Source organism: Cenococcum geophilum (assembly GCF_001692895.1).
Source record: "Cenococcum geophilum 1.58 unplaced genomic scaffold K441scaffold_28, whole genome shotgun sequence".
NCBI classification, from domain to species: domain Eukaryota; kingdom Fungi; phylum Ascomycota; class Dothideomycetes; order Gloniales; family Gloniaceae; genus Cenococcum; species Cenococcum geophilum.
Genome location: NW_027137586.1, coordinates 1,988,982 through 2,131,486, shown reverse-complemented (window position 1 = coordinate 2,131,486; position 142,505 = coordinate 1,988,982). Strand labels below are relative to the sequence as shown.

General features: G+C 40.2%; 20 protein-coding genes across 20 annotated transcripts; 12 read left to right on the top strand and 8 right to left on the bottom strand.

Annotated features, from left to right (window-relative positions):
• The first annotated feature begins 11,909 nt into the window (after positions 1-11,909).
• On the top strand, positions 11,910-14,639 carry K441DRAFT_613547 (uncharacterized protein). Its single transcript, XM_067645643.1, has 5 exons — positions 11,910-12,194; positions 12,250-12,584; positions 12,636-13,016; positions 13,067-13,734; positions 13,789-14,639. The coding sequence occupies exons 1-5, from the start codon at positions 11,995-11,997 to the stop codon at positions 14,221-14,223; spliced, it is 2,019 nt and encodes a 672-aa protein (XP_067502773.1). The 5' UTR covers positions 11,910-11,994; the 3' UTR covers positions 14,224-14,639.
• An 8,072-nt stretch (positions 14,640-22,711) lies between these two features.
• On the top strand, positions 22,712-23,249 carry K441DRAFT_150729 (uncharacterized protein). Its single transcript, XM_067640189.1, has 2 exons — positions 22,712-23,177; positions 23,236-23,249. Exon 1 carries the CDS (start codon positions 22,872-22,874, stop codon positions 23,115-23,117), a length of 246 nt encoding a protein of 81 aa, XP_067502772.1. The 5' UTR covers positions 22,712-22,871; the 3' UTR covers positions 23,118-23,177; positions 23,236-23,249.
• Positions 23,250-24,247: 998 nt separating this feature from the next.
• On the top strand, positions 24,248-24,727 carry K441DRAFT_662075 (uncharacterized protein; the record flags this gene model as incomplete). The annotated part of the gene is made up of 1 exon (XM_067648988.1): positions 24,248-24,727. A coding segment is annotated over one exon (204 nt), but the record flags the coding sequence as incomplete, so codon positions are not given.
• An 869-nt stretch (positions 24,728-25,596) lies between these two features.
• K441DRAFT_662074 (restriction of telomere capping protein 5) lies at positions 25,597-28,006 on the top strand. Its single transcript, XM_067648987.1, has 2 exons — positions 25,597-25,756; positions 25,812-28,006. The coding sequence occupies exons 1-2, from the start codon at positions 25,714-25,716 to the stop codon at positions 27,860-27,862; spliced, it is 2,094 nt and encodes a 697-aa protein (XP_067502770.1). The 5' UTR covers positions 25,597-25,713; the 3' UTR covers positions 27,863-28,006.
• A 1,249-nt stretch (positions 28,007-29,255) lies between these two features.
• K441DRAFT_697398 (uncharacterized protein) lies at positions 29,256-31,164 on the top strand (the record flags this gene model as incomplete). The annotated part of the gene is made up of 4 exons (XM_067652972.1): positions 29,256-29,547; positions 29,659-29,833; positions 30,553-30,844; positions 30,922-31,164. The coding sequence occupies 4 exons, from the start codon at positions 29,256-29,258 to the stop codon at positions 31,162-31,164; spliced, it is 1,002 nt and encodes a 333-aa protein (XP_067502769.1).
• K441DRAFT_697397 (uncharacterized protein) lies at positions 30,986-32,934 on the bottom strand. Its single transcript, XM_067652971.1, has 4 exons — positions 32,341-32,934; positions 31,455-32,152; positions 31,318-31,373; positions 30,986-31,259 (listed from the first exon to the last, which is right to left on the bottom strand). The coding sequence occupies exons 1-2, from the start codon at positions 32,807-32,809 to the stop codon at positions 31,458-31,460; spliced, it is 1,164 nt and encodes a 387-aa protein (XP_067502768.1). The 5' UTR covers positions 32,810-32,934; the 3' UTR covers positions 30,986-31,259; positions 31,318-31,373; positions 31,455-31,457.
• A 3,453-nt stretch (positions 32,935-36,387) lies between these two features.
• K441DRAFT_638860 (uncharacterized protein) lies at positions 36,388-38,587 on the top strand. The gene is made up of 2 exons (XM_067646555.1): positions 36,388-37,020; positions 37,159-38,587. Exons 1-2 carry the CDS (start codon positions 36,568-36,570, stop codon positions 38,332-38,334), a joined length of 1,629 nt encoding a protein of 542 aa, XP_067502767.1. The 5' UTR covers positions 36,388-36,567; the 3' UTR covers positions 38,335-38,587.
• Positions 38,588-58,700: 20,113 nt separating this feature from the next.
• K441DRAFT_150647 (kinase-like protein) lies at positions 58,701-60,293 on the bottom strand. The gene is made up of 2 exons (XM_067640188.1): positions 60,200-60,293; positions 58,701-60,128 (listed from the first exon to the last, which is right to left on the bottom strand). The coding sequence occupies exon 2, from the start codon at positions 59,982-59,984 to the stop codon at positions 58,797-58,799; it is 1,188 nt and encodes a 395-aa protein (XP_067502766.1). The 5' UTR covers positions 59,985-60,128; positions 60,200-60,293; the 3' UTR covers positions 58,701-58,796.
• A 547-nt stretch (positions 60,294-60,840) lies between these two features.
• K441DRAFT_687985 (porphobilinogen deaminase) lies at positions 60,841-62,188 on the top strand (the record flags this gene model as incomplete). The annotated part of the gene is made up of 2 exons (XM_067652142.1): positions 60,841-61,174; positions 61,332-62,188. 2 exons carry the CDS (start codon positions 60,841-60,843, stop codon positions 62,186-62,188), a joined length of 1,191 nt encoding a protein of 396 aa, XP_067502765.1.
• A 12,196-nt stretch (positions 62,189-74,384) lies between these two features.
• On the bottom strand, positions 74,385-74,660 carry K441DRAFT_434767 (uncharacterized protein; the record flags this gene model as incomplete). Its single annotated transcript, XM_067641653.1, has 1 exon — positions 74,385-74,660. A coding segment is annotated over one exon (276 nt), but the record flags the coding sequence as incomplete, so codon positions are not given.
• Positions 74,661-78,770: 4,110 nt separating this feature from the next.
• On the top strand, positions 78,771-80,440 carry K441DRAFT_662069 (Clavaminate synthase-like protein). Its single transcript, XM_067648986.1, has 5 exons — positions 78,771-78,976; positions 79,024-79,149; positions 79,341-79,357; positions 79,442-79,682; positions 79,753-80,440. Exons 1-5 carry the CDS (start codon positions 78,806-78,808, stop codon positions 80,269-80,271), a joined length of 1,074 nt encoding a protein of 357 aa, XP_067502763.1. The 5' UTR covers positions 78,771-78,805; the 3' UTR covers positions 80,272-80,440.
• Positions 80,441-80,898: 458 nt separating this feature from the next.
• K441DRAFT_453946 (HET-domain-containing protein) lies at positions 80,899-82,201 on the bottom strand (the record flags this gene model as incomplete). The annotated part of the gene is made up of 3 exons (XM_067641720.1): positions 80,899-81,219; positions 81,262-81,931; positions 81,993-82,201. Coding segments are annotated over 3 exons (1,200 nt in total), but the record flags the coding sequence as incomplete, so codon positions are not given.
• On the bottom strand, positions 82,023-82,785 carry K441DRAFT_150565 (uncharacterized protein). The gene has a single exon (XM_067640187.1). The coding sequence runs from the start codon at positions 82,727-82,729 to the stop codon at positions 82,277-82,279; it is 453 nt and encodes a 150-aa protein (XP_067502761.1). The 5' UTR covers positions 82,730-82,785; the 3' UTR covers positions 82,023-82,276.
• A 986-nt stretch (positions 82,786-83,771) lies between these two features.
• K441DRAFT_662068 (uncharacterized protein) lies at positions 83,772-87,072 on the bottom strand. Its single transcript, XM_067648985.1, has 8 exons — positions 86,832-87,072; positions 86,716-86,780; positions 86,383-86,659; positions 85,666-86,330; positions 85,343-85,616; positions 85,216-85,296; positions 84,889-85,165; positions 83,772-84,841 (listed from the first exon to the last, which is right to left on the bottom strand). The coding sequence occupies exons 1-8, from the start codon at positions 86,851-86,853 to the stop codon at positions 84,013-84,015; spliced, it is 2,490 nt and encodes an 829-aa protein (XP_067502760.1). The 5' UTR covers positions 86,854-87,072; the 3' UTR covers positions 83,772-84,012.
• A 583-nt stretch (positions 87,073-87,655) lies between these two features.
• Positions 87,656-88,432, bottom strand: K441DRAFT_697388 (uncharacterized protein; the record flags this gene model as incomplete). The annotated part of the gene is made up of 3 exons (XM_067652970.1): positions 87,656-87,889; positions 87,945-88,229; positions 88,420-88,432. The coding sequence occupies 3 exons, from the start codon at positions 88,430-88,432 to the stop codon at positions 87,663-87,665; spliced, it is 525 nt and encodes a 174-aa protein (XP_067502759.1). The 3' UTR covers positions 87,656-87,662.
• Positions 88,433-88,660: 228 nt separating this feature from the next.
• K441DRAFT_678467 (uncharacterized protein) lies at positions 88,661-91,193 on the top strand (the record flags this gene model as incomplete). The annotated part of the gene is made up of 3 exons (XM_067651162.1): positions 88,661-89,387; positions 89,442-90,502; positions 90,561-91,193. 3 exons carry the CDS (start codon positions 88,661-88,663, stop codon positions 91,191-91,193), a joined length of 2,421 nt encoding a protein of 806 aa, XP_067502758.1.
• Positions 91,194-92,825: 1,632 nt separating this feature from the next.
• On the top strand, positions 92,826-96,077 carry K441DRAFT_456642 (uncharacterized protein; the record flags this gene model as incomplete). Its single annotated transcript, XM_067641743.1, has 2 exons — positions 92,826-95,758; positions 95,825-96,077. Coding segments are annotated over 2 exons (3,186 nt in total), but the record flags the coding sequence as incomplete, so codon positions are not given.
• Positions 96,078-97,689: 1,612 nt separating this feature from the next.
• Positions 97,690-98,889, top strand: K441DRAFT_566708 (kinase-like protein; the record flags this gene model as incomplete). Its single annotated transcript, XM_067643758.1, has 4 exons — positions 97,690-98,071; positions 98,128-98,237; positions 98,296-98,411; positions 98,463-98,889. 4 exons carry the CDS (start codon positions 97,690-97,692, stop codon positions 98,887-98,889), a joined length of 1,035 nt encoding a protein of 344 aa, XP_067502756.1.
• A 2,023-nt stretch (positions 98,890-100,912) lies between these two features.
• K441DRAFT_150424 (uncharacterized protein) lies at positions 100,913-102,623 on the top strand. Its single transcript, XM_067640186.1, has one exon. It carries the CDS (start codon positions 101,140-101,142, stop codon positions 102,403-102,405), a length of 1,266 nt encoding a protein of 421 aa, XP_067502755.1. The 5' UTR covers positions 100,913-101,139; the 3' UTR covers positions 102,406-102,623.
• A 2,233-nt stretch (positions 102,624-104,856) lies between these two features.
• K441DRAFT_662064 (uncharacterized protein) lies at positions 104,857-106,881 on the bottom strand. Its single transcript, XM_067648984.1, has one exon. The coding sequence runs from the start codon at positions 106,673-106,675 to the stop codon at positions 105,302-105,304; it is 1,374 nt and encodes a 457-aa protein (XP_067502754.1). The 5' UTR covers positions 106,676-106,881; the 3' UTR covers positions 104,857-105,301.
• Between the last annotated feature and the right edge of the window lie 35,624 nt (positions 106,882-142,505).

Here is a 142,505-nt window from a genome sequence, read left to right as displayed (position 1 = left end):
TACTAGTATTATTACCTAATCCTAAGGTAGTCGCCGCTGTGGACGCCGTTATAGCTGCTGCTTTTAGTAGTATATTATTTAACTTCTTTTACCGTAACCTTAGTAGTGAATATATAACAAAGCCTTGTAGGAAATACTATAGTGGACTTATTAATAGGCTGGGTATATAGGTATAGAATAGTTAACAACGTAAATATAACTAGTAGAGTGGTTGCCCAATAGATTAACTCTAATTATATTCTGAGATTTACTATAAGGAGAGAAGAACTATCTAGGTAGGGACTGTGGTCCTTTAAATACACAACCATACTCCTAGAAAATCCTCCTTATATATAAAGTACGTCTTATATATAAGGTACGTAAGTTTCTCTTATTCCTCTTATTTAATATATAGTACGTTATATAACCTTAGTTACCATTCCTCGTTATATAGTTTTACCGGTTCTATCCTAGACCATGCCTTAATTAACTAACTAGCTGCTTCCGACTCCTCTCCTAGTAGTTATAATATTATACTTAAAGCGTCCGTAACATTTATATCTCTTAGTAGTTATACTACTAGTAATATAAGGTCCGTAATATAAGTCGCAATTTTAATAATTTATAGTAATTTGCTATAAATATATAGATAGGGTAGGCGCGTGTATAAGTAGCCTATATATTTATAGCAAATCGCTACAAATTGGTATAAATCGCTAAAATTGTAGACCCTAATTTTCGACTATAATAACGCGCCTAAAAAAATCTTAATATACTAAAATGATAGGAAAATAAGTAGCAATAGAATAAAAATAAAGGAAAACACTATATTAGGATTTATAAAGTAAACTATTTCTTTTCTCTTAAAGCCCCTAAGAATAAATATTCTAAAAAGCTATAATTAGCCTTCCTCCAGCTAAAGCTAGAAAAAGACTGCCTTAAATCCTTCTCTAAAGTAATAAGAAAAGATAAAGAAAGTAGATACCTTAGGTAATATAGTGCTATATAGACCTCTAGGTATTTACTACTAGACTATAATCTATATAGAGAGGGAAAAGAGATATAAAGGCAACTAAGCTCTTTCCTTACTCTAAAGAAGATATTTTATATAAGAAAAGGAAAAAAAGTACTTTTCTATTTCTAGATAGAATAGAAATAGCTACTTAAAAGTAGCTAATAGTAGTAAGATTTTTAGAAATAGGTAACTCTTACTAGACTTTTAGTAAATAAGTAGTAAAGAATAAAAGAATATAAATAAATTATAAATAGGATAGAGATAGGCATTAGGATTCCTAATAGTCTTTTCTATTGTTTTTTACTACCTAATAGTTGTTAGCAACCTAGTTTATTACTAGGACGCTATAAACCCCTAGCATAAAAGTATATAAACTACTAGAATATAGCTACTAATATATATTAAACTGCCTATAGAGGATTTATATATATAAAACTATAGCGCTATAGCCTAGAAGCTATATACGTAGTACTATATATAGTATAATATAAAAAATATTTATATATAAAAAAGCTTAAATAAATGCTATATTATAAAGATATTAAGCTAAGAAGAAGAAGAAGAAGAAGAGGTATATATAGAAGGGAGATATATACTATCCCTTAACCTAGTAGTTTACGCCCTATAGTTATTAATAAGGGACTAGCTAATTAAAAGGCTATGGCTCTATAAAATCAGCCTTTATATATCTACGCGGTAGAGCCCAGGAACCTAGTTGTACTACTAGCGTTCCATTAGGATTGTGCTAATAAACTACTAAAGTAAACGCAGAGACGTATGTACGGCAGCGCTACGCTAGCGCTAAGACGTAGTGGTAGTGCGAAGAATTTTCTTACTAGGAGGGTAAGCCCTAGCGGAAGCTTATAAATATAACTATTACGCCTTTATATATATATCTAGTACACTTAAACCACAGTATCTACTTATGGCGTCCTCTTTCCTCTTATACGGTATAATATTATACCGTATATACCTTATAGGGGGAGTCTACCTACTCTTTACTATATTATGTCTTCCTCTACCTTAATCTCCCCAACACTATTCCATTATATTAGTAGTATAGGTACTTAGCTATAGGGGCTTAGGATACCCCTTTTGCTAATATAATAGTAGATTAAGTACGCTATTAGATATAGGAAGATAGGAGGTAGGTTAAATACCTTAGGGAGGGTCGTAAAAGGACTATAGGTAGGCGTATATACGTATATAGAGTAGTAAGAGGCTAAGAACAGGCAAATAATATTTAATAGCAATCTATAATAATATAAAAGCATAGTATAAAGGGTAGATAGGGCAAGATAGGCAATTAAGACACTCTGTCCTAAGGGATTAGGTTTTAGAGCTGCGACCTAACAGTATTTTTCCTCCCGTTAATATAGTACGAGCATACTACCTAAAGGGGTACGCGCTGTATTACCTCTCACGTCGCCATTTTTAAAGGTTTTTTGTATCTAAATTTATTAGTATTTATCTATATAGACTAAATATTTAGGACCGTATTAGGCATTAATTAAGATTACTATATAATTAGAAGGCTAGATTTATTTAATATTCCTAAGGCTTATATACGGGCTATATCCTTATATAATGCCACCGAGTTAAGGGATATATATATTAGGCGCTAAACCCTTAGCTAAACGCCTAACTAGGCCCCCTATCTAGTTATATATAATAGCGCTATAATACTTACTCTTTTCTACTAGTACTATAATAATAGACTAAAATTTAAAAGAAAGTTTTAAAGTTAGAATAAGAATGAATAAAGCTAGCTAAAACCTTAAAAAAATCTAAAGGCTAAAAAAGGAAGAAATAAAGCTAATAAAGGCATTATATGTAACGGAACCTTGTAGTAAGAACTACAATAGGCTCGTCAATGGGCTAGGTGTGTAGGAAATGCAAAGATAGTAGTCAACAATATAATAACAACTAGTAGAGTAGTTGCCCAATAAATTAACTCTAATTGTATTCTGAGAATCACTATAAGAAAGGAACTATCTAGGTAGGGATTAAGGGTCCTTAAATACACAACCGTACTCCTATAAAATCCTTCTTATACATAATATACGTATTATATATATTATACATACATTCCCTTTATATACTACATATACTGCGTATAACGTTATATAACCTTAGTTACCATTCCTCATTACATAGCTCTATCGGCTCTATCTTAGACCGTGCCTAAATTAACCAACTAGCTTCTTCCGTCTCTTCTCTAAGTAGTTATAACATTGTACTTAAAGCGTCCGTAACACTATCTCCCTCCTCTTTATCTTCGTCCTTAAAGATTTAAAATATCTCTAAGTTATTTACTAGAGGTATAATATCCGTCTAATTAATTTAGTTAATATCGTTACTTATTATACCTAAAGCTTCTTCTTCTTCGCAAGCGCAACATCGTGCTTATACTATTGCTGCGATACTACCTCTTAGTAAAATTATACCGTCTCTATATTCTTGCTATTTAAAAGAGGGGTTAGTTTATATTACGTTAGCAAGTCCATCTTTATAACAACCGTCCTCTTACTTAAAGTGTACTAAAGCGAATATTTGTTTGTTTTATAACGTTTACTCCGTCTCTAATGCTAAATATACGCAACCTATTACTTTTAATAGTTGTCTAGTTCCCTAATTAATCTATCTTAGGGTCTTATATTTAATCTACTGCTATACAGCTAGATAGTAAACTATCTTACGCCCTTACTAAGTTAGAATGTTCTTATAATATAAAGCAGAAGGCTCTTAAAGCCCATATCGCGGCGTCCGCTCGGTTACTCCGTCTTAAGAAGGTTTATAAGAAGGTCCATTTTAAGGAGTAAAAGCTTATAAAATAAGGTTTATAGAAACTTAGTAATAAAAAAACGGATTCTCTTCTAATAGAGAAGAAAATAGATCTAAGTAGTTCGGTAACTGCTCTTCTTAGGTCCCCCTTAGGTAACTTATTCTTTAGTAATCCTTCTTTATTAATACTGCCTAACCTAATTTCTTCTAATACTCCTATACCTTTCTTATAGCATTCTTTAAATTTTCTAGTAGCTTCTAAGTAGTCTTATTATAGCCTATCCACTTAACCTTATACCATATTTTATCGTCAACGTCCTTATAACTAATGATCTTTAAAACTTGCTATTTATCTTCTTCCTATCCTCTATACATGTCTACTTTATAAACCAGTGGCTTAATATTCCTATATACTAGCTCTAGCATCGCGATATACTATATAGGGTAAATCTTTATCCTAGCTAGTAGGTTTAGCTTAAACGTAACCGGTAAAATTCTCTACGTAATTTTAAAAGGTCTTAGTCTAATATAGTCTAACTTCTTACTTAGTTATTAACTCTTAAAATTTTTATATAGTAGCTATACTTTATCTCCCTCCTTAAGATCTAGTCCCTTAGATCTCTTAGCGTTATAGTACCTTTTTATTCTCTCTTATACTTTCTTCGCTAATTCTATAAGGTCTGCATAAAGATTTATTAATATCTTTATTCTTTCTTTAGTTGTACTACTTATTTTCTTTACTTATTATAGTAACAACGATATTCTTAGCTTATATCCGTAATTTACCTTAAATAGTAATATGCCTATTCCTTCTTAAGGTGTTGCATTATATATAAACTATATAACTAGTAATAGCGATACCTAATTATTCTGTGTATAATTAATATAGTATCTTAAATACTATTCTAGCGTTTAATTTAATCTTTCTATTTAACTATTTGTCTGTAGATAATATACGGTAGAAGTTACTACTTTAACTCCTTACTCCGCTAAGAATACCTCCCAAAATGCTGCTATAAATCTTAGATCTCTATCTAATATAATCTTACTTAGTACTCTATATCTTATAAACACTTCTTTAATATAGATTTTAGCGACATCTTCTACTAATATTTCTTCTATATATGCTATAAAGTATCCCTACTTTATAAGCTTATCTACTATTACTAAGATCGCGTTATAATCTTATCCAGTAATAGGGTCTCTTAACTTTGGTAACTTTATAATAAAGTCCCATAATATAGCCTCCTATAGTCTCTCTAGTATTTTAATGGGTTGTAGCCCTCTATATAGCTTATACCTCGTTAGTTTGTTCCTTTAGCAATCTAAATATTCCTTTATTACTTTCCTTGCGATATTCTAAATTCCATTAATAATATACTCCTCCTAGAGTCTTAACACTAGGCCTATAGCTCCGTTATATCCTTAAGTTAATCCCTTATAAAATTCTTCCATAAATTATTCTGCTATACTTCTTAGGATATACTTCGCTTCTTGATTTTCGTATATATCCGTCTATGGATCTTCTAGCTATACTTCTAGAATTCTTTATACCCAAAAGCTCTCTAGTAACTTGTAAACTTTCTCTAGTTCTTCCTAAGTTACTATAATTTTTAGATAATTATACCTAATCAATCCGTCTATGTCTTTTCGCAGTAAAGACCCTAATGGCTTTTCGTTATTTTGTAGTTTAGCCTTTTAACTTAAAGCATCTGCTCGTGTATTATCTATACCCTTAGTATACTAAATCTTAAAATAGTATTCTATAAGCATCTCTGCCCATCTAACCTATCTTTAGTTAAGTTCCTTTGTCGTTAAGAATCCTATTAGGTTCTTATAATCCGTCTTAACTATAAATAGTTTCTCTATACCTTATAAGAATACTCTTTATTCCTTTAATACTGCAACTATACCTAACAACTCTTTATTATAGATGTTATAGTTTAACTCTAGTAGCGTTATCTTCCGACTATAGTATACCACTAGGTGCTATCTATCTTAATATTTCTATATAAAGTATACCCCTAGTATATAGTCTAATATATCTATTTCTACAACCGTTTTTAGTTCTAGTTAATAAATTTTAAAAACTGGCTCCTAGGTAAACAATTCCTTAACTTTTTTAAACAGTTCTTATTATTCCTTTTTCTATACCCATAGTTCTTCTTTCCTTATTAGTTACGTAAATGGCTTAATATCCTTTAACCATTGCGCTATAAACCTTCTATAGTAATTGCAAAACCCTAAGAACAATCTTAACTATATTAAGTTAGCCTAGTTTAATAATAAATTTAATAAAATCTATCTTCCTTATAAAGAACTCGTATTTCTCAATTACTACTAATATCTGTTCTTCTTATAGTCTCTTTAAGACCTATTTAACGTGTTCCTTATATTCTTCCTCGGTTATTAAGTAGATAATAATAATATTAAGATATACTATAACAAATTTATCTAAGTATTCTCCTAACACATTGTTAATACGCTTTTAGAATATTACTAGTGCGTTTATAAGCCCAAATTGCATAATTAATAGTTTATATAGTCCTTCCTTTAACCTAAAGGCTGCCTTCTATTTATCGCCTTCCTTAATTCTAATCTAATAGTACGCCTATCTTAGATCTATCTTCGTAAAGATTTATATATTACCTATCCTATTTTAGATTTCGCTAATTAAGGGTAAAGGATACCTATCCTTTCTAGTAATACTGTTTAACTATCTATAGTCAATACACAGCCTTAGTTTACTATTTTTCTTTAGTATAAACAGTACTAGATAACCCGCTAATAACTACAATAGTCTAATATATCCCTTTCGTAAGTTTTCCTAGACAAACTCTTTTAATACTCTCCCTTCTTCTTTAGTAAGCTTATAGATTGGAAAAAACCTTAGACTTATTCCTAGTTCCAATTCTATCTTATAATCCTATACTATATAATTTAACAGCTTTTTACTTTCTAGTAACTATAGTTTCTTACCATATTTATAGTATCTCTTTAGTATATAACTTAAGCCTCGCTTAGTCTCTTTATATATCGCTCCAACTTAGTACTATACTAACTTAGTTTGTTATTATATCTTACGGCGTTAAGTATCTCTAATATTGACCTAACCTATAATCCAATTAATCTTTAGATTGTATTCCTGTAACTAAGGCATCCCTAATACTGCCTTATCCCGTCCTAATAGTAGAATATTAAAAAACATCTTAATTCGTCTTCCTTTAATGGTTATCTAAATAGGTCCTATTTTAAGGTTAATAATCCCTCCTTTGTAGGCTATTAGATCTTTTAAAATTGTAACTAATAGGTAAGGTTATTTCTTCTATCTATAAGGTAAACCCATTCTCTTAACTACTACTAGTAAGATATAGTTTCGCGTTACTCTACTATCTATTAGCGCTTTAAACTACTAATCTTACTATTTAACTTGTAAATTTAGGTATTATCCTTAAATTCCTTTAAGGGTCTAAGGCTCTACCACTGGCTCCCTTTAGTCCTATAGGCCTCTACTTTTCCTAACTATAAGCTGCTTAATCCTGTTGCACTTAGCTTACTCTTTAGCCAATGCCTAGTTCGCTTCTTATCTTTAATATACCATAAATATATATTTTTTAGGTATTCCCACTACTATTATCCGTCTAAGCATTCTTCCGTAAGAAATCTTCCTAATTAAAGTATTAAATCTCCTTCCTCCTGGACTTCTGCTAGATGCTATCCTTGCATATATTTAGCATTCCTATACTATTACTCGTCTATTATCCAGTATATCCTTATAGGGTATTTCCAATTCTTTTCTTTTAGATTTTTGTGCATTTTATATATATTATCCACGCATATAATCCATAATAGCGTATAGTATACTAGGTGCTTTAGGTTAACTCTTAGCTTATCTTTATCCTTAAGTTTAAACCTTTATTATGCTAATCTAAACGTTATAACTTTATTTGTAGGTACTAAGATGTGTCTCTCGCTTCTCTAGTTCTCTAATTATTCCTCTAAATCCTTTAACGTTATAATTAAGGCTCCTTTAATATAAGTTATGGCCTTTTCTGTAATCGGGTGGTCTTAGATAACTTATTTATCTAACTATATATAGAAGTCTGCCTACTTATTATTGTGTCGCTGTCTATACCACTTTTAGTATAGCTACTAGAGTGTATACGGCTTGTCCGTAAGGAAGTATCTTCTTATTACTGCATTATAATAGCCTTTTATATATTATTCTTCGAACCTAGTAAGAAATCCTAAATCCTCTTCTTATTCCAGTTTAGTAAGCCACTTAGCTCTTAGTATGCCTGCCCTAGGCCTATTAGTAATTCTTTGTACTAGCGCTCTGTCCCTTATACGTCCTAATATACTAGATCTCTTATCTAGTTTCTGTTCTTACTATACAATAATTCTTTACCTAAATTCTTCTATAGTTTCTTTTGGTTTACGTCTTATACTTAAATCCTTAAAGTTCTCTTACTTCTTAATCTCGGTATTAACTCTTTAATCTTTAGGCCGAATACTATATTCCCCTAGTAAGTCTTCTAGGTCTATATATCTGTCTCCTAATCTAACTGCCGTTTATATTACAGATTCTCTAATCTATAAAGAAGCCTCTTGCCTCTTATATATAGGTATCTTTACTTATACTCTAAATTCTTAACCCCTTAGATTTTTTAATCCTAAGCTTACTTCTAGCTTAAGCTTAGCTCCAGCCTTAGTCTAACTAGGCTTTACTAGTATTCTTATCTCGTCTTAAGAGTCTTAAATCTTACTTATCTCGTCTTAAGAGTCTTATACCTTTAGGAAACTTCGTCCTAAGCTTATTTATATATTACTAAACTAAGCTATTACTCTGCTCTATCGGTTATTGTCTATTATAGGTCCTTAAGCTTGCCTTATCTCGTCTTAAGAATCTTAGTCGTCTTATATCTCGTCTTAAGAATTTTAAGCTTATGGCCTTTTGCCTTTATTAAGTACTAAAGTAGTTTGCTACCCTACTTTTCTTACGTCTTATAAAGCGATAGACATCGTGTCTAGTAGGGTCTTAATCCCTACTAATATTCCCTATTCTATAGTGGAATTATCCTCTACCTCTAGTGTAATATCTTTAATAGCTGCGTGTTTCCAGTAAACCGCTCTTATTACCTTATTATTATAGAATGTTTCGCCTACTTTAAATTCATCGTCCTTAATGTCCAATCTGTAAACTGGTTCGTTGGTTTCTTAATATTTTAATAAACTTAGCTCCTATAGCCAATAGCTTGCGCCGTACTTAGCGTCCTTATAAATTTAGTATGCGTTATTATAATAAAACGCAAAACTTTGGATTAAACATTCTTTTGTTCCTCGTAGCATATTATTATCCCTCTATACGTATATATCGTCTACTAGTCTCGTTCCTTTTACTACGTAGTAACTCTGCCTACTTCTATAGTCTCTAATATAGTAACCTTATTTTCCGCAATTTATATAAGCTCCCTCTTTAAACCATTTTTCTTATTATAGAGTCCGCCTAAATGTCTTCTGCTGCTAAGATCCCTAGTTTAGCCTCTACTCCTTAGACCTTTAATTACTTAATCCTTATCCTCTGGGTTTCTATAGTTGTTTACTCCATCTCTTATAGGCTTCTTTAGTACCACTTAGGTCTATTAGCTCTGCGCTATACCATAGTTTCTAACTTAGCTTTAGTTATTGCGTACTCTACGCCTTATACAACTATAGAACTCTATCCTAGCCTCTCTTAGCCTGTTCCCTTTAGTAGATCTAATTATTAATCTTAATTACTTAATCTATTAGTTCCCTTAGGGTATCCGCATCTTCTATTAGGATAATTATGTCCTAGACTTTAGCCTTAAGTCCTTGCTTATACTGTGCCATAAGCGCCCTATTATTCTACTTTGCTTATATCGCTAACGTCTGGAACTGCGTTATATACTTAATTACTAAGGTTCGTTGCGTAATATCTTAGAGTTTTCTTTTTACTATGGTTACTGCCTCTAGTTCTCCAAATATTTATATAAGTCGCTCTATAAACCCTTTCTAGCTTAAGAATATAAACCGTATATCTTAATTAGTAGTTATTATACCATTTGCTTATATCTCTGTAAAGTAAGGCTTAAACTATTTAAGTGCCCTTCCTAATAGGAATAATCCCGTATACGCTATTCAATCTATAGGTGTTACTAGCTTTACTCCCTCTTACGCAACCTTAAAGTGCATTTACGTAAGGAATCCTTTAAGCTTTAATTTCTCCCCTAAGAATCTTTTAATCGATAGTAACTTAGCCTTTACTACGCCTATCCCATTAATCCTATTTTCTAACGTTACATTATTTTCTATTAGCTAGTCAACTATCTCTTATAGTTGTCCGACCGTTATAGGTTACTATAAGTTAGTGTTTATTATACTAGTGTCGTTACCTAACCTTAAAGTAGTTACCGCCGTTAATAGCGTTATAGTGGCTGCTTTTAGTAGCATATTATTCGACTTTTTATATTTAATACTATAACTAGGTAGTAATTGTGTAACGGAACCTTATAGCAAGAACTACGATAGGCTCGTTAATAGGCTAGGTATATAGGAAATGTAAAGGTAGTAGTTAACAATGTAATAACAACTAATAGAGTGGTTGCCTAACAGATTAACTTTAATTATATTCTAAGAATTACTATAAGGAAGGAACTATCTAGGTAGGGACTAAGGGTCCTTAAATACACAACCGTACTTTTATAAAATCCTTTTTATACGTAATATACGTGTTATACGTGTTATACATACGTTCCCTTCGTACACTACGTATACTGCGTACAACGTTATGTAACCTCGGTTACCATTCCTCGTCACATAGCTCTATCGGCTCCATCCTAGACCGTGCCTAAATCAACCAACTAGCTTCTTCCGTCTCTTCTCCAAGTAGTTATAACATCGTACTTAAAGCGTCCGTAACATTATAAGGACTTAAAGGAAAGTATTTAAAAGATTAGTGTAAGGCGTATTGCCTAGGTATACGGTAGGGAGTAGGCAAGCCAAGCATAAGTTATAAGAAGAGTTGATAAAAGAGGACGATATAGTAAAGAGTATAGCAATAGCCTTGTACGGAGACGAACTAATAAGGAAGATAGGAGGGCTGTATGCCCGAGGAGCTTATAAGGAGGTACTAAGGGCTAGCCGAAGGCTAGCCTTGGCAGCCCCTAAGAGCCCCTAGGCGTGCACCCGAGTAAGGGTTAAAATAACCCTTATATTTAGATAAGTAGTAGTATAAAGGACTTAATAGAGATAGTCTTTACTTACTAGTAAGCAAACTAGGAAGATTATTAATTAAATCGAATAGATTAAATCTAAGTAAGTCGATCTATTTAATAGAGGATTTATAAGGGATATTTTATCTCTATTACTCGAGGCTTCGCCTAAGAGCTACTTAGGGGCAGCCAAGGCCTAGCCGAAGGTTAGGCTTGGCAACTCCTTATAAGCACCTTAGGCTTACAGCCTCTTCCTCTCTTTATCAATTCGTCTCTATACAAGGCTATCCCTTACACCGTTGATTTCGTCCATAGATATATGGCCTAAGCTCAACTAATCAATCTGCTGCATTCTTGGGCGGTAAGGCGTTCTGCCATATGTTCTTGATTAGTGCGCACGGGCCATATCCGCACGTCGACCAACGGTGCAAGGGATACCTATACTCCTTACTATCTATCCTCTTCTATTAACTCTCCTATAACCCGGCTTGCCTACTCCTTACTATATACCCTAGCAATATACCTTATAGGATTAGTTAGATTAGTTAGATTAGAAATAAAGTAAACCGATCTATACTTAGTTAATAAGGTATAGATATAATTAGAATAAATAAAGGCATTGTACGGATACTTTAGATTACTTAAGACGGGTACGAGATAAATTCTTCCCAGAAAACCCATACTGCAGTCACTTCACGTGATGTCCACCCCACGACATGCCATACTGCTCGGGTTATGTTATGCGAACGATAACGTATGGACGAAAGAGCGACCTGGTGGAGCGGCGTCGCACAAGCCCTGAGCGCTTTGTGACGTGTCTAAGTTGCACGTGTCGTCCCGTCAGGCCTGACATAATCTGGTGGCCAGCTCCGTCGCTCAGTTTGACAACGGTAGCTTAACTTCCATCGATCTTCGCCCTTTCCTGATCGGACTATCGATTCCTATACATCGCGCTTCCTGCTTCGGACTCTTCCTACCAATACAATGGCGCCTATTCAGAGCCTTCAGGAATGGGTGCAGGAGAAGTACCGGACCGTTGGGATTGACGAGGAAGGTAATTTTATCGGGGAGAATCTCTTTACGTGTAAATTGATCGGCTATTACGGGAGTACCGCAGACGCTCGGGCTCTTGATCAAAAGTCTTGGAAGGAAAACCTAGCTGAGATTCGACGACTTGTTAATGTGTGCGTCTTCTAGCCCGTCATTGTAAATTATTTTACTCACGTACGCTTCTATCAGGAGGGCATATCTCCCTACAGCCACTTCAACCCAGTCACTAAATCCGGAAACCGAACCCAATGGCTCAAAAGCCAAACCACGGCCAACTTCAAAAGCGACAAGTAGTAGCACAACGGCCAAAACCCCACTCCAACCAGCAAATCCAAAGATCGAAGCTACTACTTCAATAGCTAGTAACTCAACTACCAACCTTGGAACCCAGCCACTGAATCCAAAGGTGAATGCTGGTACTTCAACGGCCGGCAACTCAACTACCAAACTTGAAGCCCAACCACTAAATCCAAAGGCCAATGCTAGTAACCATAATCAAGTGCCTTTGAATACCAAAATGCTGGGTATGTTAAGGCACATCTCGGTATTAGGCAGAATATGCTAACCGTCTAAAGAACTTATCAACGATACTAGAAGGCCATTAGTCCGGAACGTTAATCGACTTTCTGAAAGTGATCGCAGCCCGAGGATACCAAATATAGAGCATCAGCAATGCCTGTTAGATTTGTCTAGCTACAGTGAGAGTTCATACCTACCTGGGCTGGACGATAGTGACATTAGGAATGCTGTCGTCTTTTCAACTGAAGTACTAAAGCGTTATGATTCGAGGTTGTTACCACAGTACGGGCTTTTAGGGAGCATCTGCCCTACGAAAGAATCACTTGTAACCGCGAACACAGATCCGAGGCTCTTCCTTAATACAAATGTGCCATTTTCGGCATTTATCTGTGGCCTACAAGGGAGCGGGAAGTCGCACACAATATCATGTCTCCTTGGTAAACACATAAGCATACCCATTTAAAGAGTCTTACTAATTATGATTTAGAGAACAGCCTTATTAAAGCTCCTATCCTAGGGGTACTTCAACAGGCCCTAAGCGTCTTGGTCTTACATTTTTGTCAGTATACGTCACGGTCAAGCTTTCAACCTTGCGAAGCGGCCTTCCTCGCATATCATCATCCAAATTTCCGTGAATACACTGGCGTATCATCTATCCACATAATGGTTGCTCCATCGAACTACCACGATCTAAATACCTCGTATTCGTATATCCCAGGTGTAGATATTCGACCGTTCAAGTTGAAAACCAAGTATTTGAATATTAGCTCAATGTTAACTCTGATGTCTGTAGATCGGACCGAGGCCCCACCGCTATACATAGGTCAAATAACCAGGATACTACGAGAGATTGCGACAACATCGACAGGAGAATTTAATTACCCGAAATTTAAAGAAGCTATAGAGGCCTGTGATCTCACTCCGGCTCAGAAGGGTCCGCTCCAACAAAGACTCGACCTGTTAGAATCATTCCTAGACTTAGATAATTCGGCTGAAGACTATAGCTTTGAAGCTGGAAGTATCACAATCGCCGACTTGTCCTGTCCTTTCGTCGATGCGAACACAGCCTGTGTTTTATTCGATATTTGCATCGGTATATACTTAGAATCAAATCCTACTGTTGGGAAGCTTATTGTTGTTGATGAGGCCCACAAGGTACCTTTCATCGGATGAACCGAATCTCTTAAATAGCTGCTCATACGTACATAGTATATGACGAACACACCAGCCTCTAAAGCCCTGACAGAAAGACTCCTAACAGTAATACGGCTACAACGCCACAACGGAGCACGAGTCATAATATCAACACAAGAACCCACCATACCCCCACTCCTTATAGAACTCTGCTCTATTATCATCATCCATCGTTTCTCGAGCCCAGAGTGGTTTGACGTCGTTCGAAAGCACATTTCGATTGCAGAGATGGATAAGGCTGGACTAGAAAATCTCTTCGGACGGATTGTCACCCTTCGCCCTGGTGAAGCCCTGCTCTTTGCGCCATCGACCATCTTAACCAAGCGAGAAGAGAATGGTGATGTATTTATCCAGCTAAGTTCGAATCTCTTGAAGGTGAAAATCAGGAAGCGGTTGACGTGGGATGGGGGGAAATCTGTCCTTGTCTGCAAACCGGCGATGGACGGCTAAAGTTTTCGGATAAATTAATGTGAGTTTTCGCGGTGCTTCAGTACCACCTAGAAACCCACTACCTTCCTATGGTCATCGTGCAGTTCCAGAGGTACCGTAGAAAATTCAATATCCAATTGGAGTGGCGTACGTATTTGCCTTGCTGCTGTTCATCTTGCGACTCACTGGTTTCAAAGCGATTGTATTCCTAATTCGATAGCATTTATTAGGCCTCTATAAGGAGTATAAAAAGACGTCACCTATAACTGAAGTGGGCGGGGTCGGCAGGGAGGACATCTGAAAGAGGCGAATTCGTTCATCGGAAAGAGCCTCAGATTCAGTTGATTCGGAGTGATTTTGTCTGCACAGCCTTAAAATTTTGATGTTACTCTCACCGCTTGCAAAACGCCAGAATGGCACGCTAAAATATTGGCAACTTTACCATGTACAGCTTCTGAAATGGAGTTCTTTGCATCATTTCAATCTGAAGTCTCCATATTGCATACGGCGTGCCACAGACGCGTGCCAAATTCGGAAGGAACGCGCTCTTTCTGCCGGACTTTCAGTTCAGATTCAATCTGACAGTTTTGCAACCGATCAGTCCCTTAGGTGAAGGAAATTAGTCTTGTGGGGACGGACAACCTTGGAGTCCCGTCGCCAGAACCAACGACTCCACGACAGAACCCGTAAGGAGTATTTCCGCGACAGTACCCCACGAATTCGGCCATGTACTCGGCTGCGTCCATGAACACCAGACGCCGTTGGAATGAGCCGGCAGTAATAGATTTCTTCCCAGAAGTTTCGCTGGTCGGAGGCTAAGATAAGGATGAATCTTCTCCAGGGTTGCAAGTCAATCAACGAGATTTCAATATTGAATTGAATCGATTGAATCTTGGCACTCAATTCAACCGATTGAGGGTTCACTGGCTTTTCAATTCAATCGATTTGGAAGTCCCAATTGAATTGAATCGGTTGACAAATATTGAATCTTTTGATATTATAGAAATAACATGCAGATAGTTGGCCCCCCAACTAAAATTTTGACCCGAGTTTATAATTTAGAGCTTTATTATATAGACTTTAATTAATATATATAGAGATGAGGTTTTCCAGGGGGAGACCCCCTAGGACCCCCCTATATAGAGCTTTTGCTTAATTTAGAAGTAGTAGTAAGACTAAGGCGCCTGGTTATCGCTAGGTAAGTATATACTGCAGTAACTGAGGCGCCCTACTTAAACTAAGCTTAAAGGTCATATTGGTTACGAATCTAGTACATATTTAGACTGTAGAGCTTTAATATAGAGCCCTCTATATAGGATCTGATATAGTAAATTATAATTCCAATTTAAAGCTTTATATACTAAATATTTTTAATGCCTAATAAATAAATCGCTGCATAGCTAGAATTAAAGTCTACTACCCCAACTTAATTAAACACGTGTGTAAGAAGAGACATAACGGTATGCTAAGACCCCTCCCCCCAACGGGTAGAGGCGGTGCGGCCACAGTAGCATTAATTAACTACGTCGTTGCCCACCAGTTCGGATATACGACGACGCGATAGCTCAGCGACGACGTAATAGCTCAGCGCCGAGCAATAAGAGAGAGGGAGGGAGGGAGGGAGGGAGGGAGGGAGGGGAGGGAGGGAAGGAGATTAGGGGTAGCTCGGCCACTGTAAGAAGGTCATAATAGTGGTGTAGTGTTAAACTTTAAAAATTGTGTCCCGGGAGCTTAATTAACAACCCCTATATAAACCGTTAATAACGTTTAATTATAGAGCTTTAAACAGGTAGATATTCTAAGAATACCTATTATAAGCAGATCCGAGTGCGAAATCTAGAATATTTAGTAATAGTAGAGTACGGGATGGGGTATATATTTATATTCCTAAATATCGTTACGTAATATAATCTTTGGGTAATAAAAACTAGCCGTTAATGTTGCTCGACTAATACTTACTAGAGGCTCCTCCATCCTTCCTATCTTCTCTCTTACCCATCGTCTCTTTGTCCGATACTGTCTATATCGCCACATTAACCAATAAATCCCTTAGTAGGGACTAGGGAGGGGTATTGGAGCACCTCTAGCTCCTATAAGGAAGAAGAAAAGAGGAAAAAAAGGTATAGAGGAGGGAGTATTTATAGATGGGAGGAGGCCTGCGAGCATAGGAGATTAGGCGGCTATAAATAGCTATTAATGTTACTCGACTAATACCTACCAGAGGCTCCTCTATCCTTCCTATCTTCTCTCTTACCCGTTGTTTCCTTATCTAATACTGTCTATATTACTACGTCAACTAATAGATCCCTTAGTAGGGACTAGGGAGGGGTATTAGAGCACCTCTAGCTCCTATAAGGAAGAAGAAAAGAGGAGAGGAAGGTATAGAGGAGGGCGTATTTATAGATAGAAGGAGGCCTATAAGCATAGGAGATTAGGCGGCTATAATATAGCTATTAATATTACTTAACTAATACCTACCAGAGGCTCCTCCGTCCTACCTATCTTCTCTCTCACCCGTTGTCTCCTCGTCCGATGCTATCTATATTACTATATCAACCAATAGATCCCTTAGTAGGGACTAAGGAGTATTAGAGCACCTCTAGCTCCTATAAGGAAGAAGAAAAGAAAAGAGGAAAGTATAAAGGAGGGAGTATTTATAGATGGGAGGAGGCCTATAAGCATAGGAGATTAGGTGGCTATAATATAGCTATTAATATTACTCGACTGACACCTACTGGAGGCTTATTCGTCCTTTCTATCTTCTCCTTTACCCGTCGTCTCCTTGTCTAATACTATCTATATCGCTATACTAATTAATAGATCCCTTAGTAGAGACTAAGGAGGCGTATTAGAGCACCTCTAGCTCCCTATAAAGAAGAATAGAAAAGGTATAAAAAAGGGAGTATTTATAGACGGGAGGAGGCCTATAAAAGGAGTGGTAGTAAAATTAAGGCGCCTTAGTCACTACTAGGTAGTATTATCTTATTAAGAGGGCCTACTGTAGTAACCAAGTAACGTTAATTTAGAAATAATATATATTCTTAGAGATCACGTAACTTATTATATAAGAAACATTTCCGCCCTTAAAAAAAAAAGTTAAAATTTTTAAAAATTGATTAACGCTATAGATAGCAGCAATATTGATCCGGCAATACTGCCAATTCTCCCTATATACTATTATATATATATCTAATAGCTTTAAAGGCGATAAGAAGGTAGAACAGATAGGGGGGTTAAAATTTAGATAAATTAGATTTTGTAGATCAGCTATTTAAAAGTTAGAAAACTAAGACGAATGCCATATTCTCTGCTTACCTCTAAGCCAGTATATAATTTCCTATTTAGGAAAAGTCGTTTATAAGTAGTTGCTACTACCTCCATACAAAATCTTCCTGTTATACCTTCTTAGCCTTGCTTATAGATGACTAAAATCGTTCCTTATTAAATCCACGTTTAAATATAAGCCCTGAAAGCTTCTTAACTTATAAGATTGCTACATAAGTTAGCCTAGCTATCTTATCCTTTTCCTTAATATCTAGAACCACCCGGTTAAGTGTTAGGCCCTAGCTTTTATACACTATAAGAGCAAAAGCTAGAGTAACTGGAAATTAACGCCGTAAGTAAGAGCCTCTTATACCCTTTTACTTATAAAGCACGGAAAATATAGGGATAACTTTCTTACCATCCTGCTGAGTAAATAGGGCAGGTCCGTTATACCCATCTACCGCAATTAGTAATAACTGGGGTTAATTATTTTTAATATCCGCGTATTCCTTCTATACAATATCTTTAACTATACTAGTAGTACCGTTTACCAAGCCTAATTTAACCCAGATATTCTATATTAGTATTACTTTCGCGCTAATATATAGGGCTAGATTCTCTATAGTATTACACTAATTAGGAGTAGCCTTTTGCGCACCTATACCAGTATTAACTAACTTAATAGCCACTACCGGCTGTAAAAGGTCGCGAAGCCGAGTAGTGTTATACTTACCTACAGCAGCGCGTATGCCATATAGCCGAATTGCGTTATTAAAGCCCGTAACCTTATTAGTAGATAGGCCCTGCTTACACCTAGTTAAAAGAAGCTTCTAAGTTAAATTACTTACAGAATTACTACGTAGCTCTGCGAGGGCGGTCCTAAATATAAAGCTTTTAGCGTTATTACCGCCCTACCGTATAACTTAATCTAGGACAGCAGTTCGGTTAATTGCCTTATAGGCTCCCTTTCTATAGCTGGCGAGCTTTAATGGGCTAGTGGGTAGATTATTATATAAGGCCGCCTGACCTATAGGGGGAAGCTAATGGAAATCGCCTACTAGTAAGATGTTTAAGCCTCTGAAATAGTCGTCGTTACGTGTAGGGTAGATCTAACGGAGGCGGCGATTAATTTAGGCTAGATATACTTGCCCGATTATAGATTTCTTGTTAAGGATAAGATAATGAATATCCTTAAAAGCTTGTTATAGAGGTATAAGACTAGCAGCAGGCAATTCCTTAAAGGGGCGATTTACTGGTAGCCTTAATAGATCGTATATAGTCCTACCATTAATATTAAAGGCAGCTACCCTAGTAGGGGCGGCTTAAACTAATAGTAATGGCTTGCTATTAGCCCTTACTATAGTATAGAGCGTAGTAAAGAGAACAGCAATAAGATATAATTTGCCAGTTCCTGCCTCTCTATTAATGTTAATCTGCAGTGGGGGGGGGCCAAGGCCTAATTAGATCTGCCTATAGTAATTAACTACGGCGTTATAAATATAACGCTGGCCTGGTTGTAAGGAAGACGGAGTTACTGTTTGGGATAGGCAGCTTAACGGTAGAGGCTGTAACCGTGCTTCCTACTAATAAGTCTTATTATTAAGCTGCGGGTATATACTATAATGCGTACCCCAGTTGTAGTTATAATTAAGCTCCCTATTACTAAGCCTGTTAGGATCCTTAATTTTAACTCTGTTAGTTTTGGACGCGGGCATGTAGGGCCTTAAAAGACTAGTATAGCTCTAAGTTGTCTGCGAAATCGCCCTTAAACTTATTAATATTATTAGCAGTTTTGCGGCCTTCCTCTAGTTTCTAATTGTAGAAGTAGTTAAGTGGGTGCTAATAAGAGTTAACGCAAGCCTAATAGGAAGCTATATAATTAGGGGCCCTAAATCTATTAGTATAAGTAGCCACTTCCTTATACTCCCTCTATAGGTAATAAAGAATAAGCTTTATACGGCAGAACTTAGGATACTATGGATAGAAAGGATCGCCTTTATATCGTGGAAAGTATGATATAACTTAAGGCTTTGCTCTTAACCAACGCTTATAAGTAGAGTGATTAAAATAGAGTAGGAAATTAAAGAAAGTAATGTCTTCTACCTTATCTAGGCGGCGCTTATATTTCTTATAGTTAGATAGTCCGTACCCTTCTAGTTAGCTATCCTTAAGCTTATATATAGCGCTTTAATCGTCCTCCTAGCGGTAGTTTAAAGTTACTATATTCCTAGAGCCTTTATAAAGTAGAATGTTAAGAAGTAGATAGTATACCTCCTGCGCCGACTAATCACGTTTAGTAATAAGCTTATTTATAAACCTAGCTACTACTAAACTAAAGGTATAAAGGTAGTTAGCGTACGGCTGTACTAATTGGAGTAGCTCCTGGTAGGAAGTTGACTTCTTCTCTTCCTTGCTGCAATATTTACCTATATAGTTAACTATTATTAATATACTTGTAGCAGGTGACGTATTAATATTTGCTATCCACGCCAATATTATGGCTGCATTATAACTATTAAAAAGCTTATTATTACGCTATGGACAGAACGTCTAGTAATATAGATTTTAATCCTTTAATACAGCGGCCTTATTGCGGAGAGAGCGTGGAAAGTAAAAGCGGCACTCCTTTACTCTAATGGAGCCTTTCTTTAATCTTAAGCAGTAAAATTTGGTGTAATTACGGTGCCGCTGAAATTAATTAAGGTAGGCGGTAAGAAGCTTACTGGTATTAAGCTGTTCTTTATAGCTAAGAGTAGAAGGATATTAAAGATTGGGAGGCCTAGATTAATTAGGATTTATTATGGATATAAAAGTAGCCTAGTACTTAGTAAAAGCCGCCTTTAATGCACTAGCTAACAGATCTAGCTCTAGGGCTGTTAAACTCTATAAGAAGCTATATATATAGCCGCTACCTTATACCTACCACTTATATTAGGACTAAAAGTTAGTACTATTAAATAGACCTATAAGCACGTACTTCCTAAACAGATTGAAGCGGTAATGCAGCCAGTAAGTAGTAATATGTGGATTATTATTAAGATTTTAAGAAGCAATCCGGTAGCGCTAAGCCTTATTAGTAGCCTTATATTCGTTAAATAGAGGCATATAAAAGTATAGATTATGCTAATATAGATTAGTAGCGCTAAGTGTAAAGAATAAAGACCCGCTTTTAATATTTTTAGTATAAGCTATAAGCTTATTTCTCTTCTGCTTCCAATAAGGTCTAGTGCCCTTAAGCTTTTATATATGCTGTACAATCTTATTTAGAACCTGGTTACCCCTACTGCCATTTATAAGATTACTAAGCTCGTCTAAAAATAGACTATTTTTATTTAATCGGCCGTAAAGGAAGCGGGTGGCGTTAAGGGCTTACTTTCTTATAATCCGATTAAACACGTAGTAGCGAAATAAGGGGTAGCGGCTAAACCGACTGTCCTGATACTTAAGTATATGCTTAGCGTACGCAGCTAGGGTAACCGTACGGCTTCGTGGTATATTAAAATCTGCTTTACCATAAGGAAATAGGGTAGGAAAGGCGCCGCGCATAATAAAACTAGCTAATCGCTTAGAGAGAGGTGTCTATCGCACAGTAGGAACCTCTAGGCCCGCTTATAGGTCTTATTAGTATTAAACCTCATAACCTAAAAGCTCTAATTTATTAAGGTTAGGCACTAGATTAGGAACTAAAGTATCTAGTACGTTGTTATTGAATTTGCTGTCTAGTATATTACTGCCAAGCTTAGTAGGTAGAGGATTAATAGTAGGAGGATATTGTATAGGAGCAGTAGGGTAAGCCGTTGGGCCACTAGAATTAGACTCCAACTTATTAATATAAGGTAGCTAATCTAATATAGAGCCATTTTTAGGTAAACTGGTAAGCTGGGTGCTATATATTTTAACGTCGCGATAATTAGGATAATTAACTTTTAGAAAGTAGAGCTACTATACTATAGTAGAGCGCCTTATAGTATACTGCTTGGTAAACCGCCGACTTAGGTATTCGCCACCCTCTACTGCCGCGGGCTTTACGACCAGTATATCGAGCTTAATAGGTAGCCGTGGTAGCTGCCTCTAAGTCTTTAGTATATTCTAGCTAAAGCAGCAAACATGGCCAGTATAGCGGTGTTACTAGCCGCGTATACGTATAACTTGTAGATAAACGTATACGCGCGCAATTAGAAGCTCCTCTACCGCGGTAAGTATAGGTAGGAAGCCAGGAATAGGCCCCGGATTAAGCCCGTTACTTTTACTAAATAGGGGAAAAAGGGTTAGATTCTTAAGGGCGTCCTTAATACAGGCTTTATATATACCTATATTGTCACCCTCCATAGCTAGGCCTATTTAGAACCACTGCTTCTTATAACAACTACACGTCTCTATACATTTAGCCTATAGTATACTCCTAAACTTCTTAATTCACTCCTAGTCGACAGCCAAAACGGGTAATAGTATAGCCGTAGTTGGAGCTTACCGCGAGAAAGGTGGTATTAGCGGTAGAGTAGGTACTAGCGGTAGAGTAGGTATTGGCGGTAGAGTAGGTATAGAAGCTAGTTCCGGCAAGAACGTATTTAGGCTATATAGAGCGCCCCTTCTATATAGAGCTTTATCTATAGTATATAGCGGAGGAGTAAAAGAGTAAGCTTTACCCCGCCGATTAAAAATACGGTACTCCTGTTATATTGCCCTAATTATCTTCCGCTGTTAAGCTATTTTAGGGGTATCTTAGCTATTCTGGCCGTAAGGTAGGAAGGCGTTCTTAATATCGTTTTTAGGTAGAGTAGTTCGCCGGCGCCTTACAGGATAATTCTTAATAGTAAAACCTAACTCTATAAGAGCTCTCCGCTTATTTAAATTATATTTAGAGATCTAGAAAAGTAAGTAGAAGTAGAAGTAATATATAGGGAAGACGCGCCTTTAACCGATATAACTAGTACAGCTTTAAAAGCTTCTTTAAAGGGCCGTCTTTAACAAAGTTAAGGCGGGGCTTATAGATATGGCACTTGCTATACTTAATTACAGTAGGATTTGCCATCTTTATAATATATAGTAATGTTAATAAAGATATTAACGAAAGGGAAGGTGTAATACTAAGATATTTTAATGTTTATAATATTTTAATATTCGTCACATGGATTCTGCCATAACTTACCGCGCGCGGTTTTAATTCCAACCAATTAGAAGCTGGCTTGGCGGGGGTTTAAAATCCAGGACCCGAAAGTAATAGACCACTCGTAAACTCGGGTCAATTAACAAGTCATAATGCTCCAAACCTTATTTTTCTTAGTCTCCCTTACCAAAAAAAGTTTACCCGAGCATTACCCAATGTTTACACTGTCATATCGCCGCCAGTAGAAGAACTTTGCTACCGGATTTGCCCATCAACAATATTAATTTCTATCACCACTATGGCTTCTAACGCGTCAGATGATGGCCAAACGAACACCTCAATCCTTTCTACAGCTCGTTCTGATCCTACCGCACCTACCGACCTCCAGCGCGTCTCAGATCACAGCTTAGATGGTATTGCTGACGCGTCTACCACCGATTCCCAACAAGAAGAGTATAAAGGAATTAAGTGGAAGCGTCTTCTTGGCTACCATATTCCTCATCTAACGGCGAGTGTATCAACGCTATGCCAAGACTCGCGATAGGCCTATATTGAGAGCCGGGTGACAGGAAGGGCAGTCAGAAACGATTTTGGGCGTCACCAGGTAGGTCCTCCTGCATCAAATCTATGCCAAGACTCGTGACTACTCCAGTTGAATTCAGTTGCAACTAGGCGCCAAGACTTCAATATTGATTCAATCAATTCAATCAACTGGACTCTCTGCTTACAAAGCTTTCAATTCAACCGATTCAGGGCCTCAATCGAGTTGAGTTGATTGATTTGCAACCCTGATCTTCTCGACCGTTACAACCAGACTCTACGTAGCCGAAATAAGTGTCGGTTTGGGGCACGTGCACGCCCCACCCAAACAAAGCCCCCTGAGCATGCCTTACAATCATAACAAACCTCACGACACCACCATTTCGCACCCAAATTCGTTCGGTGTAATTACCAATCATGGCCCGAGTTACTAAGGAGCCTGCATCCCGAAAGATGCGGGTAAAACACTTTACCCCACCCCCAGAATTGTACCACAACGCTAGGGAAAATAAGCATCTAAAGACTCCTCCACGCATAGGAGTTCTCTACGCCAAAATCTATGGCCAATTGCTGGGCAAGGCTATTCCTCCAGCTATTATATAGCAGGCTACTGGAATTGCTGAGCGCTCTTAGTAACGTATTGTGGCCTTAAAGCAATGCAGAACTATATATAATTCTAGGCTAGAAATAAGAGGGAGAAATCGAGCCCTTACAAAGGAAGACACCCACGCTATTGCCGTATATTTGGACGACCCTGATCTTAATTAAGACTCGAAATCAGCCCTATGGCAGACTATTGTTTAAGAGGCCCTAAATTGCAAAGATCTTCCAATGGTTCCAACTCGGAGAATAGGTTGCTAACCTCTTAGAAACAAGCCAATTTAAAGAGCTATAAAAAAGGATGAAGGATATATTAATGCAAAGATGGAGGAAGAGAAGTGGCTTAACCCAGAGCAGGCAGATAAAAGGAAGAATTAGTGCTATTTACAGCTAAAAGAAAGACCCTATCCCAAGGACTGGAATAATGTTGCTTTTTGTAATGAATATCACTTTAGTTTAGGTGCAGAAGAAACCCATAGGATTAAGAGAAGGAGTGGCAATCTTTACCGCTATTTACCACAGAATGTTTATAGGAAGAAGGGAGTTACTAAAAAGGATAAAAAGGAGAAGGCCCGAGAGAAGAAGCATCTTAAACTATTTAATGTTTTTGTTATTATTGGCAGGACCTAGAAGAAGTTCTTCTTATATAAGGTAGATAACTAGGTGGGCAAAATAAACTAAAAAGCCTATACCGAGCAGGTGTTGCTATGGCTTCTTTTAAAGTTTAATATTAAGGGAATTACTTTATGTTAGGATGCAGATTTAGCGCATAAATTAAGGGAGTCTTTAGCCTGGGTAAAGGAATGGGACTTAAAGCTTCTAACATTGCCTGGTCTATCACCAGATCTATTAATTGTGGAATCCTTAGCCTATCCTATTAAGAAGAAGTTCTATTTAAAGCGCGTGGAAGAGGAGGATATAGCATTAGAGCGTTTTATAGATGTTTGGGAGAACTAAGTGGATCAGGAGAAGATTGCAGAGATGTACAGCTGGTACACGAAGCGCCTGCATGAGTGCATTAGGGCTGACGGGCAGATAACTCGATATTGAATTGATTTGGCTGTATTGTGGTGTTGTAAACGATCGTGAAGCAATGATTTTGGTGGATGCGCACGTGCCCCAAACCGACACTTATTTCGGCTACGTAGAGCAGAGTACAACCCAACTCTCAAAATACGATTCGCTCTCGATTATGCAATACCCTCGACCTACGACTTACAGCGGACGGCTCCTACATCCGTATGAACATCGCGCTCTCCGAGACAGATAAGAGCTATATCCGCGTCGTATCCGCATCTCCCCGCCGCAACCTTGCTCTAGTGGGTTTCGACGACACCAACGACACAGACGACATCGACGACACCTATACTGCGACATTTATTCCCCCTTATCTATTCTCACCCTTGTCCGGCATCTGAGAGTGAGTGTGTGTCAGTGTGGCTACTCTCGAAATTGCCTTCCGCATCTGTCTGGAAAATTGATACCCTTTCTACCAATTATTATAGAGATCTAACCATCAATCATAACTTTCGTAAACATGCTTAAGAAATATGAATTTGCACCAATTGAGCACCCTTCCTGTAAAGGTTAAGGGTCTTCGAGCCGCAAAACTTATCCCTTTAAGTTTTCACAAAGCCTCACAAATAGTTCTGAACTTTTTTCCCTCCTCTCGGACTTGTAGCTATTGTCTTCTTCTCTTCCTATTTTTGCTTCAGGGCTTTGACTGGTGCATCTGTGCCCGCTCCGCTCGTTGCAGCGTTAACTAGGCAAGGCTGGCAAGGCTGGATGGTGGGGCCAGTGCGCTTTGTTGGTTTGAACTGCCAAGAATGACCCCCACGGCTCGAGCCATAGCGCTGACCAACCAATGAGGAAAGATGCGCAACCTCAGCCCTAGCTTTCTTTTGCTGCTGCGGGGTAAGTCTAGACCAGATCCCTTATCAACCCTGAACAGACTCTCTCAATTGTAATCTGTCGATGCTGTAGACAACGCTCTTACAATCATGGGCCAGGGCAGTTCGAAGTCCACTGAACCGCCTTCTCCAGGTATGCAGGTCGCAGAGTGAAGCTTACAAGAACGGAGATTCTAATCTGATAATAGAGGAACTAGCCCTCCGCCTCACTAATATCTTCGTCGAGAAATGCTTCACCCCTCTCGAACTCTACTGCTTTAAGCAGACGTTCAAATTCCTGGCCGAGGACCAGTCGGGCTTGAAATATTGGTCCGAGTCCACCCTCATCGAATTCCTTGAGCTGCCTGACGCTCTGGGCTCGGGAGCGGTGATGTATTACTTGTGCGGCTATCTTGGAGCCTTTCCGTTTTCGAGTTATGCGCCGGCGATCCTGACGGGTGAGGCGCTGTTGAGGATAGTGTGTTTGATGACTGGGAGGCATTGGAGGGTTTTGCGAAGGAGGAAGGAGAATTGGATAAGGGAGATATGGAGGGGTTGTGCGGTGATTGATCGAAAGGCTTCGGCTGCTGCGAGGAAGACGGATCCTCCTGAAGGGACGAATAGTGAGGCAGCTCCTGGTACTAAGGATCAAAGTAAAACAGCAGGAGCTTCTACGACCAAGAGAGACGGAGAGCTGGAAGAATACGATGAAGACGAGCTCGCATATCATACCTTCGAGCTCTTGGATGCTCTAGAAGTTTTCAAGCAAGGTGAAAGGTTCGATGCCCAACATGCTATGATCCCTAGTGACGACTTCCTAAAGCTTCTCGAACTCCTACTTCTCATTGCTCCTCTCGGACCTCAGGAAAATGTCTCATTATACACAACTCAATTAGACGAGAAAAGGCTCGAAGGTTTGCGTGCAGTTGCCAATTGCATCCTGGCGTCCTTTGGAGTCGAGCAGAAGCCAGGCATCGGATATAAGTCGTTTGACGCCGTAGTCTCAAATACGCTTCCTCACCTATTCGACAGCCTTGGCCCTCTGTTCGAGCATTTCCTCTTCCCAAAGGATTTCGATCTCCACAAACGCAAGGACTCGACTCCAGAAGAATCTCCACTATCACCTTCTCCTGAAACTCCAGAAATTGAGGCTGCCTCACAAGTAGGGCCTGCGCATATACCAGCACCAGAGCCTCTCTTACCTGTAGAAGGGGACATCCTTGATCCCAATTTAGTCTCCCAACTCTCATTCATTTTCTCTGACAAGAGCATTTTTCACCGCCTCCGTCCGCTCTACCTTGGCCATAACCACGGCTATAGCATGGGCTCCTTCGAAAAATCCGTATTCAAATGGCAAGCACCTTCGATCCTCCTCGTCTCGGGCACGCTCCTCTCCCCAACCACAAAGCAAAGCAACGCGCGCACATTCCTCGATGACCTGCCGCACCGCCGCCTCTCCTCCAGCGTGACCTCCCTCACCTCCCCACCCATTCAATCCCCAGCAATAATACACGCCCAAGACACCAAACGCATCATCTACGGCGCCTACATTCCCGTCCCCTGGAAAGCAACAGACAGAACCGCCTTCGGCACCGACGAAACAACCCTCTTCCAACTCTCCCCCTTCCACGACGTCTTCCCCGCCTCCTCTGTCAGCCAAAACTACATCTACTTCAACAAACCCCCCTCAACCTACCCTGGCCTAGGCTTTGGCTCCCTGCTCCCAACCTACAGCTCCATGACAAACTCACAGCAATCCAGTAGCGGCCCCACCCGCCGGGCCTCCGTCACCACCTACTCCGCCAGCGACATGGAGTACAGCTCAGGCAGTTTCTCAGGGGGCAGTTTCTCCGGTCCCTCCAGCCCGGGCCGGAACCGCCGCAGCTCGCTAATCGGCGACGAACACATTCCCCTCGGCCCCATATCGCTGCACATCGACGACGGACTCGAATTCGGCGTGTTCACGCACCTCGCATCGGGAGGGGGGTCGTTCCAGCACTCGAAATTGCCCTCGTCCGCGAGGTCTAGTAATGGTGGGAATTGGCAAGATCGGTTTGAGATTGATGCTATTGAGGTCTGGGGGGTTGGGGATGCGAATGTGGCGGAGGAGCGGAGGAGGGCCCGGCTTTGGGAGGAGAGGGAGGCGGAGAGGAGTAGGAAGGTGAAGTTGGGAATGAAGGATGTTGAGGCTGATAGGGAGTTGTTGAAGACGGCGGGGCTGGTTAGAGACGAGGGGAGGATTGGGCAGAGTACGGGTTGATGAGATCTTTTGGTAGGTAGTGGATGAGCATGGATTGGGACGGTTTGGTCTGGAGTGTGATGTTCGTAATTTGTGTGTAATAATGGCTTAGTAAGAGGGTTGGCGTCAAGGTGGAGGAATATATGGTATTGCTTGGCTGTGGGGTTTGGTAATGATGATGTGATATCCTAGTTTATGATTTGTGATATTAGTAACATGAGATGAAAGCAAATTGTAAAAGTTCGGTTTACTAAAACCATCCCTCGTAGAATGGTGGGTGGATCCGAGATGGGCAATCTCCGTGAACCCTCACTTTTATCGACGCAGGACATGACGCGAGCGTTGGTGGTTTATTCCACTGAGGTGGATCTTCCATAGGAGGTTGAAGACAAAAATCTCGAGCTCAAGATTCGTTGACGACCAATGCTCCAGAAGAAGTCATCAAGAAAACGTGACCGTCTCCTCCATGAACTTAGGAGATGTGCGGGCTGAATAAAGAGATATGTTACACGTATATCTCTCTCAACCGAAGATTACCAGCGTCTCCCTGCAACAGTACAGCGGCCACACAGCTGGTGCAAGTGACCTGTACTATTTCTAGGGTGGTTATATTATGACTTCCTTCCACTTTGCCAGGACGATGAACGAAATTGGAGTGAAAACGCCCCCGTGGGTGGCCAAAAATTACGTCTACCTTAACCTCAGCTTAGCTCTAATCATCTTATACCGCTACTACTTAGGATGCTTACTTTTATATCTAAATTCGGTTTGGTAGTCAATAGTTTCTTCCTCGCTGCCGGGAAATCGCCGCCCCACCTTTCGAAACTGCTGTTCTCGGTGGGCTTTCTTCAAACATTGTCACCGGTTTGCATGAACACCATGAGTACCGCAATATATCCAGGACGGTCAGTTCGAGCAACGTAAGGCAAGCGCCGAAACTTACGCTGCTGTTCCTGCCATGAGCTCGAAAGGCCTGCTCAAAGTCGATCCCATTAGCAATACAGTGAAGACGATTGTAAACCCTGTTATGACTCCCAATCTCTTCGGGGGATCGCTGATCTAATTCAGCTACTACAAGGGCCTAAAGAGCATGCTAAGCCTAATAACGACGATTATGATACTCGTTTTGGTCGCCTTGCCCGTAGAGCTGTGGTATACGATCACTTCGGACTGAACACGCCGGTCCGGCCAAAACCGTGGTCCGAAGAGCTTTGACAGCCTGAACCGGCGCCATTTTCGAAGAGAAGCCCCAAAGGCGCATTTGGGGGTGAATCTATAATGGATATAAAGCCGCCACGGTGGTCTTTAAACCGCGTCTCCTCAGGTGTAATAGTCTCGGAATTGTGATTCAGCCAGCCAATGAGGTTATTGTATTGGCGGTCGTCAGCGGTGCGTCGAGAGCGGATGCTGGAATATGCCAAGACATGATCGTCTACCAGAAGTTAGTGACGAAGCCGACGTACCCAAGTACGCCTCCCTCCATAAACTCAGCAATGGTATGAACAAACTCATCGTCATAACGCGTGACTTTCTCTCCACCAAAAGCGTCGCCCAATCCCCGACAGCCTGCACCTCACTCCAAGACGATATTCCTGTACCTCCATATGAAGCCGATATCATGTGCTTTATGAACTGCTGCCAAGACCTCCGCAGGGTACCGGGCTTGATGGAGTACGCTTTCAAGAAATCAAGGAATTCAGGGAGAGGTAAGCCGTTGGTTGAGGCACTGGAAACAATATTGAGTGTACTTAATTAATTATGGGAGTTCCACAAGGACGAGAGGTGGCGGAATAGAAAGATGCGGATTGCGAACCCAGGGCGGTTAGAGGGTCTGCCGGTGAGGCTGAGTGAGTTGGTTGGAAGGGAGCTTTTGAGGCCGGGTAATGTGGCCGCGGAAAGGGCGGCTGAGCTGAAGGACATTGAAGTGATTGAGGTGGTGGAGAGGGAAGCCGAAGGTGATGATACCCCGGAAGAGGATACTGTAGCTTTCTGGTTTGGATATTAGCTGACTTGACTAATTATTGTAGAAATGGATTCCTAAGACTGTACAGTGTTGTTATCAATATTCAATACTTATCGATAAGGATTCAATACTTCTCAACACCTAGATAAAATCATATTATTGAATAATTTGAATATTCAAAGGCTCTTCAAGTAATACTTAGTTCAATAATATATTAATAGTGTTATTAAAAAGTACTGAATCCTTGCCGATAAGTATTGAATATTAATAACAGCACAGCTAGTAAGACATCCTGGATGCCGTAGATATCCGAAATTAGGTGAGGAAGCATCTAGAGTCCTCCACGCGTGATCTCCTGCAGATCACTTTTGTTATTTTTTGTTGCTTGTTTCAGTAGCAATCACTCATTGATTGCTACTCCATAGAGGCCTATATTTTAGGCCTATATTCGCCGCAGATAGAACTTAAATTAGTCATTCAGAAAGACGTTGGAAACAATCATAGAGTGGGTAACCCATCCAATATCGACAAAATAGCGCCGGCTGCTCATTTTATAGGCCTAATCCTTGAGGGGGCTCTCTCTCGACCAGAATCTTTTGATCTCGATAGAGACGGAGATGTAAATGACTCTAAGAAAGAATTAGCGGAAGATACACCAGGCAAACAACGGAGTAGGCCCGGAGTACAAGGAAATACAACCCGAAGAGGATGAATACGGAACCGCACCCTACTAGACTATCCTCTCTAGGCTATCCAAAATTCGGCATCCCCCACAGTGGAGACTCGATCCCAAAGTCATATCCGCCATCGAGCCAATGCCATCTCAATCTCGGCCGAAGCTATCTATATGCCTGAAAGGTCTCATCAAAACGCCCGCTCTATTCGATATTGCGCCACTAGACCCAGAATCCTTCGAGGATAAACACAGGCTAGCTCTTCCGTGGATCCGTGGCGAGGCAGGCAAGATCCACGCGCTGTGCTCGATACTTAGCCATATGCCACCGCGCGAGAAAGGCGCCGAGCGGACGCGGTATTTATTGGTCAACTTGGGCGAGATCACACTTTTGATTCATAAACTCTGCAATCCTGTTGATTCAAAGTCTGTGTGAAAGTTCAGCACATCGTGGAGAAAGCCTCCATTCAGCAGGATGAGGAGAAGGCATTCCTGTCCGATCTTCAGAGGCTGGTCGCAGACGTTCTGGACGAAGTGGTCGGTGTCGACGAACGCATTAATCAAACCGAGTATTTGCGTAGAGAAAGAGAGGATCTTCTCCATGTGCTGCACAACTGCTGGTCACGGCCAGACCAGAATAGCAGTCAGATGATGAGGTCGAAAGTGCAGGGTGACAGAATGGCGTGAAGCATAGATAAGGAAAGCAGTAAAGGACCGAACGCGACGTTTGATAGGTACGATGATGACGATACAACACTTAGAGCAGTTTGGGGAATGTGGTTCTATAACAGCGGAAGTTATAATGTGATGAGACCGTTGGTGGGTTGTTGATTTTCTAACCTTCTTGACGACTCCATATTGCTAAGCTAAGATATGCGGTCACTTTGCTGTACTCTCTATTTAGACAGATTAATTAGGGTCATAAGAGAAGGCCATAGACTAGAAGGCAAAATTCTATTATACAATTCATTACATACCAATCATACAGTGCCAACATTACTTTGAAAGGGTTCAAATCCGTCCTCATCAAAAACAATAAGATCAGGCTCTGAATGATCTTCGCTTCGATGGAGTTCATCTAAGGTTCGAGGGGAGAGGGGAAGCGGTTTCATGCAGGCATCATAGGTTGGTGGTAGGTCCACGGGATTTTGCCCTTGGCTATCGCTATCGCCCTTCCAGCCAATAGAATCTCCAACGTTTGCTTCTTCATCCTCATCTTTAGAACCATCCAACAACCGACCCTGCTCCGCTGCAAGCGTGATCTGCTCACTGCGTTGAGCATGGAACCGAATATAGAATTTCACAAATCGGTATATGCCGTAGGCAAGAATTCCAGCCGCGAATGTAGATGCGAACGAAATAAGCCATATCTCCCAGGTGTCGTTGAAAAAGCGCGATACTTCTGAGCAACGCTGAAGCAGCTGGTGGCGTAATGACCCAACGCGTCCGTATCGATCGAATTTGTGCCGCCAGACGTACCGGTACCAAGGGGCTCCTTCAACCCGCATATCTTTATCAGAACACCGCCATGATTTTATACTGCAGTTATCGACGTAGGTTTCGTTGTTGGGGGTAGGCCCGCTTGTATACGGATACGAGTCCCTGCAAGTCTTGAATTTTACATCAGTGATCAGGTAGGACCGGTCAGGAGCATCGGAAGAGCCATGTTTCTGGTCTGTCAATGTTATATGCAGGACCTGCTGAGCAGCCATATCTAGGATTGTATCCTCCCCACCAGCGGAAGGTACAAGTCCCATAATGCGGAATTTGAGGGTAGGGACGTGGTTCTGGTACGGTCCGCCGGGTCCGCCGAGACAAGGCGGTCGTAATCAAGGCCAATACATCTATAGCCAATCGTCATACCATAATAAATTCCCTGAAGAAGCCCAACGGATACGAGGTCTTTGATTCGAGAAATAGAGGTGTTCGCCGGGACTTGGTAGGCTTCGATGCGTGGCGGTATTGAAGTATCGAGTAGTGGCAGAATCTGTCGGTGGTTGAGAAAGAGCGTTTGGTTGTCGGAGGATAAGGTGATGTTGAGGAGGATGGCGCTTGGTTCTTCTGTTGGGTAGTAGTAATCCACCGATTCTCTTTCAAGTGCTGGTGCTGTCGACTTATTCATAATGTAGAGGGGATAACCAGGCGTGTCAAGCTTCACGACAAAACTCCGACCCCCTTCTACCCACGTTATTGAGCTGCTCCACCCATCGCGCAATCTGCGCGTTTCGATTTCGTTCCCTTGACAATTTCCGTCTGTTCCATCTATTGCAACCGCGAAGGCGGCGGAGAAAATGCCAAAAACCAATAGCATCACCTGGAAGATGGTAGCCATCTTGGTCGAACGCTGGATACTCCGGTGGTATTGTTAGGGTGGAAAACCGTCGGAAGACGAGAACAGTGTTGGAGGTCTAGCGTCGTTGTCTCGAATGACCATCACTAGCTTAAACCAACTACAGGGTATCCGACCTGTCCCCCTATGTGCGCGCGCGCAACACACAGCAATTTCGCCTTGTACACGCTAGAGAATTTCAAAGTTAATTCTTGTGATTAAGCTTAAAAATTAAGGCCACTGCTAGCCATACACCCCCTACCCAAATAAGCTTAAATCCTTCCACTTCAAGTTAGAATATCACGTGTGTTTGACTTATATGCATCTGTATCGCGAAAATCAAACTTTTAAAATGCAACTTCTATGACTGTATCACCAGAATCAAGTCTTAATTTCAACTATAGTACATCTTGTAGAGTTTAAATTAAAGTTGGAATGCGCCAAAGGACCCCTCAGTAAAGTTCTCCTAAAAGGGTAAGGCCCCACGACCTCTATAAGCCTGTTAAATACTGCCGCCAGCACCTTACAAGTCATCTGCGGTAGTATCTTAAGTTCCACCACCATTCTTACCACCTATAATACCACCTACTTGCTCCTAAGTCGATTAATTAGATTGCACAGTAATCTGTAAGGCAGTACGCGAACTAATTTAACTGCTACTACCTCTACTTGTCGTCTGCGAGCTACCTCCACGGGGACGCCCGCGCCCGCGCCCACACCCACGCCCACAGGTAGTGTATCCAGTATTTTGCTTAAATGCTGAGGGCTCACGACGAGTTAAGGTATTAATGCGACGTCTATTTGTAGAGCCAGCTGTAGAGCCAGCCGGGCGGCCGCGGCGGCGCTCGATAGCTAGAGGCTCTTGGATAAGAAGCAGAGGATTAATAGGTGGGCCAGTAGGAGGATCTAGTAGAGGGCGATCGAACCACCAGTGTACGTCTATTTCGGTAAGCTGTATTTTCAGTACTAAGGTAGCGCTTCGGTGCAGCTGCCTATAGAGAGTATGGCAGCATAGAAGGCCGTATACTGCAGTCCATTGGCCGCTACAATTTGGCTAGTAATTACCTGCCTTTATAAGCTATAGTTGGCCCTTAAGATAACGGAGGTATAGAGGCGTTACTTTAATAAGGATATCCTCGAACTCTGGCTCGCGAACGTCATGCGGTAGGCGGTCTCTCTGCTTCGCGATCGTCATTGTATGGTTGTTTATATCGTTCTTAATAAGGTTCTTAATGTTCCGAACTACGTCAAACAAGTCGCCGTTAGATACTGTAAGGAAGCGCTTTAATTTAGAGTTCGCGCCCTTAAGTCGCGATGAGACACTAGGAAAAGTACGTTTAGTTAAAGCGCGAATATTTTATATAGCTTAGCTTTTTACTTACCGATTTCCGAAGTGCATCCAAATATTAGTATAGTAACTCACAAACTCCCTCCGATATGGCCACCACTTATTGCGTAAGTAGTTTGTAAGGCGCTTTTAATCGCAGTAGTCCTCTATAAGCTAGTCCTAGGCAGTAGTAAACCCCTCGGAAGACTTTTGGCTATAGCACTCGGCCCAGCGCTTTATAAAGTTATTACGGTGCTCTTGCGCCTTAACCTTTTCCTCATCTAATTAATCTGCCCTTATAACCCAATTATCCTATATATGCGTAAGGGAGTTCTTAGCTACATACTAAAGGTAGAGTAGCTAAGAAACCAATCGGAAGTATCGCCGCAGTGCATTCTTAAGAGCTTACTCCTTATCTGTAATTATAACCTTTAGAACCACATTATATTAAGAGTAGAGAAGATAGATCTGTTAAATTGCGAAGTTGTAGTCGCCTTCTGTTTCGCCCGGTAGGAAGCAATAAGCAAGCTTAAAGTTCTGCCCAGTATTATTAACGCCTACTGCGTATAGAAAGGGCATCTTAAACTTGTTTATCTTATAGGTGTAATTAAGTAGTAAGACGTTAGGATTCTTTTAAAAGTATTTAAGAGACTCCGGATAAGCAAAGAACAAGTATTTAAGGTAATCGCGATCGTCTTCCTCATGCGCGAAGTAGTATTTGGATTTAAGATTGTCGCCTCCGTGTTCGCTAAGAGCCTTAAGCAATGCCTATGTAGGGGAGAGCCCACTAAGCAGCTTCCTCTTATTTACCTGCCGTTCGTTATAGATATCTTGGAGGCTAATTATAGTGTCCTTCTTAAGCAGATTTATGAGTATTTTACTAGGCGTAATACTACTAGCCGACATATCAGCAATCGTCTTGTTTGTTTCTTTAGTACGCTAGCAGTAATACGGTAGAGCTGCAGCATACGCAAAGGCTTCGTAATTATAAGTCGGTTCCTGTACTTCTACCTGCCACCCAATTGCTATACGCGTAAGGGTAAGGTCAAAAGGGCAGTCAGTCATACGAGAGCCAGTGAGGCGCTTCCTGGCAGTCCTTTTGTAGCTGTCACCTTTGGCGCACCGGAGCCACATTTTGCGCACAGTAGGTAGTAACTGCTTGTCGGTTTTTAAGCGGAAAGTTGACACCGCATAGCCCTGCCCTTTAACGAACTCGTGGATATCATCAAGGGCAAGGCTTGCGCAATCGTACAGCTTCAACGGAGGTGGGTTGAGAGCCATGGTAGATGTAGGGAAAGTAGGGCAAATGCGTGATGTTGATTTGGGTATGGGCGCGCGATAGTTGCGCGCGAACACACGTGATATTCTAACTTGAAGTGGAAGGATCTAAGCTTGTTTGGGTAGGGGGTGTATGCGTATCAATTGGGGGGTGTATGGGTATCATTTAGGGGGTGTATGGCTAGCAGTGGCCAAAATTAAAGGCTTTACCCCTCTTGCGGGTGCACAGCTCTTTTGGCAAGCGCACAGTATCTACGCTGGATGATGCACTTGACTAGTGATTACCGAAATTGCTGTGTTGGATACCCTGTACAAGGGGGTAACACGTACGGGGCAAACGCCCTCCCTGCTAGTATGCTAGCAGAATAATACAGCCCAACCATTTTTCAAGGGCCTGCTTATTTTGAAAACATACTAGCAGGGGAGGGCGTCTGCTCCGTTGTACAAGGGGGCAACCTGAGCGGGCCACTCGCCCTCCCTGCAAGTTCTGGTGGCATTACAGCCGTGCACTTACTATTTTCCCAGGATATTACTATAATGTCAAAACTTGCAGGGAGGGCGAGTGACCCGCTCAGGCTGCCCCCTTGTACAAGTAGAATAAGCATAATAAGCATAATAAGCGATGATTGTCTATTTGCACAGCCTCAGCCCTTTCAACTTAGATCGCTCACCAATTCGTCCCCTCATTGTCTACACAACCAACCGTTTAATATAAATTAAAAGAAGTAAAACTTATAAATAACTCTCGCTAATTTTAAATTTAATAACAAAGCTATTATGTATAGTATTTCTTTATTAACTATTAAAGGCTGATTAAAGAGTAAAAAGCTATATAGATAGGCTTCGCGATGGGTCGGGTAATGCCTACTGGGTTTTGGGTGAGTCCGAACCTCGGAGAGTGTGAGCGAAAGCCCGGCCAGTCTTCAAATACGTCACGTTTGGCGAGCATCACCGGAGCTTTCGCCCATGCTCCTTAGGATCGCGCTCAACAACCTACACTCCATCAGGAAAGAAAATCCGCACGTGCATCACAAATTGAACGAGATCCAGACTCGAAATAACGTCAGCAGGGAATGGAGTCAGCCCAAATACATGCCCCGCAAAAACAAGTTCACTATCGTTTCCAGACGGCCATTTGCCCATATCTATAGGCAGAATGGAATCAAAGAGGGCGTTTCCGTCGCAGGAAGGGACAGGAGCCTTTTCCAAGGACATAGAAAAAGGACGTGAGGCAGTCCCGTTTCCATCAACGACGATATCCTCAACGGAAGCTAGTAGTTATGCACATACTCAAAGCTCAATCTGGCAGAAGCTCAAGCAATGGAATGCAAGATTTGAAGCTTTTACAGGGCTTGAGTCTCGTGGTATTGCCCGAGTTCTCCCATCGGAACGGCAGCTAATTACTGCTTCCTCGTACCTGCAGATCGCCCTTCTTTGGATAAGCTGCGACTTGACGGTCAACAGTATCACGCTTGCGATGCTTGGCCCATTAGTATTTGAGCTTAGCTTCAAGGATTCTGCGCTTTGTGCTGTTTTCGGTGTCTTGATAGGCTGTTTAGGCCCGGCCTACACCAGTACTTGGGGCCCGCGAAGTGGGAATAGGACAATGGTTAGTGTCACTGTGAATATTCTAAAAACATTGATCTGCCTTTATCACGTTTTCGTTCTCTTCATTATTTCTTTATAGCCTAAAAGGACCCACCATATGTATTATTATGAGTAATACAAAGTCTAATTCATCGAGCAGATTGTAACCCGATATTTCATGGGTTACTATCCTAGTAAAATATGTTGTGTCCTTAGCATGGTAATCACGTTAGGATACAGCACGATAAATTGCATCATTACTGGCCAACTTCTTTCTGCAGTGCAAGGCGGCGGAATGCCCCTCGTTGTGGGGATTATTATCGTTGCCGTAATTACCCTGATAGTCGCCGTGGTAGGCATGAAAGCCTTTCATACCTACGAGCGCTACGCTTGGATTCCACAAGCCATCGTCTTTTTCGTCCTCGTGGGCAGCGCAGGTCCACAGTTTGACACCTCCACACCTTCCGTTGGTAACAAAACGACCATCATTGGTCATCGTCTATCGTATTTGGCGCTATGCTTATCCTCACCACTAGCATGGGCGACGTGTGCGGCAGACTTCTTCGTATATTACCCTCCATCCACGCCGAAACGCGGCATATTCTTGTCAACCTACATCGGCAACGCCCTCGCCTTCTGTTTCGCCTATCTCCTCGGCATCGGGCTAGCCAGCGGCGTCGCCCAGAACCCAGCCTGGGCGACCGCGTTCTCGTCATCGCAAGGCGCACTCATCCTCGCCGGCTTGTCCGGCCTGCGCGGCTTCGGCTCCTTTTGTGGCGTCATCCTCGCGCTCGGCGTCATCGCCGACCAGATTGCCGCCACCTACTCCTCTGCACTCGTGCTGCAGATGCTGGACCGGCGTGTCGCCCGCGTGCCCCGCTGGCTCCTGACCTGCCTCATCGTGGTCATCTACACGGCGTGCGCGCTCGGCGGCCGCAACTATCTCTTCGACATCTTCCAGAACTTTCTAGCGCTCATGGGATACTGGGTCGGCATCTTCCTGTCCATCGCGCTGGAAGAGCAGGTTCTGTTCCGCGCGGCCCGTAGTAAACGCGTGCTGTCGAGTGAGCGGGAGGCGGGGGAATTTGACGACGGGTACGACTGGGACGTATGGAATGACTGGCGCGCTGTCCCGGTTGGACTTGCGGCGCTGACGGCGTTTTTGCTGGGCTGGGTAGGCGCGGTGGTGTGTATAGATCAGGCTTGGTATGTGGGGCCTATTGCGAGGATGGTGGGACGAGATGGTGCAGATTTAGGGCTCTGGGTTGGGATAGGGTTCACGCTATTAACTTACCCGCTGCTGAGGATTCTGGAGTTGCGAAGATTTGGGAGGTAGATTCCGTGATAAGTGACGACATGGTCAAGATTTCTTTGCATTCACCAAACCATCTTTGATCTGGGAGTCTTCCGTCACAGTCTGAGTTTTCCGGGCGTGTTGGGATTGCCAAATCAGGAGAGTTCCACCACTCTGCAATCAGATGCGTAATACATAATGTTTGGTCATTATGATCTATCTCTTCTAGTGGGCGCAAGTAATCGAGGAAGGGAAAAGTCAATGTTCGCTCTAGATTATGAAGCAAATAATTCTCACCTCTCTGGTCCTTCTACCTCTGCTAAATCGTGTCTCAACGACGCTCAACTTCTACCTAAACAGTTTCGTGCCCTTCCCGTCATCCCTCTGTCCTTTCAATCAACTCTTTCACCAAAGATATATTTAGCATTGGCTATCGAGGTATCAACATCTAAAGAGGTAGGCTCTCATGCGGAAAAGCGTATGACTACTGATAAAATTGGACTTGGGCATAAAAGCTCTGCCTTTGGTCATGGCATCAAACAGAATGAGTTGTAACTCAAGGATGGGTTTTTCAATTACAGCGAACGTGCAGTATGTCTTCTATGATATACCATCTAGGATTTTATAGGCTCGTCCTCGATCATCGGTGAGGATCCGGACAGTAACACTTGGCAGTAACTTTACTATCCGAATTTTCTACCAAGTTTCATTCTGCCAGTGCAAAATTAGTGGCTTAGAGCTTATTTTTTAGAGTCGTAGCTTAATTTAGCACAGCCTACCCCTAGAGGCGGCCAGGATCCAGATAGTAGCACTTAGCAGTAACTTTACTGTCCAAATCTTTTAATTAGCGGCGGCTTAGTAGGCGGTAAAGGAAGCTAAAATACTACTTAGCCTATTTTAGCCTTCCTATTATCTATTTTTTTTATTATATATCTCTCTTTATAAAAGAGGTATAAGTAAAGTATAAGTAGAAATATAAATAGAGGTATAAATAAAGGTATAAATAGAGCTATAAGTAAAGTTATAAGCACTTAATTTATAGGGGTAAATTAAGGCTTAACTTTAATATTCCTTTTTTAAATACCACTTTATACCTTTATACTTTACTTTTTTATAACTACCCTTTGTTACGGCACTGGCAGAACTTGGCAGAACTTCGCGGTCACGTGACTAGATGACCGCATAAAAGAACCCTACTTCAACCGGCGCTGCTCTTCTTCTCCTTTCCTTTCTCTAGCTTTAGATTCTCGTTTATAGATAATTCAATTATACAGGCTTGCGCGTCCCTCTTACCGTGCTCGTGCCTCAATTAACTAAGTCGCTAACATTATCTAAAGCTTAAACTACCCTTTCTTCCTAAGAAGGAACTTAAATATATCTACAAGACTATAAACAGAATAGGACACAGAATAGAACCCTAAGGGAAGGACCTACAAGACATATACAGACTAGAACCCTTAAAGGAATTACCCGGAATTACCTAATACTCCTACCACTATGCTATAAAATATAGTAGTAGGCAAAGCAGCTATAGGACCCTTAAATACTTTAGACGAAGAAATAATTAACGTTTTAACCCCCTAGGCGGAGCTTACGGCAGCTAATACTAAAATTAAATAACTGCGAGAGCTGCTTAAAGCTAGAGATACCCCTATATCTAATAATAAGTCATTATTAGATAACTAAAGACTCGCTATAGTCCTTTAGGCCCTATCTTAGCGCCTTAGTAGATTTACTAAGGCCTATATAGTACTAAAGCGATTAGTAAAGGCTATAAATCCCCTATTACTTATAGATAGAACAGACCTAATATTTAATAACTAGAAGCTTTAATTACGGGATAAGCTTAAAGTTAATATTAACTACTTTCCTACCCCCCGAGCTAAGATAGCCTATATCTTTAGCCGTACTAGCGAAGACGCCTAGACGTATTTACGCCCGTAATACACTAAAGACTTAATAAACCCCTTTATCTTTAAAAAAGAAATAATTAAATACTTATCTTCTATTTATAAAGACCCCTTTAAAATATAAAACGCCCGCCTTAGCTATAAAAGCCTAAATATAAAAATAACAGAGACCTTTTCGGCCTTTTAGACCCGCTTTTTATACCTAGCTAGGCAGGCCCAGATCCCCTAGAAAGACCTATTATTAAACTTCTTTAATAAGCTTACCCTAGACCTATAGCGGGCCGTATTACTAGCTTATACTATAGTATAGATATTAAAGGAACTTACGGACTATTGCCTAGCTATTAACTAAGGCCTCCATTAAATTAAAGTACATGCTAATTAGCTAAAAACTAAAAACCTTATAAACTAAGCCAAAAGTACCGTAAGAACGGCCTATAGTGCCCCAGTATAATCGGCAACCCCTATAACACTAACCGCTTAGCCTATAGTTAACCTAGCAGCTAGTTGCGTAGCTACCCCTACTATAGGTCTGGTGTAAACCCGACCTATATATAGCGACCCCCGTATATAGGCCCTTAGCGATTAAGGAGCTTACTTTTTATGCAGTTAACTAGGCTACCCTATAAGGAACTACCTAATAAAGGTAAAGACAAATAAGGTCCTATTAATTTAGGAGGATAGTATAAAGTTAGAAAAAGAGGAACCTTAGAGGAAGACTTCTCTCTAGGGTTAAAAGGGATTAATATATTATATATTAATCTAGGTTAGCTAGTTAGTAGAAAAAGTTATACTATCCCTTATACTTTATTCCGTAATAGATATTAAGTTTTAATCTCTACTTTAACTAACTCTAGAGTAAATGCCTTTACTTTAATAGATACCTAGTATACCGTAAAGCTAGCTAACTTTTTAAATACACCCCTTAAAGAACTGCCTAAACTAATTCCTATTTATGGGTATAACGGACGGATAGGGCCACCTATTATAACTATTTTGTGGATTTACCTTCGTGTTAACGGACAAAGATAGTATAATATCCCCTTCCTTATTACGGACCTAGGAAGCTATAATATAATCTTAGGAAGAAAATAGCTAGCCTATTTAGGCTTATAGCTTAATATATAGAGTAGACAGCTTATCTAGCCTAAAACCCTACCCCTAACTCCTTTCTTTATAAAAGAAATTAGTATTATAATAGAAAACTTTATACAGCCCTAGATTAATACTATTTATTAGGCCGATACTATGTGTAAAGACTAGGCCTTTAAGAAAGATATACAGCTTAATCCGTAATAGATCTATATACTATACCGCCCCCAGACTACCTATATTACGCTACCCGCATTAAAGACCTAAGAAGTTAGTAATAACCTAAAAAAGCCCCCTATAAAGAGCTTAGGCCCTATATAGCTATAAAGAATAGTAAAGAATATTAGACGCTATACTAAACTAATAAATTAGAGTGATAACTTGCGGAAGATAAAATAGGAGCTAAAAAAGATTATAAACACTAGACTGTAAAATATGGTTCGGTAAATAGCTATAAGGAAACCTACGGACCTCCTACCAGTTAATATCTACTATATTAGCGCCGTAGGATTCTACTAGAACTTAGTCTAGCCTAATACTATTACTTTTATAACTAGCTTATATAAAATTAACTAAATACTTAAGAAAAAAAAGTAAGCTTAGTAGATAGGAAAGCAAGCTTATAGATAAGGAGCTAGTAGAATAAAAACTATCCTATTAATATTAAAAGTTTAAGGATATATTCTCTAAGGCAGTATCTAATATACTTCTACCGCACTAACCGTATAACTATAAAATTAAGATTAAGTTAGACAAGGAAAACGCCCTTAGCTATACCCCCCTTTGTAAATAATCTATTGCCAAATTATAAGCTACTAAGTAGTACCTTATTAATAACCTAGTAAAGGGATTTATTAAGCCTAGCTAGGCCCCTTTTACCTCCCTTATTTTCTTTATAAAAAAGCTAAACAGAGGACTTTATTTCTGTATTAACTACTATAAGCTTAATAATACAACCCGCAAAGACCGTTATCCGCTGCCCCTACTTAATAAGACACTAGCCTAAATAAATAGAGCTAAGGTATTTATAAAGCTTAATATCTATTAGGCTTTCCACCAAATTAGAATAGACCCTAAATTTATAAATCTTACTATATTTTGGACTTAATATAGATTATATAAATATAAAGTACTTCCTTTTAAACTAACGGATTGGCTATGTACTAATAATATATAAACGATGTACTCTTTAACTACCTTAATAACTTCTATATAGCCTACCTAGATAATATTATAATTTACTTTAAGAATAAGTTAGAATATAAGGAGCACGTCTATAAGGTCCTATAATAGCTCTATAAGGCTAGCCTCTAGGCTAATATTAAAAAGTTAGAATTTAGTATAAAGTATATAAAGTACTTAGGGTTTATTATTAGTATAGACGGAATTAAGGCAGACCTAAAAAAGACGGCCGTAATTAATTAGTGGGAACTACTACGAACCGTAAAAGGGATATAGTTATTCTTAGGCTTCTATAACTTCTACTAACGCTTTATTAAGAACTACAGCCGGATTACTTAGCCCTTTAGCCGCCTTACCATAAAGGACCGGCCCTTTTACTTTAACACCGTATATAAGCAGGCTTTTAATAAGCTTAAGAAACGACTAGTCTCTGCTCCCTTACTCGTCTACTTTAACCTAGAACGGCCCTTAATACTAAAAACGGACGCCTTAGATAGTATTATTACTGGCGTTTATTTCTAAAAGTAGACGGACGGAGAATGGCACCCTATTGCTTACTACTTAAAGACTATAATAGATGCTAAGCTAAACTACTTAATCTACGATAAAGAAATATTAGCTATTATTTCTAGCTTTTAGCACTAGTAAGCATAGCTAAAAAGGACCCCTAAGCCTATTTAGGTAGTTTTGGATTATAAGGCCTTAGAATACTTTATAATAACTAAGGCCCTTACGGCCTAGTAAGCGCGCTAGGTAGACGTTCTATTCTAGTTTAACTTCCTAATTATATATAGGCTAGGCGCCACTAACTATGCGGACGCTCTTATAAGACATAAATAGGACCTAAATAACTAGATAGCCGTAAAGATCTTATTACGGACCTAGACGCTACTATAACTAAAGTACCTTAACCCTTAAATATAGGAAGAACTAAGTACTAAATCTCTAAGCGCTAAGATATGTCCTATTAACCCTATAGAATTCGACCTTATCAACAAACCACCATAAGCAAACCGTACGGACCCTTCTCTATAGAAATACCGTAAAAAGGCAAAGGACGTTACTAGCCTATAGTCCCTTAAAAATGGACTGCTTAAGTACTAAAAATAATTAGTAGTAGTAAAGGAACGGAACTTATAAACCTGGCTTATTACTAAAGCATAAAAGGTATTATTATAAATGGCCTTATATACGACATAAGGCTCTATAACCACAGACTCCGCCTAGAATGATGCTATCGCTGCGCATAATAGGGACACACCCAATCCACATACGCAGCATAGGTGTGCTGCGGCCACTGTGCAGGCCCCTATAATACAAGACATTGCTTAAATCAAGACTAAACAAAATGCGTAAACTGCCACCGAAGCACATACAAGGCGTGGGAGAGAGAAGACTGCATTAAATACAGGAGACGGAAGGTAAGGGCTTAACAGCTACGGGAATAACTGCACGCTAGGTTATACGAATGGAAACAACAGGCGATAAGCCAGAGGGGTGCAGGTACCTTTCCAGCGTTTCCTACCTTTAACACTAGGGGGCTAGGCCAGCTATCCCAAGCCTTAATGGGCCAAAAGCGACGCCGCGCGATATTACTAGACCGTATAGGGACATAAGGGTTATACGGAACATAAGGGAGAGGACGCCCTATAGGAAGACCCTTATAGACAGCTACAGCAAGCTTAAAACCAGGATAATTAAGAATTAGACTTAACGCGGCAAATATAACATTTGCAGCCGACTCTTAAAGGGTATATAGCCAACTAGTAAGAATAGGGGAAGAACCGGAGATAATAACAGATTTAGATATAAAAGCGCTAGTAGGAACACAAGATACGGGAATAGAAAGCTCTATATAAAATAAGTAGTAACTAGGGTGCAGACACAAGAGACAAAAGTTCTAAATATCCTAAAGAAAGTGGAAATAGAAGAAGCAAGGAACAAAGGAAAGGCGAAGAACCCTTACTAGGGGTCCGCCACCTATCCATTATATAGTACAACTGTGGCAATATAAACCACCGCCTTGTAAGGCCCTTACTAGACAGCCTAGACCTAGAGAAACGCCATATCCTTGCTATATAAGAGCTGTATTATAATGCCTACATATAATTAATATACTGCCCCTAAGAATTCTAGCTCCTATACGAACCAAAAGCAGCTATACGCGTATACTTTATAATTAGCAAGGCTATTAGCCTATCCTTATAGTTATAGCAGGCAGTTAACCTAGATATTATAGTAATAATAATCCAGACATATAGGGGACCGGTATAGATTATTAATATATATAACCCTAGGGTTAAAGAGGTCCTATAAATAGAGAACATTATATTAGTAATAAGCTTACTAGAAACTGAAGGTATAGAGTTTATCCTATTAGGAGATATAAACCTCTACCACCCGCAGTAGGGGGGTATCTATATTACTGCTAAATAATAGGTAGAGTGCCTACTAAAAGCTATAGATACTGGGGGCCTTAAGCTAGCTACCCCCCTAGGAGCAATTATATAGCAATAAGGTACCGCTAGAAGTATAATTGACCTTACATTTATAGACGAAGGCCTATACTAGAGACTTAAAAGGTGCAAACCTAAAGAAGAATAGGCACTCGCCTTAGACTATATCCCTATTTAGATATAGCTAGATCTAGATATTAAGGCGTAACTAAATAGTAAAAGATATATAATAAGAAAGCTTAAGACGGATAGCTTCCTTAATATAGTTAAATAACAACTTTAAGACTTAGAAGAAATCCACCTAATACCAAACAAGCGAGGCTTATTAGCTACCCCTAAGGAAATTAACTAAAGACTAAAAAGAATCTAGGCAGCAATTAAAAACGGACTAGAAGAGCACTACCCGGTCTTAAAACTAGGCCCCTATACGCGATACATATGGTCCGCATAATACGCAATTTTTATTACTAGCTAATAATAAGCAAGAAGAAAATATATAAGCAGCCATAATTCTAAAGACAAGAGATAATACAAAGACATAAAAAACCAGCTAAAGAATACCCTAAAAAAAGAAGTAAGGAATAGCTAGAGATGGTTTATAAATAAGTATACTACTAACCCAAGCCTCCCCTATAACAAAGGTCTTTAGAAGATAGCGAAATAGATAAAGAAAAAGGCGGAACGTCTAGTAGAAAACCTATACCTTCCGCCCCTACAAAGACTAGGTAAATTACTAGCTATAAGCGACAATAATAAAAAGGCAAAGATCCTTATAGAAAGATTTTTCCCTTAACTAGCTTTAGTAGACCTCAGTAATATTACGGGCGAAGCACCGGTAACTTACCTAAGGGTTAACAGTAACATAATAACTAAAGAAATGGCTAGAACTATTAGCCGCCTTTTAAATAATATAGTACTAGAACTAGATAGGATTCTAAATAAAGCCCTAAAGACCTATGGACTATTAATAGCACCTTAGCTTGCGGATATAGCTAGAGTATACTTTATAATAGGCTACTACCTAAGACTCGGAAGAGCTATAACAACATTTATCCTACGCAAAGAAGGTAAAGTAGACTACTTACTCCCAGAAAGCTACCGCCCTATTACCTTAGAGAATACCCTTAGCAAGATTTTAGAAAGGGTAATAGCGGACCATATAGCAAATATAGCTAAGGAACACGCCCTACTACCACAAAGCTAAATAGGGGCAAGAAAGAACCGCTTAACACTATTAGCACTTACGCTACTCGCTACCACCATTAAATCTACATAGGCGATGCGAAGGGACTTTATAGTATTAATACTTAGCCTAAATATTAATAGCGCCTACGACAATATACCCTATAAGCGTCTCCTATATATCCTTAGGGCAAAAGGCTTCCCAGAATAGATTATATAATTTATTTAAGGGTTTATAGGTTAAAAAGAAACATTACTAGTCTTTAGCGGATACTAAAGCCCCCCTATTATAGTTGCAACAGGAATACTATAAAGATTACCCCTCTTACCTATACTCTTCCTTTTCTTTATAAGCAACCTACTTAACTCCTTTAAGGAAGGGGCAACCTAGGGGATAGGCTTTGTTAATAATACAAACCTAATTATATACGGGCCAACAGCCGCAGAGAATTGCAGAACACTAGAGAAAGTATATAATACCTATATAGAATAGGCAAGACAATATAGAGTCTAATTCTTACCAGAGAAATACTAGCTAATCTATTTTATAAGAAAACGTAACCAATCTATAGATCTCTAGTATATAATTCACATCTAAGGCTTTAGGGGTTAACTAGTTTAGGGCTTAAGAGTATTAGGAGTATAGGTAGATAGTAAGCTCCGGTAGAGCGTATATACGGCATAAGCGGCCTATAAGGGCCAAGCACAGTATATTGCATTATTTAGGATCGTTAATTCTATATAGGGTCTATACTTCCAGAGGTCACGCCTACTATATACAGCAGTTGTCCGGCTAACTATAACGTATAGGTCTAGTATCTAGGCCATTGGAGAATCTAAGAAAGGCCCCCCTAAATCGCTCCTTAAACCACTCTAAAAGGTCTAAACAGCCTGCCTCTGGAGTATAACAGGCGGATATAAGCGAATGGCTACAGCTCTACTTAAGAAGAAAGCTAATATTCCCCCCCTATAACTATATATTAAAGCCGCTGCAATATAAAGGGCGTAAAAGGAACGCAACTCTAATGTTACAAAGTATATTAAGACACGCCTAAATAAACTATAAAGGGACCCTAGGGCGCCTTATAGAAGAACAAACCAATAACCCTAAAGTAGGGAAGATATATTAAAGAAACAGGTAAAGAAAGCAGAAGAAGAATAGTGCTGCTTTAGGGCCCAGGCCTATATAGAGGAGAAAGGGAGACGTATAAGAGGCCAGCAAGGATAATAGTAAGAGAGAGAAAGGAGCTAAAGTAGAGTATAAAAGAACGCTGGGAAACCATCTACCGCAATGCAATACTGGCTAAACTAATGCTAGAGAGATATATAGGAGTTAAAGGTATAGAGGCTAATTAAGGTAAGAGGAACCTAAGCCGTAGCATAGTTAACGCTATAGGGGGTAGACACCCTAGGGCTCTAAAAAGGCCTAACGAAGGCAGAAAATATAATAGTAACGCTTTTAAGAACAGGAATAATAGGACTAAAAGACTGGCTCTACTGGGTAGGTATCCTAGTAGGTAGCCCAAGATGCAAATATAGCTGGCTAAGATAGACACCAAAACACGTAATACTGTTATGCCCCTTACGTACTAACTAAGAAGTAATGCTCTTAGTAGCTAGCATAGAGAACTATAAGACACTGCTTTTGATATAAAAAGGCCTTAAGGCAGTTACCCAGTGGCTTATTAGCCAAAATATACTAAACCAGTTCCGGGTTATAAAGGAAATAACAATAAAGGGCGGGGGGGCAAGCAACGAGCGCCGCCTAATAACTCTATAGTAGCAGAGTAAAGTATACAATACTAGCGCGTCCGTAGGCTAGTTATAGCAGCAGTAGTTCCTAAAGAGGTTAAAAAGTAAGGTAGTAAGAGCACTATAGGTGACTTATAAGCGCCTTATAGGCGCCTTATAGGCGAGTCCTAAGAGGCAGGGAGATGGATTATAGGGTTTTCTCAAGTTAAGTCTTTCTTAAGTTAAGTTTTCTCCCTATATGTAAATAAGGAGTAGTCCGCGTGGGCCTAATAGGGATCTAAATCGGACGTTAAGCAATGAATTATTATTATTATTATTACTAAAGCATATACCTAGGTCTTTACGGCCTACCCTAGAAAAAATAAAACCTATAAGATTATTAGTAACCGTTACTACTGGCCTAGAATAGTTATAGATATTAACCGTTATATACGGAACTGTAACAACTGCTATAGGTTTATAATTCCATAAGATAAGGCCTTAGGACTATTAAAACCTCTCCTAATACCCGACTACCCCTAGTAGTATATCTCTATAGACCACAATAGATATAATATAGTTATAATTTTAGTTAACCGCTTTAGCAAGCGCCTATTTTTAATTCCCTGTTATAAGAATATTAATGTTAAGGAGGCGGCCTAACTATATATCTACTACGTCTACTATATTTACGGATCACCAGATACTATTATATTTAATTACAGCCTGTAATTTATATTAGCCTTCTAAAATAAGTTTACCTATATCCTAAATATTAGGCTAAAGCTCTTTATAGTATACTACCTCTAGATAGACGGCTAGACGGAGATTATAAATTAATATTTAGATTAAAGACTCCGGCCTTTTATTAACTACTTCTAGGATAACTAAGGCAAACTACTACCCCTAATAGACTACGCCTAGGCGACCCTACCCTATAACTCTATAGGATTTGCACCTATCTAACTAGAAATAGGGTATTTACCCTAAATAAGCTTTAACTAGGATAGACTAGAAGAACCACAGACTATACGCGAGAAACTATTTTATAAGGAAGCCCAGTAGTACGCTAAGCGCTTAGAGGAAGCCTGGATAGTAGCTTATATAAATCTAAAAAAGGCCCAGAAATTAATAGAATAGTAGGTAAATAAGCATAGGCGCGAACCTAACTTTACTATAGGTGATATAGTCTAGGTTATAACAAAGAACTAGAAGACGGAACGGCCTAGCTATAAGCTAAACTATTAGATAGCGGGACCGTATAAGGTCCTTAAGAAGATAGGTAACTTATATAAAGTAAAGCTCCCGGATTTAATTAAGGTTTACCCCGTTTTCTCGCTAGATAAGCTATAGAAAGCTATAAATAACCTATTACCTAGATAAAAGAACAAACCTCCCCTACCAATTTAAGTTAATAGCGATAATAAATGGGAAATTAAAGAAGTACTAGCCTATAAACTAGTAAGGAAAATACTAAAGTACCGCGTTATGTTACGGACGCTTTAAGTACGATGTTACGACTACTTGGAGAGGAGTCGGAAGAAGCTAGTTGGTTAATACAAGTACGGTCCAGGATGGAACCCGTGGAACCATGTGACGAAGAATAGTAAGCGAGTCATATGATGTTATACGCAGTATACGCAGTGTACGCGGTGTACAACACGTACAACACGTACAACACGTATATTACGTACAAGGAGGATTTTATAAAAGTACAGTCGTGTATTTAAGGACCCTTAGTCCCTACCTAGATAGTTCCTTCCTTATAGTAATTCTCAGAATACAATTGGAGTTAATCTATTAGGCAACCACTCCACCAGTTGTTATTACGTTGTTAACTTTCTTCAATACACACACCTAGCCCATTAACGAGTCTACCGTAGTACCTACTACAAGGCTCCGTTACACGTTAGTTAGAAAGGCTATAACCTAAATCCTACCTAATACCCTATATAGAACTTTATTAGCAGTCCCTATAAGCTTTAAAATTTCTATAACTATTACCCTAATAAACTAGGACCCCTAAAGTACCTAGATAAGTAGATAAAGTGCTAGTATAGCGAAGACAATAAGCTACCGGAAGAATATAAAGATAAGAACGCCCTATAAGCATAATACGGATATATAAAGCCCGAGGACAGGCTTTTATAAAGGGGGGGGTAATGTTACGGCACTAGTAGAACTTGGTAGAACTTAGTTAGCAGAACTTAGTAGAACTTCGCGGTTACGTAACTAGAGGACTATATAAAAGAACTCTACTTTAACCGGCGCTGCTCTTCTTCTCCTTTCCTTTCTCTAGCTTTAGATTCTCGTTTATAGACAATCCAATTGTACAGGCTTGCGCGTCCCTCTTACCGTACTTATGCCTTGATTGACTAAGTCGCTAATACCCTTACACTTTTTTATATTTTTATTTATAGCTCTATTTATAGTTTTACCTATAGCTCTACTTATAGCTTTATTTATAGTTTTACTTATAACTCTATTAATTTTTATATCTATTTCCTTATACCTTTTTATATTTTTTATATATTTTTAATATATTTTATAAGGGGTTAAGTAGAAAGGTATAGAGATATAAAGGCATAAATATATAGGACCTTTTTTAAAGCTTTAGTAGTTATAAAGAATATACTTAAAAGTAATTAAATATAAAGTTTTAGGCATATATACTTATAAATATATTAATTGTTTATATATATAAATATAAAGCCTAGTTATTTTAATTAGAAAAATAAGCTTAATAAAAATAAAATAAAAATTATATTAAGGCGGAATAAACGCTTTATAAGTATTTTTTATAAATAAATAAATATAAGGGTTATATTCTAAATATATTTATTTAATAATAATTTATTGCTTAACGTCCGATTCGGATCCTTATTAGGCCCACGCGGACTACTCCTTATTTATATATAGGGAGAAAACTTAACTTAAGAAAGACTTAACTTGAGAAAACCCCGTGATCCATTTCCCTGCCTCTTGGGACTCGCCTATGAGGCGCCTGCAAGGCGCCTGCGAGTTACCTGTGGTGCTTCTACTACCTTACTTTTTGACCTCCTTGGGAACCACTGCTGCCGTAACTAGCCTACGGACGCGCTAGTATTGTATACTTTACTCTGCTACTATAGAGTTATTAGGGGGCGCCCGTTGCTCGCCCCCCCCACCCTCCATTGAAATTTATTTATTTATATAACTACTATCTACGCCTTTAAATCTTTAAATCTTTATATATTTATATTTATACTTTTATATTTATACTTTTATATTTATACTTTTTTACCTAACCCCTTACAAAAAATATAAAAAGATATATAAAAAGAAACGCGTATATAAAGATATAAAAAAGAGTAAAAATAAATAATAGAAAGGCTAAAATAGGCCAAGTAGTATTTTAGCTTCCTTTACCGCTTGCTAAGCCGCCGCTGATCAAAAGATTCGGACAGTAAAGTTACTGCTAAGTGTTACTGTCCGGATCCTAGCCGCTTGGCGTTCTATGCTAATGCTACGGTAAATAAACACAAACCAATGGAAATGCTTTTTAATCTCGCTATCGCTTTAAATGGTGCTGCTATTTGTCTTATAGGCTTCCCACCGCTCAAAAGTCTTAGCCAACTTCACTCTAGTAGCCTAACCGTCATCCTATAGGCCAACGACCTTGATCGTGTCGCCACGTTCGAGCTCAAACTCATTGGCTCGCGGCTGATATGCCCACACCGAAACTACTTGTCGATCTTGGTAGATTAGAAAATAACATAAGAACCCCGTCTATTAGGAATAAAGGCAAGTGGTCACTATATAAGGCATATTGCCACCGTATGTGGCAAGTTGCCGTTACGTGCGGCAAGTTGCCGTCACGTGCCGCCGCGGCACTAGCGTGGTGAAAAACCTTAAGTTCCTCACCCCTTTCTTTAAGAAGAAGAATAAGCATTAACAATCATTATACTATCTACGAACCGTAGCTATATAATATCCCCTTGTATAACTAACACTAATTAGTAGTTAACTTTATAGTTATACTATAGAACAGCTAGGTATTACTAAGAAGAGACGAGCCACTGTATTAGTGCTACTTATGCTAGAGGAAGCTGTCTTTTGAGGTTAGAACTAGTCCTAAACCTTAAATAGAACTCTTTTATAAATTTAAGGATCTAAAAGGCCAGAACTGGTCCTAAGCCTTTCTAAGATTACGGATTCTTGCGTCTATTACGCAGAATAACACGCTTTATAAGTCTTCGCGATTTAAGGCCAGAACTGGTTTTAAGCCCTATAATCGCAAATATATATCTAAACGCGTACTAAATAATAAACGCGTACTAAATAACAAATACACATCACAAACGCGTACTAAACGATAATCCCTATACTAATAATACTTCCCTTCCTCCAAAAACATGGCTACGCCTACTTTAAATAACTGGAAAGACTCCTTACTACTAGGGGTAGCTAAGTACGCAAAACTTATTAATAAAGATTAGGACAAATTCGCCTTTAATATAATAACTTATACCGTAAAACAAGTCAACAGCTTTCTCCTATACTATATTATATTCTACCAAAATAGATGCTACGCTAATTTATAACTATGGGAGTATTTTAGGGAGGATTTTATAGGATAGACTGCTAATACCTAGGCACTTAGCAACGTTTATATTGTTTAGGATTTTCAAGACTTTCTCCGTAGGAATGGGGTATATATTACTAAGAACGGTAACCTAATTACTAGCAATATTTAGGCCGTTATTACTAGTATAGAAGAACTAATATAGACGGAAGCTGAGATTATATGTTAACTATAGAAACCTAAAAATAACCCATATTCTTCGGAAGGCAACTTTAATTTATATTAAAACCCCTAGAACGCTAACCCCCTACCTAGAGCTGCTCTCCCACCTAGAGGTGCTCTCCTACTTAGAGTTGCTCCGCCTCTACCTCCTCTACTCTAGCTAACCGGTGAGCCTTTACTATAAGAAGTCACGAATCTAATAAAGGTATATTTAGATAAAGAGAAGAAGTTTAGAGGAGAATTATACGATATACTCGGAGTAAAACTATAGGTCTTTTATAACTGTTATAATAAGGTCGGAATTTAATACCACTAGTACCACTACGCTTTCTTTATTATGTTAAAGGGATGGGCAGCAACATTCTATTATAACCATATTACGGGTAAAAACTATAACTTTAATATAATGCTTCAGCTTACTAGAGCTCACTTTAAAACCAATAAGAATCGCTAACTTTATATATCTAAATAGCGGGAGACTACGTTTTAGAGAGTTATTGCTTCCAACCCAATAAAGACTCGTTTAGAATGCCTTTAACTACTCTTTAATAAACTCTAGAAAATCTAATGTGGCTTTACTAAAACTTACTAAAACGAGAACAGCCTAAGGGACTAGGTTATTTTAGCATGCCGTGGCGTTCCTAAGTGTAACTTGGCGCTATATAAACCTATAGATACGTTTAAAGGAGTATATACTAAGCTACGCTCCGCTATAGGTACTGTGATATAAATATAAGAATCTTAACAGTTCTATACCAAAAACCCTACCCAACTAAGTATTCCTAACCAATATAATTATAACTAGACTAATCAAATATATAGTGGCCGCGGTAGGGAATACGGAAGAGGGTACAATTAATATTAACTATAAGGTAATTATGGAGGTCCTTATAGAGGTTTATTTTAAAGTAATTGCTAGAAGAAATGCTACGTTTATAAGAAGCTAAATTGCTAGTTAACTAGACACTCCCTTAATAAGCGAAAAGAGGTATATAATAAGTTCCGTTAGAGTATAAGAAACGTTAGAAATCGCGAGGTTACTATAGCCTACTTTTAAAGCTTTCTGGTTTAATATAAAGGCGTAGAAGACCTTAAGGGTAAGGTTAATAAGACCGAATAGCTTCTTATAGATATGGAAATTAAGGACTACTTACCTAACTAATACTTTACTAAGTATGGTGAGGTAAATGGCATATAAACCGTTGCTGTCCTTAATGACTAATTTACGCTCTATTCTGTTATAAAGTTAAATATCTTTAATAAACTAAAGGAAAGTTCCGCGTTCTCCTTTAATAATAGATACTTAGTAAACGTCTTCTATGGTATTATGCCAGATACTAGAGCCGCAGGAGTATCTACGGCAGGAGAACCTTAAGTTTAAGCTCTTTAGCAGCTTAATAGCTCTGTTTAGATTAACAAATTAACGGCAGGCCAATATACAATTTATTTTGGAAAGGGCACTATAATCTCCCTTAGCACAATTAGGGTCCAAACCCCCTTAGGGTATATTATATTCTACGTTGTTCCTATAAATACCCCATTTCTATTCTGCATCCAAGATATAGACAAATTAGGCGTTAAGCTTAATAACCTTAAGAATATACTTGTTTAGGGAGATAACCGGGTGCCCGTTGTACGCAAGTGGGGTTACCCTTAGTTGCTCCTTTAATAGCTAGAAAGGAGCGTTGCTTAAAGCCACTTAACTAAGTCGGAATTACGCTAACTACACCGTCGTTTTGGCCACCTATCCGTTTATTAATTGCTTAGGGTTCTTTAGCAAGCAGGCCATAAAGTCAAGGTTAAGGCAATTAAGCATCTTATAAAGTACTACTATTACTGCCAAATGAACCAGAAGTCCCCTAGCCGATTTAAGTTTACCCTTAAAAATAACTATAACTTTAACTTCTGTATTATCGTCAACGTTATATATCTTAGCAGTAAGCTAGTACTCTAAGTTATTAACTTCTTAACCTCCTTCCAAGCCGCACGATTCTTAAAGGATATATTAGCTAGAAACGTATAAAATACCCTTTAGTTATACTAGATTAATATCTACCTAGAACCCCCTAATTAAATTATCTATAATATAGAAAAGAACTTCTTATCTATAGAGTTTTAATAATAGATAAAGGCAATAGCAATTAAGGTTAAGGAAGTCCCTATTAAGGCATATAATAGTATTAGAAAAGTGGAACAATATTACGCGCCATTACGCCATATATATAAGATTATCTCTTCGGAACTAAAGGACGCTAGCGAAGAACTTACCTTATAAATAGCTATTAAAGCTGTTAACAATTCCGCTGGCCCGGATAGACTTATACCTATATTGCTAGTCTTTAGCGCCTACCCTTAAATAACTAATAATTCTCTACTATCTCCCTCCATTATATAATAAGCTAAGGCTATTTATAAGGCAATAAAGGAGGTATAATGTCTCTACGCTATACGCTAGGTTAATAACGCACTAGGAATAAGAAATGGCCTAAATACCTTAACTACGCTTAATCTGCNACTCTAGTCTAANGTANGNGTATAGCGTNANAAGGGAGNATAGTTAGGCCTATATTAACTTATTATAATTAATGGTTAAATTTATACTATTTAGATGCCTTACGGACCTACTTAATTCTATTTAACTGTTATCAAGCCTTACTATAAAGATAATAATTTTAAGCCTTTACAGGATGCCCTAGAAGATGCCCTAGAAGAGAATTATAATTAATATGCTCTAGAAGACGACTATAATCCCAATATAATTGTAGTAGATATACCATAACTATGACGCGGTAGAGGTCGCCTAAAGGGATCATGAAATCGCCAACATCTTATTAATTTTGAAGAACAATTTATTGCCGCCATTAAGAATAGAGTTAAGTTATTAATGGCCTTTATAATAGCTAAAGAGAAGGCTAACTTTAAGCTTATAAAATAGCTTTAAAAGGAAGGTCGTATTATAACCCTAGGAGCTCCTTTCTAAGCATCCGATAAGCAGGAGATCGACAGTCTTATCACAAGAGGAGTCTTTAAATTCGAGAAGTATGACCCTACTAAGTTTGATAAAGTTCGTGTTTTTAAGTTAAGAATAGTTAATAAGATTAAAGGCAAAGCTACTAACGCCCTATTTAAGAAATTAAGGCTTATTATCTAAGGTTACAATAATAATGGCAAGGAGGTAATTCTTATATAATCTCCTATAATTTAACGAGCTAGTTAGCGAGTTATTATGGCGCTAGCTCCCTCCTTGATAAAGAATAGAATAGCGGTTTATTTATAAGATATTACTTAAGCCTACACCTAATTAGAAACGCACCTTTAGCGCTTAATATTAGTATACCTTCCGGAGCAAATTCGCTACTAGTATCCTAAAGATACGATTATAGTTGTGCTTAAGCCATTATATAAAATTGCAGAGGTAGGAACTTACTAATAGGCTACCTACAGCAAGCACTATAAAGAGAAGCTTTTAATAACTACTTTTATATTTAATCCCTGCTTCCTTATTATAACTATGGGAACTCTATTTAGAATCGTTGGTATATAAACTAATAATATAATTATCTTAGAAGACGACTAATTCTTAGCTTTTAAAGAAGATAAGCTAGTAAAGGCAAATCTTATAATAAAGCTAAAGGAAAAGCTTAGTTTAATAATATTATTACTCTTTAATGGATATATCCTCTCCCTAAATAAGGATTCTATTACTCTGCGCTAGAAGGGCTAAGGTAAAAAGATTAACGTTATTAACGCTAATTCTTTAAAGTAAGGATACGTGGAGTAACGCGCTTGCGGAGCTTATATTACTTCTATCTATTAACCTAAGGCTTTATTTAATCTTTCTATTACCGCCTAATACTAAGAACTAACTAAGGATAATATCCTTGCCCTAAATAAGCGTCTTTTCTAGTAAATAAACTATCTTAATCGGGGACTACTCTATATGCCTATTAATCTTCCTACCGCTAAGCTCTTTATATTTATTAATAGATTATTTATAAATAACAAAGATTTTAGCTCCCAGTTAGGATATAAGATTATTATTACGAATAAATTTACTAGAGAGAATAACTTTATAATCTATAGCAATCTTATCTATTAAAGCTTAACTAAGAGTAAGCGCGTTACCTAAAGTGTTTTAGCGTTAGAGATATATAAAATAGTTAGCGGAGTTAATATAGTAATTGCAATTGGAACTACCCTAAAGATAATTATAGATCGACTTAAACTTCCTATTATCCCTATAATTATATACACTAACTTATATTCCCTCTATAAGTGTTTAGTTAAGCTTGGTACCATAAAAGAGAAGCGCCTTATAATCGATATTATAGCACTTTAGCAATCCTATAAGCGTTAAGAACTCTTTAAGATTTAATAGATTAATGGCCAAGATAACCCAGTAGATATAATAATAAAGGCGAACCTAAACAAGGCACTAGAGATGTTTGTTAATATAAATACTTTATATATACGAGTTAAAGGTTAGGTTAAAAGGGAGTCCCTAGAAATTTCTTAGTCACGTGAGGTCTTAAGATATCTAGGAACTTTAACCGGCGGTTAAAGTTGTCTAATTGGTTAGATTCTCTTGCCAAGACTTTTTTGGAGGGAGAGCCTAACTTAATCTAGCCAATCAGGATTTTCTATCCCCGGGATGGAAAATCGCTATTGGCTCGCTTACTACTAGCGCCTTGGCGGCCCTCCGAACATAATATCTACCTACGACTTTTAAGTAAGAAAGCACCACGTGCTAAGAGGCAAATTTTAGGATAGCGAGACTTATATTATAATGGCAATAGTAAGTAAGGAGGATTAATATTTGTTACGCTAGTCAAGCGGTATATATATATAGATAGCAACTATAAAAGAAGAGTTGCCAGTATTAGGAATAAAGGCAAGTGGTTACTATATAAGGCATATTACCACTACATGTAGCAAGTTACCGTTACGTGCGGCAAGTTGCCGTCACGTGCTGCCGCGGCACTAGCGTAGTAAGGAACCTTAAGTTCCTCACCCCTTTCTTCAAGAAGAAGAATAAGCATCAACAATCATCATACTATCTACGAACCGTAGCTACGTGATATCCCCTTGTGTAACCAACACCGTCCATTAAAACTGGCTCTAAGGAGCCTTATATATACATCATAAAGGTATAGAGAACAGGAGGGGGGTGGCATAGGCAACAGGGGGGAGGTGGTAGGCAACGGGAACGGGGTGGTATGAAACAGGGTGCAGTGATCTTGTTGGAGCGGGGTCTATTTGGAGCTCCAGGTGGATTGGGGCTTGATGTGGATTTGGAGCCGGGCTTCTGATTGGTGGATTGGAGTGGATCTGAGGTTGATTTGGCTCTTGGAGCTCCAGATCTATACCTAATTTGGAGTGAGGCTAAGGAGGAATAGAGCGCTAAGGAGTCAATGCACGATACAAAGCCAATCGGCAACTCTGACGGGTCTATGGTAAGTAGTATATTAGCCATAGAATTTAGGACGCCCGCTTACTCTCCTGCTGCTGCCGTCGCTTTTGTTGTTACTTATCCATATCTATACTTACCATTGTAGTGTTATATTTAGCTCCCTCTAAAATAGAATAATATCTATCGGTTTGGCCAGCTCTATACTCTAACAAAGTTATCCTTACCCCTAAATCGATTAATCCAAACACCAACGGTGCAAAGGAGGTGTCGCCTTAATAAAGAAACGTACGTCACCAATATAGCTTTAGGGTGAGGATCTACAGCGAAAGAAAAGCGACGGCTCAACGACATACTACTACTATTACCTTTATAAGAAATTAAAGAAGTCGCAGGAGCTTCCTATCGTGTTAACTGAAAGATCTACTGCGTTAGCTTACCACCATTAATATCACTAAAGGAGGCCTTAAAGGCACGAGTTGCTGTGTATAAGAAGGCTATAGAGGATGCTACAAAGGCAACGGCGGCAGCGGAGGACACTCCAGCGGAGCTAAGTGAGCTAATTAAGCTAAATTCGGATAATGGGAATGATAGCGACGACGACGCCCACGCTTCCTTTGAGGATATTAATAATATTAAGGCAATTGGGGTAAAAGGGAAGGGAGATTTTATATTAGACTAAGCAACTTAGGCTCTATTTAATAAGCTTAATCGAATCTTCCTTTCTTACCTAAACACCCACCTAATGCCAAGACTTACTATTTATAGTATATGTTTGCATTGGAGTCCTGGAGCTCCACCAGCTTTTTGGCGTATGGAGTGGATTTGACCCCCAAATCCACTCCACTCCAATCCAACAAGATCATTGACAGGGTGAAAAAAAACAGGGTGATAAGAGCCCCGATTTTGATCGACGCTACCAAATCATTGACTAATATTTTGTTTTTCGAGTGTGTGCCGGATCTTGCTTCAAGCCCTAAAAGACCTCGATCCTCTTTTGCTAGCTCTAAAGCTTGAGCCGTACGTGACGAGCATAGAAACTGGCAGTGACATGGAGAAGTAAACGGCCGCTTAGCCAGAAGGTCTAGCAAAAGTATCGCTTCTGGTCTGTCCTCCCGATCTAAACACAACATTGGTGCGATGCAATCGGTAAACATTCCGCGGATGTTTCTCTGGCCACTTGTACTGAACCACTGGGTAACTTTATCGACAGATCGCCCATACAGAAGGCCTCTTGCGGCTTCGGCACCTTGACCCCCCGTCAAGGCATGCGATTGAGAAAGAAATTCATGATATTTATTAACCGCCCGCCCATCAATAACGGATAGCATTTCTGAGAATACGGCACCCAGAGAGAAAATATCTGCTGCCCTGCCATGCTTTTTCAATTTGCCGTCGTCCTGGAGGACATCTATCGCCTCAGGCGCGCCGTACATGGCAGAAGTGCGAGCTGGGTTCTCTGTTGAGGTAGTCTGACCCACTTCAAAGCGAGATGATGAACTGAAATCTGTGAAAAAGATATGTGAATCGCGATGTATAATGTTTGAGGGCTTGATATCTTGATGCCGGACGCCTTCTCCATGTAAATAGGCTAGAGCAGCTGTGAGACACGAAAACCATTGACGAAGCCACGACTTCTCTTGAGGTGCGCGATCTTGATCACCAACGACATCTAGGAAGGTCTTAAGATCGTTATCTCCAACGGGAGACATTAAAAGTGAGTAGAAGAATTTCCCCGGCTGAGGCGTATCCTCATATGACGCTATCATCTGAATAATGTGCTGGTGCGCAAGGTCTTCTAAAATCTTTGCTTCCTCTTTTATGATCTGGAGCCGCTGGCGTCGACCATGATATGGGAGAAGAACTCTTTTCCGGGCCAGGGTCTGAGTGCCCTTTTCAGGTGAAGATCGTGAGGTTACTTCTTCCACCGCACCCAGGGATCCCATCCCGAGAAAGTTTAAGACAGCAAACGGCGCTTGCACGCCCTCGGCAAAAACATGATGACCAGTTTTCCAGCCACAGTCCGCTGCAAGCCCTTCACGAATGACTTCCAGCGACTGGGGTTCGGTGTTCGTAGATCTCACAGGAACCTTCCAAGTTTTGGTCAGAAATCAACTCAAAAAGGCGTCCCACCTTATCCGAAGTACACATTTGAACTTACAGTGGGTAGGGCAGTAGGAAGGTTCTGGATGGGGAGAAGGCATATCTGGTAACGTAGCTTTGCGCTCTTTTAGCCTACGGCTTTCTTCACTCTCTTCACCCGATCGATCGAAAAAAGCCTTCCGCGCAACGCGGAAAGATAGGGGGTTTACGTTACGCAACGGCTCGGGCTGATCAAGGATTAAATCATTGGACTTGGACCTGCGGTTGAGGATTCGACGCCAGGAAGAAACCTTTGACTTCTCAGCCTTGGGCTCTATACTGGGTATGCTGAGATTTGTAAGAGGTTTTCTGGGTCCACTAGCCGATCTAGAGCCGGCCATTGCTTAGACTTCACATCTGGCACATCTCTGCCAGAATACGCTTAAGTGAACTCTTTCTGGTTGAAGGGCTCTCAAGAAGTTTAAAGCAAACTGTGTCGGGATTTTTCAGCCTCGAGCCTCTATCGTGTTGGTGGACCCGGATGAGCTTGGCTCTCCAATCAGCGGTCGATAAATCTCGACGAGCATTAGCCCGTGCATGAATCTGACGTCTTAATTTTAGACCCCACCCCCGCAACATACTTCCTTTCAGAAAAGCTCACCACCTCCGGAATTTTCGCTCCTTACCTTTCCTCACCTCCCCTTCACGCACATCACAACAATGGCTTCGGCCACAGCTTCTACCTTAGAAACGCCTTCCGTCTCCGTCCCCCAAACTTCCGCTTCCGCGTCTACCAACTTCCCGCCAATAAAGATCGGCACGCGCCGTTCAACCCTCGCCCAAATTCAGGCGCGACTTGTCGAGAAAACTCTCAAAGATACCTACCCAGACCGGAAATATGCCATCCACGCAATTTTGGCACAGGGCGACAGGGACAAGGTGACACCGCTGCAACAGCTCTCGATGGGCGAGAATGCGAAGAGTCTGTGGACCGGGGAATTGGAGGAGATGCTACTCAAAGGGGAGCTGGATATGATTGTACATTGCTTGAAAGGCGAGTGATATCCCACCCTATCATAAATTATCGTCACTATAATTCTGATGTTACACTCAATTGAGTCCTCCGAGCCACTTATAGCCGGCCCTAGTTGCGCCACGAACAAGAGCTACCGTTAAAACTAAGCAAGTAAAGCTAATAGATGTATCCATAGACATGCCAACTCAGCTCCCTCCATCTCTATCCATCGGTTGCATCTGCCCTCGCGAAGACCCGCGCGACGTCCTGGTCGTCTCACCCAAGCTTTCCTCCATCTGTAAAAACCTCGCGTCTCTCCCAGAGGGCTCCACAATCGGCACATCCTCAGTCCGCCGCGCTGCCCAGCTGCGCCGTCTCCATCCAACCCTAAAATTTGCCGACGTGCGTGGCAATGTTGGAACCCGGTTAGCAAAACTTGATGCGGAAGACTCACTGTTCGCGGCAATCATATTAGCGGCAGCGGGGTTGAAGAGATTAGGGATGGAAGACAGAATAACGCAATATTTGAGCAAAGATAGCGGTGGTATGCTGTATGCGGTCGGCCAAGGTGCTCTTGCGATTGAAGTGCGAGAGAACGATACTGTGGTGAAAGAGATGCTGGCTAAAATAGGTTCTGAGCGGACTACAAGGGCATGTTCAGCCGAAAGAGCATTGCTCCGAAGTCTGGAGGGTGGCTGTAGCGTCCCGATTGGGGTTGAAACAGAGTGGAGGGGTGGGAAGAGAGGGGTGGCAGCTGGGGTGGAGCCTGCTAAGGAGTATGGAAAAGATGGGAAAGCCATTGAGGAGGAGCGAGATGACGAAATACTGGACAGTGAAGAGCTGGTACTCCGAACTATCGTCGTCAGTGTTGATGGAACAGAGTCCGTCGAGACAGAGATGATTAGAAAGGTCACCTCAGTTGCGGATGCAGAAGCTATGGGAAGAGATATTGCAAAAGTGCTAGTTGAGAAAGGTGCAGATAAGATCCTGGAAAAGATAAATAAGGAGAAGCAATGGGTAGCGAAGAAGGAACTGGGTGTGGCCTCTACCTGAAGGGGCCGGAATTTCTCAGGACATACTTCACAAACGCTAGACTAGAGGGGCGTTCTAGCCATCTGCTAGAAAACAAAAAGGATGCAGGGCGTCCATCAAGAGCTGCCAATTATGACGAGATGATTCGATCTTGCGGACTTCGGCCGGAATCATATAGTAGCCAACCTAGTTCCTTCAAGTGGCCAGAAAACCTATACCATCCCTCATTCTACATGACTCATCGTCTTCCCATCCCGTCTAGTATCTATCTTTCGCTGCTCTGATGAAGTAGGAGTGTGTCCTTTCTCTCAATCCACACATTTATCGATAAGCTGACCACAAAAAAGGCTTGCACTACCATTCTTGGTATGGAGGGCCTCGTAGTAGAGCTATGCAAAAGTTTTCTTGAGGTGAGTGTTAAGAAAGTCATAGCTTCAGTAGGCATCTAAAACTGACAGCACTATCATTCTTGTTCTGTCTAGAAAATTCATCTGCTGTATCTCTACTACTCCTATTACGGCTTAGATATCATGCGGCCTGCATGTTTTATGATAGAAGACGACCCTGTCGCTTTGACTCCCTCCACCCACGATGTGGCATCGCCTAGAAGAGGAAACCCTCCCCAAATGGCAAGATCTGGACCTTAGTGTTAACGATGCACATGTCAGGTACTCCGTACCCGAGAAAGAAATGCTGACACTCTCCTTGCTCGGGATGCGGTCAGCTCGTCGAGATGCCTGATAAATAATAACTGAATAGGAAACAATGGTTGGAAAATGAGGTGAGTGAATAACTCTGGATCACTCTCGTTACTTGCAAGGTCTTCCAATCTCCGGCATCTCGTCAGATGGAGGAATAATGTTATTTGTCAACACGTAATGTGCGTATACTGTGTTTCACCTCGAAAATTATTGTAATTCCCGAACCAATCAAAATGAGGATTGCTTAAATCAGGGCATACGTGTAAGTATAGGTCGCATACCGAAATATATCTTACACAATACACATAATGCTAGCAAGATGGAGTATATAAACGCCTTCCATCGTCTTAGCCAGCTAATCCGACCTAGGGATGAAAGGTACTTACATTCCTCGTATCCCTTAGCATCTTTAGGATTGTCGGCCAACAAATATTGACGTCGTGAATATGTCATATATCACAACGACATTTTGACAGCACACAGAGTAATAGCTGTTGACCGATGTGTCTATATAGTGATGGCGTTATTTTCACAAAACCCCAATACGAAGATATCCTGGTAATACAGCGCAGTCCGTCCTCTATCAATCCTCTCCACTACGTATATATATTTTTCGGATACATCATTCTATTACCGCTACTAGTAGATCCCAAGGTTATCCTGGTATTCATGAGGGATACTCTGTAGGTAGCAAGAAGCTTATGCATGGCCAATGGCGCGATGCGACGTATGCAGTCACCAGTGTGGCCAACAGGCAGCGTTCAGCGAGCGATGACGCCTTCCGCTGACTGACTGTGGCCAATTAAGTCGCTCGCTGGACGCTTGCTGGAAAGGTGTATACGCTAACTGCAGAGCTGACAGCGCGCTTATCCTAATTAGGTAATTTATATAGATCTAATAGAGTCATAGAGTCAAACTTTAGAATTTTGGCAGCACTTCTATATATACAAATATTGATATTATCCAATCTTAGATCTACCTAAATTGACCTTAAATAGTATCTAAATATCGTCGGATTCGATTAGTACGCCGCGTAGGCTTTAAAGTAGGTATTTGCATTGGTAGTGACGTTAAAGGTAAGGATTTAGGTTAGGTGGTTAAGCGGGCTCTATTTTAAAGTTAGGCTCTATTAAGAAACGGGCTTTAGTAAACCTACCTGTCTTAGCTGGTGTTTCTACTACTATATTTAACTTATAGCCAGTTAGGTTAGTATTTAAATTTATTAGCTAAGGTATAGCTAAAGCGCCGTTAGAGCTAACGCAGTTAATTAAGCTACTTAGTAGAAGGCCTTTAAGAAGCTACTACTTCTAATATTAATCTGCTTTAATTATATTAGCTATAAGCTTATTATATTTATTAGTAATAACCTTCTTAGCTTAACTAAAAGCTCGTTTATAAGTAGAGCTTATTACTAGTATAGAAAATAGATTTAGGGCGATCTTAGTAAGAATTAAATAGAGTACTTGACTAGTTATAAGCCACTAATTAAGAGGATCTAGAAGGACGTTGTTTACCTTACTACCGTTTTTATTACGGATCTTAATAAGTTTAAGGCCTGCGTTATAGTAGCGATTAAGCTTAGTAGTAAGCTTAATTTACTTTTATAAACATAAGGAAGTAAGGTCCTTATTAACTAGTAAAGACTATAAATATTTATTACCTAAATCGTCGCTAGGTATGCAAGGAACCTTCCTATATTATAACTTAACTATCTCCTTATCTTCCTTATTAACTTGCTTATTAATATAGTTATTAAATACTATTTCCATACACCGCTTAGCATACTTCTACTACTATAGCTATTGTTTCTATTTGTTATAAAAGTAGGCGCGTTTAAGAAAGGGATAGAGGATAACTATAATAAAGTAGTATAGGCTCTTAAGCTTTATCTTATTAAAATACTTATTAAGCTTCTATAGAGCTATATTAACGCCAGATTTAATAAAGGAATTGTTTTTATTCTTAAGGCTCTGCTAAGTTCATATAAGGACCTAGTAAAGAAGTTCTATATTTATAATTAACTCCTATAGAGCTCTATAGGAGCCCTTAAGCCTAGAGTTATTAGCGTTACCTTTTATACGTTTAGTAGCTAATATAAAGGGCTTTAAGATCTTAATAAGCTGCTTAACTTCCGCCTAATCCTCTATAGTAAGAAAGTCCTATATAAGGTTATAGCTATCGTTAGCGGGCTTCCTCTAAAAAAGTAAATATTTATTAATTCCTTTCTTAAGAAGTAGCGCCCGGTAAAGCATATAGTAGGTAAAGTTCCATTAAACGCCTCCGTCTTTAATAAGTATAAGTTTAGCTTAATTAAAGAGCTCGTCCTCTATATAGGCTTAGGTTTAATTCTTAGTAAAGTCCTTATAATAAGCTATAGATCGTATAATATATTTAACAATATTATAAACCTTACTAACGGCGCCTCTCTGCCGTATAAGGTTAAATTTGGCCTTATTACTTGCACTAATTAATAAGCGTTTAAGCTTACTAACGCCTTTGCTATATATTAGGGCCTTAATAGTAAGGTTTAGAATATGCCTAATGTTACAGCACTGGCAGAAAGCGGCAGCTATAGTAGACGTTATAGTAGACGTAGGGCTTACGTAACTCTCACGTAACTAGGGATCGTATATAACTCCTCACGTTGCTACTTATCCTTTCCTTCCCTTTTCTTTAGCTTTAGATTCTCGTTTATAGACAATCTAATCGTATAGGCTTACGCGACCCTTTTGCCGTGCTAATGTCTTAATTAACTAAGTCGCTAATATTATCTAAAGCTCATTCTACTCTCTCTTCCTAAGAAGGAACTTAAATATATCTATAAGACTATAAACAGGACAAGAACACAGAACAAGACCCTAAGGAAAAGAATAGAACCCTAAGGAAAGGACCTATAAGATACGCACAGACTAAAACCCCTAAAGAAATTACCCGGAATTACCTAACACCCCTACCACCATACCACGAAACACAGTAGTAGGTAAAGTAGCTGTAGGACCCTTAAACACCTTAGATAAAGAAACAATTAATGTTTTAACCCCCTAGGCGGAGCTTGCGGCAGCTAATACCGAAATTAAATAACTGCGAGAGCTGCTTAAAGCTAGAGATACCCCTATATCTAATAATAAGTCATTATTAGACAACTAAAGACTTGCTATAGTCCTTTAGGCCCTATTCTAGCGCCTTAGTAGATCTACCGCGACCTATATAGCACCAAAGCGGTTAGTAAAGGTTGTGGATCCCCTACTACTTACGGATAGAACAGACCTGATATTTAATAACTGGAAGCTTTAATTACGGGACAAGCTTAAAGTTAATGCTAACTACTTTCCTACCCCCCGAGCTAAGATGGCCTACGTCTTTAGCTGTACTGGCGGAGACGCCTAGACGTATTTACGCCCGCGATATACTGCAAACTTAGTAGACCCTTTCGTCTTAGAGGAAGAAATAATTAACTACCTATCTTCTATTTATAAGGACCCTTTTAGGGTATAGAACGCCTACCTTAGCTATAAAAGTCTAAATATAAAAACAGCGGAGACCTTTTTAGCCTTCTAGACCCGCTTTTTACACCTAGCCGGACAGGCCTAGATCCCCTAGGAAGACCTACTACTAGACCTCTTTAATAAGCTTACCCTAGACCTATAGCGGGCCGTATTACCAGCTTATACTATAGTATAGACGTTAAAAGAACTTACGGATTATTACCTAGCTATTAACCAAGGCCTCCGTTAAATTAAGGCACGCGCTAATTAGCTAAAAACTAGAAACCTCGCAAACCAGGCTATAAGTACTGCGAGAATGGCCTATAGTGCCCTAGCACAATCGGCAACCCCTATAGTACCGGCCGCTTAGCCTACAGTTAACCCAGCAGCTAGCCGCGTAGCTACCCCTGCTATAGGTCCAGTGTACACCCAGCCTATATATAGCGACCCCTATATATAGGCCCTTAGCGATTAAGGAGCTTGCTTCTTATGCGGTTAAAAGGGCTACCCTATAAGGAACTACCTAATAAAGGCAAAAGCGGACGAGGTTTTGTTAATCCAGGAGGATAGTACGGAGTCGGAAAAAGAGGAACCCTAGAGAAAGACTTCTCTCTAGGGTTAAAAGGGATTAATATATCACATGTTAATCTGGGTTGGCTTATTAGTAAAAAAAGCTACACTATCCCTTATACTTTATTCCGTAATAGATATTAAGTTTTAACCTCTGCCTTAGCTAACTCTAGAGTAAATACCTTTACCCTAATTAATACCTAGTGTGCCGTAAAGCTGGCTGACTTTCTTAATGCACCTATAGAAGACCTGCCTAAACTAATTCCCATTCGCGGGTATAATAGACGGGTAGGGCAACCTATTACGAGTATTTTGCGAATATACCTCCGCGTTAATGGGCGAAGGTAGTATAACGTCCCCTTCCTAATTACGGACCTTAGAAGCTATAATATAATCTTAGGAAGGAAATGGCTAGCCTATTTAGGCTTATAGCTTAACGTATAAAGTAGACGGCTTATCTGGCCTAAAACCCTACCCCTAACCCCTTCTTTTATAAAAGAAATCAGCATTATAATAGAAAACCTGGTACGACCCTAGATTAATACTATCCACCAGGCCAATGCTATACGTAGAGACCAGGCCTTTAAAAAGGATGTACAGCTTAACCCACAACGGATCCGTATACTACGCCGCCCCTAGGCTACCTATATCACGCCACCCGCACCACAGACTTAGGAAGTCAACAATAACCTACCTAAGTCCCCGGTAGAGAACCTAGGCCCTATATAGCCACAATAGAAGGCTAGGAATATTGGACGGTATACTAAACTAATAGACCAGAAGGATAATTTACGGAAAATAGAACGCGAGCTAAGGAAGACTATAAACCCTATACCGCAAAATACGGCCTAATAAATATTTATAAAGAAACCTACGGACCTCCCACCAGTTAATATCTGCTACATTAGCGCTGTAGGATTCTACTAAAACTTAGTTTAGCCAAATACCGTTACTTTTACAACTAGCTTATATAAAATCGATTAAATAATTAAAGAAAAAGAGACCCTGGCCTAAGAGGAGGATAAGCTTATAGATGAGGAGCTAGTAGAACGGAAACTACCCTATCAGTACTAAGAGTTTAAGGACGTATTCTCTAAGGCAGCATTCAATATGCTCCTACCCTACTAACCGTACAACTATAAGATCGAGATTAAACTAGATAAAGAAAACGTCCTTAGCTATACCCCCCTTTATAAACAATCTATTGCCGAATTATAGGCCACTAAGTAGTATATTGTGGGCAACCTAGTAAAGGGGTTTATTAAGCCTAGTTAGGCCCTATTTACCTCCCCTATTTTCTTTATAAAAAAGCTAAATAGAGGACTTCGTTTCTGTATTAACTACCATAAGCTTAACAATATAACCCGCAAAGACCGTTATCCGCTGCCCTTACTAGATAAGACGCTGGCCCGAATAAATAGAGCTAAGGTATTTATAAAGCTTAATATCCGCTAGGCCTTTTACCGAATTAGGATAGACCCCAGATCTGTAGACCTTACTATATTTTAGACTTAATACGGATTGTATAAATATAAAGTACTCCCCTTTAAACTGACTAACGGACCTACTACGTACTAACGATATATAAACGATATACTCTTTAACTACCTTAACGACTTCTATACAGCCTACCTAGATAATATTATAATTTACTCCAAAAACGAGTTAGAATATAAGGAGTACGTCTATAAGGTCCTATAACGGCTCTATAATGCTAGCCTCTAGGCTAATATTAAGAAGTTAAAGTTTAATATAAAGCGAATAAAGTACTTAGGGTTTATTATTAGTACGGACGGAATTAAGGCAGACCCGGAAAAAACGGCCGTAATTAATTAATGGGAACCACTATAGACCGTAAAAGGGATATAGTTATTCCTAGGCTTCTATAACTTCTACTAACGCTTTATTAAGAACTATAGCAGGATTACTTAGCCCCTTAACCGCCTTATAATAAAGGACTAGCCCTTTTACTTCGACACTGTATATAGGTAGGCTTTTAATAAACTAAAGAAACGGCTGGTCTCCGCTCCTTTACTCGCCCACTTTAACCTAGAATGGCCCTTAATGCTAGAAACGGATGCCTTAGATAGTGTTATTACTAGCGTTTATTCCCAGAAGCAGACGGACGGGGAATAGCACCCTATTACTTACTACTTAAAGACTATAGTAGATACTGAGCTAAACTACCCAATTTATAATAAAGAAATGTTGGCTATTATCTATAGCTTTTAGCACTGGCGAGTATAGCTAAAAGGGACCCCCGAACCTATCTAAGTAGTTTTAAATTATAAGGCCTTAGAATATTTTATAATAATAAAAGCCCTTACGGCCCAGTAGGCGCGCTAGGCGGATGTCCTATTTTAGTTTAACTTCCTAATTATATACAGGCCAGGCGCTACTAACCGTGCGGACGCTCTTATAAGGCGCGAATAGGACCTAGATAACTAGATAGCCGTAAAGGTCTTATTATAGACCTAGACGCTACTATAACTAGAGCACCTTAACCCTCGGATACGGGAAGAACTAAGTACTAAATCTTTAAGCGCCGAGATATATCCCATTAACCCTATGGAATTCGACCTTATTAATAAACTACTGTAAGTAAACCGTACGGACCCTTCTCTACAGGAGTACTGCAAAAAGGTAAAGGATATTACCAGCCCATAGTCCCTTAAAAATGGACTACTTAAGCACCGGGAACGGCTAGTAGTAGTAGAAGAAAAGAACTTATAAACCCGGCTTATTACCAAAGTATATACCTAGGTCTCTACGGCCTACCCTAGAAAAAATAAGACCTGCAAGATTATTGGTGACCGTTACTACTGGCCCGGAATGGTTACGGATATTAACCGTTATATAAGGAACTACAATGACTGCTATAGGTCTACAATTCTATAAGATAAGACCCTAGGACTATTAAAGCCACTCCTAATACTAGAGCGCCCCTAGCAGTATATCTCTATAGACTTTTACGAACTACTAGTAGACCGTAATAGGTACGATATGGTTATAATCTTGGTTAACCGTTTTGGCAAACGCCCTTTTTTAATCCCCTATTATAAGAATATCGATACTAAAGAGGCGGCCCAACTATATATCTATTATATCTACCGAATTTACGGACTACTAGACACTATTATATTAGACTATAGACCGCAGTTTATATCGGCTTTCTAAAACGAGTTTACCTAGATTCTAGGAATTAGGCTAAAGCTTTCTACAGTATACCACCCCTAGATAGATGGTTAAACGGAGATTATAAATTAATACTTAGACTAGAGACTCTGGCCCTTCGTTAACTACTTCTAAGATAATTAGGGCGAACTACTACCTCTAATAGACTACGCCCAGGCGACCCTACCCCACGACTTTACGGGATTTGCACCTATTTAACTAGAAATGGGGTATCTACCCTAAACAAGCTTTGACTGGGATAGGCTAGAAGAACTATAGACCGTACGCAAGAAACTATCTTATGAGGAAGCCTAGCAGTACGCTAAGCGCTTAGAGGAAGCCTGGACGGTAGCCCGTACGAACCTAGAAAAGGCCTAGAAATTAATAAAATAGTAGGCAAATAAGTATAGGCGCGAGCCCGACTTTACCGTAGGTAATATGGTTTGGGTTATAATAAAGAACTAGAAGATAGAATGGCCTAGCCGTAAGCTTGATTATTAGATGGCAGGACTATATAAGGTCCTTAAGAAAATAGGCAACTCGTATAAAGTAGAGCTCCTAGATTTAATTAAGGTTTACCCTATCTTCTTACCAGATAAGCTACGGAAGGCTATAAACAACCTATTACCTAAACAAAAGAACGAACCCCCTCTGCTAATTTAAGTCAGTGGCGATAATAAATAGGAAATTAAAGAGATACTAGCCTGTAAGCTAGTAAGGAAAACGCTAAAGTACTGCGTTAGTTAGAAAGGCTATAACCTAGATCTTACCTAGTACCCTATATAAAACTTTATTGGCAGTCCCTATAAGCTTTAAAAATTCTATAGCTGTTACCCTAATAAACTGGGACCGCTAAAGTACCTAGACAAATGGATGGAATACTAGTATAATAAAGATAATAAGCTACCGGAAGAGCATAAAGATAAGAACGCCCTACGGGCATAATACGGACATATAAAGCCTAAGGGCAGGCTTTTACGGAGGGGGGGGTAATGTTACGGCACTGGTAGAAAGCGGTAGCTATAGTAGACGTTATGGTAGACGCAGGGCTTACGTGACTCTTACGTGACTAGGGATCGTATATAACTCCTCACGTTGCTGCTTGTCCTTTTCTTCCCTTTTCTTTAGCTTTAGATTCTCGTTTATAGACAATCCAATCGTACAGGCTTGCGCGACCCTTTTGCTGTGCTAATGTCTCGATTAACTGAGTCGCTAACACCTAATATACTAGAGTCATTCCCTTTTTGGTATAAAAAGGCTTTTAAAAAGGTGCTTATAGAGTTTATTATTATTAGTGGCATTATTAGCTATTAAGCAGCCAAGCTTATATTTAAATTGGTACTTCTAAATAACTGCTACTAAAGCCGTTACTATATTCTTAGCGGTATGTAAGCCTTATATCCGCGGAAGTCCTATAAGGATTAATTAGAGCTTGCTACCTTTGTTAATTAAGTAAGTAACTACGCTAAGTAGCGATATACCATTCGTCGATGTCTAGATATTGTAGCTAAGGTAAATTTTGCTTTATAAGACAATAAGGAGGTTTTTAATATTAAGGCTTCGGCGTTTAAAGGCGGATTTTATCTAGCTGCTTAGTGACGTATATAAGCTTACTAGATATTCCTATATATAAGGGCGGTTAAATATTAGTAACGTATAAGTATAAGTGCTTATAGCCTGCCGAAATATAATATTCTATAGGATTATCTAATTAATATAGGCTTATATATAGCCAGCTGCCTAAAACGGCTACTATTCGCTACTGCTAAGTATAGAAGAGGATTAAGTAGCTAGATTAACTAGGCCTAGAGTAGCTAATTAACATAGAGTACTACTATAGCTTTTTGGGTTTAATATAATACTATACTTTAATTTTAAATAGCTAATAATATAATCCGTGCCGTTAATTATAAGTAATACAGCTAGTTTTTGAGCTAGATAGCAGGTCTTATATAGCCAGAGTCTCTTTTTTCCCTTTAGTCCGTCCTAAAATAGATCTGCTCTATACTTCTATATAGGTAATATAAAGGCTGTCTTTAAAAGCGACTGCTTATTAATAACTTAGTATCTATAGTAACCAGTAAGCTTACCGTACTTGCCTAAAAAAATGTTCTTTTAGTTAATTGGGAATATACAGCCGTAGTTCTGGCCAGCTGGTGGAGGTTCTTGCGATATAGAGTTATTCTGCTTATTTGGTTCAGACGTGTTTTTAATTACAAGGGGAGTAGAAGCAGTAGATCCACGAGGTCTATAAGCTACTAAAGAGCTTAATAGACGCGTAGATTAAGAATTAGATAAGGAGTAAAGGAAGAAGCTCTATTATATTGCTGGTAGGTAAAATGTAAAGTCCGTTATATTTTCCTGTCATAATAAAGGTTAATATTTGGTGGACAAAACGCGTGTATAGACGCGACGGGGAATTTAGAGAAAACCATACAATTTAGTATGAATATCCCAGGGTTTCCCACCCGAATTTTAACCGGAGATCCAAAGATCCTTAACTTCTACCAAAAGCTTCAAAATACTACCAAATTGGTCCTTCCTTACCACTTAAGCAGCGAGCTGTCAGCGCGCTACATAAAAGTACGCTGACTGACTGTTGTAACTATGTACGCTGACTGACTGCTTACATCAGCAGCGAGCTGCCAGCGACGCTGCCAACGACGCTGCCTGTTGGCCACACTGCAGTATGCAGAGTACGCGAAAATCCCGCCGGAAAACTGCATTCCACTCTCTCAGTCTCTCCTCGCAAAACCAGAAGATGGTGGACTAGGATAATTTTCACGAGTGAACCCAGATTAGGAGAAGCGTTGGTTTACTCTGTTAGTGGATTCCCCTTGGATGTTGTTGGAGAGAATTTTGAAGATGTCGAGGTCAAAGAAGGTAATTCTATTGTATTTCAGCGGGTCGAGTATCTCGACACAGACAAGGCAACTTTTGGCCATATAGTGTCAAACTGCTGAGCGACAGATTATTACTTTATCTGGGAATAGAGGGTAGTTGTTAATGGGCAATTCGCATGAGATCAAGCTCCGATGTATGATGGTTGACGGACATGTGGCGAAGCATACTTAATATTGGAAGATTGTAGTTCGTAACTTAGCGGGTAAAGTAGTCTTTCCTTGCAATAAATCCGGTATTTACTTCGATACTCGCAGTAGCAGCATTCTAGATAGGCTCTTTACTCATGAATTACTGGCTGTTGACCTCAACAGTTAAAGAAGACTAGATGAAGCGATGGAGAGTGATAATAGATGGATCTTTAACAGGAAGTGCACTATTCAGGCAATAACAGCTTCATCTAGCCCACTACCACCCTCCGCACTATAAGCATCAAGTTGTTTAACCTCGTCCACGTTCAGCCTCCACCCCAACGCCTCCACTGCATCCTCTGCCATCTTTGCGTTTCTGATCCCAACGAGCAGCAGCGCCCCCCTTACTGATATTATAATCCAGCGCCACGGCAGTGACGGGCTCGTCGCACGTCTGCATAAGCCCATGGATCTCGGGGTGCCGTCGTAGGATGCTGTATTCGCACTGGTTCGTCGCGAGCGGGATGCCGTGGTCTTTCAGCTCCGCCGCAAACCGCAGCATGTCGGCTGCGCTATAGTTAGAGACACTGACTGTAAGTGCCATACCTCTTTGACGCAATCTGCCATCCCTTTGGCCGCTTGCGCAATACCTCCTGGGTGGACAGGGCCATGCACGAGATTGACGTCGACATATTTCAACTTCATATGTTTGAGGCTTTGCCTGAGCTTCTTTACCGGTGCAATTGAAGGGTGTAGCAAGTTGTCCTTGTCTATAGGCATGGGGTAATACTTTGTTTGCACGACGACGGTGTCACGCGGCACGCTTGTAATTAGATCGCCGACGATTTCCTCGCTCTTGCCGTCCCCGTACGCTTGCGTGGTATTGATGAAGTTGATACCCGCACTATAAAGAACTCGCCAGGCTTCTCTCACAACGGGTAGCTCTGAGTCGTTCCAGTCGAATGTCGCCTTGTCGCCCCGGACCAGGCACCGATGCAGAGATACGGGGCGGCGACGAGTTGGACGCCTTGTGCGGACGGAAAATTGATCCGGGATTTAGGGCATGGGTTAAAGGACTGGGGCCGCAAGTGTTTACCGTCATAGGACGGATCCGGGTGGTTGGGCTTTTACCGGTCATTGATGCCAACTATGGCGGACATGCTGGTGCTGAGACTAGTCTAGAGTATTTTCTGGGGTCCTGGCATGTTGTAAGAGGGAAAACGGCACTAGGATCGTCGCGCCCGCGAATGGTAACATCGACCAGGACTAAATCTCCAGGAGAAGGAGCAGTGGCGTCAGGGCCAACGGCCGCAATTCGGGCTATAGCACTGGCCCCAGGAACGAGTGGAGTTGCGTAGTCGTACGCTCTTTTGCCATTGTAGATATCTCGTGCATATGAGAGGACGTTCGCTGTGAGAATGCGGACTACGGCACTGTCTGGGGTAGGTTGAGGGGTTGGAAGGGTTTCGACAGTTGGGGCTTCAGATTGGCTCTTTAAATACAGGCGACGGTGAGTTTTGGGAAGCTCAGAATAAGGTGGAGGGTCCGATGACATCATGTTGATTGATACGAGATGGGTTTCTAGCTAAAGAATTTAGGCTTTAAATGATATATGTGAAGCACATGGCCTGTAAATCATTGAAATGAGGAACTATTCCTAGACTTATATCCTAATCTACGTCTCAGATGCGTAGAAATTCGTTTAGAAAATGGATGGAGTTTGAGGTGAGATGACCGTTATGCCCGAAAATCACTTACACGGTTGTCGCATGAAGCCACATCCAATCCACCTTTTTTGGTTAGTCGAAGTGAGCTAGAGGATTTGCAGGGCTGGGTGCGGAGAGCCCTCTCAACTCCGCCCTGACTCAACCCATGACGCTTCCTTGAGGCCCTTCCTCAGAGCTCTCCGTTTAGCATTTAAACTGCCGGCATGCGTAGAATCAACTCTGTTCTCCATCAAGCCCAACTTCTTGTAATGGCCACTCAATCCAAGCTCTCCACTCTGGCTCCATTTGCGTGCAAATCGGCTCCGTCAGTCTCTTCGCCAGTCTGTCAGCTTGCTAGGGCATAAGGATGGGCCGTTAAACGGGCTGGCTTGTTGAGGGTTGTATTGAGGGATGCTCTATATAGATATTGAGTGGCGTGACAATTAGTGTCAGCCTCCTGAGGTTTGTAATTCTTAAGAAACGAATTAGCTAGAGAAGTTAAAAATTGACAAACCAGCGATTGAGATGCTAACACAAACGACTGGAAATTATCTCACTCGCTCCTATTCGTGAGATGATGAATCATGCTCCTATACGTTATACCGTGCCTTTCGGGGCTAGCATCGTGCAGCACATCGCTATGATACCAAACCTCGGAAATCTAGCAACTGTACCCGTCCGGCATTAGTAAAGTCTCATTCATATATCCGCCCAAATTCGCCACCAAATATATCATATCCAGAATTTTTTTTCTTCTCAAAATAGAGCTACTTTTAGCTTACAGCCACACAGCTGCCTCTAACTTCGTTTTGGATCCGCAAGCAACGCATGCTCACCACCCCAGCTCAAAGCTCATACCGCGAGGTACAGAACCCAGCGTATCCAAGTCAACGATCTAGAATAGCCACTCATAGCAATCAAATCATCTTATCTCTCAGCTTGACTACGTTTGCTTGGTGATTCACAACTCTCTCGCGCAGCCTCTCAAATCACATCCGCCTCCTACATTTCTTCATAGCATACCACAGGGATTCTCGGGTATTTGGAAAGGAAGACCGCTATTTTGATGTATAAATGATCGGGAATGTAGTTGGAGCTTCACCTATCTCCGATTCGACAGCCACTCATTGATCTCGTGCCAGGTCTGCTTATCTTTGATGAGATCGCCGGCCGATCTGATACCCGCGTAGACCTAGCAGTCCAGTTAGCGTCTACAAGTCCTCACGTTGGCCGCTGATTTGTGGCGATGGCCCTGTAACTTACCGCATCCCACAGCTTGAACGCTGTTTCCAAATCCTCCACAAGATCTTGGCATTGGGGGAAATAGCGCGTCGCTGCGGTTTCTTTGACTGCAGCCTTGGCCTCTGGGGAAGTTGGATCTGGTTGAACAAGCAATTCATCTAGGTATGACTTGACAGCAATCCCGAGCGCGCAGGTGTTGGGGAGAAGGAATGGAAGTCTGTTGCTTCCGTCAGTATTCGATAAAGGAAACGAGCCAAAAGAAAAGAATAGATTCTTACTCCATGCCCAATTCACTCAGATTTGGCAGATCGCGCGTCGCATCCCCATTTAGCAAGAGCGTTGTCAAGCTCACTTCCGCTAGGTCGCGAAGAGTACTGCGGACAGCCGAGACCATCGAATGATATGCGAGCAGGTGTCTACTGAGAGGACCAGTGAAGCCGATCGGTTTGTGACGGAGATTGCCAAGACAAGCAACACGTGAGACGAGTAAGTTGTTTCGGCGGTCGATATCTGCAAAATGTTAGTCCTCCTGGATTCGTCTTGCCATCGCGTTCTAGGAGTCTTTTACCCGTCCCGCGCATAGGAGCACCGCCATAGTTAAACATATTTCTTGCATTGAGAAGATCCAAGCGAGCGAGTTCAACAGCGATAATGGCGGCTTCTTCAAGCTCGGGCTTGCCATTGAGCGCAGCGATGGTAGTAGCCAGGACTTCACCCCAGGGGGTCAGCTTATGGTTTGAATCGACATATTCTTGTAGATGCAGGAAGCGCCAGATGGAGTTATATAGAATTTCCTCTTTTGTAGTCAAGAGCTGTTACTTGTTAACATACTCCCACGGAAAATAAACACAGGGAACTGACTTGTTTTAGGTCTTTAGATGTGATCGTTTTTGAGGGGAATTTGGCATCTTTCAGGCTAGTGACGGCGGAACCTAGGATGCCATATCCCTAGTTCCATTAGAGATAAAGTGTACGGGATTTGCTTAACGTACCTGATGTCTAGCGATTTCGCTATTGAACACTTCAGCTTTCACGTTCCACTTCTCAACAATCGGGAGAGGGTCTGCCAAGTCTTTCATACTGATAACATCAGTATGTCGGGTCTCGTGACGGCTGTCAAACCAACACTTTAAAGCCATATCCCTGTGCTGATAGAATCGGTGTAGTGAATAGGAGAGCAGGCAGATCGCAGATGTCCGAAGTGGTGTTAGTTTTTGACTGACGAGTTTCCGGTAGTCATCTGAGTCACCTCCGTCCAAGGGTGGGAGCTCAATAATTTCGTTGGATGTTCGCCAGTTCAGTACTCGAGGACCGATGAGACCCTTAGACAGGTAATAGTATATCTCATCTGGTAGACGCTGGCCAATGAACTCATGGACGTCATTAGGGACATGGCTGGCATCCAACGGCTCGATTTTACCCTGTATGGTAAGGACAGGGTGATGCTTCACCGTAAGTCTCGTTCTGCGATACTTATCCAGGTAGTTCATCCGCTGGAATCTTGGCTCATCTTGGTAGTGGAGGCAGACGGAGATGCCACTACGGCCAAGGCCCATCATCATCTCAATTGCGCTGTGCGGCTTGATGTTTTTGCGCTGGGGATTTGGATTTTCTAACTGCGGGAGGGTTGGAAGAAAATGCGTTCCAGAAAGCATGCATGCATCAACAAACATGTCTTCAGAGATATCTCCATTTCCGGCAGATCGCTTTAGATCTGCAACACATTTATCCCGCCTTATCCATCTAATTTCTCCATTGTCAAAATCCCAAGATGTGATAAACCGGTCGCAATCAAAGAGGAGTAGTTCGGAGGAGCCAGCGACAGCTTGAACATAACTGCGTCCGTGTTTCTCGAGGTATGCTAGCTACAAAATGGTCAGCGCTAAGTGACATGCCTAATAGCCGCGATTGACATACTTGTGCCCATGCGCTGTACGGCGCGACTTGGAACGTAACCTTGAGTTCAGTCAATACAGATTGTAGGGCGCGAAACAGATCGCCTGCTTTCACGGAGCCGATTTCGCCATCAGCTGCACCAACTAATGCACGGTATACCTTGGGTCCTGTACAAGACTCGCCAAACATTGCGACGGCTTTCTCAGCCTCATGGCGGTTGTACAGCTCCCAGGCATTCCCATTAGTCACCGCAGCTTCTTGAGATTGAACAAACACGTCTTCCTTCTTTCCGAAATCGAGGCCGCTGAAGATGAAGATGGGTTTTATATTGTATGACTTGAATCGTTCCATGTCAAGTTCAACGTGACGCTTCATGCCAAAGGGGAGACCGCCGAGTGCAGGGAGAAGCGGTTCCTTCCATTGCTGGTGGTTGAGAATACGATTGCTAATATAGTCTGCAGCCTCAATAGCAATAGCACAGCCGCTGAGGTCCTCCAGCTGCGAGACCTCACCCAGAGTGCTGTTCCAACTTTCGAAGTCGCGAATCATGGTGGGATGCGGCGTAGAAATCAGCGTAATGAATGAGATTAAAGGAAAGAAATTAAAGAGTATAGGGCCCAGTAGCCTCTAAGGGTGAGGTCTACCTGAATAGGCCTGATGTGCGGCAATGAATGTTTGCGTGCCAAAGAGACGCCGACATTGAATTTGGCTGGGTGAGCTTTCTTTAGCGGCTTGGCATGTCGTCCAGCCCTGCGAGCCAACTCCGTCTCATCCAGTCTTCTACAAGAGCGTCAGATCTGATCCATTAACATTCACGCCCAACTTTATAATAATGGGTTCTGCAAATGACACTGGCATTAATATTCCAGTCATTGATATTTCTTCCCCTTCTCTCGATGTTGCCAAAGATATCCTCGAGGCAGCATCAACATATGGCTTCGTATTTGTAAAGAACCACGAAGTGGGAATACCTCCTGAAGACATCCAAGGAATGTTTGATTTGGTATATTCAATATGCCTAGCAATATATGCTTAGTCTAATACTTTAAGTCACGTAAATTCTTTAGCTCGCCTACTGAGGTGAAAGCGGAATGCTCAATACACTCCAGCAAGTCTGGCAAAAACCGCGGATGGCTACCAATGCATACAGAAACCCTCGATCCTGCCAATCAGAAGGTGTGATTTACTTTCTTATACTTATCGCATTCATCTTGATGGTGTTTTGCCAGATTTGTGTTCAGGGTATTCGCAATATCGCAGGCAATTGACTTTACTTTTCCCATTTTTGGGAACGAGTCAATAAGAAAATATATATTTACGGCTCCTGAAATGGGTTTTTCCTGAGTCGATCACTAACCTGTCATCAGAGAGGAGACTTCAAAGAGTTAGCACCCTAAAAACCCTCACCTTCCCATCTCTTTTCCTCCCCATATGCAATTCTACGGCACGAACCCTAACCACCCCCCAGAGCCTTCAACATCGGCGAATTCCTCAATGGCAAAGCAAATCAACCCCTCCCCGCTCCACTCGCTGCAGAAGAATCCCGCATGGCGCGCTTCGCCGACCAATGCCACGCCCTATGCGACAAGATCCTCCAGCTCTTTGGCGCTGCACTAGAGATCCCCTCCTCCGAAGGCGGCGCCGAATGGTTCTCCCAGCGCCACGATCGCGCCAAAGGCCCATCGGGCAGCGTGCTGCGACTCCTATACGTGCGCAATATCCCAAACCAACAGCCCCTGGAACCTCTAATTACGCGCCTGGCTAACGTGCCAAACACAGTACCCCTCCATCCCCTCGCCCCCCGACCAAACCGACATCCGCGCCGGCGCCCACTCCGATTACGGCAGCGTGACGCTGCTCTTCCAGCTGCCCTCGCAGCCGGGCCTTGAGATCCTCACGCCCTCCAACACCTGGGCGCCCGTGCCCGTCAACCCGACTTCACTTCCCACTGCCCCCATCCTCGTGAACATCGGCGATCTGCTATCGTACTGGACAAACGGCCTGCTGAAGAGCACTGTGCATCGCGTCATCTTCCCGCAGCCGGAAGAAGGTAAGCAGAGCGAGGATCGGTACTCGATTGCGTATTTCTGCCATCCGCTGGATGAGGCCCGGTTGGTGCCGGTGCCGAGCCGCGCTGTGAAGGAGTTTCAGAGTGCCGAAGGCGAGGGGCGGAAGGTTAAGGTGGGATATGGAGGTGGGGCGGGAGAGGCGGATGAGATAATGACAGCGAGGGACCATTTGAACCGGCGTCTAGCGGCGACGTATGGATTGAAAGAAGAGAAGCCTGAGGCTACGTAATGGTCTTGCAATATTCGTTTGAAGTTAAACTTGATGCGATCAACGTTATGATGCGAATCATGGAGGAAGCGTCAACCTGAAGCATTGCGTGTTGTAGCGAGAGCTATGAAGATAGCCTTCGAGCCTTACCGGCTGATCTTTAAGGTGATAATCTCTATAACGTGACTAAATGAGAATGACCTCTTGCTTTTCACCCAGTATCGGAAGCGCAGAGGTTTTATCCGAGTCGGATTCGAATAAGACACCTGCTATTGCTACTCTCTGGAAGGCACTAGGACTTTTGGAGGAGCGACTAAGCAATATACCAACAAAGCTTTTAGGAGTTTGAATTACGATTAGGAAAGCACACTCATCTCCGTGGTGAATCTCAGCATCAGCAAGTACACAATTATGTACGTCGATAAAGAGACGGTAGTTCCAAGGTAAGCGGGTAACATGGCCCTCTGCTGTTGGCGCGAAGAAATCCAACGAAAGCGAGATTGTTGTTGCTAAGTACACCTCCTCAGTCAACACCGGTTCATTAGCTAGGCTAATGGAGTGATTGACTTTTACAGGTAAGAGGTATCCAGACGTTTTGATGCTTCCATTCCCAGGCCCATAGGGGTTTAGGCCAATTGGGACATACGAAATATCCAATATTTCAAGGCTTACTTCCACTGGCGCCAGCTCATGGTGATACTCGGCATGTCCAGTGATGGACGCCCACGACCACGATGGCGCATATGATGAATCAATCCTCCGGCTCTGCCGAGTTTTGGTGACCGAAACTGACCATAAAAGTGCCTCAGGCAAATGGTCTTGCCATATCCCAAACATGTATTGGCCTGAAAAGTGTTGTTTGCACGCTGCCGCAATTCCAGATATTGCCGGAAGTCTGTCGGTTGCGAAGGTCACGGAACGCCTAGTATATTCTTCAATGAGGTTATTCCACATGTTAAAAATCGTGCTCTTGGGTAACGACCCTTCCTCGGGGATAATTTCTTGCGGAACTCGGTTTTGAGATGGCAGCGCTGCAGTTGCCGTGCTTTTCCTAATCAAGTTTTCCACAACAACACTCCTCAATTGAAAGCCAGCCCTTCCATGCCTCCCTTGTCTGATGCGGCACTCGCAAAGATTCGCAGAATTGCATGTCCATGCCATCTCCGATTTGGTATAATGCAAAATTCTTCGCCCGAGGAGTTGCTCCTGGTATACCCAAGCGCGTGTGCTCAAATGGGACCATGCCTGGCGAGTATGACTAGAACAGAATGGAGAGACGGAGCCACTCCTGCGATCTGGTCTGGCATAGACAGTGCTTTTCGAGCCTTCAGGACTGGGGCATTCGAACTGGAACGGAATATGAGCACGTTCTCCATCCGATATAAAGCATCCGCCGCTGCCATCCAAGGCCGATTCTGCTGCAATCACTAAAGTGGCGTTGGCATAAACGGAACCCATCCTGCCTGCTTGTTCTTCCCAATCTAGAGTTGAGTCCTGAATAATGCACAGTGAATCGATCCAGAGGAGGCCAATGGCTAGACGACGTGCTATTGTGATAGCATCTCGGAATGTTTGGGGAAGTTGCGTGTATGGTAAGCACCTCTTGTACTGATTGAGTGTTTGTGAGGTGGTTGTGATGACCTGGGCCTTTCCCCAGGAATGACTCAGTGCTGCATATCGCCTGTAGCAAATAATTAGTCTTACTATACATATGAACATCCACTGACCAAGCAGAAACGAACTTATGTAGTGAAACTTCATTGGTATGTTCCTCTGTGTCTCCCGTTGCGATTATGCGGAGATCTTCGACTTTTTCTCCAAGATGTATTAACCGGGTAGGCAATCGGATGCCCAGCAATGTTGATTGTGATGGATTACAACCCTGATGATTCGCCACACACTCACGAAGCCAATCCTGAGCTAGTTCAAAGCATTCCTCTGAGGACGAGTTAAAGGAAACATCACGAGCTGGGCCAATAATTGGCCATAAACATGGATTATCTAATACTTCAGTTAGCAATCAAACTTAGTGCAAGATAGCGATGGCCGGAGATTTAGCGGGCAAGACCGTCTTGGCGAAGGTAAGCATGCCTTGATGGGTGTAAAATTCAAGCATTTGATGGTGTGTTTGCGCTGGACCGTTGATAATGGTCAAGTTGTAAATACCGGAGCTATTCGCGGGATGAAATTCTATGCTAGTGACAGCTGCAAGATCTTCTGAGAAGTAGATTACAGCGTCTTTAACAAGTCGACAAAAGAGGCATTTATTGGCAGCTGCCTTCCATATTGCTTTATAAGGTACACGTTCGGATCGCCGACGGCCATCCCACAAAGAACCACGCTCGGGTGCTAAAGAGGCACAGCAGACGTGGCAACCGGATGTTTCAACGCCAGATTGCAGATCGATGGGTCGATTTGCTCGATCTTTTCGCTCAACTGCGTGTCGTCTTGATGAGACTCTTTTCCAAAGAGAATGCATAATTTCTGCGGATTTGATTCTGGGAATAAGGTCCGGATATTCGAAATCTTTCTAGGCTGGTGGTTTAGCGGGTACTGGAATTCAGATGTACTGAGGCTTTACAATCTGGAGGATTACCCGGGATGTATACAACTACCATGAACTGTAAGGCTGAAGAAAAATCTTTATTTATACGTCGAAGAAGAGCAGCTTAAGATTTGGAAAGGAAGATGTGCAGCAAATATGAATATGAAGTAGGGGGAATACACACTTTCTCGTATCTACAGTTAGCACGTCGACAAGAACAAAGTACCAGCCGATATTACTTAAAGCTTGATAAGACCTTTTCTCTAAGCGAAGCAGGGAGGGACTTGAGATGAATAGGATTTATATAGATAAAATAGTTTCTTACGCTCAGCCTTCCATCACGAATAATCTCATCCCTTCCAACAGTGGTGTCCTACGAGAGTTGGACCGTGCGCGAACACTAGAATTAAAAGTACGCGTATGGGTCACGGAGCCTTGATCCTATTGATTCTATTGGCTATCTCTTATCGATAACCGTAGGACGAATCCCACCGTTGGAAGGGATAGGAAGATAGGGTCGGCACTAACGCTGAGGTCAAGCCAGATAGAGCTTAGGCTGGATGCAAGTAATTGATTTTAGAAACTCCATAACCATGTTGGCCTCCCGAAACTCTATAGGCTAGAACGAACAGGAGTTAACAAGGTTCTCTGCAGGCGTGGGAGCGTGCGGAGCTAGGGAAGGAGTGGAGCACCTGTCGTGATAGACCTCTTATCGATAGGTTTCTCGGAGGACACATTTCATCTTAGCAAGATTTCTAACAAAAAGGCCCTAATAGGCTATGACGATGCAAAGCCTTCGACAATCTTTGATACCGCACTAAAACAGACGAACGCCTTGCGGGTAGAGAAAAGAGAGTCTGAATCTTGGAGGATATTATTTCATCTCTACCCTGTGCCTAGGTTGATGTAGATCACGTGATTAATCAAGCTGGTATCACCACTTGTGATACCCTAACTAGAGCACATAACAGAATCCCTTTTAATGAACTATAACCTTGTGTTAGTCGGTGCTATATGTAGAATCGGGCTGTAGGAAGGCAGTTCCAAAACTCAATATTCTCAAGAGCCAGCTCTGAAGCCATGCATTTCTCCCTAATCTGATTACATTTCCTGTATACAGCCAGGTCCCTATCACACCCAAAGCCACAGCCAACAGCTCCATCAACCCTCTCAGCCACTCAAAGAAGCATCATTCTAATCTTTGTACAAACCCACTCCTAACCGCCCTTCCTCCTCCGGCCCACCCTCCTCGCCACACCCTCCGTAACTACATCCCTCACAACCCCAATCGGGCTCACCACTCCTACAACCTCCTCCACCTTCCCGCCCATCCTGCGAATCATATCCTCCCGCGCCGCCTGCACCTCTGGGTCCTCATACAGCAGCGACTGCGAGGNCATGTACTCTGTAAACTTAATTTCAGGCCGGTCCTCCGCGTCCAGCTCGGCGCCCTGCGGCGCAGTGGCCGGGTGTTCCGCCACGCCCAGCGAGCTGGTGCGCGAGAAAGATACTGAGGTGGACGGGTTGGACATTCCGGAGGTGGCACGGCCGAGGAGGCCGCGTTTGCGGCGGCGCTGGTTGGATTCGGTGGGCGGGGCGGCGGAGGCGGCTTGCTTCTGCGCAAGGAGGTTGGTGATGGTCGTGTTGAGGGATTCTTGGGGTTCGGGCAGGATGGTGGAGTCTGGGGTTGGCTGTCGGCTGGCCTTGTCTGAAGTAGCTCTCTCTGAAACGGGGGTGTGTTTAGATGTTGAATCTGCTGTGGAACCGATCGAGGCTGAGTAGACGGATGTGTTGGATGGTCGTCGTGGTGAGTTCACTTCTGGTGGGAGGTCCTGGAGGGGTGCGGTGATGGATGCGGAGTCATCGTGCGTCAAAGTCGGAGTCCCAAGATCATTAGAATCAGGAGAATCGTTTCGGACTGTCAAAGTGGGTGCTGGTTCATTTGAAGGCACGAGTTCTAGGGTGCGAGCTCGTCTATGTCGATCTTTATCTTTCGGAAGCTTCTTCACAATTGTGTGGGACTTATCAAGATTCTGTTGCTGTTTCCTTTGGAATGTTAGTAGTCGTCCTACTGAAATATGGGAATTCCTTACCGTTTCCTTAGTTTCGCGGCGTCTTCTTCTGAAAGTGGCGCAGTAGGTACTTCAATGAATTGCTTTGCTCCATCTGGGCGTCTTTCTCGGGGTTTATTCAATAGGTAATCTTGCAATGGTTGCTTTTCTCCTGTCCGCAGGCAGTCCCAGAGCCATTCTACAGAGACAGCTGGTATATTGCGTTCGACTGCATAATTCAACTTTTCTTTATTTGGTGTTTTCGAATTACAGACCAAGATGGATGTCGTAGGCGTTAGATACTCATCATATGTCGCACCTGAATGAATTATTAGTTATGATACTGAAGAGGAGTTGTTGTTTTCATACCCGTAAGTTTTACAGCTTTGGATACATGGAGTAGATCGACTCCAGCGAATGACGTTGAGCTGATTATTATGCCGTTAAAACCTACGATTGGTTAGTTAGATACCCGAAAATTGGGTTCTCCACGTACCATCAATTCCTAATCTTTTGAAAGGCCTGCATAGAACCTCTCCCACAGGGTCCACCAAGCCTTTGCGGTACAAACATTTCTCTACCCACCAATTCGTCACTCTGCACAGCCTGCCTGCGGGTTCCGGAACGGTCGGTAAGCCAGTGGAAGCCACGTCGTGCGGAACGATGAGAAAGCCATGTTGGAGGCCATCATGCGACTCCTGCTCGAGCTCTGCAGTGGTGCGGACCACGGCGGCACCGTTACTGATCAGATGCTCTCGAAGGATTGCAGACTGTGAAGTTAGCGAAAGGCTTACAATGAGACTGCTTATGCTGACTAACTTTGGTATCGTCAAATCCGTGAACAAAGGCCACGCGGCCTTCAAAGATTCCTTCCTGTCTTCTCAAGGGAAGCCCGGGTGTTCTATGAGTGGGATTGGCCGCAGGATGATCTTTGGTAGTGGTCTGTTCGGTAATTGTTGCTGACTCTTTGCTTATGCCACCTTTGTCTAATGTAAGAGCTCTGTTATCCACGAAACTCTCATCTACTTGATTATTCCAATCATCGGTCTCGTCATTTTTCATCGCAAGTCCGCCAGCCGTGATATCAGCCCATATGGACTCGTTTTGGCTACCTAACATTGCACTAGCTGTCCGTCTTAATTTCCTCTTGGGATTGGCGTCTGTCGCCGGCGTCGCCCGATCTAAGGCCCTTCCTCGTTTGCCTAGCGCAATGTTGGATATGGCTGCTCGATTCCATGCTTCTTTACCTTGCTCCTCTTTAGGTCGGATGGGATCGTAGCATTTTTCCTCCAAGACCATTCCTCGCTCAATGCTGTCTTGAAACCACTCTAGAGATACAATTTTGATGTCCCAATTCCGTGCATACTCATATTTTTTGCCGCCTGGTGTTGCAGCTATGAGGTGGGTGACGGACTTTGTTAGATCGCCGTGGTATGTTGCGCCGTGTTTCTCAACAGTATCAGAAATGTACTGCCTCTGTACCACTGCAATTGCATTAGCGCGCTGTCCTTGATGTTATAGATGTATCTAACTCACTGTCATCGAAACCGGTGACACATATCCTCAAACCTTGAAACGTGGGCACTTGATATTCCTCTTCCAACGCAGCAACATCCGTGTCTCCTCCTTTCATCCATGACAAACGTACAGCCTCGAGCCAATCAGGAGTGAGCACTTTCACATCAGGCCTTTCTTTTGCGACGTATTTGTATTTCGGTGTATCTATATTGCCTACGATGAGGTGCGTGACGTCGGAGGTGAGGTCGTATTTGTGGATAGCTCCCATCTGAATCGCAACCGCAGCTAGCTCTGTCTGTAGCCATTGTGTAAGCAAACACTGAAATTGTAGCAATTGGACAAAGAACATACGCGCTGCTCTGGGGGGATGGAGGTACAGCAAAGAATGACACCCGCAAGAGGCGTCTGTGCTTTGCCTAAAGACGGGTTAGCATCGCAGGAGAGAGCACACGGGTTGAGAAAAGTACTAAAGTCGCCATCGTCAAGCATCGCTAAATGGCATGGGACGATATTGCCTTGTATATTTTGGTGTTTGGCTGGCGTCGCGTTTCCCCAAGATCGACTTCGCGTGTTGCGGGGCCGTGAGACGAGTCACGTGTACGAAAAACAAGCTTATTTTTGATTTCACGCCATCAAGCCATGCATCGAGAGTCCCGATCGCGTTTCGATGCCATCGAGAATGCCGTTGGTTGCACGATTACTCATGATTCTCCATCATTTTCTAATTTGCAATTTCGCAACGGCAACTCCCGAACTGCTGCGCGTCATTGCAAAACGTCGTGTGCCCTTCAGCAGGCAGAATAATGGCGAAGACGTTGGGGAAGGGTTGGTCCAAGACGTCACCATAAAGACGATCCTGCGGACTACTCTAGCTACGAACCAAAAGCGGGACCCTAGTTGACGGATTGTTACGCCATCGGGATTCGCTGAGATGCACACCTGCCCGCTTTCTGCCATCCCTATCTCTAAGCTTGGCCCGCTGCTTCGGAAATAACTGGGTTGGTCATGAGGAGAAGTTTGGGGTGGGAAGCGATTCAGACCTTTTGTACTTTAGTGCCATGTGCGCTCTGCAGTCTCTTGCATATGAAAATCGAACTCGCATGACCCGGTTCCCCGCGCATACAATACAAAGGGTACTATGAGCCCTCCATGAAGATTGGGAGTCCAGGCGTGATATTTCACTGCCCAGCATGGCTCAGTCGGCGGTCCTTGTCGGCGTTTACGAGGAGATCTTGTGAGATGGTTAATAGATAGGTTGACGATTGGCTCTCGAACGAGAAGAAGCCGAGAAGAGAGCGTTAGCTGCGGGAGTCTCGGAGGAAGCCTCTAACGCAGACGTAGGATGCTGACGAGTCTTGGGTCGGTCCCGTCGGTCCAGTCCGCGGTTCCTGAGAGGTCAATTTGGTGCTGAGTTTTTGTTGTGATGCCGAATAATCCGAGGTCGGACATCTAGAAGTAGCAAATTCAAGGTTCCCTCCACTTAAGCCCTGCCACCCGCCCTGCAGAACCTTGATGTCATTGGCAACTAGCAGCTAGCATCACTAAAATCCAATGTCTTACTGACCACCATTAATGCTTACCTATCCCACTGCGCAACTTCAGTCCGCAGCAAAGTGCGCCTGCTATTTGATCTCCCGCAACACTTTCTCCCGCATCTCCTGCACCTTCTGCAAACCCGCAATCTGATAAGTCCTGCAGCACTCCACTCCACCCCGGTCCCGCCGTGCGATCGTCACAGCCATCCGCCGCGTCATCCGTCGTGCTCTGCCCATCACCTGCTCGTCGCTCTCCCTCGTTGGCTGGTTGCGGGCTCATCCTGGTTTTGCTGCTGCCCTTGATCAAGCCTTCAAAAGCTTCTTGTGGATCTGCAACGGTCATCATTTTACTTGTTTTAAGTAGTGTTAGGCCAGCGACCAGTCTGTTGTTGTTCTGCCAGCACAGCAAAAGCAGGGTGCGTCCGCAAACATCCGCCAACTTTTCACCCTTGACCGCTCCACATAGAGTACCGTGGCATGTGCTTGCTTATCTTCGAATGACCGTCATGCCGGCCCATACTTCCAGCAGACATTTCTGTAAGTCATTGTCTCATTTTTGCCCACCTGTCCCCCTTTTTCCCAAAACCATCATCAAGGGATGGATGCATTCACTCACCATTTGCTCTCCTCGTATGACTTTTAGCCGCACGATGCCCTTTGGGTCTGCACGACTTGTATTTCGCTGATTTTGCTGGCTTTTTTATTTTTGGCGTTCGCTCTCTGCATGTAACATTGACCAATGCTCACGGATAATTCTCGTCATGACAGAATATCTCCAAGTTTACACCGAAAGAGGACGACTGTCCTACGTACCAGAAAACATATATCGGCTCCCGAGCACCCCTACCGGTTTCTTTCAGCCGCGTAACCGGAGACCTCACCGAATCCACATCGCTCACGTCGGCCCTGACTTCTCCCTCTATCGGCGGAGAACACGAAGTAAATCCTCGCTCATCATCGAGAAACTAGCGGGCCCTAGAGAGAACGCTAAGCGATTCCTTCGGTTCTTCATTGCCTCCCACACTCCTGCGGACAGACAGCCAGAGCAAACGTCACCAAGGTCCTCGATTGCTAGCAGCAGTAGGTCTGGCACTTTATCACCGGACGATCGGAGGAGGTCGCTAGTGGAAGGCATGCGGACAAATTCGAGGGATATGGTCGGAGGGCCTGTGAGTGGGGTGGTCTATAGGCCGGGCTTGGTGGAGTCTGTCCGCACTGCTCCTGGACGAGCTGTGACAAAGAACATATCCACCAGCGTTGTGAGGACAATCCCAGAGGAGAAACCGCTGGCATCCGGCAATGGAATCAGCGTCGGAATATCTTTGGCTGAGCCTGTACTTTTCCTCCAGGGTTTTGAGCAGACGGAAACTTCGGAACGGAGTACAGCGATGTTAAGAGGAAGCTTACATTTGAGAGTTTCAAAGCCAGCAAAAGTTAAAGCCATAACTCTAAAATTTCGCGGAAAAGCTACGACGAAATGGCCGGAAGGTATGATACCCAGGTTAATTTATGGACTTTACAAGCTAACATATTTTCCCTCAGGCATTCCTCCTAAGAAGGCGGATTTTGAAGAGACCGACACGATTATGAGCCACACATGGCCATTCTTTAACGCTCAATTTCCAACCGCAGAGACTAGTACCGGCGCGGATCACTTCGAGCTTTTCAAAGCGCCAACCGCATCGGCAAATATTAGTGCTCCGAAAGGGCGATCGTCATTTGACGTATTTGGTCGAGATTCACCAAGTTCTTCTTCTATCAACTTGAGCACGAAGGAGCAGAAACGACTTTCTCTACAAATGAACCAATCCCGAAGTTTCGAAAAAGGTGAATCTTCGACCAATGGACCTTCAGTAGCACAAAAGGGTTACAGAGTATTCAATCCGGGAGATTATGTCTACAACTTCGAATTGCCATTGGATAGCCATCTCCCTGAGACGATTGATGTTGAGCTGGGGTCTGTTAAATATGAGCTGGAAGCCATAGTGGAGAGGGCTGGAGCTTTTCGCGCCAATCTGATCGGTAACAAAGAGGTTACTCTAATTCGAGCCCCATCAGAAGGGTCTTTAGAACAGGTTGAACCTATCGCTATTAGTAGAAGTTGGGAAGATCAACTCCATTACGATATTGTAATATCCGGCAAATCCTTTCCACTCGGAGCTCAGATCCCCATCGCCTTCAAGCTCACCCCACTTGCGAAAGTACAGTGTCACAGGATCAAGGTTTTTGTAACGGAAAACGTCGAATATTTCTGTGCTAACAAAAGAGTACACCGGATGGAGCCAACTCGAAAGATCCAACTGTTCGAAAAACGTGCGGATGGCCCAGCTACTAGCACTTTCTCGGGGAGTACGATGAGGATAATTTCTGGAGGTGGTGTCCCTTACGATATGAGAGCAGCAGCTGCGAGGGGAGAAAACGTCGAGGTTCAAGACCCTGGAAACCTATTGGGAGACCTCAATGGAGAGGTAAATATTGGTCCGACAGAAATGGAGTTCAACGTTCAGCTGCCGAGTTGTCATCACATGAAGGAGAAGGAGAAGGCGTCGAAGTTGCATTTCGACACAACATATCAAAATATCCAAGTCCATCATTGGATAAAAGTAAGTTGTCTATTTAATGCACCCAACCTCGAACTAAGACTAAGACTCAAAATATCAGATTGTCATGCGTCTCTCAAAGCCAGACCAGAACGATTCATCTAAGCGCCGTCATTTTGAGATATCCATTGACTCGCCTTTCCATATCCTTTCGTGCCGAGCCACTCAAGCCAACACTGCACTCCCAGCGTACTCTTCTCCCGAAACTGCAAACGACGACGCGCGAATGCCCGAATGTGGCTGTCCTGGTGCTGCGGTCCGACGGAGCTCTCCGACATCGTTCGTTCCAACACTGAACTCTCTAAATCGCGCAAGGGAGAACTCGGATGTGTCGCTGGAATCGATTCCAAGCCCAGATCTTGCTCGTCCGCAGCAAGCTCATATCGGTGGACCCATCAATGCCAGCTTGCAACGCCCGATTCACATGCTGCGAGCACCTTCTTTCAACCCACCTGCATTCGAGGATGAAGAACCACCTCCTCCGCTAGAGACGCCGCCGCCTCAGTATGATAGCATTGCTTCCCCGACCAATGGGCTGGCGGACTACTTTGCAAGGTTATCGGACGCATATGATGAAGATAGCGAAAGTAAGATCGGTGGCAGTAGGGGACGGGTTGAGATACCTCTCGCTCCTGGCAGTCGTGTAAATAGGAGTATGGACGAACGCAGAACGTGGCTGCCAGTGGGAAACTGAGAGCCACGAGTCAGATGACGAAACGAACATGACGGCTTGAAAGGGAACTGGAGTGATTGGGCCGGACCGGAGCAAGGAACGGGGAGTCGCATGGTGTCTTGGTACGCATAGGGAACACTTTGGGCGGCGATATGTTATTTTCGGGCAGGAAAGTAAACATTTTGCATGGCGGGGCCATCGGAAGAGGCGTTTTGAGGGGCGTTTCAAAACGCCTTATTTCTTTTTTGGGCATCTCCTTAATTTACTTTTGGAAGACGTGGAAAATCAAGCAATTGTGGGAATGTGCTAGGAGTTAGTGGTGTGTACTGCAGTTAGAATAGGGTAGTCCTGGCTGGTTGTACATTCGAAGACACATACGAGCCTTTTCTTAGTTGAGTTTTTTAGTTGAGGATTGCACCAAAAGCAGAATGACATCCCGGGGTTAGTTGATTGCAGGATTTTAGTTCTGCGGTGCATCCTTGAGCTGCAGGCTAGTTGCCTTTCCCACAACACATGACATGGTCTGGGGTTCAACAGAGCACCACGTACGCCGTCCAATACGCTCGATGCAGTCATGATGGTAATTCCCCCCACGTCCCACGCCTCGCGGACTGTTTTGTTCGTCGCGTCTCTTGGAGTGGAGGCAGATGCTTGCATGTGGCTAAGCGGAAGGCCAGCCGGAGGCGCGAAGGGCTGGTGGGCTGCCGGGCTTGCCTTTGCGGGAAGCCCGAAGGTCTGGAAAAGCTGGCGAGCGCCCAAGATAAGACATTCTCGGGTCCTGATTCAGGCTAAAACGCGACGCGAGGGATCATCCAGGGCTGAAGTTGCTCGGATCACGAACTGGCAGGGCCAAGACGAGTTCAAGCGAGTTCAACGATCGATTTCTGCGTAGAGCAGCCGATGCTCGGATGGTAGTGGCTCGGCGAATACTCATGGCGAATCACGCAAGCCAAGGGCGGCCAAGCCCTCCAACTCTACGCGAGTTTCCGAAAAACTTTACACTATATAACCAGAAGTCAATCCCCGCGACCTCCGGCTTCCCCCCAAGTAGAACTGCGCGTACTGACGCCATACCACTCCCTACCTGCATGTATCGGTAGCTGATTCGCTGCCCAATTGGTCGAAGAATTAGTGCGTTGCCCTTGACTTTGCTTTGCCTTTTGTTGTGTCTCTCAATACTTCCCAGCTCCCTGACCTGTACCCGAAAATACTTCGTCCGTGAGCTTATCGCTCTCAAGCTTCTCCCGGTGATCCAGCGGGACGCATTAATCGCCCGTAGTAAGCTGTGACCGTGCGTTGACACCCATTGCGACTCTTGCAAACCATTGCTAACTCTTCGTTTGCAGAACACTCTCCGAATCATCTCCAACCTTGTCTACACCATTCGCCACTACCATTCCGAGCTCTACCTCTACCCCACAACAGCCCGCCGGGGCATTTGGGAGCGACGACTGGGCGCAACCTAGACCTACATGCTGCGAACTGAGAATATCGCATTTCTGTCGAGCGGCGCGCATTTTGGGACTCAAGATCCCGAACTTCTACTGCTTCCTACCTAAGGACTCTCTCTACCACTGAACTACGCTCTTTACCTCCCCAAGCCCGTCTCTTTTCCGCTTTTGTGCCACCTCTACGACAGAAAACCACGGTGCTATGGCGTGGGAACACCTTGCCGTCACCAAGCCGCACTTGGTGTACATCATCCTCGGCGGCTTCACCAGCCTGTTCATGTTATGTTCTTCTGTCATAAAGGAAAAACTGTACATTGGTGAAGCCACTGTAGCGACACTATGTGGCATTATTTTCGGCCCGCACGCGGCGGGCCTGATCAACCCAATGACCTGGGGCAATACAGACCTGATTACACTGGAGTTTTCGCGCATTGTTCTGGTCGTGCAGTGTTTCGCCGTTGGTGTCGAGTTGCCGAGGGCGTACATGGAAAAGCACTGGAAGTCGGTCACACTGCTTCTGATACCGGTGATGACATTTGGCTGGCTCATCACCAGTCTTTTCATATGGTGGATGTTCAAGTCGCATTTGGACTGGCTGGACAGTCTTTGCATTGCAGCATGCGTAACAGCTACCGACCCTGTTCTGGCTTCTTCCGTCGTTGGCAAGGGCAAGTTCGCCAAACGTGTACCTAGACACTTGCGAGATCTTCTCTCTGCTGAATCTGGATGCAATGACGGCATGGCCTTTCCTTTCATTTACCTTGCCATCTACCTCATCCGTTACCGTCCGGATACTGGTAAAGTTTCTCTACACTGGTTTTGCTACACCATCTTGTATGAATGCATTTTCGGTGCCTTTTATGGTGTCGTAATTGGTTACATGGCACGCCGAGCCATCCGCTACGCACACGAAAAAGACCTGATTGACCGAGAGAGCTTCCTCGTGTTCTACTTCGTGCTGGCACTGTTCTGCGCCGGTTCAGGCAGCATGCTCGGAACTGATGATCTATTGGTCGGCTTCTCCTGCGGTGTTGGTTTTTCCAACGACGGATGGTTTCTTGACAAGACTGAAGAGTCCCACGTCTCTAACGTTATCGATTTGCTTATCAATTTAGCTTTTTTCGTTTATTTTGGCACCATCATCCCCTGGGGGCAGTTCAACTCAGATGTCATCGGTACCACGCCTTGGCGACTCGTCGTTGTCAGCCTTCTGGTGCTATTCTTCCGCCGCATACCAATCATGATGGCCCTCAAACCTATCATACCAGATATCAAGACTTGGCGTGAAGCTCTTTTTGCTGGTCACTTTGGCCCAATTGGTGTCGGCGGCATCTTTGTTGCCATTTTGGCTAGGGCAGAACTTGAAACCGAATCGACAACTCCACTCGCCGTTCTGCCGGAACCCGGATTCCCGCATAGCAACATCATTGAATTAATATGGCCCATCACGACTTTCCTGGTTATTTGTAGTATCACTGTACACGGCAGTTCTATCGCAGTCTTCACTTTAGGAAAACACATTAACACCCTAACACTCACGCTCTCCTATACCCAAGCGAGCGAAGACGGACCAAGCTGGATGGACCGTCTCCCACGCATCCAATCACGCTCCAAATCCTCAATGTCCCTACGTCGACCTTCCGAGTCCTCTGTCGACGAGAAATCGGATTTTCCGCCTGGATCAGGCCTCCTGGGGCCAATTGGTATTCCTGGTCAGTTCTTGCGTCGCCAGAAAGAGGAGGACAGTTCGAGCATGGCAAGTTCTGTGCGACCATCCGCGCGTCGGAGGAAGTGGGACCAAGGGCTCGGACCTGGTGGGCCGGTCTCCCAATCGGCAATCGCACCGGAACGCCTCAATCGCGATCACGCAGATGTTCCTTCGCCGCCACAGCGGGACTCGGATACCTTGGTATTGAATAGCGATGAGAATCCTGAATCACCGGAAAGCTCTCTTGCAAAGGAAAAGCAAGGACGAGGGGAGCCTGAAGAGGAGTTTTACCAGGAGGGCGACAAGACCGTTATTGAAGATGAAGAAGGGAATGTGCTGGGAGTCAGAGATAGCCAAGGCGAGACAGGCTCGGTGAGGGCGAGGCGTGATCAGGAAGCTGGCCGTCGCCTCATGCGTGAGAAAGACGTCGAACATGGCGTCGCCCAGACCGAGCACGGCGGCGCAGTTGAAGAAGCACCAGGAAAAGCCATGGAAGCAATCAAAGAAGGCGCTGAGCATCCTGGTAAATCCTGGAGAGACGTGCGGAAGCGCGTGGGAAGCTTCGGGGGCCGTCGCCAAATAGGCTCGGAGGAACCGGCCCAACCGCCCAAAGCACATAAACCGGCACCAAAACGTGGCCCGGCGTTGGCATACCAATTCGGTAATACGATTATTGTCGAGGACGAGGATGGAGAGGTCCTGAAGAAATACGACATCCCCGCGCCCGCCAAACGTCCCGCCTTGGACCGCATGACGTCCTTCACCGACGGCGGCGGTCGCACAATGCAGCGCCTCCGCAACATGGGCACCTACCTCGGCGTGCACCCACATCACCAGCACGATGCCGGCGACGGTGCCGCCGGCCCATCCGACACCACGCATGAGACGGCCGGAGAGCGTGAGCGCAAGAAGAAGAGCAAGGAGGACGATAACTCGGACGACGAACACATCCGCTTCACCGTCACCGCCGGCGGCCGCCGCATGTCCAAGAATGAATTCATCCAGCAGATTCAGAATATGGACCCCAAGTCGCGCGCGCAGCTCGTCGAGTCCTCAAACGCCCCCGAGGCCGTCAAGCACGAAGCACGGCGCGACGCCAAAGAGCACGCCGCCCGCAAGCGCGCCGCCTCCGCGGCCAACATCCCCCCTGTCGTCGAGCGCGACGAGGCACAGCTGCAGCACGTCGAGAGCCCCGGCGCGGGCCGCAGGACCGGGTCAGAGGGTCTCACGCTTGTCAATTCGCAGGACCAGGACGTCCCGTTCCATTCAGTCCCAGCGGCGCTGGCGTCCTACTCCCTCGACCGCGCCGCGCGCCCCGAGACAGCCGCCCAGCGCCGCCGCCGCGAGGCTACGCATCCTTTCCCGCGCGCGGACGTCGCGCCTGGCGACTCGGGCGCCGAGACGCCCCCGCCCCCGCTGCAGGACGCGTCGGACGAGAGCGCCGCGGAGCGGAGACGCAGGATCGCGGCTTTGGGTATTCTTGCCGGCCCCAGCGCGCCGTCGCCGCTTGGCACTACGCAGCCACACTCGCGCTCGCATATGGATGAGGGCGAGACGGCGGCGGAGCGGCGGAGACGCCTGGGCGCGCTGGGCATTGCGCGCGATGAGGGGGGCGATAGCGAGTCGTCGGAGGATGAGGAGGCTGGGGATCCGTTGGCGACGGGGCGGAGGCCGCATGGGAGGGGGGGGGCGGAGGTGGAGAGGCCGCGACAGCCTGGGATTCGGTTTGCGGAGTTGCCGGAGATTGGGAGTCGGAGTAATACTGCCACGGGGACCGGAGGGGGTGGGCGGTTGAGATGGGGGGAGGATGTTGGGAAGAAGGGGAAGAGGTAGGGTGGGGTTGGATAAGGGGGGTGGTGTTTTGGGGTTTCCAGAAAGGGAATAAGAGGTAGATCTTGTTGGATTCGCATGGTCATGGGATGATATGAAGGATTTGTTATGCGGTGTGTGGCATGAGCGATAAAGCTTGTGGGTGGTTTGGGGTTTCCTTTTTTTCCCCTCTTTTACGTCTCTTTCTCTGGGTTTAGGACGGCGGTGGCAGATGAGATGGGGTGAGATGAGATGAGATGATACCAGATCAGATGCGCGCTTATATAAAGAATGCTCTGCTATAGCATAAAAGGGGCGGCGGGTGGATTTTTGGTCTTAGATTGGGAGAGGGTAAAATGAACGAAATGCACAGGCATATAAGCGAAAAGTATGATGGGGGACCATAGGCTAGAGTTATAAATTTAAATTTAAAAGATATTAAATTATACTTTATATTAATACCTTTATACTTAGTTTATTTTATATGTTTAAACTCTAAAAAATACCATTTTGAACGCGTTATTCTATTGTTCTGTGGATTTTCTTCTGTTCTACTAAGTTGAGGTGTGCGCTGAGATGTTGGCGTGGCTTGAGGATCAATTGATGCAGTGGGTGGCTTGTGATCTGGTCTTGTATTGTTCGTCCAATCAGCCTAATTATTGCTGGTCTGAAATGATGGTTAGTAAGCTCGATTCAGATGTCCTATGGTTATCGATAAGAGCCAGCCAACAGAATCAATTAGGTAGGATCAATGTCCGCGCACGGTCCAACTCTCGTTAGGGGTATAAAGCGTCTATCTAAACCCAGCTAGATGGGTCTTTAAAGCTACCTTTGAAATCACCAGGCTCTCACTTGGATTTTATTTCTCGACCCTCATCCCGTTGTTTGGGCTGGACCTTTGGTTTTGATAAAATATAAACTCCCGAAGAGGTGAAGAGATTGTGACTAAGCAATCACGGGATCGATATTAAGACCCTTTCATTTTGAGGTTCCCTGCAAGTAAAGATTTCTCCACCATACATGAAGACTTACGTATGAGACCTAGCCACCGGCGAAAATCAGAGCATCCAATCGCTACAAAATCCGAGTGGTTCAGGCTTGAACGCGTGCAAACAGGCTTGGCGAAGGCTGTGCATCCGCATGGCCCTCCAAAGGCGGGGGCCTGATTCGATATCTCGGCGTTCCTCTCCCAATCGCAACTGTTGGCCATGATGCAGACGTTGCGCCCTGCTAGGTCTCTCTTCAGACTAGACCTGTTGACTTGTTTCGCAAACAGCAAGCGCCGAATGTAGGCAACGAGGCAACAAGAAAACCAGGCAGCACCGCCTCCCAACAGTTCAACCCGGTCCCCTCCCCCTGCTTGCGTCACCCTTAGCAAAGCAATTGAATGCTCTTTCTTCACGATAGCCAACCCCAAGAAGGATCGTTAGAGACTATTTTCCCCTCCCTAGGAGATCTAATGCCTCAGCCGTCATTCCCAGCGATCTGGTAGATCAATGGATTGCGAGACATCGAGAAGATCCAATCTGGATTATCAACATCATTCACGATGACACCAATATCTAAGCTGTCACAGGAGGAATTCGAGCGAGCAATTGGTCTACTTATTCCTTCGTCAAAAGACCAGCAGCCTCAGCCGACCCCGTTTAACGATTCATTATTCGACCAGATCCGTACGCTCTTGGAGTTATTCGGGAAACCAAAATGGAGCATTCGACCGCGGACATACACCGTTCTTTTAATGATCGGTCGGCTAGACGCGATGGATGCTTTTGTTAACGAGGGTCTTCTGGATATCCAGTTTCCTTACCCTGAGGCTCGCCTTCCTGCTCCATTGGTCGATCAATCCTCTCGGGACCGATTCATGAAAAGCCAATTGCTTGTCTTGACGAAAGCTACGGATATCGAGAATGGCTATCATAAGCACTTCAGTACGGCGAAAATGCATTAGGCAAACCAATCAGCATCTAGCTAACTCCAATGACAGCGTCCCAAACGGTTTCAGAAAGCTGCTTCATAATCGTAAAGCAGTTGGGCAGCGGTAGTACCGGTACTGTGGATCATGTGATAAGTAAATTATCATTAAAGGAGTACGCTGTGAGTAATTTGAATTCCGACATCAGGCACACTCCGAAGTCTTACTTAAAGTCTGCAGCGTAAACGGATACGGCGAAGAACACTGCCACGAGGTTGTGATGCCACCAAAGGATTTGAGAACGAACTAGGGACTCTGAAGAAGCTCTCTTATCATCACCTAGTCAAGTTTGTTGGGTAATCTGCTTCACTAGTTGTCGCTGTAATCTCGTGGCTGACTCAACTTAGGTCATATACGGATCCGGAATCAATCGGTCTGCTTCTAACGCCAGTGGCTGATTGCGATCTCAAAAATTTCTTAGAGCGCAAGCCTTTTCGAGAGTCTTTTATCCTCCGACAAGCTTTCGGCTGCTTATGTTCTGCTGTGCAATATCTTCACAGCCAGAGTTGCCGTCACAAGGATATTAAACCCGCAAATATCTTACTCAAGAACGGCGAGGTGTTCATCACCGACTTTGGAACTGCTCGAGATTGGGGTGAAGGTGGTCGTGCAACTACTACGGGTATGACTGGTCCCTATACTCCGGCATACGCGGCACCTGAGGTAGCGGAGTGGGAGGCACGTAATGAGGCAGCTGACATCTGGTCTCTGGGTTGCGTGTACCTTGATATGCTAGTAAGTTGGCGTCTTAATAGATCACATATCCGATACTGATTAATGCGAAGACTGTGCTCAAGGGTGAAGATTCAGAAAGTCGTATTTCATTCTTCAAGGCTAATGGGTCCGGAAACCTCAATCCACGGACGAACCCCGTGGCATATCTATCTTGGCTCCTCAGGTTAGAGAAAGCTTCCTTGACGGATAACCAACCTATCAAATGGATCCGGCAGATGTTGGAAGAAGGTCCCTTGCAGCGCGTCACTGCACTCGGACTGCTTGGTCAGATCCACGAATACCACGATCACGATAGGGATCTTATCTACTACGGCCACTGCTGCGCTGAAGAGGTTTCTGATCTCTCCAGCATCTGCCAGAGCTCTATTACCGAGAACATAGGCGAGACGGTTACCCCTCCTAGAGACCGAAGCAGTGGAGTTGCTCAAAGAAAAGCGGATGAACAAAACGCAAAGGTCACCCGTTCCCGCGCTCAACGTATTTTTCATACAATTCAAGATGTCAACGTGCAAATGGCCCGAACCAGAGATAGCAACAGACCTGCCATGCGCCAGGAATTATTCGAAACCCCTCCGCCCACCATTACGTGTACCACCACTTCATTAGCCACAAAAACCCAGAATCCTCATCGCAACCGACAAGCATCAAAGCTTCTACAAGACACCCCAACTAGTACAACTTCCAGAAAAGGGGGAAGCAGCCCTGCTGTGTGCGTGTCTAGAGATTCTCCAACTCTGTCGGCACACACTGGAAATTTAGATGACTGGATGGATTGCGGCTTGTCTGAAGGTGATGAAAATGTGGACCCGCTCCAAAAACCACTGTCACCTTCGAGCAGTAAACAAAGAGCCCTGGCCACAAAGAAACTAGTCCTACAGGGTTGCGAGCCAAATGAGAGAATGATCCCAGTCACTAAAAAGTGGACACAGTTGAATCTTGGTCGCTCGTTACCCCCAAAAGCCATCCGAAGAAACTTTGAAGATACTTCTGCAAGTGAGAATGAGACAGATGATGGTGGGATGCTGGCAACAGCGGGACCGCGAGCAGAGCAGGAAGATCCAAATCACCAAGGAGCAGGCTCTCAGCCTATAGCCGTCCCAGAGCTACGAACAGCCGATTATTCTAATGGAGGCAGCGGGTCGAGTATGAACAAGCCTTTCGATCATCCGGTTGAAGCTAGTCAATCTAAACATATCACATCGATCGAAGAGCCAGCTCCGGGCCCCCAATTAGCAATTCTAACCAACAATACTCAATATAATAGCATCAGATCGACGGGCAATCTCACTGCTCATATTTCTCGATCAGAACAGCGAGGGCCAGCACTGGCCGTTGTAACCGAGTCCAAAGAAATTACTAGAGGTTGGAGTCACAGATTAGATACCCGATTAAGAAGGATACGGAGATATATCACTGAGACAGAGGAAAGAACGACGTCTCCCAGATTAACAAACCCACCATCGAGGTCACGAATCTATGAGTGGAAACACTCTCTTGAAATCGGCGAGAAACCTTTTGCCTTCCTTGGGCGTAACTGTTCCCCCGATACCCTTGGCAAATGGATTCATGACGCAAGTCTTCGACATTTTGAACCTGGTGCGAGTGAACAACGCCTTGCTAAAGAGCTATGGGTTACAATTGTAAAATTTTCGTGCTTCTTCGCCGTGGCAGGTACTTGCTCCTTAGACCAACTCGCTTTGGAACGCCGAGGAGCTCTGGTAGAGTTTGGGCGTTGTGCACGCAGGATTCGTCGACGTTTCCAACGTTTACTCACCGAACTTGAAAGTTTCCTATCAGATCAAGAACCTAAGGATCTCCACGACGACACTCGCTTACCCCGCAAAGATCCAAATAATGAAGCTGCGTTTCTCAAAGCAATATTTGGATCGAGCAGGCAAGAGGAGGTGGTTTCTGCTATGTGCGAATGGTGTGTTAAGTTCGAAGAAGAGTGGATGACGGCTGTACTGCAAAATCAAGCACGAAATAACCTCAACACTAGTCAACCAAGGTTAGTCCTTTCCTTGTCATATCCCTTAAAGACTGTTTTTACTGACATTTTTTACTAGGGGAGTAGAGCAGCGCCAAACTTCTTCAGATATCAAGGCAAGGACATTCCAACTCAGCCCAGAAAACTCGGGAGTTGCGCAGGGGAGGACCTATGAGCCATCATCAGCCGGAAATCTGCCTAGTGCGCCTAATCCCTTAAAAGTGCTGAAGAAGATGAAATTTGCGTCATGATCAGCCGGAAATCTGCCTAGTGCGCCTAATCCCTTAAAAGTGCTGAAGAAGATGAAATTTGCGTCATGCATTGATGACGACTGTGATTTCTGCTTCTCCTCCTTGATGGAGGACAGACGTGGCCGTGCAACGATAGGCTTCGGTCGTGGTAGCAAGGCTACCATGCTAATCCAGGAGAAGACCAATCACAGAATCTCATGCCGCACAACTCCCGAAGCTGAAGTACTGTTTCATAGAGGGTTCACCTCTATCAACAGGGATTTGGTAAACCCAGCAGCCTTAGAGGAAGCAAGCCAACACTTTACGGAGAGCAAAGATCAGAGATTTATCATAGTACACGATGCGCTGACTGAAGCCGAAGTCGACGCTCTCGTTAGCCGTACGGCAACTATTCGAAATGCACGGGAGCAAAAGAAAGGCCTTCGACACAAGGAAAAGAACGGAGCTAGAACCCAGGCGGATGGTCATGCGGTCGAACACCTTGAGCGAAAGAAAAGAATCACGCAGCCTCTGACCCAATTTAGCGACGAGAAGCAACGTTCATTCAATCCGTTAGATACCCCAATGATTGGTGTGGCGGGCCAAACATCAGCGCCACAATCTCCTATGAGCCCTTCCGAGAAGCGGATATTAATATCACTACAGACAGACATGTCCTTGAGTACCATGGATAGGGGTACAGCACTATCCAAGAAGCCTAATACCCGTCGCAAACGAAGAGTATATCCCTCGCAGCATTCGCGTGTCTCACGAGTCGCTTTGAATTACGCAGGGTCGCCATCAACTTCCAGCCTAGTTAGTAGGCAAGGCAACAACAGTGAAGCGCCTGGTCGCTCGCATGCCAATGGAACTCGTTCTAGAAGGCCACACGTTGCTGGCTCACGGAAGAAACAGTCTTCAAAATCTTTAGCTTCCAAGAGATCACGCCCAAGTCTCCTGGACGAACTCCAAGAGCCACGCGTGCCTGATATACCCTCGCAAGGCCAGCGCCGAACGCTGGTACGCCGCCGGGGAACCGCCAGAACTAACACTACCAGATTAAAGAAGATCTATGAAACCCCAGAAAGTGATAAAAGGGATTTCAACCCTGCTGACATATCGACTCCTACGCCTACTCGTCGCGTTACGCGCCAGCGTTCTTATCCGGCCTCGATACCTGACGACCGCTGGAGTGAAGACCCCGCTGACATCTTCCTTGACAATCCTTTCAGGATGGCGCGGAAGACCTCCGCGTGGTTTAAGAAGTTTCTTGGAGGCCGCAGATCGGCTCCGCCAAACGAGAGTGTCACTGCTGCTAGTCGACGGGTCTTGAGGTAACCGTTGGATGAAGATATGCTAAGGAATTGGCAGCTTCGCAGATCTGCTATTGCTGGGGAAGATTTTGGAGACGGTGGACTGGTGCAACTGAACCCGTTGGGGAGATTATTGAGGGAACTCCAGGGGCAGCTGAAATCCAGATTGGACCGGTGTTATCTCCGCAACTTACAGAGCAAGCAAGGCAGTGGTGGGGTTCATTGCGGGGATAGTAGAAATGAAATCAATGTATATAAGTCGGTGGAGGACACGACATACTCTGGCGGCTTTGTTGTTTGGGCACTGGAGTATCCATTTCCAGGTGTTCTAGGATGCAGAAAAGTACGGCTTTACTTGACAAAGTCTCTGAAGACAGAATTTGTGTTAAACCTTCCATCTGTCGATATATTGTTCTATCTTGTTAATAGCAGGGGATTCTCTGAAGTTTAAGGCATCAGATTACTTCATATAGACTCTCAACCAAACGTATCTGCTGCTATTATTAGTTGTCTGAAGCTTATAAGCAATCAGAGGGACCCCGTCCATAAAATCTGCTAAGTTCTGCCCTGAAAATTTGAGAAGACTGCATAGATTACAGCCGTCATCCAAAGCGAATTGTCTCAAATTACATGGGCTGACATGACGTTAAAGAAGACCACAACGGACAACCACGCGGTGAGCTGGATGAAGTGCTCTCGTGGTTCAGCACAATAATAGGACTCGTTTGCGATTGCGTTATCTCATAAATCAGACCCTCGGGGGAGCGTTGGTACGTGCACTACGCGCACGGGCGGGCATACTGCTCCTTATTAACCAACGAAATTCTCCCCCGAGGGGCGTCGCTTTGGTGAGAATGCAGCGTTAAAATGCAGTAAAAATCACCTTTTTTACTGCTGTATCTCAACTATTTTACAACGTCTAGTTATTATAAAAATACTACGAGGTAAGAGCCCTTTAGCTTCTCTATCTATTGCATTAAAAAATAACGTTGTAGCTATATTATATAAAATATTAGATATGGGCAGTCGGTCGCATTTATGGTCAGTATTTTATCGCAATTTTATTATAATTTTGCCTTACTGCTATACCTTACATACTTCTCTATATCTAATTATTTCTAAAATACTATAAGCTAAAAGCTCTTTATTTTCTCTATCGCCTCTACGTTACGGCAATATTATAGCTCTATTTTATAAGAAGTTAGATATAGGTAGTTGGTTGGTTTTAGTTAAAATCTACAGATCCGTAAAAACATTCAAATTAAACATCTGACTTACGTTCTGCGACGATATATCTCGCCCCCTAGTATTCTTAGTAGGGGGTTATAATTTATAAATATATAGATATAATCACCTAAAGAATCTATTACATCAATAAAATATATAATAGGTCTTGTGGTTAGGACGTCGCTTGTAAAAATATATAAAATTTGATTTTTAAAACATTTAAATCTCACCAAAGCGACGCCCATAAGCTCTCAGACGCTCCGTTTAGAATTTTTAAATATAGGGAGCAGATATAAGTGATTTTCTAGTGTGCCCGCCCCGTAACCAAGCACGTGCTGATCTAACTGAGTTCGGTTAAAATTCTGCTACGGAGCGTCTGATTCATGAGATAACGATTGCGAGGAAGGATCCAGAGTCCTCCACACGTGATCTCCCGCAAATCGGCTTTGTCCTTTTTGCTTGCTTTCAGTGGCAATCGCTCATTGATTGCTGCTCTACATAGGCCTATATTATAGGCCTACGGTGATCTTTTTGGACTGGAGTGGAGTGGATCTGGCCTTGGATCCACTCCATCCAGCAGTATATTACTCCAAGAGCTCCTTGGAGCTCCAGTATATTTATATACTAAAAATAGAAAAGCTTAGCGTTAATATAATACTATAAAAGAATATAATAAATGTAGTAAGAAGGGATAAGTAGAGAAGGCTAAAAGAGAAGGAATAGAAAGAAGTATATAGGGTCAGAGAAGAAAGAAAGAGGTAAGTAGAAGTGTAACGACTACAGGGTCCGGGAGGTTCGGTGCCCCCCCCCCGCCCCCCGTGCGCGCAGCAGCAGTGGCATCTAATTTCGCCTAAATTAGTATGCAGAGCTAGCAGGAAGGGGTGTAGTATGTGGTTAGGGCTTGAGCCACGGCCCACCTCGAATTCGGAGCTCTGAGCTCGATTTTGAAGCTATTCTGAACTCCTCTCCCTCACCAAAAGTCGTGGTGTTATAAAGCCTCTTTCTCCTATCAATATAAGTTCCAAACGCGGGCGCATACACGCATACTGGTGCCAGCTATAAGAAGGGTTTCAAATAAAGGCGTACTGCCAGTCACCCATATTTGGAGCCATATTAAGGAAGGCAACGGGGTAAAACACCAAGATCTAGAGGTGATATTACAATTTGGTACGGGAGAGGAGTTCAGAATGGCTTCAAAATCGAGCTCAGAGCTAGCATTTGCCCGCCATTGGAAACTCTTGGCATCCACCCCACCTTTACATGCCATCCTGTGGCGAAAGCGCGTTTGAACGTTAACTTCTCTCTTCACTCACGTCAAAAAATTGAACACCTCTCAAGCAGTAATGTCTGGGTAACCGACGCGTAATATCAGCGCCCAAGGTGTCATGGGTATCCAATCTTACAGGCAAAGAGCTCTGCCAAATGCCGTTTGCATTCTTAACACCCTTCTATAAATGTAACTACTCTCTTCTTATCGAAGAGAAGTTCTCTACACTAAGTCTGCAGAAATAGACATACATAAGGAATCGGTTCAATTGGGGTTTAAAACTTCCACATTCTTTAAAACTAGGAGTTTCTAGTCTTAAGGATGCGATAGAAGGCCGAGAGCTAAAATTTGTCTCACAATATCAAAGTATAAGGATAATGCTGGTTCAGGTTGACCTAATACTCGGCACTTCGTTTTGGCTCCGTTATCAAGATACCCTAACTGAGGTAGTAGCTGCGTTGTCAATGCAGCCGAAAAAGACTCCTGGGGTATAATATTCTATATTTCCGTCATGATAGCGAACAAGGCCTGGTGCGCCAAGTGACCAGCGCACTTTGGTTGTAACCAAAATAGAGGTAACTTGGTTGGGCAAGACAGATTCGAAGGGGAAGAAGAACCCCTTCATTGTATGTAGACACTCTGAGCTCCCGCGGAAGCCTATCGTTTGAAGAGCAGTATAAGCGGATTGGTGGAGTGGTGTTTGGGATCTATCAGCGTGAATTTTGCTGGAGACAAGCCACTCTTCCACAAACTTCGTCCCGTGCTTGTCTATTGGAGATTTTTCAAGTAACATCATCTGATCCAGATAAAAAGATCCTGAGTCTTCATGACCCGGCTGACCTTCTCCCCAGCAGTGCCAAGGTAATATGGATGGTAGATCTCCTGACTTTGGACGCCAACGTCTCGAGGGTGCCGAGTCCCGCTTCGCAGCCGAGTAGATGAACGAATAGTCGCCCTTCCTCTCACACAATGACATGAACACCTCACAAGGATCCGTAGTCCCGGAAGAGCTGGCACGATCTGTACTAATGGCGCCGATCATGGCATAGAAATGGTCTTGAGGCCGCTCCTCGGTGCTCTTGGTGCGCCTGTCCATGTTCGACATCACTTGCAAAGCAGACCGTTCCTGGTATCCAGCAATCATGTAGTCTGCAATGAGGTCCTCGAACGCATCTATGCGCGGGTACCGCTGCCTCTTGTCAATTTCGGGAACGGTATCCCCGAGACGAGATAGAGTGTAGCCCAAACGGTTTAAGAAGTGACTACCATCGACGATGATGCCGTGAGAGTCGTCGCAGGTAATGTAAAGCTTCTTGCTGTTAACTGCCTCTTGGTATGTCCATGCTCTAGAAATCCACTCCTCCTTCTCTAAAACATCAAGATGGTCAGGGTGGATGCGGTCGGAAGTGCTCATCTGTTCCAGGACAGAGCGCGCTCCGCTCGAGAGGACGACAAAGACTTGCTCGGCGCGGGAGTAAATGTAGCCCATGCTTTCTAGGGTGTGAGCCCTCTCCTGTGTCTCTATAGGCACGGAGAACGCGTCTATCCAAATGCTCGTAGAGGATGGACAGTGCCTCATAACGGCAATCAGCGCCGGTATCGTACGGTCAGAAACTTCGAAATTTTTATGGAAAGGACTTGGTTTCCTCCCTTTTCCCCATGTATAAGACACACAGGTGAATTCCACGTCTTCCGCGTCGGATGCATCCAAATTTTGGGCGGTAAGGCTATAGTAAACTCCTTCCACTTCGATGGAGCCTGCCTTCGCCTCAGGGTCTTGTGTAAGAAGGTAGAGCAGCATGTATATGACCGTCGCAGGCTAAAACTCCTAATCTGCAGAAATTAGAAGCACTTCAATGACAAATTCGGTGGTCACAGGAGCAATGCCGGGACTAGTCGCCCAAGCAGAGGTGATTACCAGACTCGTGGGGCAGGAAAAAGGTGGTACATCAAACAATTCAGCTTTTTCGGCAAGAAAATGCACCACAGCATTAAGTAAAGAAAATCTTTAAAAAGCTGTACAGTGCGCAGCTGAGATTTTGCCTGCCCCACTAGCAGAACTCTTGGCAGTCGCCTTACAAAAGATCGTTTAATCGCGCCAAGCTCCTAACGGCCCGCATCGCACCCCACCAAAATTTGTAAGAGGTGCGATGTAACGCATTTAATCCACTATTTATTGCCTAAAATGGGCAGAAGGCTCGCACCTGAAGTTATATATCGAATTAGGGTTAGAATTAAAGCTAGTAAGGAGGTGCCGGCTATTGCGAAGGCTACTAACGTGTCTTATCCCACCGTTTATAAGATACGATTAAACCTTAACCTCTATAATAAGCTATATTACTAGCTAGTCTTGTATAAGGTTAACTAAGGCTGCTTTTAACCTATTGAGAGCTTATAAGTCTAATATCGCTTAGTGTTAAGTTTTTACTAACACGTTACTAGTAATAGAGGCTGCTTAACTTTTTTAAAAACTAACCTACTACCTACCTTAATGAGATATAGAACTTCCTATTTAATAAGTTTAATCTTTAAGTCTCTATAACTACTATTAACTATACCTTATTAAGAGCTTACTGGTTAAGAAAGGTTATTAAGGCTTGCGTAGTAGAGAGAAGTTAGAAGCTTTATATATTATAGATTAGTAAATAGGTAATATATGTTACGGACGCTTTAAGTACAATATTACGACTACTTAGAGAGGAGTTGGAAGAAGCCAGTTAGTTAATATAGGCACGGTCTAGGATAGAGCCGATAGAGCTATATAATAAGGAATAGTAATTAAGGTTATATAACGTAATCTATATAATCTACATCAGGAAAATATTCGCAGGATGAGATTCAAGTAGACTTTGTTTTTCGCGTTTCGCGTAATTGACATGCAATTTAACCAACTCGACACGCAATTAACTAACTTAACACGCAATTAACCAACTTAACATACAACTTAACTAACTTAATATGCAATTAACCAACTTAACATATTTAAAAGTTAAATAACACGCAGTTAACCTACTTAACAACTTTAAAAGCTAACTGCACATTCCTTAACATGTAATTAACCAACTTAAAATTTAAATAACACGCAGTTAACCAACTTAACAACTTTAAAAGCCAACTGCACATTCCTTAATATGCAATTAAGGTAATATAATATATTATTTTAAAGTTGTATGCCAATTGCGCAAATAAATTTTTACTATTTTCTTAGCCTGTAGTATGCTAGCTTATAATATATATTAGGATCAAAATAATTTTATATAATCTTATACAATCTCATACAATCTCATATAATCTTATATAATCTTATACAATCTTATACAATCTTATACAATCTTATACAATCTTATATAATCTTATACAATCTTATATAATCTTATACAATCTTATATAGTCCCATATAGTCTTATATAGGTTCTATACTAGCTTAGCTGCTTTTACTATTTGTCCTAGCTTCTATATAATAACGTAATACGGGTTCCTTTTTTAAAAAAGTTATCTAAGTATAGAGTATTATATTGGTCCCAATTAATATAATTATTAATATAGTACAAATCTAAATAAGAAGTAGCAGCTAGAACAATATGCGCGCTTTATAAAATAAATGGCATTAAATAAAAGCGACCACCTCCAAGTACTTGCCTAGTATTTACGCTTAAGCGCGGCTACCTTTTTACCTCAACCATACCGTGTGTTAGATGCGGCAGTCCATAATTTAATAGCTAAAGCAGCTCTACTATAGCTCCAGTATACTGTATATATATACTATACTTATCTAACCTTTTAATATCTAGAATAGTAACAATTAGCTAAAGCTAACCTATAAGTCTTCCACCTAACGGTGTGCGGCCCTTTTTAATACGGTCGTCGTTATCTATATACTCTTAGACCCATATATAATTACGCCTCTACTAGTTAAAATATTGCCAATCTAATACGCAACGTACTACCTCACTAATTTAGGCCTTAAGGTTAATTACATTTTTTCCGTCTTATTTCTAATAGCGAATAGATAGATATATTTTAATAAGCAGGCGCTTAACCTATAAAGGATCCTTCTCTTTCTAGTCTATATTAGAGTTCTAGGCACATTCGCCTTATAGTTTTCGCCTATACTTTTAAATAAATACCGCAATGCCGTCTAGAAACCCTAGAATTTTATAGCAGTTTACCATATAAGATATATAAAGCCACGTCTTTAACCTAAAACGCCTTTAGATAAAATCCATTACCCTATTTATATCTTCTAAAGGCTACTAAAGCTTTACAACTGCCAAATGCTATATTAGTTAAGTAACCTATACCTCTAAACGCTAGGAAGACTATAGTACAAAATCACTATTTATAAAAGCTATTTCGTCTTCCATTACTAGTACTACTACCCGTCTTAAATTATAAAAGCAGATTTAAGATAGCAAATCCTATTTATTTATTAAGTTATAAAACACCTTAACAATATAACAGTATCTAGCTTTGCTATTTATGCTAGTATAATACCCATCTACACATCCGTACAAGCGGATATTTTCCTTAAAATATACAAGGGCATAGAATTTTGGTATATTAAAATGGCCTATATTAGAATCCTTTGCCTTTAGACGGAAACTTTAAAACACGCCTTTAAGTATATTAATTTAATATAGGGCATAGTACATATATTATAGTGTTTCCTTATTATAGGTATAATACTAAGCCATAATAACGAAGTTATATACGGCTCTTATAAAATACATAGTATATAGTTTCCTAAATAATAGCAGTAGGGCTAGCATAGCAACAAGTTAACGAACTATGGCTTTTTATTTATTACCTATCTATTAAGTAACTTTACTAAATAACAGATTATTAAACCGTTTTAGCCCTATAAAAGCTAGGACTTATCTAAAACACTAATTAAGCTAAGCCTCCGCAGATATATTTATTATAGTTATCTTCGTCCCTTTTCTCTTTCTTTTTAGCTAGATAATATCGCCTACTAGTTTCCGTACCCATTTAATAAGTTGTATAATAATACCCTTTAGAAGCTAATATAGAATATCTACCATTATACCCTTATAGATATTAAATAGGCGATAATACCATATAAAATATTCTACTAGGTGTACCCAGTTATCTAAGGATAGAAGAATGTTCTCTAGTTACTAGCGTTTAATCTATCTTCTTATCTCCTTATAGGTGCGTAGCGGGTATTATTTCTTAGTCAAGTTCTTATACTTTAAAGGGGGGACCTAGCACATAGTGCAGTGCTATTGGCTTTTAACACCTATAAGCAGCACTTATTCTTTATAGTCTGCCATTATTCCATATATAATTAGATAATATCGTTATATAAAATTATCTGCATATTAAAGGTCTATACCGCTTTCTATAAGATACTTAATTACTATTATATTTTAGTTTATGGAATATAGCATTAGAATACTAAAGTAAGACTTATATTTAAGTATAGTTCTCATCACCTTATAATATACTTTACTTTTTATATTATTATCCTTTTCTTTAATAACTAGCATAAAACCAACAAGAATATTTACAGGGAATATCTATTAGCATTAAACTTATTAGTTAAGATTACCAATAGTAAGATATACCGGCTAGGCTAATTTATTACCATAGTACATTATTAGCTAGGTCTTATTAACTACTATAAGTATAAGAACTACTATAGCACCACTAGAAACCTTATCTTATATCTCCTACTACTAGTTACCGCTATATAGCTTATTATAAACTTAATAGTTATCGGCATTATAGAGTCTCTTTAGTGCATATGCCAGTATATCTTTAAAGGGTTAATAGCTAATTAGAAAGGCAATTATATTTATAATATCCTAGTAAAGAATATAGTATTTCCTCTGCTTAGAGCCTTTAATATTTAATTCTACCTTATACTCTAATTAAAGCCATTGTTCGTCTTATATACCAAATAAAATAGCAGTAATTAGTTCCTCCCATTAATTTATAAATTAGAAGCTAAGTAGGCTATAAAGTAGGCTAAGGCGGGTATCTTTAAGCAGTGCGTTAACGTCTCCCTTTATACAGCAAATGCGGTACAGCTATATTAAAAAGGCGTAATTAAACTCTAAATAAAAAGGATTATATAGTATACTTTAGCTATTATTATATTATTATATAGTAATATCTAAAATTGTCTAGTTAACTTACTATACATTATTATCGGTCTCGCACGAAATTGGTTCACCCACCTTTATATTCTTAGTTACTTTAAATATCTCTACTCTAAGTAATAATAATAATAATAGGACGCTTTTCTAATATAGTATACCGCACAGAGGCACCAGGTAAGCATTCTACTTATATTCTACCGCCACTAGAGCGTACTTATTAGTATCCGTGTTTATACTATCTAGTTACAATTACACATTATCTAACCAGTTAGAGTAGTGGAATTAATCACAAATTATAAGTAGTTAGGCCGTAATAAACGTATAAGTGTTATATCTCTCTTCGCGTGTTTTTTTATAGACGTATTAGTGGCTAGGCAGCTACCTTTTATAGCACTATAGGTGTTAGTAAAGGCCGCCGTAACTCTTAGGGGTATAAAAACACCATAGATAGCTCCGCTATATTATCGCTAATTATATATTAAACAATATAGTATTATTTCTAAACATAAAGAGTACATATTATAATACTAACGGTTAATTGCCAGTATTTAATCTAAGTGGCTTAGCTTTATAGCTACTAAGAGTATACCTCTCATTTTCTTACTAGAACTAGTTATACTAAAGCGCAAGTATAACTAGCTTAACACCAAGTTTAAGGACTTAAGAGTCCAAGGCAACCAAACTAGATGCTAAAGCATAAGTGTGACCAGCTTAACACTAAGCTTAATACCAAGTTTAAGGACTTAAAAGAGTTTAAAGTAGCCGAACTATAAACTAAAGACTTAATAGTACCTAAAAAACTTTCATCCGTCTAAACAACAATATACAGTATTTTTAGGCGATAGCTATAGGACTATAGCTATAGCGAAGATATTATTTACCACTAATATTACAGAGCCCGATAATATTAGCTATCCGGACCTATAATTCCGTTATTTCTATATAAGCCATAGCAAGAAAAAAGGGAAGATTAAGGGTAGTACTAGTTAAGTTAAGATAACTAAATAAGTTAGTACTTAGAACCATAACATCCGGTCTTAGGTATATAGAGTTCTAACTAATATCTAACTTAAGCTGCCGCCCGGAAGTCTTATATTCATCATTAAGGTAACGCTAAAGGGTTAGGCCGGATAATGGGTATTAGCAATAATATAGATAATTTAAAGCCTGTAAAGTAACTAAATAAAAAGCCCGTGTCTTATAGGCTAACTACTTATCTTTAACAGCTTTTAAAAGTTTATTTCTAGAATTTCTTTTAACACCTCTAGTTTCCTATTAAATAGACATATTAGTATAAGCCTATATACTACTAGGGTGCGGAGAGCTAAAATACAGTTAGAGCTCTTTAAATGATTTAGCAGAAAAGAATAGGTTATTTAGGTTAGTTTATAGATCGGCTAGCTTAACCTTAACATCCCACCCTAGCTTACAAAGATTAGGGCTATCTCCACCTAGTATACCACCGTCAATCTATATATTAGCATCTCCCTCATTTATAGCGGCTAAAAAAGCTTTAGGTATCTAGTCTCTAAAAGGCATTATAATACGGCTTTTAAAAGAGCCCGCTCCGCGCTAGGGCACCAGACGCTATATTATAGGTAGAGCTTATAATAGTCATATAAGGCGAGATATATTTCTAAACAGTATATATTTAGAGAAATTAAGGCCAAGGTAAGCTTAACATAGCCATATTTTTAAAGAGAAATTAAGGCTAAGCTAAGCTTAACGTAGTTATGTTTTTAAAGATAAAGAGGCTATAGTGTCGGTTTAGGCGGCCATAGAAGTTTAAAAGATTAAGCGGACAATAGTAGGAAATAAAAGAAAAAGGCGCATAAATAAGAGTACGGTATTACAGGGCTAGAGTAATAATAGCTATATTATAGATAGCTTAACATATAATTTAGACTACGGGACCTATATATAAATAAGTCTAGCAAATATCTTTAATATAAGGCGTAGTAGCCATAAGTAGGATCTAGGATACTAGTTTTAGGTTACCTGTGCAGTAGATATAATAGCTTACCTAAAAAAAGTTGCTTTATTAGTAATATAGCTTAAAAATAAGTTATACTTTAGGTAAAAGGGTATCCTAAAGCCTTATCTTACGCTTATAGGATAAAATACCATATTATATTTCACTTTATTTTATACAATCTTAGACTTTTCATAATATCTTAAATTATCCCCCTACCTCTTTCTACTATACACTTTACCTTATCTTACGCTTATAGGATAAAATACCATATTATATTTCACTTTTTTTTATATAATCTTAAACCTTTTATAATGTCTTAGATTATCCCCCTACCTCTCTCTACTATACATTTTACCTTACCTTACACTTATAGAATAAAATACTATATTATATTTTACTTTTTTATACAATCTTAGACATTTTTTAATATCTTAAATTATCCTAAACTTATTTCCCTACCTCTCTAAAGCTACTTTACTAACTAATTACAACACAAAAAATAGAATTATTAGCTCTCTTATTATTATTTACTTAGTTAACAGCGCAAATCTTATATCTTGTCTTACTATATACCTTTTATTCCGTTTCTTACTCTAAGTCTTATATTTTATTCTACTGCCTATATTAAAGCTTATATCTTATCCTACTTCTTATATTAAAACTTACATTCCATTCTATTTCTTATATTACTTTTAAATTGCTCTTATTAGCATCCGCTATTATCTTAAGTTAACACTATTAGCACACCTTCTTATTATAACTGTTAGAATTGTCTTATTATATTATTACTAATTATCTAATATATTATCCACTCTACTGTCTTTATAAGTCACTCCATACTATTCTATATTAAGCTTTTACCCACTTATAAATATATAGGGTCCCTAACTATAATAGCGGCGCTATATCTAGAATCTAGTTAGTACTTAACTACTACAACTAATAAGAACTTATTGTAAATAAGTAGTCTAAAGCTGCAGTAAGGACTTATAATTAACAAAAAAACATACAGCAAAATCCTCTAATACTATACTAGCGAAATTAATAAAGCGTTTAGTAGTAGGTTACCAACATCCAAACCTATATAAAATGGAGTTAAGCGCACAGTCTTTAACCTTCTTAACACTAAGTATAGGCACGTATTTAAGAGATCCGATCTACTATTAGAGTTTAAAGCTTTCGCTATTACCGCTAAAAAATCTATATAGTAATATATAACAACTAACAGACATAAAGGCGTAGAGGTTATAATAACTAATACTATTTAAAAGCGTGGCGCCTTATCTTCCAGAGAGCAGTCTATCAACTTATTTAAATTAAGGGTAACCTCCAAGGCTGCCCAGGTACTCGGTAATCTATCTATTAAAGCCCTATAATAGCTAAATACTATATCTACACCATTCTATAAAATAAGCTTTACTATATACAGTTACCTAAACAAAACGCTATTTACTAGGGCCCCCATTCCATACAAATTTGTATTAAAAACTAAGTATAAGCATCTGTTATCTAATTCTCCAGAGAAAATTAATATATATTACTATGGATATAATAAGCTATAGGCTATAATAAGTAAAAACTTCTCGGCAGATAAATATAGGGATAGCTAAACCATAGTAGATCTAACCACTAGTATACTAATTCTTAACTATATAAACCTAGTATTTACGGTGCTTTCTATAAAGAAGGCCAGACTTAATATAATTATAATTAGAGTTAAAGATCCTAATCGGATTATAAAGCGTAAGAGACTTTATAATTTATAAGATTATATAATATTATATAGAGTTATCTAACGTACGTTTATAGGCATAAGATTTAATAAGGGTAATTCCAAGTCTAACTCTAACCCTAATATTACACAACCGGTGCTAACTAGGAGAAGAACAAACACACCTACCCTAGGTTAAAGTAGTTATGAGTAGTTAACCCTAGAGTCCACGCTACCTATACCTAAGCAGTTAAATCCAAAGCCTACGTTAACCCTAAAGTTTACGCCACCTATACCTACTAATACATTATCAGCCGTACGGCCAGCTATAATTAAAACTGCTTATAGCTGGACCTATAGTAGTAAAGACTAGCCCCTACTAGATAAATTAAAGCTCTTAAAAGGCGTAAATCTAGATAAAGTATAAATATTTAAAATAATACCATGGGATAAAATAAAAGGATAGTGTAATAAATGGCTAAAGTCTAATCGCAAAATATTTATTAATACATTATTTAAGGATATAAATAATAACCCTAACCTAATTTATATTAGGGAAATTAATCTTAACCGCACATAGGAGCGCCGCCACTTTAACGCCTTAATTAACCCTATTTCAACTAATAAGGAACCGGAAAACAAGCATAAGGGTAAAATTAAGGAGGTTAATTAGAAAGTTAATCACCTAAAGGACGTATAAGAAGCATATATTAACCCAATATTATAAATAAAGGCGCTACAGTTCCTCTTATTTCCGTTAACTATTCGCAACACTCTTTAAGATATAACCTTCCACTTACACGGCATAAAAAAGGGTAAAGCTATATAGATATATTAGCTGCTTAGTATTACCTATACTCTTCTTAATTATATAACCTTAGGTAGGACCTTTCTCGCGGATATAATGGGTTTAGGTAAAATACTTTAAATGCTTTTAATCTGGTATACCGGCGTATTAATAACCAAGATTAACCTTAACTGGCTTAATTAGAAAAATCAAAAAGGTAGAGATAAAAGTCTCTACCTTACCCCTAGTATGGATAAACACCCACAGCCGCCTAACGCCCAATGCCTAAGTTAAATAGATAGTATACTACAGTGCTATTATATTAAGGGAAGTATTACCAGAAAATTTCTTAACCGGCTAGTAGGACCAACTATATACATTACTAGACAGAATCTACTACCCTAAGCGGTTAAAGACATCGAATTATAGTTTAAGACCTTAGAACTAAATAATTTTATTCCTAAAGGCAAACTACAAGTCTACATACGCCATACGGCTTTTATTAGGTCCAGTATAAAAAAGTATAATTTTATAAATAAAGATAGGGATATTCTTAAACCTATAAAATATAAAGGAGAAGGCGAAGTGGTCTAGTGGAAAATAGACCTAAAATTAGCTTCGTATCTTATAATTATAACCTTATAAACTTAGGCAATAACTTAGACCGTTTAGGAATAGTATAAAACCATTTTTAATCTCCATAGAGACGGTGGTCCTTATTATATTATTAGTAGGATTTTTACCAATAAGTTTTATATAGATAGGTTAGAGACAGGTTATCTAATAAAAATCGCCAAATAAGTATATAATAATTAAGCAGTATTTCCTCGCTTCTGACGCCCAGGCCGGTCTTATAAGGACGGTAATAGTAAAATAACCTACTACACCTCTCAACCTTTAGTAGTGTTTACTTCCGGTATACTAACTAGCAAAGGTTTTATAAGTCTAATTCCCGCCTTAGAAATTTTCAGGGCCCCTAATTAGACGGATTCCCCAAATACAAAATTAATTAATAATCGCAATGTTAAAGCGTTAATTAAATATAAAAAGCTAGGAGCAGCTAATCGCTCTTCTCTTCCAAATAAGGTTATTATAGGCTTTAAAGAATGCTCCTCTTTAATTACAAAGGTCTTAATTATACGCAGGATAGGGGAAAACCGATGGTTTAATAGGAGGGTAATTAATAAGCTACCACTGGTCGTCTACCAAGACTGCTATATAACGAACGATTTAATATTTAAACCGTACATTAAGAAGCTCTAGCGTGGAGTATCCCTAGAAGCTTTTAAACAGCTAAATAAAGCTTTTAAACACTAAAAAGCTAAAGAAAGAAAAGGAAAAGAACCCGTCTTTAATATAGATCAATTTCTAGAGGGAGCCAGTTGCTTATTAAAAATTTTTGCCATCTTTCCAGGCCTAGCTAAGGTAGGAGATAAGTGGCAGAATACGTAGTAGAAGGATAAGACAAAAGTTAGAACAAAGCTAAGGTGGACAGTTAATAAGTTCTACAGCAAAAAATAAAATAAACCTTCGGACGAGAATCTACTTTAGAAGAATTAGAGTATAATTACTAACTCTAGGAAACTAAATAGAATTATAAAATATATTAATAAAGTACTTAAAAGGAATCCTAATAAGAGACTACTGTTTAGCAGTTACGAACCAGCAGTATATACGCTATTACGCCTTATAAGTTAGCCATTAGACTAGTAGTAAACTATTACTAATAATATAATATAGTATTTCTATAAAAGGCTCGGCCAGTCTAAATATTTAACTATTTACTAAATAGAGTCTAGGACATCCCTAAAAGACTAGAAGGACATCTACAAAGCGTTTTATATTCCAATAGGCGGTCCTTACCAGAATAATATAGTCTAGTTTCTTATTATTAACCAAAGAGTTAGAGGAGAAGGTTTAAATTTAGTCTCTATATACAGAGTTTATCTACTTAAACCGGCGATAACGGTAGATATAGAGGTGCAAGTATTCGGCCGAGCTACTAGATCTAGACAGCCAGCGCCAGTAGTCACTACGTTAATAATATATAGTACGGATAAGTGGAACCCAATTAATATAGTTATATTAGCGAGGCGTATAATAACTAAAAGGATAATAATTAACAAGTTCTATAAAGTATTTAAAGCCCAACCTACTTAGTAGGCTAATAATAATATAATAGAAATAGCGTAGATAGTGCAGTTAGAGCAGCGACCCCCTATAATAAGAGTATGTTTTAGCATAATGCATATATATATAGACAATATGCAACTATTTAATATTTTATAATATATTATCTTAGTGTTAACCACCTTATAACTAACTAAACCTTAAAAAGTTTAAATTTTGTCTAGATTAATATTACTCCGGCTACTAACTACCTTAACACCTATTAAGTAATCTAGCCTATAACCTTACCAACTCTTATTCCTAATATACATTAACAATTCCTATTAAGGTGTATCCTTTTTACTAATAGACTATATATATATACCATCTTTATTATTCCAAAAGCCTAATTAGTATATAAGAGGATTATCCTATAACTAAAGCTCTCTCTATATCTTAAATTATTATAAGAAGTAAGACGGTATTAGAATAAATAAATTAACGTTTATAACTACCGCTTTCATCTACTAATTATATAGTTACAGCGCATATACATAGTTATCTACTATAAGGGGAAACCATTAGTAGTGGTTTTTAAGATCTCACTATCCCATATAAAACTTTTACTACTACCTATAACGTCTTAACGACCACCAGCTCCTACCTATACGCTATATAACGTCTATACAAAATCCCTAACGGTAAAGAAAAGCGTACCCTAATTATTCTATTTAATCTACCTCCTACTTTTTTCTATTAGTGCAAAATATTAAATTAACCCATAATATAATACTAACTAGAATAATTAGCAAACCTAGCTCCGCCAGACAAATATACTTAATTATAAGGACCGAAACCCTATTACTATTAAGCTTGTTATACTACAAAATAAAAGGGCTATTATTAATATTAGTACGTTTTAAAGGCACTTTATTAGCCGGCACTAATAAATATAAGTTAATAAACTACCTACTACTTTATATTTAACGGTTTTAAGAACAACAGGGCAAAATATACTATTATTTATTATACTTTTACTAACTATAACATTTAATTTATTATAGGCCAGAAATTTAACCTTAAAGACAAGCAAAAGGCAGACTTTTAGGATATATTAGATATATTATAGACGAAACCTTTATATAACCTACCCGTATTAGAACACCTTAATAGCAGTACTATACCATTAGATTTCGCTATTAGGCATTAGTAACTAAGCAACCTTAAATCTTCCCCTTATTGCCCGGCCCTAAGCCTTATTACGTCGCTAAGACTTATTATATTATTAAGTTTTATTATATTACCGCCGAGCCTTATTACATTGCCAAGCCTTATTACATTATTAAGTCTTATTACGTCGCCAAGCCTTATTACGTTGCTAAGCCTCATTATATTATTAAGTCTTATTATATTACTAAGTCTTATTACATTACCATTAAGCCTTATTACGTCATTAAGCCCTATTATATCGCCGCCGAGCCTCCTAGCTAGATTAAGCAATTAGATATCGCGTATTTAACTCCCAGACGTAGCGGGTTTAATTCCCACTTATTATATATTAAAAATATTAAAAATATTAAAAAAGAAAGTCGTTTCCTATTAAATTAGGCGTTAGTAAGGCTCTAAATTAAGCTTATATTTTTATATATATCCCGCAACACCTAAAGTTATATATTTAACAAAATCTTAGCACTATATACTAAGCATATCGGCTCTTCCACGTTAAGTTTTAATTATGTTGGGCTAGCTCTAAATTATAGTAAGAGGTAAAACGTACCATACCACTATGCTATAAGGACTTTAGAATATAATCTTATAAATTTAACTAAATTATAACCCCTTCCTAAACCTCACAATCAAACCAAATCCTTAGGGAGAGATCCCTACATTAAATCTTAGGGAACGTTTAGTTGCGACTTTAGATTAAATCTAAAGGCCGTAGAATATATCCGAGCTAAAGCTTAAATCTAATTCTAACGTAATTGTTTAGTTAATCTGGCGACTTTCTAATTTAAAAGCTCCTCTAGATCGGCAAGCGCATTAAATTCGCAAGCTATACCGTATATAGAATCTAAATTTATAAATATAGGGTATCTCTATTATTATAGTGGCTACTACAGCAATAGGGGCGCCATATTTCAGTAAGTAGTTAATCTACTATATCTCTACCACTGTAGTAGCGAGGTACCTTAAGTTTAACACCACGCCAAGCATTATAACTTTCCTATAGTAACTAAGCAACCCCAAACTAAAGCGATTATAGAACTTACTATACCACTACGCCGCAAAGGCCCTTAGTTATAGTCTTATAAATTTAATTAAAATATAAACACCTTTCTAAATCTAACAATTAAATATTTCCACGTATAACACTATACTAAGGATCACAATATAGATTGCTTAGATATAGCTTTACTATAATATAACGGCTCTACGCCAATTAATTAATCTATAAGAGATTTAGGCAGTAAAATTACTACTAAGAGTTACTACCCAGATCCTAGCTAATAAATACCCATAATTATAATCTTAGTAAATAGCAAAAAGTATATAGCAGTACCGAGATAATAGTAGGATAATATAAGATAATAATAGGATAATATAATATAATAGCAGGACAATAATAGGACAATATAATATAATAGTAGGACAATAATAGGACAATATAATATAATGGCAGGACAATAGTAGGACAATGTTAGGATAATATAACATAATAGTAGGGCGATAATAGGATAATATAATATAATAGCAGGACAATATAACACAATGGTAGGATAATATAACACAATAGCAGGACAATATAATATAATAGCAGGACAATATAATATAATGGCAGGACAATAAATATAATAGCAGGATAATATAGGACAATATAGGACAATATAACATAATAGTAGGACAATAGTAGGACAATATAAGATAATATAAAAAAAAAATACAAGATATAAAAAGAGAGAGCCCTAACACTTTCTCTTCTTTCTACTCCTACGGCCCTAGCGCTTAATATAGTGTAATATCGTCTATCCGTATAAGCGATAGTATTAAGACGGTTAGAGGTACTAGGAAATTTTATAAAGTATATATTACTTTAAGTAATATACCTAAATAACTAGTTTAGCGTATAGTTTATATAACATATAACAATAATAGGGGGATCTCCTATTATTATATTGCTAAGTAACGCCTTTAAAGCCACGTTTTTCTAGTGCCTAAAGGTCTTTAGATTATTACAAGACGCTTTATAAAAACTTGTTTTAGTACAGTAGCTTAAGATTTATTAAGCCCTATAGTAGTTATATCTAACCAGTCTTTAAGAATATAAACATTCTTAAATAAGGAAGTATCCTTAATAGCTATAATTAAACTAAGATCCGTATAAGGCTTATTTATAACATATTATAGTGCTTTAACATTTTATTAAACTTAAATAAGGTATTCTAATAACGGGAATCTATTAGTAGTTAGATATCTTCTTATTTAGAAAACATTATATACTTACGGCTCTCTTATTAGCTTTTATAATACTAATATAGTATAGCAACTAACTTTATAAAATCTAGTTTATTCCTTAACTATCGTCCATAATACGGATAAGTTAATCTTAATATCTTTAGGTCTTAAAGAATAAGTTAACCTCTAGGGGATTCTATTCTAATATAGCCAATAATCTCGCCGCTACTGTTATAAGTATACATTTCGTTTAAAAATTATTAGTCTTAGAAGTTAAAGCAACTAGAGACCTAGCAACTAATCTTTTTAACCAATCCTAACGGATTATCTTCCCTACTCTCCTAAGTAAGAACGCCACGCAAATTACCAGCCCTTAAGGTAAAAATATTACTAAGCTAGTATAGACCTTACAGATGTCAGGGGATAACTGCTTTAGAATTATAGCATGCTTACCTATTTATATATACCAACTCCATTACTATATCCAGATTCCGGCAAACTAAAAAGGGTCTACTCTAATTTAACCTACTACCTCTCTTAACGGTTTAATTATGTCTTCTCTTAAAAGATTATATTAAGAGCTTAGATACTCCTTTATTAAGCTATACAAACCTAAGATCTTATTAACTTATAGTGGAATATCTCTATTTTCGCTGATAATATTCTAGCCCTTATTAGGGATATTAAGTATTTTAGTGGAGGTCAGGACCTCCAATTATACTAACTAAGCTTTACCAGTCATAGGCTAACTAGGCGTCTTAAAGTATTAGCAAATATAGTTACTAGTACATATTAAGCTGCCTAAAAAGGATTTATATATATAAAACTATAGCACTATAGCCTAGAGGCTGTATACGCATTATTATACGTAGTATAATATAATAAATATATAAAAAATATATAAAAAAAAAGTATTAACAAATCTAGGTGCTAAATTAAGCTTATAAACGAAGACGTAAAAAAGATAGGAGGTTATAAGTCTAGGTAGTATAGTAGGTAAAGAAGCGTTTGCTAATACGCTCATTTATTTCTTATAAAACATTTAACTAATTATTTTATATAATAACTAAACAATATACCTATCTACATAATTCTATATATCGGTCTTAGCGCGTAATTAAGACGTCTTTTCTACCGCACCTCCCCTAACACTTCTAGAATTATGGCACTAATAATAGACCTAAGCTATAACACTAAAGACACTCTTAAGCAAGATCTAGGGCTTACGAACAAACAATACAATATAATCTACTATAATGTTAAAATTAAAATATTAACGCGCGGGCTCCTTANATAGCNACTANACTCCCTTATAANTAAGGTATAAATANNGCAAATATTAAANNAAATCTCNAACNAATTCCTATNTNTGTTTTTAGGTTTACCTAAAAACCTATATACTAAATATATTAAACAGCTTACCTAGCGCTATAGCTATAACGCGACGCGTCGAATAAATAAAACGGCTTTTATTAGGTAAATTACAACAGGCAACCTAGTACTCCCATACTCCGCCATCGCGCATTATCTATTAGCCGGTATACCAAAGGCAATAAGGCAGGAGGGAATACTAAGGTTATATAGAATAATAATAATACTAATCTAGCGGGTAGCTAATAAAAAGCCAATAATTATCCTAACCTAAAAGCTAGCAACTAGCAAGAATAACGCTCTAAATATATATATTAATAATCTAAGCTTTAATATATTTATAAATATACTAGGCTAGGATATTAACTTTAACCCTAAAAGCAAAACGCTTTACTACTACGTTAGCAATAAGATAGCTAGAGGACAAATTTAGCTTATAAATAAAGAGAAATAGCACAGTACGGTTAAGGATATATTTCTATAAGAAATAGATAGGTTTTTATTTATAATAGAACAAAGAAGAACAAATAGGTTACTGCTTAAAGTTAAGCCAGCGTCACTAACTTATATTTACAGTCTACGCTACCAGCCAAAAACAATATAATCACTTACCCTCTATTTCCGCACCCTTGCCTTTACTAGATAACTCGCACTCTATACGTATAAAAATAGGTAGAACTAATAAACGGGTTAATACTAAGGCGATACTTAACCCACAGCTGTCCCAAAAAACCTCTCCTAGTTAAAAAAGAGCCCTCACTCTACGCCTTAACCCGCAACAAAAAAGGCAAAGGCAACTATAACCGCAGCATAGATTATGCGCCTTAAAGCCACTACTTTATTTAGAATGCTTACTAGTTTAATAGATCACTATATATAAAGGTAGACGGCTTAATAGAGCCCCTTAGTATACTATTAGGCGAGGGAGTCTTAGAATAATATAACCTAAGATATTCTTATAACTTATCTAGCATTCTTAAAACGCCTAAGGGGATTAGACAATAAAGCCTAAGGTTTATACCTATTCTTTTTAATAAACTTATTAGGGTAATATATATTAACACCGTCCCTAGCTTACTCTTAGTATCTAACACCCAATCCTTATATCTATGCTTACGCTTTCCTTACTATTCTACTAAATTTAATTACTATTACAATATATATATAGGGGATAGGTTGGGCTTACTATAGGCTAGCAGGGTTAACGACGCGGAAGAATAATATTAGATATTTACGGTAGAAATACTAGGTATTATATAAGGGTGTAGAATATAGCAATATAACTATATAGAAGTGTAATTACTATCCTATATACCGCCTATACCTACCCTAGCATTATCTATACTAGCAAGCTGCACGGATAAGGTAGATAAGCTTCGCTTTAAATGTAAAATAGGTGTTAAACCTAGTATAGGTGGACCAGAATAAGGTACAGGATCTAAAAGCCAGCGCCCTAGGTAGGTAAAGTGGTTTAATAAGGTACCTCCCTATTAAATTTAAACATAAGCCTTACTAGCCTACTGCTTTTATTACCGGGATTAACGTTTAACCTTTCGTATATACATACCGTATTTACTAAGGGATATGCTAATAGAATAAAACAGTTTCGCGTATAATAGTAAATAGTATTAGACAATTTTTAACTATGCGACAATGTTTTCTTAACTACTAACTTAACATAAGTTAACAGGTCGCGGTCGCGGCTTAACCGCAACCAGTTAAAACTAGCAGCTAATTACAATAAATATACCCCTATTTAAGTTATTTATAAGCACTATAGCAATAATACTCCTACTAATACTGCCATTAGTCTAATATATACCATACCAGTATATATTCTTTTAAGTTATTAATCTATATACGCCTTAAATATTACAGAAACAGCTATAAGGTAACCTATTCTAGCTATAAGCTATACCTTTTACTAACTAGGCAAATACAGAAGTATTACTATAGTAGGTAAACGTAAAAACGCGTTATTAAACACTTAAACTAGTAGTAAGAACCCTACTTTAAGTCAATATAAAACAAGGAAACGAGGATAACTAGTATAATTAACCTTACGTTTCTACCTAGCCTACTACTAAGAGTTACCTATATCCTAGCTAATAAAAGGAAGAACGCGCTAATGGAGAATAAGCACGTGGAACCCAGCTAGGACGAGCATATAAAACCTAGCTAGAATAAGCACGTGGAACCCAGCCAGAACAAGCAATATTATAACTCTAGTCTAGTTATATCTAGGCGTAAAGAGGAGCAGGCATATAATAAACCCTATTAACGTTAAATATAATATATTAAGCTGGCTAATAATGTATAGAATATACATAGCCGCCTCTGGCTTAAAAGGGTAATATCTAATAATAAGAATAGCGACTCTAGTCTAGTTATATCTAGGTATAAAGAGGAGTAGGTATATAATAGACCCTATTAACGTTATATATAATATATTAAGCTAGCTAACAATATATAGAATATATATAGCCGCCTCCAGCTAAAAAGGGTAATTTCTAATAATAAGGATAGTAACTGTAAGTCTATACCTACTTCTTCTATAAAACAATAGCAACTAAATATTAATAAATCTACTAAATCTATTAATAATCTGGCAGTAAAACTAGCTTAGTTAAAAACGCGAAGTCCTAATCTTTTAGTTAAGGTAGATTATACCTTTATATATAACCGGAGTCTAACTACAATACTTAATAGTCTCCTCTACTATTTAGCATTTGGCGAGCCCTAGTAAATAAAACACTCTCTTTACTATCTAACCGCCCACCACTATAAAAAGCAGCATCTTTATAATATACCTCCAGCTCTTAACAATTACATATTAGTTTAAAATACTCTCCTACGCGCCCAATCTGTACCTTACCGCGTAAATAATTACGTACTAGTTTAAAATACTCTTCTACGCGCCTAATCTAAACCTTATTGCGTAAACAACCAATATTTAGCTTTATATTCTCCCTAGTAAGCCGTATTCGCCTAAACCCTAATATAGCTTCGTTTATAAAATAAGTAACCTCCCTCTAATATAGAGTACACCAATCTAGTATTTAATCTAAAGGGAACCTAGATAATACTAGGGAAAGTAAGGATAAGTTGGACTACGACGATTTTAACCTAACTGCCGCAATATAGGCAAGAGAAGAGTACCTCTAGATATTATAACGGCGACGTATAAAAGAAAACCCACCTAAGAAATATAAGCCTATATTTACGCTTTATAGGTCCATTTTACTAATAAGGCTAGTAACTAACTCTAGGACTTATAACGGGCATCTTATTAACCTATAGTTCAACCACTTTTTAGGCCTTATTAAGGATATAATAAAAAAGGCATAGTTAGAAGCTATTTTAAAGCAGCTAAAAGCAGTATAAAAAAAGCTAATTATATTTCTAACCTGGTGTCCGCTTATAAGGTATCTATATACTAGAAATATTATATTAAATTATCTACTAATAATCTTAATATTATATATAGCTATTTAACGTAATAGGGAACTTTAGAAACTACGTAATTATAAAGGCTTATATAGTTATAAGGGAGGTATATAGGCTAGGGTTTAACAACGCACCTAAACTAATCGTGGAACTACTAACTAATTACAATTTTATTGCGCTAGATTACACAAAGGTATTTTACCCGTGCTATTTAGTAAAATACTAATAAGAGTTAATAGCTAAGTAATAACCGCTTCCGTTCTAACGCGATAGTTACTAGTATAGCTAGTATATTTTATAGTAAAGGAAGAAACGGCCTTACCTAATTACCCAACTCTTATAATATATTTAAAAAGCTTACCAACAACACTATTACTTTTGTTTTAATAGCAATATATTATATAATTAGAGAGTATAAAACTAGGTCTAAGGGAACAAACAACTTTTATAGTACTGTTATTAGCGGTTAGTATATATCCGGTGTTTTACTACCTATTATTATTCTCTAACCCATTATAGAAGCCTACGCTAATCTCTTAGGCAGCTAAAACCAGATATTTAGAAAACGGCAATCTAAAATCTAGCTGCGGCTTTAGCCCGCAGTTATTAAATATACTACAGGCCCAATACTGGATTAATTAACTATAGAAATTATTAAGGACCCGTATAAAAATAACCTTAATAACCTTATAGCGGATCTAAGTAACAACGTAAGAGAGAGGTTCCTTATAAGCCTTAGCAACAACAAAACTAACGTAATTATTAACTTAGGCTATTTATTAGTAAGCCAGGCTATACTATCTAATCTACTAAGTCTATCTTAAAGGAAGAGCTCTAGAGTAGGCTAAACTAGTTTACCAAGTCTATCTTAAATAAAGAGCTTTAGAGTAGGCCAGACTAGTCTACTAAGTCCGTCTTAAAGGAAGAGCCCTAGAGTAAGCTAGAAAATCTAGGGCCCTACTACTACTATAATATTTGCTAATTTAACTTTTAGAACTAGCTAAGTTCGTTAGATTTAGCAGAATATACATCCTCCGCCCTAATATACCACTTTATCCTAAATATAGAAACCAGCAAGCCTAGGCCAGAAAGGTTTAAATCTAATAAGTTATTTACATAATTTAAGTAGTACTATAGCCTTACAGAGGACAGCTATAGCTAGTATAGTAACGGAAAAGTAATATTAAATTTAATTAAGAATAAGGAGTAGTATATAAAGTTTATAATATATACTCTAGACTCTAGTATAGAGGAGCCAGTAGAGTTTTTGGTAGGAGATTAGGTATAGGACTTTCCATACTCTCCTATAGGATAACTACGGCTTCTTTATTATATATACTAGCTCTTAATCTACCTTTCTTTCGGCCTATATCTGCTACTCTTAGTAGCTACTTTTTAGCTATATGTATATACTATACTAGTAAAGCTAAATACTTATAGTATATTATTGTCGTAGGGAGAGCAGGAAAGGTCTTATACTTTTAGAATATATTATAAAACAGTTAGGATATTATATTAAATTGTCTAAAACAATATAATGGATTATATAAAGAAGTATATATAATTTACCTTACTAGCCTTATAAATAGCTTTAAAGTAGCCTTTATTTATTATTTAAAATATACTATTAGTATAAAAGAGGTAGATGGCTCTAAATACAATTATAGTTGTAGGTTGCGTGCAGGTTGCGCGTAAGTTGCGCGCAGGTTGCGCGCAAGCTACGCGCAGGCTACGTGTCAAAAAAACACGACATAGGCTAGTCGGTCGAGTTGCCAAATGCCCTCAACTGCGCGCCAATTGCGTCAACCACCAACCATTGAGGCCATTGGTAGGGTACTATATTTTGCCGATATATAAGATCCGTAGGATCTGTAATAGAGTAAATAGAGTATACGTACCTTACGTATAAAGGGGATTTCTTAGGAGTATAGTTATGTATTTAAAGGACCACAGTCCCTACCTAGATAGTTCTCTCCTTTATAGTAAATCTCAGAATATAATTAGAGTTAATCTATTAGGCAACTACTCTACTAGTTATATTTACGTTGTTAACTATTCTATACCTATATACTTAGCCTATTAATAAGTCCACCATGGTATTTCCTATAAGGCTTTGTTATATATTTACTACTAAGGTTATAGTAAAAGAAGTTAAATAATATGCCACTAAAAGCAGCAGCCACGATATAGTTAGCAACAGCAACTATATTAAGATTAGGTAACGACACTAGTATAGCGGAAGACACTAACTCTTAGCTAGTTACTATTGGACAGTTATAGGAGATAGTTAATTAATTAACAGACAATAATAGAATACTTAAAGAAAGAATTGGAGAGATCGGCGCAGCTAAGGTTAAGTTACCCTTAATTAAGCAATTTTTAGGGGAGAGATTAAAGCTTAAAAAATTCCTTATATAAATACACTTTAAGGTTATATAGGAAGGGGTTAAACTAAAAATGCTAGCGAATTAAGTTACTTACGCAGGATTATTCTTAACGGGAAGGGTACTTAAGTAGTTTAAGCCTTACTTTACGGAGGTATAAGAGCATAGTATAGTAACCACTAATTAGGAGGTATAGTATATATTTATAAGTTAGAACGGGTTTGCGGAATAATTAACGTAAATATTTAGAGACCTAGAGGTAACTACTACGGTAGAAAAAAAGCTTTAAAACCTAGTATAAAGAACTTTAATAATCGAGTATACAATATAGTTTTAAATATTAGTAATATAAGTTAAATAGAATAATAAGGCGCTTATAGTATAGTATAAGTAAGGACTTAAAGTAAAAATCTAGGACGTAATTATTCTAATAGAAGATGCGGATACTCTTAGGGATTTAATTAACTAAGTAATTAAAATTAATAATAGGATCTACTAAAGAGAGCAAACTAAGAAGGGTTAAAATAGAGTTTTATAGTTATATAAGGCGCAGAGTATACAACAATAAAGTTAAAGTTAAAAACTGTAGTATAGCGTAAAGCTAATAGACCTAAGTGGTATTAAAAAAACCAAAAAGTAAAATAAATAACTATAGAAACCTAGAGGATAAGGATTAAGTAATTAAAGGTTTAAAAAGCAGAGACTAAACTAGGGATTTTAATAGCAGAAGACGTTTAGGCAGACTTTATAATAAGAAAAATGGTTTAAAAAAGGAGCTTATATAAATTACGGAAAATAGGGTTATTATATTAAAGACTATAAAAGTAGGCAGAGTTACTATATAGTAAAAGTAATAAGACTAGCAGATGATATATACGTATAGAGGGACAATAATATACTATAAGGAATAAAAGAATGTTTGATTAAGAGTTTTGCGTTTTATTATAATAATGTATACTAAATTTATAAAAACGCTAAGTACGGCGCAAGCTATTGGCTATAGGAGGTAAAATTATTAGAGTTTAGAGGAACTAATAAACTAGTTTATAGATTAGATATTAAGGATAATAAATTTAATATAGGCGAAACATTTTATAATAATAAGGTAATAAAGGCAGCTTACTAGGAGTATATAAACCTTAGAGATGTTATATAAGAGGTAAAGAATAATCCTACTACAGAATAGGGAATATTAGTAGGGATTAAGACCCTACTAAATATAATATCTATCGCTTTATAAAACATAAGAGAAGTAAAACAGTAAACTAGTGGAGTAGCTCTAATTATGTAAATATCTAGGGCGTTAAACGGGATCTAGTTATCTATAGTTTCTTATATAGTTTCTTACTTAATTTTAGGTTCGGTATTAGGTACGGAGTTAGTATTAAATTTAGGTTCGGGTTCTTTAAGTATTCTTTTTATTGTAGAGTACCAGTTCTTTTAGTAGTTTCGTATACTAAGCTTAAGCTTCTACTTAGTTCGGGGCGATATAGTACTTAGGGTCTGTTTATAGGGTTTAGTAGAATTTTTAGATCCTTAATAGATATTAGTAGAAATCTTAGGTTTTAGTTTAGGGTTAGGACGGTGTATTATAAGGCACTTCTACTTATAACAGGAGGCAGTAAATAAAAGCTTAAGGTTGTCCTAATTAATGGTCACCTTATATAGCTTTATTTAGGATTATTTAAAAATTACCGGATAACCTAAGGTAGTAATAAAAAGCTTAATTAGTTCTTTGTAGTTTAGGTATTAAAGTCTTAGGTATACTATATAGGTAATTTAGCCTAAGACTATGCGTTTACTATTAAATCTAAATACGTTAATATGCTAGTTAAGGGGGGTTAAGGTAAAACTATTATCTTACGCAAAGATCTTGTTAATAAATCCTATGCTACTAGCTTCTATATTAATTAGGACTTAAGCATTAGCCTATTAATTATTCTGCTAAAGATAATAGTTAATAGTTATGCTATAATCTTAAAAGTTAAAGTTTATAATATCTAAAGTATTTAATGAGATCTTATGGTAGAGCCGTTCTAAAGAGCGACTTAATTCTAGGATATGCCTTTTAGTAGTAAGCGGGAAGGGGTTCCTATAGAACGTCGGTTATAGCTTCGCCCTTATAAGTGGTGCTTATTAAATACGGGGCTAGAGCTAGGTAAAGATTAGGGGCGGTAACCGGAAGATTAATGCGGTAAATAGTTGCTAGTATTAGCTGTTTATAAATTATGTTTAGGTATAGGGACGGAGTAATAGTTAGAGAGATAGGAGTTACTTCTATATTTAAAGTAAAGGCCTAGCTTAATGCGCCGTTCTTATTTAGAGGACCCTAGTAGGGTGTATCCTAGGGTTCTAGTATTAATATTTATAGCGCTAGGGTGCTTAAACTAAGATAACTTAGTGGATATTCGCGGGGCTATTATATTATATTAAGGAGCGTGTTTTAGTATTAGGCGTAGTATATTATTATACCATTTATTAATAATGTTTACGTAGGTATTAAGAGCTTCTAATAAGTCTACGCCTATTAGGGAGGGTTTTAGTTTAGGGCTTAGGGATTTAATAAGGCTGTTAACTAGTAAAGAGTTATTCTAGCTAGTTTCCTTTATATAATAGTTAAATTTGGAGAAGTATACTAGGAAACTTTTTATTCCTTAAGCTATATAGTTTATTTTCCTCTAAGCAGTGGCTTAGCGGTTTAGGTTACTATATATAGCTTTAAGAAGTATAACTAGGCTTTATACTAAGTTCGGTTAAAAAGGTTTAATAAAATTAGCTACCTCTTTTTCTAGTTAACTTAGGGCGTAATAGAGTTAGTTAGCTTTAGTTAGGTAGCGGTTAGTATTACTAGTTAGCTTATTCTTAACTGTTACGGCTTATATAAATGCCTCTAAACCAAAGCTTATAGAATGCTATATTACGAAGATACTAAGCTAAAGAGAAGGAAAAGGGGTTGCTAGGACCGATGTAAATAAATATATAGGGTAAGCCGCTAAGGCGCTAGCTTTGGGCGGGCCAATTATAGGTTGGCAGAATATGGCAGAATTTAGTAGGTAACGTATAATAGCGCCGTTACATTACCCCCCTCTTTAAAAGAAAGCCTACCCTTAGGCTTAGTTAGAAAATAGGGTAGTACTAGGCTTATAAACGTAGGATTATAAAATATAAGATAAGGAGATAAAGGGGATATAAGTATATCCAGACTAAGTATAAAGGGCGATTATAGGCTAAGTGGAATCGCTAGGCTAGAAAAAGTAGCTGCTAAAAGTCTTAGCACGGATCTAACTAATTAGATAACTTTAACCGGCGGTCGAAGTTCCTAGATATCTAAAATTTTATAATACTAGCAGAAAACGGCAGAATATAGTAGAATTTGGCAGAATTTGGTAGAATTTAGTAGATAGCTATATTAGGGCTTTAGGGCGTTTTTATCCCTATATTCTTCTGGTAACTTATTATCTTTATTATACTAGCATTTTATTTATTTATCTAGGTACTTTAGGGGTCTAAGTGTATTAGGGTATTAGTTATAAAATTCTTTAAGCTTCTAGGAGCAGCCTATAAAGTTCTACGTAAGGTACTAGGCTAGGTTAGGATTATAGCCCTTTTATTAAATATAGTATTTTAGCGTTCCCCATACTATCTTATAGGCTAGTATTTTATTAACCTCCTATTTATTATTACCGTTTACTTAAACTAGTAAGGGAGGCTTGTTCTTTTATCTAGGTAATAGGTTATTTATAGCTTTCTGTCACTTATCTAGTAAGAAAATAGGGTAAACCCTAATTAAATCTGGGAGCTTTATCTTGTATAAGTTGCCTATCTTTTTAAAAACCTTATACGGTTCTGCTATCTAGTAGTTTAGCTTACGGCTAGGTTATTCGATCTTCTAATTCCTTATTATAACCTAAACTATATCACTAGGGGTAAAATTAGGCTCTTAATGGTGTTTATTTACCTGCTGTTCTATTAACCTTTAAGCTTTTTTTAGGTTCTCGCGGGCTACTATCTAAGCTTCCTTTAATTATTTAGCGTACTATTAGGCCTTAGTATAGGATAACTTCTTTTATATAGTTTAGGGTTCTTCTAGCCTTTTCTAGTTAAAGCTTATATGGGGTAAGTATCCTATTTCTAGCTAAATTAGGGTAAACCCTGTAGAGTTATAAGGTAGGGTTACTTGCGTGTAGTTTATTAAGGGTAGTAGTTTAGACTAGTTATCCTAGAAATAGTTAATAAAGGGCCTAAGCCTTTAGTCTAGGTATTAATTTATAATCTTTATCTAACCGTCTGTCTAGGGGTAATAAGCCGTAAAAAGCTTTAGCTTAATACCTAAGATCTAGGTAAACTTATTCCAGAAGGCTAATATAAACTATAGCCTATAATTAGATATAATAGTATCTAGTAATCTATAGATTTAGTAGACGTAATAGATAAATAGTCGGGCTGCCTTTTTAGCATTAATGTTCTTATAACAGGGAATTAAGAACGGGCGTTTACTAAAGCGGTTAACTATAACTATAACTATATTATATCCGTTATGGTCCCTAAGTAGTTTATAAAAGTCTATAAAGATATACTGCTAAGGGCACTCTAGTATTAGGAGTGGCTTAAGTAGTCCTAGGGTTTTATTCCATAGGATTGTAGCTCTCTAGTAGTCTTCGCAGTTCTATATATATCAATTAATATCTATAACTATTCTTAGCTAGTAGTAGCAGTAGTTAATAATTTTATAGGTTTGTTTTTACTAGGGTATACTATAGAAACTTAGTAATAAGCTTCGCGGATTAGTTTAGTCCATAGATTATTAACATTAGGGACTATACGCTGCTCCTAGTATAGGAGTAATTCTTCCTCTATCTTAAAATTGGGGTCTCCTTTCGCGGCTTATTTATAGAGGGCCCTTAGGGCATTAGCCGTGTGGTTTACAGTTAGGAGGCGGTTAATTAGCCCTATTAGCTTATCTAAAGACTCCTCTATTAGTGCTAGCTTATTTTACTAAAAGTCTAGCTCCTTAAGGATTTATAGGTTGAGCTATTCTAGATAGAGGAGGGCGCGCGTCTAATATTAGGTCTTTAGCTTATCCTAAGGTCCTATTATAGTGGTGTAGATTGGACGTCGCCTACTGTCTTGGCATTTTCCTATATTTATAGAGCCTTCGGCTTCCTTCCTTCTCCCCTCTATGATATACATATTACGACCCTACCAGTTACCAGAAATACACTCTTTTCTTTCTTTCTTACTAACTAATTATAACTAACTAACTAACTGACTGACCGACCGACCGACTGACCGACAGACTGACAGCACCGTGACTTTCCTATCTTAGAGAGGTTGTACCCTCCCACACTATATTTTATTCTCTTTAGGTTAGAGTATTAGCCTTAGAGTTTTACTTACTAAAACGATATATAATTATAAAGAAAAATTAGGAGAGTATTTTAGCCTAGTAGGCTTATTATTTAGTAAGCTACTTTATAGTTATAAAGTACTCTAGGGCTTTATAATTTGTATATATCTTAATTTAGGAGTTTATACCTTTAAGTTCTACGCGCTATTAGGAGAGTAATTAAATAATAGCTAGTATTTCTTTATTATATACTTTATAGTTACACTTAGCCAGGTCTATTATCTTTAAAAAGAAAGCTATAGGGTACTATTTACTATCTAGATATAACTGTAATAGGATTCCCGCTATAACCCTATTAGAGGCGTCCGTTTTTAGCATTAATTTAAGGTCCAGGTTATAATAATAAAGGATTAAGGAAGAGATAAGCCAATCCTTTATCTCTTTAAAGGCTTTTATATAGCTATTATTAAAGACAAAAGGCGTATCCTTCCTAGTTAGTTATATAAGAGGTTTTGCTATAATTCCGTAGTTATAGATAAACTAGTAATAGAAGTTATAAAAGCTAAGGAAGGATTAGATTCCTTTTACTATATAAGGGGGCTTCTAGTTATAGATTGTTTTTATCTTCTTAGGGTTAACCTTAATTCCTTTTATAGTTATAATAAACCTAAGATATTTTATACGTTTTACCCTAAACTTATATTTTTTAATATTAACTTATAAGCCTACGTTCTATAGTCTCTCTAAGACCTTCTTAATATAAACTTAATACTTAAGTTTGTTGTTTAAGTATATAAGAATATTATCTAGGTATACCGTGCAGAATTCGTTAAGGTAATTAAAAAGAACGTTATTTATATACCTTTAGTACATAGCCGGTCCGTTTATTAGTCTAAAAAAAAGAACTTTATATTTATAGGAACCATAATGGGTACGGAACGTTGTTAAATCTTTAAATATAGAGTCTATTCTAATTTAGTAGAAAGCTTAGCGGATATTAAGTTTAGTAAAGATCTTTACCTAGCTTAGACGTATAAGGGTCTCGTTAATTAAAGGAATAGAATACCGGTCCTTTTGTTACGGGACGGAGGCAGTAGCTACAAAGCGTATATATTTAAGGAGTCTATAAGACGTTACGCGATCGATCGTAAGGGTTAAGGGCGTAAGGAGGTAATATACCTACGCGTAGCTGATATAAGCTATACGCGAGGTATACGCAAGAGCACAGGGCTCTCCTATAGAGGCCCCTACGGTAGGGTTCCGTAATACTACCCCCCCTTTTATAGAGGCGGAGCTCTGGTAACGCTATGGTTACTATATATATATAGAAGAGACACTTAAGGTATAGAAAAGAAGAAAAGGGGGGTATTACTAAAGGCTTAAAACAACGTTATATAATAGGGCTTGGCATCTAAAAATCCGACTAATTAGATAACTTTAACCGCCGGTCGAAGTTCCTGGACATCTTAATAATATTCTAGTTACGTAATCGCACTTTACCGCAATCTAACGGCAATCTAACGGCAATTTGCCCTTACGTGGTAATGTATAACAGTTTAACTCTATAAGGGCTCCTATAGAGGATTAGGTATAAAGTCTCTGCTTAGGCCCGGTTTCTATAGGTTCGCGTAGTAAAAGTTGCTAATTAGATCCTTTGCATTTTTAAAGTCTTCCTATAGTTACTATTTTAGCTAATTTATGTCAAATCCTATGTATATAGCTCTGTAGTAGAGCCGTCGTCCTCTGCCTTTGCTAAAGTATTTAGAGTTGATAATTCGTTTAATGGTCCACTTCTCGTGGTTCTTATCTTCGTTCTTGTCTCGGATTAGTACTAGTAGGGGTTTAAGCTATATCTGCCCCGGTAAGGGGTTAGGCTAATAGAGGTGTAGTAGCCATAGGTAAAATACGGGCTATATTTTATAGGTGGCTAGGGTAGGCAGGAGTTCTAGCTCATATACGGCTCCCCTATTAATAACTTGTTTAATTAGATAGGGGCTAAGGTTCTTATAATCAAATAACTTTATAGGCCTCTATATAGAGATATTGCGTATATCTAGCTATACCTAGTCGCCAACACGCATCTCTAGTGGTGGCGTTCTATAACGGTCGGCGAAGTAGGCCTACTTTGCTTAAGCCTAGGCCATTTCTCCCTTATAGTAGTTAAGTAGATTTTTTATACGGTCTGCATACTAGTTGGTAAGTAGCATCTTAAGGCGTTTTCTATATGGCAGTTTCTTATTAATAGGTTCTAGTAGCTCTATGCCAGATTGGGGGTAATAACCCTTGTTTATAAAGAACGGGGTAAGTCCTATAGTAGTTAAGACGTAGTTATTTACTACAAATTTACCTAGTAGGAGGTAATCTACCTAGTTATCTTAACTATAGGCAACTACCTATTATAGGTACGCTTTTATACTGGCATTAGCGTTTTCCGGTTACCCAGCAGTTTTATAATAAAAGGATATAGATATCTTAATAGAGATGCTAAGGCGTTAGTAGATTCGTCTCTATATATTAGAGTTAAATTATATACCTTAGTTGGACGTAATCGAGTTAGGTAGCCTATATAATTAGTAAACTTTATAAAGGAAGGCGTTAGTAATATCGCTAACGGCTACGCCTTTGGTTAGGACATAGTGGCGCTCTTTTATAAGTCGGCATATTATTATAAGGATGTTCTTATAGGTACGGCCGTGTTGTTTATAGGGTAGTAGGTTAATAATAAAATCTATGGCGATATCTGCCTATTGTCGTATAGGTACTAATAGAGGGTATAGTAGTCCTTAGTACTTTATATTAAAGGCCTTAGCGCGCTTATAACCGTAATAGGCGCCTATAAAGCGTTTAACTAAGTCTATCATTTTTAGCCAGAAGTAGTATCGGCTAAGAAGCTTATAGGTTCCTTTTTTGCCTAGGTGGCCGCTTAATCGGAGGTTATAGGCCATTTAGATTAGTTGCCGTTATAGATTTTCTAAGTTAGGGATGAATAGGCGGCCTCTATAATAGAGCCTGTTCTTTTTTACTTCTAAAGCTACTATATTAATCTGGCCTAAGCTTTAGAGGTTAGTAGGCAGCGTATAGGCGCTAGCGGTCTTTGCGGTAATAAGTTAATATAGTAATAGGTTAACAGAGGCGTTATATGCCGTAGTAATAAGCTTATTAATTTTAGGAGGTAACTTTAGTTCTATAGTATAAAGCTAGGGTATAGTTAGCTCTATTATAGGTAGTATGCCTAGGGCTAAATTTCATGCTTTTAGAATTATCTGTTGTTGGAACTAATTATAGGGGTTATCTTTAGACTAAGGAAGGTCTTATAAGCGGCGTGTTAGGCTATTAGGTTTAGTACCTTATACTCCTAGTCTATATACAATTTTGAAGTTAAAACTAGAGAGGAACTCGTTCTAATATACTTAGTGTTAGTTTAGCTACTTTATAGTTATAAAGTACTTAAGATTGCAATAGTCCGTAAGGACTTTAGTTGGCTAGTTAGGCTCTACTAAGGAGAGTTCTAGTTAGAATTCTTTAAACGCTTATACGATTATAAGGAGTTCTTTATTATAGATCTTATAGTTATACTCTTATAGTATAAGCTTAGACGAGTAAAATGCGACTAGGTGAAGGAAACTGTTATTACCTATCTAGGAGAGGACGCCTGCGTTAACGTGGTCTGAGGAGTTGGTTTTAAGGTAGAGTTATCGTCCTAGTATAAAGTAAGCTAGGATAGGTGCTTTAGTAAAGGCATTTTTAAGGTCTTAGAACACCTTCTTATATTTAGGCGTTTAGGTAAAGTATAGGTGTGTTTTTCTTCCTTTTATAGAAAGGCCCTTCGTTTATATTATTGCTGTAAGTGGTGCTACTACGCCTAAGAAGTTATATATGAATTTTTGATAGAAGTTGGCGAAACTAAGGAAGGCTTATATGTCCTTAATGCAGTTAGGGGCTTACTATTTGGTAATTATATGTACCTTCTTGGGGTCTATACGGACACCCTTAATAGTATTAATTAGTCTAAAGTATTTTACTTCTGTGACTAAGAATTCGCATTTCTTTAAATTAATATAAAGTTCTATGTCCCTAAGGCGCTGTAGGACCTTTTAAACGTGTTTAGTATGCTTAGAGGGGTTATTACTATAAATAAGTATATTGTCTAGGTACGCAGAGCAGAAGTCATTAAGGTAGTCCCGTAAGGCGTTATTAATATAGCTTTAGAAGGTACCTGGGCCGTTATATACGCCAAAGGGCATAATAGTATATTTAAATTGGCTAAAGCATAATACGAATACAGTTTTCTATTTGTTACCTTCCCGTATTCGGAAATAGTTAAAGGCGGCGATAATGTTAAGCTTAGTATAGATTTTAGCTTAACTAAGCCGCTTAAGGGTCTCACGTATAAGCGGTATTAGATATTAGTTTTTAATCGTAATAGCGTTAAGTCCTTTATAGTTAACGTAAAATTAGATACCTCCTCCTAGCTTCTTAGTAAAAAGGATAGGGGTAGCTGCTAGTAACATGCTAGGACGAATAAATCCTTTATTAAGGTGCTTATTAATATACTTTTTTATAACTAGAAGCTCGTCTTTTAATATTAGGTAGGGTCTCTTATAAGGTAGCATTTTTCCTTATTTAATATTAATGGTATAGTTATTAGGTCAATATAGGGGGAGTATATCTACGCTCTTTTATAAGNACANNTNNNTAAAGTTATAGTACCTCTTAGGGAGGAGCTTGCGGAGTTCTTTGTTAGTAAGTCCTTTTTTAAGCTTTATAAACTTCTTAAAGTCTAAAGGTAAAAGTCCGTAGAGTTCCGTAGGGGCGTCATCTTCTAAAAGGTTAACTATATCTATCCTATTACTATAGAGGATATAGTTCTATTCTTTATTAAGCTTATATAGTTATAATTGGGAAGCTACAGTAACGGTTTAGCCTTTCTTACGTGCTATGCAGTAGAAGGCTAGGGCACTTACGTAGTAGTAGTTGGTTATAGGTAGGGTAATAAGGGGTTCCTTAGGTTAATATCCTGGGAAGTAAATAGAGGCGGCTAGGCTATGCCCTAGGCAAGTCTCTCTATAGTATTTAGAGTTAAAGGTTACTTCTCTCTTCTTCTAGTTAATGGCGGGGTTGTATTATTTAAGCTAATTCATTCTAAGGATAATAGGGTAGTTAGTAAGTGGTATTATATAGGCCTAAAGTTCTTCTTAGTACCCATTTATATCTAGGTAGAGTTATGCTATATAGGTAATCTTCTATATGGTATAATTACCGTTAGCGAGTTATAGGGCGCGGGCTTTAGTAAGGGGTAAGGTAGGTAGGTTATAAGTACGCACAAATTAGGTATCTATAAATTTATTAGTAGCTCCGCAATTAATTATAGAACGGCTTTTATATTATTTTTTAGCAGTAGTTCCTATTATAGGTAAAACTATCTATTTCCGTTTATTTATCTTTATAGAGTTATCTATTAAGTAAGCTAATATATAGATCCCTCCGTCGTTAGGGCGTCCTAACCCGTGACTTAGGGCTAGAACTTAGCGTTTTCCGTTTCCGTATCTAACTCTACCGCTATTACTATATCTTTATCTTATACTATAGTGGCGCATAGCAACGTATTTAGTATTTAGGGTATTAGGTTAGGTATTAGGCGGCGGCTACTAAACCTAGCTATTAGGTAGTTTAGGTTATCGCAATAATAGCCTTCTTAACGGCATCTATAGCAGCGTCCTAGTTTCTAAAGTAGCTCGCGCTCTCTATCTAGGAGTTTCTATAGGAAGGTTAGTATAGAGAAATCGATATTAGTTCTGGTAGTACTTAAGGTAATAGGCGTTAGTGGCTTAGTATATATAGGTTTAGTAGGCCCGGGGGGCTTCTATAGGGAGGTCTTTAGGTAAGGGTTAGCAGTAGCAATCTAATTTAGTTATCGTTTAATCTTCTATAGAGCTGCTACCATATTATAAATATCGTTATAGTTATAGCTAGCGGCTGCGTAACTAAGGTAATAAGTAACTTTTTTAAAGAGGTCCTCTTAGTCTTTAGTATTATCTTAGGCGAGAGCTTCGGTATATTCCTAGAATTTAATATAAAATTTATTAAATAATTTAGTAGGGCTTATCTTTAGGGCACGTAGTTTAGCTCGGTTAGTGGCTAGTAGGTTATAGTTACGGTATATTAGGTTAAGATTATTAAGGACTTCTTAGTAGGACTGCCACTTTTAGGGGCTATTAGTCTCCTATTAGGCGAAGAGTCTATTAAACAGTATACCCTTTATTCGCCCGATAATGTAGCCAATCTTAATATCTTTTATAGGAAAAAGGCAGGCGCTCTAAGTTAGTTTCTTGCGAATTTATATCTTTTAGTAGCTATATTTCTTGCGGTCTCCCTAGAAGACTAGGGGATCAGGGTAGCGTATATTAGACCCTACAGTAGCAGTTTAGGTCCAATTATTATGGCTTTTATTATTACTGCTTTAGTAGGGGTTCCTATTAGGTAAAGCTGCTTAGCGCTAGCCCTCTATTAAGCGTTAAGTAGGTGAAGTTGCCAGGGGCGTAGAGACTTAAGTAGTGTTATATATAGTAAAGAGGTGTCTAGCGTTGTTACGAATATACTTATTAAGCTAAAATTATAGGTATTTAATTATGCCTTCTCTTTTAGTAACCGTAGCAATTAGTGCAATCTCAGCCTTCTTTAACTGTTAGACGTTGCGTTTAGACACGTAAAGGTTATCTTTAGTTTCTTAACGTATGTTGTCGGCGAGCGCCTTATAAGCTTATAGGTCTTAAATAATATTATAATCTTAGGTAGTACGCATCTTGGCTTATATAAGCTTTAGGTAATAGTTCTATAGAAGGTGGTAGTATTTATTAAGGTCTCGTGCTACTATTTTTATAAACGTCTTAGCGTCTTATATTTCGATTTCAATAGGTAATAGCCCTTCTATTTACTTGTCTGTAGTTATATAGTTAATAAAGAATAAGACATTATTAGTATCCGTCTCCTTAGGGGTTAAGGCTAGGGCTAATAAATCAAATTCTCCTAGGATTGATTAGCGTTGTAGGTTAAGTATAGGTATTGGATTATTCTTTAGGTTTAATATAATAGCTAGTAAGGGATATCGTCTTACTATTATAAGTTCCTTAGAAGTATAAAATAAGGTAATTTATAGACACGCTACTTTTAGCAGCGCCTGCAGTATTACAGAGATATAGAATTGGTCGTAGGCTAAGCGTCGGTAGTAAAAAAGGCGTAACGTAATGTTATGGGACGGGGGCAGTGGCTACAAAGCGTATATATTCGAGGAGTCTACAAGACGTTACGCGATCAATCGTAAGGGTCGAGGGCGTAAGGAGGTGATATACCTACGCGTAGCTAACATAAGCTATACGTGAGGTATACGCGAGAGTACGGGGCTCTCCTATAGAGGCCCCTGCGGTAGGGTTCCGTAACACCTTTTAAGTAATAGCATTTAGCTTTTAATAGTTAATACAAAAATAAAGGCCTCTATTAGGCTTTTTTATAGATAGGATAGGGGAAGCGAGAGGGGCTTAACTTAGCTCAATAAACCCTTTATCTAGGTTATTAATTAAGTACTGCTTTATTACTTTTAGCTTATCTATTAATTAATAGTAGAGGGGGCTATAGCCTAGCAAGTTATTGGCTTCTAATTAAATCTTATAATTATACGTCTAGTAGGGGGGTAACTTATCTAAGGCCGCCTTTAAAAATGCATCCTTATAGTCTATATAAATGGTAAAAAGGAGGCGTTTAACTAGTTCCTTGTCGGTTTCTTTAGCTAGCCTTTTCTCTCTATTATTAATAATTTGGTTTATCTTATATAGGCTTATTATAAAGACCTTATTATTCTTCCGGTATATATTAAAGTGGAACGCTATAGCACTAATTATAGCAATATTTATAGTAGGGGGGTTGCCTAATAATAGGGGCGTATATAACTTTAGGAACTTCTAGGGTACTAGCGTTATTATTACTCCTTTTAGCTCCTATTATATCTTTTAAAGGTTATCCCTTATATCCTATTAATACGTTCTTTTCTATACTGGTTAAATCTATACAATTTAAACGTCGTTTATATTACTATTTATTCCACTTCTATATATAGAGTCCTTTTTAAATATAGCGCTTTAGGAGAGTATCTTTATTAGTATAGAGTTCTTTCTAGCTTTACAGCGGGCGTTTTTTTAGGTAAAGGCTAGGTTATAGGCCTAGACATCCTATTAATAGGTAGGGTTAGCCCTTATAGCTAGTGTTTTACGGTTAGTTTAGATCTCCCTAATAAAGAAGGGCAACCTTAGTCTATCTTCTAGCTAGATAAACTGTCTTTATTATATGTTTAACTAAATATTAAAATAGGATATTTATTTTTGTTTAAGGATTATATTATAGGACCCTAGGTCTAGGATGCAAAAGGGGATACTATATTAGCGTTATCTGTTAAGAGTAATATATAACTTTAAAATATAGGTAACGGGCTAACCGGCTTAGTTGTTATAGCCTTTTACCTAAATAGGCTTCTCTAGTTAGATGGCTCTTATATTTAGAAACTTGGTAATATTATTTATATTGGCAGTATTTATAAAGGCGAAGCTATTTGCTCTAGTATTAATAAGGGCGGTTATATTAACTCTATATCCATTTTAAGATACTATATATAGAACTGTAAAATACTTTCCACCTATTAACTAACTAAGATTAATTTCTTTANGATTAATAGGGTACCCTAGGGGGGAGTCTTTCCCTAGGGTTCTTCTTTTCCCGACTTATTAGACGTTTTTCCTTCCTCTATTTCTTTAATATTGCCTATATTTTTTAGCTCCAGGTAGGATAAAATAAAGTAACCCTATTTATTATAGTTGTAGTATATAGCCAAGGTAGGGTTAATTAGAGTATTGCGGTAAATACTACGTCAGGAAA

What these genes read in the sequence shown, in the direction of transcription:
- K441DRAFT_662069 (XM_067648986.1), top strand. Translation starts at nt 78,806, where the DNA reads ATGGGTTCTGCAAATGACACTGGCATTAATATTCCAGTCATTGATATT. An exon ending in TCCAAGGAATGTTTGATTTG is followed by an intron (nt 78,977 to 79,023) that starts GTATATTCAATA and finishes TAATACTTTAAG; the next exon opens with TCACGTAAATTCTTTAGCTC. An exon ending in GCGTGCTGCGACTCCTATAC is followed by an intron (nt 79,683 to 79,752) that starts GTGCGCAATATC and finishes TGCCAAACACAG; the next exon opens with TACCCCTCCATCCCCTCGCC.
- K441DRAFT_150729 (XM_067640189.1), top strand. Translation starts at nt 22,872, where the DNA reads ATGGCTTCTAACGCGTCAGATGATGGCCAAACGAACACCTCAATCCTT.
- K441DRAFT_638860 (XM_067646555.1), top strand. Translation starts at nt 36,568, where the DNA reads ATGGAATCAAAGAGGGCGTTTCCGTCGCAGGAAGGGACAGGAGCCTTT. An exon ending in GAAGTGGGAATAGGACAATG is followed by an intron (nt 37,021 to 37,158) that starts GTTAGTGTCACT and finishes TTCATCGAGCAG; the next exon opens with ATTGTAACCCGATATTTCAT.
- K441DRAFT_150424 (XM_067640186.1), top strand. Translation starts at nt 101,140, where the DNA reads ATGAAATTTGCGTCATGCATTGATGACGACTGTGATTTCTGCTTCTCC.
- K441DRAFT_662074 (XM_067648987.1), top strand. Translation starts at nt 25,714, where the DNA reads ATGGGCCAGGGCAGTTCGAAGTCCACTGAACCGCCTTCTCCAG. An exon ending in CACTGAACCGCCTTCTCCAG is followed by an intron (nt 25,757 to 25,811) that starts GTATGCAGGTCG and finishes ATCTGATAATAG; the next exon opens with AGGAACTAGCCCTCCGCCTC.
- K441DRAFT_697397 (XM_067652971.1), bottom strand. Translation starts at nt 32,809, where the DNA reads ATGGCTACCATCTTCCAGGTGATGCTATTGGTTTTTGGCATTTTCTCC. An exon ending in TCTTCAGGGAATTTATTATG is followed by an intron (nt 32,153 to 32,340) that starts GTATGACGATTG and finishes TAACATTGACAG; the next exon opens with ACCAGAAACATGGCTCTTCC.
- K441DRAFT_613547 (XM_067645643.1), top strand. Translation starts at nt 11,995, where the DNA reads ATGGCGCCTATTCAGAGCCTTCAGGAATGGGTGCAGGAGAAGTACCGG. An exon ending in TTTGAATACCAAAATGCTGG is followed by an intron (nt 12,585 to 12,635) that starts GTATGTTAAGGC and finishes AACCGTCTAAAG; the next exon opens with AACTTATCAACGATACTAGA. An exon ending in TTGTTGATGAGGCCCACAAG is followed by an intron (nt 13,735 to 13,788) that starts GTACCTTTCATC and finishes ATACGTACATAG; the next exon opens with TATATGACGAACACACCAGC.
- K441DRAFT_150565 (XM_067640187.1), bottom strand. Translation starts at nt 82,729, where the DNA reads ATGCATTCTCTTTGGAAAAGAGTCTCATCAAGACGACACGCAGTTGAG.
- K441DRAFT_150647 (XM_067640188.1), bottom strand. Translation starts at nt 59,984, where the DNA reads ATGGGATCCCTGGGTGCGGTGGAAGAAGTAACCTCACGATCTTCACCT.
- K441DRAFT_662064 (XM_067648984.1), bottom strand. Translation starts at nt 106,675, where the DNA reads ATGCTGCTCTACCTTCTTACACAAGACCCTGAGGCGAAGGCAGGCTCC.